This window comes from Triticum aestivum, chromosome 6B (assembly GCF_018294505.1).
Source record: "Triticum aestivum cultivar Chinese Spring chromosome 6B, IWGSC CS RefSeq v2.1, whole genome shotgun sequence".
NCBI lineage: Eukaryota > Viridiplantae > Streptophyta > Magnoliopsida > Poales > Poaceae > Triticum > Triticum aestivum.
Window position 1 is genome coordinate 237,896,741 of NC_057810.1, and position 144,179 is coordinate 238,040,919.

Below are 144,179 nucleotides of genomic sequence, written 5' to 3' on the forward strand. Positions count from 1 at the left end.
CAGAGGGGTATTAATATGCATTAAGGATCTGAACATATGATCTTCCACCAAATAAACCAACTAGCATCAACTACAAGGAGTAATCAACACTACTAGCAACCCACAGGTACTAATCTGAGGTTTTGGTACAAAGATTGGATACAAGAGATGAGCTAGGGTTTGAGAGGAGATGGTGCTGGTGAAGATGTTGATGGATATTGACCCCCTCCCAATGAGTTGGTGATGATTTCCTCCTCCCGGAGGGATGTTTCCCCGGCAGAACAGCTCCGCCGGAGCCCTAGATTGGTTCCACCAAGGTTCCGCCTCGTGGCGGCGGAGTTTCGTCCCGTAAGCTTGCTTATGATTTTTTCCAGGGTAAAAGACTTCATATAGCAGAAGATGGGAACCGGAGGGCTGCCAGGGGCCCCACAAGGCAGGGGGCGTGCCCTGTAAGGGTGGGCGCGCCCCCACCCTCGTGGCCAGGGTGTGGGCCCCCTCTGGTACTTCTTCCGCTCAATAATTATCATTAATTCCAAAAATGACTTTCGTGGAGTTTCAGGACTTTTGGAGCTGTGCAGAATAGGTTTCCAATATTTGCTCTTTTTCCAGCCCAGAATCCCAGCTGCCGGCATTCTCCCTCTTCATGTTAAACCTTGTAAAATAAGAGAGAATAGCCATAAGTATTGTGACATAACGCGTAATAACAGCCCATAATGCAATAAATATCGATATAAAAGCATGATGCAAAATTGACGTATCACATAGGAACGAATAACTTTTGTCCAACCCCTTGTGACGATCGCCCGCCCATCCTTCACCACCTTCAGGAAGACTTCTAGAGCATTATCATGGTAGCATGAATTATATACTTTAACCTTAGTTGCCTCCACTCCGATCATGTAGTTTGCAAGGTAATCAACAGTAAATATCTTCGGAAACCACTGAAAAGAGAAAAATATCAGATCATGAGGTCTAATAGAGTAACTTGTTGTGAGCTGGGGGAAAGGCAACACATTACTTACCATCCTAAAGTTCACTATTGTCTTGGACAAAGTGTAAATAAAGAGCTTAACTCCCATCACCCGTTTCTTTCGCCTAACAATCTTTCTTAACTCCTCACTTGACGCTTGTTCATGAATATCTCATTGCCCCATACACAAAAGGGATCGAAGCGTGGATCAGTACCGCTCATATATGTACCTACAAGCAACCAGTAAATGTTAGAAGCTAAAGTGCTAAACTGAGATTGCACAAATGATGTAAAATACAACTACCTACATTCCTAAGTACAAGTATTTTTAGAGATTTCAATTTGAACTACATACGGATGTATATAGAATTATAGATATAGTTTAGATTAGAATCTAGATTCACTCATTTTGCTCCTTATGTAGTCTATATTGGAATCTCTAAAAATACTTATATTTGGGAATAGATGGTGTATAAGACATGGCATGCAGCTAACCTCGACGGCAAACAACAACATTGCCCATTGTAGCCCTGTGTAAGTAAATGGAAAGCCAATGTTAACTACAACATGGTTAATATCCACCAAAAATAGCAAATGGTAATAAAACAACAGCATCTGTAGTGATATCTTCATTGCGAAAGAGTAGCACGGTAGCAAAGGGATGGATTAAAAAATGGATACCACTGTTAATTGCAATAGGCTTAACAACATCCTAATTCATGTTTTGTAAGTTTGTAGCCATTGAAATACAACTGTTTAAATATGGATACAACTTTGCAACAGGCTTAATGGCCATTGAAACCGATAGTGATAAAAATGCAATTGGCACAGTAAAACATCACAAGGCAGGTGCTGCCACAGCAGATAATGGCCCAGTTGTCTATAAAAAGGTAGGGAAAATAGCTAAAACGTATTAGGCATGTTTACTATAACATGCTTAATACATCGACCATACAAAACATAGCCATTAATTGCAACTGGTATTGGTAAGATTGAACTCATGAGTTCACACTTGGTAAGTCCTAAGAGGTATAGTTGCTGGGGCACTTCATCTTGGCCAGAGCCCGCCCAAAGTCAGCGGCAGTGGAGGCGAGCTCTACCTTCAGGTCGAAGCGTGGATCAGTGCCACCGACATGGGTACCTACAAGAAGCAAGTAAATGTTAGAAGCCAAACTGCAATTGCACAAATGATGTAAAATACTATAAGACATGGGACGCAGCTAACCTCGACGGCAAACAACATCATCGCCTGTTATGGCCCTGCGTAAGTACATGGAAAGGCATATTAAGTACAACAGGGTTAGCATCAACCAAAAATAGCAAATGGGCAGCATCTCTAGTATATCTTCATTGCAGAGAGTAGCATGGTAGTAAAGGGACATATTAAAAAATGGATACAACTGTTAATTGCAACATGCTTAACGGCATCCTAAGTCATGTTTTGTAAGTTTGTAGCCATTCAAATACAACTGCTTAAAAATGGATTCAACTATTAATTGCAATCGGCTTAATAGCCATTGAAACCGATACTGATAATAATGCAATTGGCAGAGTTAAACATCACAAGGCAGGTGCTGCCAGAGCAGAGAATGGCCTAGTTGTCTATAAAAAGGTTGGGAAAGTAGCTAAAAACGTGTTAGGCATGTTTACTAGAACATGCTTAATACATCGGCCATACAAAACATAGACATTAATTGCAACTTGTATTGGTAGGATTGAACTGGTGAGTACATACTTAGTAAGTCCTGAGAGGTAGTTGCTGGGGCACTTCATCTTGGCCAGAGCCCTCCCAAAGTCAGTGGCGGCAGAGGCGAGCTGTTCCTCCGGGTCGAAGCGTGGATCAGTGCCACTGACATGTGTACCTACAGGCAACCAGTAAATGGTAGAAGTTAAATTGCAATTGCACAAATGATGTGAAATACTGTAAGACATGGGATGCAACTAACCTCAGAAAAAAACAAGAACATCGGTCGTTATGACCCTGCATAAGTACATGGACAGGCATGTTAAGTACAACAGCGTTAGCATCCACCAAAATAGCAAATGGGCAGCATCTCTAGTGATATCCAGAGTCATGTATTGTAAGTTTGTTGCTGGTATTGGTGAAATTGAACTGGACAGTTAATACTTGAACATCACACAGTGTACATTACTGAAATAAACAAGGTACGAACATGCTTAATACATCAACCGTACAAAACATAGCCATTGCAAGTGGTATAGGTAAGAATTAGCTGGTCAGATCATACATGTTAAGTCCTGGGGGGTAGTCGCTGGGGCACTTCATCTGGGCCAGATCCTGCACCATGTCGGTGGCGGCGGAGGCGAGGTGTTCCTCCGGGTCAACATGCACAGTGGCCATCGCGCCATGGACCGCCATCAGCTCCTCGACCTCCACGTAATATGTGGCAGGGATTGCACTGCGATGCTCTGGAGGTAGGGGCGGTAGGGATATGGAAGCATGAGGATGTTTCGCAGGCACCATTTAAGCAATCAGGCCGGGGCCGTGATAGAGATCGGCGGGTTACCTGACTGGATCTGAGCAGAACTAGATGTGGTTGAAGCTGTGGATGGGGTGGCAAAGGTTTGAGCTGCCGGTAGGGGGAGGTGTCGGTGTCAAAGCTGGTGGATCTCGGGTAGGGGGTCCCGAATTGTGCGTCTAAGGCTAATGGTAACAGGAGGCGAGGGACACAATGTTTACCCAGGTTTGGGCCCTCTCTATGGAGGTAATACCCTACTTCCTGCTTGATTGATCTTGATGATATGAGTATTACAAGAGTTGATCTACCACGAGATCTTAGGGGCTAACCCTAGAAGCTAGCCTATGATTATGATTGTTCTTGTCCTACGGACTAAACCCTCCAGTTTATATAGACACCGGAGGAGGCTAGGGTTACACAGAGTCGGTTACAGAGAAGGAAATCTACATATCCAAATTGCCAAGCTTGCCTTCCGCGCAAAGGAGAGTACCACCCAAACACGGGATGAAGTCTTCAATCTTGTATCATCATAGTCCAACAGTTCGGCATAAGTACATAGTCTGGCTATCCAAGGACCCCCTAATCCAGGACTCCCTCAGTAGCCCCTGAACCAGGCTTCAATGACGATGAGTCCGGCGCGCAGATTGTCTTCGGCATTGCAAGGCGGGTTCCTTCTCCGAATACTCCAAGGTAGATTTTGAACACATGAATCGTGTCCGGCTCTGCAAAACAAATTCCACGTACCACTGTAGAGAGCACAATATTCCACAAATCTAATCTGCTGACAACTTTCCATAGCGTGACATCACGCCGCGGCCCGGTCATTATACGAACCGTTTTTCTCAACCTGCTACTGCACGTCTCACGAGGCGGTTTTATTGGCACGTCTTGTTGAAGCAGAGATCGTGTTTCCCTTATCACGGGATTCTCATCAATACAAGCACGGGTAACCCAACCGTGTCGTTAGTATGACTCCTTGGTTTAGGCAAGTTCCAAACGGCCACGCGGAGGACGCTTGATATTCACCCTCTTTATAAAGAGGTCAAGACCTCTGTCATTTTCTTTCCATGCCCGATCCTTCCCTTCCCCTACCTCGAGTTCCAACACCCAAGGTTCAGTCTAAGCGCTCCATACCTTCAACCATGTCCGGATCCAACCTTCAAGGCCGGTGGATGGCCTCTTCCGTCACATAGGAGGACATCAAGAAGCTTAGGGAGGCTAGGTATCTGACTGCCGAAATCCTTCACAGGCTACTTGCTCAAGGGCAGGTTATCCCCACTCTCGAGCCCAACGAGAGTGTCGTATTCATCTCCCACTTCCTCCGAGGGCTAGGCTTTAGTCTTGATCCCTTTGTTAGAGGGCTCATGATCTATTACGGGCTAGATTTCATGATCTAGCTCCAGATTCCTTCCTTCACATCTCGTCGTTTATCGTCGTGTGTGAGGCCTTCCTCCGCATTACTCCACACTTCGGCTTATGGCTCAAGACCTTCAATGTGAATCCGAAGATGATCGACGGGCGACACGCGGAGTGCGGAGGCCCTACAATAAGCAAAGGTGCCGATGCCTTATGGCCAAAGGGTTCCTTCCCAGAGGTGTCCGACCTATGGCAATGGGAGTAGTTTTACATCACAGCACCCCGAGGTACAAAGTGGCAGCCGCCCCAGCCTTCCGCTCTGCCCCTCCGCCACAACTGGCATCATGGGTCAACAAGGGGCTGGACTGGGGACCAGTTAATGACATGCTGACATTGCAAAGCCGCATCCGATATCTCCTCAAGAGGGATTTCAGTCTCGTCAAAGTAATTCAAGTAATGTTAGTACGTCGGGTCCTGCCATGCCAATGTCGATCTCTTCGTATGTGGGAGTTCAACCTGGAAGGACCGCGAACCATTCAACACTTCTTCGGTGTGACACTCGAAGGGATGTATCGATTATTCTTCGGATCACGAGTAAAGTGTCCGGACAGAACAGAGGATCAGGTCTCAACTAGAACCGTCCAGATACCCAAGTAAGTAACTCCGCGACCGAACATGCTGTCATTATATTTGTCACAACATTATTCTAAAAAATCACCCTTGGCTAGGATTGGATAAGAAAGGCGGAGAGGATCAGGTGTTCGGCCCCTCTTCCCGAGGGCTCGCCGGATCCTATACTAACCAGGATGTTGGCCCGCGCACCTTATCAAGTGCCATCGGGGGAGAACGAGGGGAGGAATAGGGAAGCCAAAAGCGGGCTTCACGCTGGAGGTACATTATACATTCTAATCGGGGAATTAGTGTCCCGAGTTTGAGGATGATCGGGGAGGAGAATCTAGAATCCCCTCTCCCCACGGGAAGAAAAGGACCGCCCCTGAAGACTTGGAGACGGAGGTTTCCAAGCGAGGGAAGAAACCTTCCCCAGGGGGCCCTGCCCCGGAGGGCACCCTTACCGCACATCACCCACAAGGGAGCTAGCCGTCAACCAAGTTGTAAGTGAACAAAGGTAGTAAGCATGCCCTGCTCTTTTCCCGATAATAACAACCGAGACATATGTTTTGCAGCCCGGCTCATAGCCCTTCTCAACAATGTTCGTCTTCAGGGGATCTTCTTCCGAAGATGATGGAGAGCGAAACGCCTCCCCCTGCCTCCCCGCCTCATGAGGCGGACGACCCTGAGGTGTCGTCTCGGAGGATCTCTCCTAGTCCGCAAAGGCCAGAGGGTAACTCTTCGGCCACCCGAAGTCTAGAGTTCTCGGCTCCTAAGGAGACCAACAGGAAAAGCCCGGGATTGTCCGGTGTACAACCAGACACATTGATGGGTCTTCTGGAGCAAGCGACTATCTTAGAGGCACATCGTACCTTAATGGGTACGGTGGTTGAGAGGATTTCATCCGCAAAAAGCGGGTTGAATGAAGCTTTTACGAGCCTGCTAAGAGGCTTTGAGGTACGCAAAGTGATATATATATATATATTTGACTATACCGCACACACAAGGTGTGCTTTGTATAGATAGTAGCCCCTGAGACTCTGGTTGCCGTCCAGACGAGGCGAGCAGAGGATCATAGTCTCAGGTAATGATAGCGCTGCTTTCGTGCGCAGGCAGCTGCAGATCCGGCGGCTGACCGGACTGCTGAATATGCCGAATTGAGGCGGCAACTTGACGTGGCAGATGCAAACATCACGCTTGTGAACAAGCGGCTTGACGAGGCACCGGGTATGTATATTCGGGTGGTCAGAAAATATTAAGAAGAGCATGATGCTAGTATTTATACTATGCTTTGACTGCAGATGGAGCTGCCGCCGTGGAGACCCTTCAGGCAGAACTTGCCCGAGCCAAGGAGCAAGCCAGGAGAAGTGATGCGGCCGCCCTGAAGGCAGCTGAAGAATTAAAAGCCGAACAGGCTGCTCATCGCCAAAGTGAGGATAAAATAGCTAACATGGCTATTGAGCTACAAAATCCTGCCAGCCGATATGAGCTTCTCGAAAGGGAAAACCAAACGAAAACGGCTGACCTAGAGAAGGCCTTGCAAGCAGCAAAGTAAACTCCCTCTGAAATCAGAGCGGCGCGGGAGAAGCTTCGGCAAGCCGGTGATATCGCGGCTGGGAGGCCCTTTTAATTGCGAACAAAGTTCGGTGATCCGAAATATGCCCCTCTTGATCAATTGTGGAGTTCTGCAGACGCATACTTGGATTTAGCAAAGAGTGCTGCTGATGCGACAGAGTATTTCAAAGATCGGAAAGATCATGAGGTGGAAAGATTGTTCTAGTCGCAGTTCACTCCTCCAAAGCATCCGTTGCTGTTGAATGAGCAAATGGCCGAGTGGGCCGAGCTCCATAGGTTGTCCAGGCTTGCCATGAAGGCTGTCGTGGATCATCTGTGGCCTAAGGAGCCGAGCCAGGGTAGTTATTTTGGTTTGGTGCAACGATTTCTTCGTGTTGTGCCGCATATCGACGCTGTCAAGATGTCGGCATGCATAGAGGGTGCGCGGATGGCTCTTGCCCGTGTTAAGACATATTGGGCGAAGATGGAGGCCACCGATATTGCAACCAGGGGTCCGCCCGGGGGTCAGGACTCGCCCGAGCACTATTTTGAAGAAGTCCTAGATGGTGCCCGTTTAATAGAGGCTTAGTGCTCAAATAATACCATGTTCCAGTGACATGTATCTTGATTGTAAAAACAATGCTTTTGATAATAAAGGCTATATTTGTACTTTTGCCCGTAAAGTATTGTAGTGCCTCCTGTGCAGCCGTTTATGTATGTATGTATATAAGCTGAAAGTTTGCAGTTGTCGGCTTCAGCCCCCACGCATATAATGCGGGGGTGTTCGGCAAAGTGAGTAATCACACTTGATCCAACGTCTTGGTCCATTAACGAGGTGATAGCGCGATGAACAAGGCAATTGGAATATATAGCTTTAACACTTTCACTTAGCCATAGGAGTTTGATGGTGGGGCTACTATATAGCCCCTGGTATGTCCCCGCTCAGCCGAATACGGTGCATGTACATACGTGACCGGGAAACCGGTCCTTCGTTAATGCGGAGGAATTGCAAAGATTCTGCTGGGTCATCGAGTGGTTGACCCGTCTCTCGCTTTATCATGACAGTCAGTTTTCGGCTTTCTCTACTGAGGAGTTCATCCAAATGAACCAGTGCACAATCGCAGTAGTTCTCCCGGTGCCACCTTAGCCGATAGAGCGGAACGTAAGGTAGCAAAACACGGGAGCCGGGCAAACCCAACAATTGACCAAAGACATGATTCGGAGCTGATGCATATAAGGCCAAACTTGCGACGCCGAACACTCCCGAAGGTATTCAGACTTTACAACATATACTAGGCTGACTACCGCCCTCGATAATGATCCTTGAATTTCTGGGTACGTGCATAAATTCGGCGTGACGAAAGAGTAGCTGTGGTAAGGGCATAAATCCCAAAAACACATTGGATGTTGCCCTTGTAACGTCCATTTTAGATCAGCGAATAATAAGTTTGCCAATAACGCTGGTATCCCTCTTGGTCGTTTTAAGTACCAGGCTGTGAGCCAACAAGAGACAATAAAAAAGGTTACACAGGGTCTTAATCTAAAAAGAAACCTTGGAACGGGTCCCTGCTACACGTCTGCACCTTTGTCTCCATTGTGCCGTATCCTGGAAGGGTATAGCACGATAGTCATCTGTAAAAAGAAAGAAAAACTTAGGTGAAATAATCTTTTGTGACCATGCATAACATTGGTTAAACTTAATGAACCGTGAAAATTCAATTTCTTGAGTGTAAATAGGATCCAGCCGGACTATGGATTCTTTTCGTGCGGGCAGCCCCTAGCACCACATATGGGGGCATAGCCGTTAGTCAAGCTCAGGTTTATCTAGGCTGCTACAAATAGTGGTGCGCCGAACACGTCTAGCCGTGTCCGTGGTCTTGCGACCGATTAGTTACTTAGGTTGGAGAGGCCTGTTAGTGGTTCGGCTGCTAGAGCTGCCACATATTCTTCCACACGCAGGGAACACTCTGTATTTCCGCTAATTGTGATGACGCCACGTGGACCGGGCATCTTAAGTTTAAGATAAGCATAATGTAGAACTGCATTGAAATGAGCGAAGGCCGTTCTTCCGAGTAGTGCATGGTAGCCGCTTCAGAATGGAGCGATGTCGAAGATGAGTTCTTCACTTCGGAAGTTGTCGGGAGAACATAATACAACCGCTAGTGTTAGAGAGCCCGTGCAGCGGGCCTCTACGCCTGGTATTACTCCTTTAAAGGTAGTATTGCTTTGGCTGATTCTTGACGGGTCTATCCCCATCTTGCGGACGGTGTCCTGATATATCAGATTAAGACTACTGCCACCATCCATGAGGACTTGCGTGAGATGGTCTCCCTCAATTATTGGGTCGAGCACCAAGGCAGCCAAACCTCCATGCTAGATACCAGTCGGAGGATCCCTGCGATCAAAAGTGATCGGGCACGCCGACCATGGGTTGAATTTGGGGGCGACGGGTTCTATAGTGTATACGTCTTGGAGTGCGCATTTGCGCTTCCTCTTTGGTATGTGGGTTGCGTAAATCATGTTCACTGTTTTGACCTCTGGTGGAAATTTTTTCTGTCCCCCAGTGTTCCGTTGGCGAGGTTCGTCCTCGTCTTCACTTGGCGGCTCCCTCCCCTTGTGTTCGGCATTTAGCTTGCCGGCCTGCTTGAAGACCCAGCATTCTCTACTGGTGTGATTCGCAGGTTTCCCGGGGGTGCCATGAATCTGACATGATCTGTCTAGGAATTTTGTTTAGGCTAGACGGTCCATCTCTGCTGCCTTTAAATGGCTTTTTCCGTTGACCGGGTTGAGAGCCCCTGAATCCGGCGTTTACCGCCGTGTTGTCTGGACTGTCTTCATTATTTCGACACTTGTTTTTATTGCATCGCGGCTTCCCATTGCGATCCCTGATTTCGGATGTGCCTGGGTCGCTGGTGCCGCTGCGGGCCAACCAACAGTCCTCGCCCGCGCAAAAGCGGGTCATGAGAGTTGTTAGGGCTGCCATTGTCCTTGGCTTTTCCTGGCCGAGGTGTCTGGCAAGCCATTCGTCCTGGATACTGTGTTTAAAAGCTGCTAGGGCTTCAGCGTCCGGACAGTCAACAATTTGGTTCTTCTTGGTGAGAAATCTGTTCCAAAGCTTACGGGTTGACTCTCTAGGCTGTTGGATTATGTGACTTAAATCGTCTGCATCCGGAGGTCGGACATAGGTCCCTTGAAAATTAGCCCTGAAAGCATCCTCAAGTTCCTCCCAACTTCCAATTGAGTTTTCGGGGAGGCATTTCAACCAGTGCAGAGCTGGTCCTTTCAACTTGAGGGGCAGGTATTTGATGGTGTGGAGATCATCTCCGCGAGCCATATGGATGTGAAGAATAAAGTCCTCGATCCAGACTGCAGGGTCTGTCATTCCGTCATATGCCTCGATGTTTAAGGGTTTAAACCCCTCTGGAAATTCATGATCCAGCACCTCATCGGTGAAGCACAGGGGGTGTGCGGCGCCCCTGTATTTGGCTGTGTCGTGGCATGGGTCCGACGGCTGTAGTGTTCGGTGTTGATTCTGAGCTGGTAGTTGATCAGTGTAGACAGTTTGGTGGCCATGATCTTGCATAGGAGCATGTTTCCTAGATCCATAGATGGACCTAGCCATACCAGCTCTTTTGTCTAGGTGCTCACGTAGATCGTGTGCTGACTTATGCGCGGCATCATTAGCCGCTCTGTCTCGGCCACGGGGTGGTCCGTCCGGCAGATTGGCCGTATTGTTTTTTGGTGGGATGGGCTATATAGCCTCGTCGTCGAATTCGGGTAGCAGCTTGCGCTTTGGGTAGTTCTTTGTGTGCCGATCGCCACCGTATTTTTCGTTAGTGTCAAGCAGTTTGTTCCATCTGTGGTTGAGCGTATCCTGCGTGACCTTAAGTCTTTGCTTCTGCTTCTTCAAGCTCCTCGTGGTGGCGATAAGCCTTTTGTGGAGGTTCTCTTGTTCCAAGTGCTTTTCCAGAATGATGAGTGCATCATCGTCCAGACTGTTCTCCTCTCCAGAGATAGGTTTATAGGTTTTGTCTTTGGCATTGCTGTGATCGGACAGCGGCCTCGGACTGTATTCACCGTCCCCTGGCTCATCCTGCTCCATCGCTGGGTCTACGAGGTCGTCGTTATCTTTAGCGTCTTCTGGGGTATTATTCTTTCTTGTGCCGGTATCGCTGTTTTTGCTGTGGCGGGCTTTAGGGCGGCGCCATTGACGTCGGGGCTTCGTTTGCTTCTCAAGGGGATTATCCTCCACTGCATCAGCGCCATTGCTTTCTTTGGGTGTGTCCACCATATATATATCATATGATGAGGTGGCTGTCCAGCGCCCTGGGGGCGGTGGTTCCCGTTTTTCTCCGGAATCATCGTCGTCCATACCGTCGATGTCTTCAGAGTCGAAATCAAGCATGTCAGTTAAGTCGTCGACGGTGGCTATTAGGTGGGTGGTGGGTGGGTAACGAATTTCTTCGTCGTCGGCTTCCCACTCAAGCCGGACATAGTTCGGCCAAGAGTCTCCTGAGAGGGAGAGAAATTTTAACGAGTTTAGCATGCCGCCCAAGGGCGAGTGCTGAAAGATACCTGCGGAGCTAAACTCCATGATCAGTGCCCAGTCAGATCCGACGGGCACGGATGCTCGCGGTTCGGAGCCCCTAGTCGGAGACGAGTCCGGGGGTCCGAAGACACAGACCTCATTGGAGGCGAAGTCTGTGTTCGGCTCTATCGCCGCTGAGTGTGCGGCCTCCATGGCAGGGTCCATCCGCCCGTCCTCGGATGGCACGATCTGCTCCGGATTTATTGTCGGGGCAGCTACAGGTGCGATCGCCTGAACACCGTCCGATGACAGATCTAGGTCATGCTCATCGCGACTGTAGGGCACACCTATGATGGGCTCAAATCCGTCGAAGATCAAGTCTCCGTGGATGTCGGCAGTGTAATTCAGGCTTCCGAACCTGACCTGATGGCCACGGGCATAGCTATCGATCTGCTCCAGGTGGCCAAGCGAGTTGGCCCGCAGTGCGAAGCTGCTGAATACAAAGATCAGTCCGGGGGGAAACCCTCACCCAGGATCGTATCGCTGTAGACGAAAGGAGCCATTAAGCCTTACTATGACGACACAGTGGAACTCTCAATGAAAGCACCAATGTCAGTGTCAAAACTGGTGGATCTCGGGTAGGGGGTCCCAAACTGTGCGTCTAAGGCTAATGGTAATAGGAGGCAGGGGACACAATGTTTACCCAGGTTCGGGCCCTCTCTATGGAGGTAATACCCTACTTCCTGCTTGATTGATCTTGATGATATGTGTATTGCAAGAGTTGATCTACCACGAGATCGTAGAGGCTAACCCTAGAAGCTAGCCTATGACTATGATTGTTCTTGTCCTACGGACTAAGCCCTCTGGTTTACATAGACACTGGAGGGGGCTATGGTTACACAGAGTCGGTTACAAAGAAGGAAATCTACATATCCGAATTGCCAAGCTTGCCTTCCATGCAAAGGAGAGTCCCACCCGGACACGGGACGAAGTCTTCAATCTTGTATCTTCATAGTCCAACAGTCCGGCATAAGTACATAGTCCGGCTGTCCGAGGACCCCCTAATCCAGGACTCCCTCAGGAGGCGCGCGGGGGGGGGGGGAGGGGAGATAGTGAGGAAATTTGATGGGTGGGGATGTGGTTGGAGGAATAAATTCTGAAATCGCGTGCCTAATGAAAATTTCGCTGTGAAACATGAAAATTGGGCAGGGGAAACACACAACACAGACGAAGCACGTAAAATACTCGTGTGCGAGAAAACAGAAAATTGGCAGATCCTGTCTCAAAAAAACATACATGTGTAGTTGATTATTTTTCGGTCAATGGTACACCTGGTATATTAGAAACATCGCATAGGTAACTGAATTATGGATCATTAATGCAAAAAAAAAACACATGGGTACAACATAGAAACCATGTGTTTTGTGATCTTCTAATGATTAATGCAAAAAAATGCACACGGGCACTCATGCTAATCAACGCTCAAAGCCCTCAAAGGATGCTCTTACCAATATTGTACGTTAATACTACAAACTTAAAGTACTACTGGTAATTTGCTCTAATACTACAAGCTTAAACTACTTCTCACATGCTGCCATCGGGGCATGCTGGCCAGACGCCGGCGTTCTCCTTCCCAGCCTTGTAGGCGGCAGCCCACCGTGCTTCCATCTCCACCAAGCTCTCCTCACCACGGCGTGCCACCTCTTCTTTCTTGCGGTGGCGTGACTCTCTTTTCTTGGCTGCTTTCTGCCTTTTCCGCTCCTTCTATGCGGTTTTGGCCGCCTCTAGATCCACCGCCCATTCTGCCATGGCAGCCTCAAAGTCCGCCCATGTAACTGTGTGGTCGCCGGCGGTGATGAACTCGGCACGGCGAGATGCCATCGCTTCCTTACCATGTGTGCGGTCATGGGTGGCGAGGAAACGCAACGCGACGGGATGCCATCGCTTCCTTACTAGTTACTGTGCACCGTGGTGCCATGAATGACGCTTGGAGAGAGCTCTGGGACGGAGGGGCCGGGCAGCCATATAGTGCGGGGTTCTTTAAGATCTCAACGACAAACCACAAAGGAAATTTGGCTTCCCTTACAATTTTTCTTGTTCATTATCACACACGGTTCATCTCCATTGCTTTCGGAAAGAGTGTGTGCTGAGGCTATTGTGTGTTGCGTTATGATTGGCTGGAACCCCAGCCACGCGAATCGCGCATGTGCACCGTAGGATGCGCCGAGATTGAATGGCAATCCATGTCCCTCATATCACATCCATGCAGCTATAGCTGGATTGGATTTATATGCGCTAAATGCCTAGAAAATGCACATAATCCCCTAAATGTGGTAAATGAGCCCGGAAAAATGTCAAATTTGAACACGGTGTTTTGCAGGGTATATGTTCATCGTAGAAAAAAACTCCAGGGCAAAGAACAAAGAAAATCGGGATTCCCCTTCAATCTTGGTGATTTTCCTCTTGAAAGCATGGAACTTCCCTGGTGATGGTTCAATTTATGAAGGGCGTGCATGACAATATAAGCCAAACCTTCTCAAATTTTTACGAGGGCATGGTGAGATCGTACCATGGCACCATTCCAGGCGTCATGTTTTCAAGCATTTATTTCATTTTTTCTATAGTTGAAAATCCAATAAACAAACATTTGTGGTTGACTATTGCCACACATTTCATCGAAATATCTGTCCATTCCTTGTAAAAGGCATGAGAATTTACTAAATGACACGAGCATCATTTTCCAGGCCGTTCTTGTGCACCCTTTCATGCACCAATTGTTTGAACTTGAATTATGCGCATTAATGCCGAGAAAATGCACATAATCCCCTAAATATGGTAAATGAACCTGGGAAAAGTGCCAAATTTGAACACGGTGATTTGCAGGGTGTATGTTCATCGTAGAAAAAAAACTCATGGACAAAGGACAAAGGAAATTTGGAGCCCCCTTCAATCTTGGCGATTTCCCCCTCGAAACAATGAAACTTCCTCAGTGATGGTTCGACTTATGAAAGGCGTGCATGATGACATAAGGAAAACATTATCAAATTTTTACCAGGGCACGGTGAGGCCATACCATGGCACCACGTCAGGCGTCATGTTTCTCAAGCATGTATTTCATTTTTGTATAGTTGTTAACCCAATAAACGATGCATTTATGGTTGACTATTGCCACACATTTCCTTGAAATATCTACCCATACCTTGTAAAAGGCATGGGAATGTACTAAATAGCATGAGCATGGTTTTCCCGAACGTTCTTGTGCACCTTTTCATGCACCGATTGTTCGAATTTGAATTATGTGCATTAATGCCTAGAAAATGCAAATAATCCCCTAAATATGGTAAATGAGCCCGGAAAAATGTCAAATTTGAACACGTTGCATCTGAGGTGGTATGTTGATCGTTGGAAAAAACTAAATGAAAAACTAGGACGGAAATTTGGATTCCCCTTCAATCTTGGTGATTTCCCTCTCGAAAGCATGGAACTTCCTCAGTGATGGTTTAATTTATGAAGGGCGTGCATGACGACATTAATCAAACCTTCTCATCTTTTAACTAAGGCATGGTGAGGCCATACCATGATGGCACCATGCCAGGCATCATGTTTTTCAAGCACATATTTCATTTTTCTATAATTGATAACCCAGTAAATGACACATTTGTGGTTGACTATTTCCACACTTTCCCTTGAAATCTCTGCCCATTCCTTGTAAAAGGCTTGAGAATTTACTAAATACCACCAGTATGGTTTTTCCAGACCATTCTTGTGCACCTTTTCATGCACCAATTTTTTGAATTTGAATTATGTGGATTAATGCCTAGAAAATGCTCATAATCCCGTAATATGGTAAATGAGCCCAAAGAAATGCCAAATTTGAACACGTTGCATTCGAGGGGGTATGTTGATTGTAGAAAAAGCTGAATGACAAGCTAGGAAGGAAATTTGGATTCCCGGCCCCTTCAATCTTACTGATTCCCCTCGAAACCATGAAATTTCCTCGGTGATGGTTCGATTTATGAATGGCATGCATGACGACATAAGACAAACATTCTCAAATTTTTACAAGGGCATGGTGAGGCCATACCATGGCACCATGCCACGCGTCATGTTTTCCAAGAATCTATTTCACTTTTGTATAGTATCCAGTAAACACATTTCCTTGAAATATCTGCCCGTTCCTTGTAAAAGGCATGAGAGTTTACTAAATAACATGATCATGGTTTTCTAGACCGTTCCCGTGCACCTTTCCAAGCACCGATTGTTTGAATTTGAATTATGTGCATTATTGGCTAGAAAATTCTTGCTCAAACCCGTGTTCTAGCTCATCTTGCTGCCATTTTCGATCTCCATGTGCAAAGCTCCATTTGAAAAACTGTTTTGGGGGATTGTTCTTCGGTATGTGACTCCTCCAATGGTCCAATTAGTTTTTGTTCTAGTGCTTTATTTATTGCAATTTTTTGCTGCTTAGGTGACCCTATTCTTGAGCTTGCATGTCAAATTTATATGGTCCAAAGTAGTTTTGATGCATGATATAGCCTCTAGATACTTGTAGGAGTAGTTGCTATCAATCTTGTTGAGTTGGTTCACTTTTATTTTGAGTCACTAAAAATTTCAGAAATTTTTCAGAAGAAGAAAAATGTCTAGGAAAATGTACCAAGGTGGTTCTTCGAGGAAGCAAGCACGAAGGCTCGCAATACGTGAGTCGTGCCTTAAACGACCAAGGGAAGCTCAAGTGCGGCCTTGTGAATGTCCATCGGACGAATTCCTGGTTCATGCAGGTTTCAAGGATGAGTTTGATGCATACGTACAAAATGTCGTCCTTGAGGACTTCATGTCAGATAAGTGCCGACAATACTATTACCTCACCGATTCATTTGTGCGGAGGTTTGAATTTTCATCTAAGCGCAATACCCATACTGTCTTATTTGATCTTTATGATGAATCATATACCATGGACCTTGAAGATTTTAATACTGCATGCAAAATCCCACAATGGGGCATTCATAGTGAGCCTCACAAAGCTGAATACAATGATTTCCTTGCTAGCATCATTGTGGGAGAAACTAGAAATATCACACAAGCTACCATAGGGAGCATTCACTTCGTGTGATATATTATTTTGCTCTCTTTACAGGTAGATGCATTAATGGTAAGCATGAGCATTGCCACCTTTGCGTTCTAGATCTTAGTGTCCTCAAGTGGGCGGTGTTAGGTGATAAGCGTTATAACTTGGGGGCTATTATTGCGAGGAGGTTACATCTTAATGCTAAAGATGGAGTTTATTGGTGGGATTTATGCAACTCGTTTAGCTAATTATGTTGGTGTACCCATAAGAGGGAATGACATTGAGTTGCCACCTGCTTTTCTAGATTATAATGCTATGGTATGTTAGCTGTTTCTTGAGAGGAACAAATAGTCCCTCCAGTACCGAATAATCTTTGACAGACAACGTGTTGCCCATATTAACCTTCCTGCTCATTCCTTCTTTAACTTTTAGGTAAAGGGGGATATTTTAAAACCAGAGAGGAGGCAAACGAGTATGAGAGAGAGATGGAGGCCGCTCGCCTCTAGGAAGCAGCTCGCCAAGCGGTAGCTGCTGCAGCCCAGTACAACCCCAACTACGATTTCAGATATCATCCGGGCCAGTCGTGGCCCTAGACCAACTTAGGTCAAATGCCTAAACTTGGGGGAGTATGTATTTCTCATCGACATTATATTCATGTTCACACACTCATTCCAGTTGTCGGGGTTCATACGTTTTCATTGTATTGTCCATGTTAGTTCATTTCTTTTTCTCATTTTACTCTTGTGCGTTTGAAAAACTTTGAGAAAAACCAAAAACAATTAGTTGTAGCTTCCTTTTAGTTTACTTTCCATGTTTATGTAGTAGTACTATTAAAGAAAACCCAAAAATATTTCTCTTTCTTCTTTTGCTTGCTGGGAGCTTTCCCGTGTAAATAGTTTTTCTCGTTCTTGTTTTACTTTCTTTAGAAAAACAAAAATTCTAAAAACATTTTAGTGTGTTTCTTTGAAATTCTTTTCTTTTCTTTGGGGTCAAGAGGAGAAGGCCACGATGAAAATAATGAGTGGCTCTCATATGCATTGTTGTTGATCTAACAAAGAGTCCATATTACCTTGTCTTCTCCTTTGAATAAATATTTGCAGATTCCAGCTTAGTCCAATGCACGTGCACTATTATTATTACCCACACCATTCGGTCGTGCAAGTGAAAGGCAATAATGAGGATATATGATGAAATGCTTGAGATGAGGAAAGCTGGTATGAACTCGACCTATCTTGTTTTTGTAAATACGATTAGTTCATCGTTCCTGATTCATCCCATTATGAATGAAACATGTTCGAATGCCAATTAGGGATTATAGTTACTCATGCCATGCTTAATTAGCTAAGAGTTTATAATGGTTTACCTTTGCGTGCCGACATTCTTTTAAAATGGTTGTGATCTAGTATGATAGGACGGTATCCTCCTTTGAATGATTCAAGTGGCTTGACCAGGCACATGTTCACGCATGTAGTTGAAACGAAATCAACATAGCCCCCACGATATTTATGTTCATGGTGATTTATATCCTACTCATGCTTGCATTCAATGTTGGTTAATCTCAATGCATGTTTAAGACTGTTGTCGCTCTCTAGTTAGTCGCTCCTCAATCTTTTGCTAGCCTTCACTTGTAGTAAGCAGGAATACTGCTTGTGCATCTACTTCCATAAACCCAAAGTTGTTCCATACCAGTCCATCATACCTTCCTATATGTGGTATTTACCTGCCGTTTCAAGTAAATTTGCATGTGCCAAACCTTCAAATGATAATCTGTTTTGTATGCCCAAATCGCTCATGTGGCGACTGGGGCTGTCAGTATCTTCCATGCTAGGTGGATTATTCTCACAATGAGTGGACTCCTCTCATCATTCGCAAGAGAATGGCTGGTAACCAGGATGCCCAGTCCCATGCTCAAATCAAATCAAAATATAATTGCAAACAAAACTCCCCCAAGATTGTTGTTAGTTGGACGGTGCCCGTTGTTTTGGACTAGCCGTGGAGTGTGCTCGTTGGTGGTGGGGGAGTATAAACTTTACCGTTCTTCTTGGGAACCGCCTATAATGTATCTAATATGGAGAATACCGTGATCTCTTGGTTGTTATGTTGACAATGAAAGCATACCGCTCAAAATATTATCTATCTCTGTTTCAAAAACTTGAGCTCTAGCACCACTACAAATCCCTGCTTCCCTCTGCGAAGGGCCTATATATTTACTTTTATTGTTGACTCATCATCCTCTTATAAAAAGCACTAGTTAGAGAGCACCATTGTCATTTGTATGCATTATTATTAGTTGACATTGAGTATCACTATGACTGGATCCCTTTTACCATGAATTACAATGTCCAGTCAGTCCTTGATCTTCAGGGGTGCTCTGCATTTATGTTTTGCAGTCTCAGAAAGGGCTACGAGATACCATGTTGTTATATCATATCATGATTGTTTCAAAAAAGCGCTGTCATCCGAGATTTATTATTGTTGCTCGCTAGTTGATTATGCCATTGATATGAGTAAATGTGAGACCTAAATGTTATTGTGAATATGGTTAGTTCATAATCTTTCCTAAAAACTTGAATGCTAGCTTTACATATTTGCAACAGAAAGATCAAACAGAGTTTGTAAAAGTTTTTCTATGTCAAAAGAAGACCTCTTAGGATACCAAATGCCAAAATTTGGTGTATGAATTAAGTATCTCACTATCCTTTTCACAGCCTTCAGATGACATTCTTTGGGGGACGCTTGATATCATGCACACATGCGCACACTTAGCATGATATCGGGATGGCAGACACATAAATATAACAATGAACCAATCATAGAGCGGTAAACCTTTTGGTCAACCCGTTCGCCATCCTTAGTCAAGTCAAGATGTCCACTAGCAGGCATGGGGGTATTCATACCTTTGGATTCTTGCATATTGAACTTCTTGAATAAGTCCTTGGTATACTTTGTCTGAGAGATAAAGGTTCCCTCCTTAGTTTGCTTGATTTGCAAACCAAGAAAGAACTTGAGTTCACTCATCATAGACATCTCAAACTTCTCCGACATTAGTTTTCCAAACTTTTCACTAAAATGAGGGTTAGTTGAACCAAATATGATATCATCAACATAAATTTGGCACACAAATAATTCTCCATTAACCCTTTTAGTAAAGAGTGTAGAATCAGTTTTAGCAATTTCAAACCCCTTTTCAAGAACAAACTTAGTCAAGCATTTATACCACGCTCTAGGAGCTTGTTTAAGACCATAAAGAGCTTTGTGAAGTTTATAAACATGGTCTGGTTTCTTAGGATTAACAAAGCCAGGAGGTTGTTTAACATAAACTTCCTCCTCAATTTCACCATTTAGAAAAGCACTTTTGATGTCCATTTGATATAAGGTAATGTCATGATGATTGACATAAGCAAGTAAGATGTGAATGGACTCAAGTCTAGCAACGGGGGCATAAGTCTCACCATAGTCCATACCTTATACTTGAGTGTAGCCTTGAGCAACAAGACGAGCCTTGTTGTGTACAACTTGTCCATCTTCATCTTGCTTGTTCCGAAACACCCATTTGATTCCAATGACATTGTGCTTCTCATCGGGCTTTCAACCAACGTCCACACTTGGTTCCTCTCAAAAAAGTGTAGATCTTCGTGCATGGCATTTATCCAATCTGGATCTTCCAATGCTTCTTCAACCTTCGTAGGTTCAATGCTAGAAATGAATTAGTAATGTTCACAAAAGTTAGCCAAACAAGGTTTAGAGCGAGTAATTCTCCCGGTTTTAATATCATCAAAGATTTGTTCAACGGGATGATCTCTTGAGACTCTTGCTCGAACTCGTGAGAGCTTTTGTTTGGGTCGGGATGGAACATCCTCTTCATTGTCTTGTTCTTCCTCTTGTCTTTCTTTGTTTTTGTTGGTGTTGCTGTTCTCTCGTGGAGGTGGAGAAGGAGGTCATCGAGGTTCATATTGTTGTACATCCTCGTTCTCATCATCTTGATGTGTCCCACTTGTGGATGCCTCCAAGTCAACTTGTGGTTCACCTTGGCGTGAAGTTGAAGCTTCCACTTGGACAGACAAGGTACTCTCCTTCACCTCTGTTGGGAGAATCTTGTCAATAGTCAAGTCTTGGATTGCTTCTGAAGGATCTTTGTCACCTACCTCAATTGGCAATTGCTCTACTTGCGAGCCGTTAGATTCATAAAACTTCACATCTACCGTCTCTTCAACCTTTTGGGTGAAATTGTTGTATACATGGTAAGTGTGAGAGTTTCATCCATAACCGAGTAGGAAACCTTCATGACATTTAGGAGCAAATTTCAGACAATGATACTTATCAAGAATGTAGCACTTTGAGCCGAATACCCGAAATTATCCAACTTGGGGTTTGTTACCTGTGAGAAACTCGTATGCCATCTTGCCGAGTAGCTTGTGAAGATATAGACGATTCGTTGCATGACAAGCTGTCCCAACCGCTTCCGCCCAAAAGTGTTTTGGCGTCTTGTACTCATCAAGCATCGTTCTCGCCATTTCGATGAGCGTCCGATTCTTCCTATCAACAACTCCATTTTTTGAGGTGTGTACGTGGTCGGGAACTCATGTGAAATCCCTTCTTCGTGAAGAAAGGTGTCGACATTTGTAACACCCGGGATGTAACTTTCCATATTTGTAACTCCAACTCTTGCCATTTTCGGCTATGTGCTATGGTATTCCCTCCGTGGTTGGGTTTTGTCTTTTGTTTTGCATTTTGTTCATGTCATGCATCTCATATCATGTCATCATGTGCACCTCATTTGCATACGTGTTCGTCTCATGCATCCGAGCATTTTCCCCGTTGTCCGTTTTGCATTCCGACGCTCCCACATGCACCGGCGCACCCCTCTTGTCTCTTTGTCGCGAGTGGGTGTTGAATGTTCTCGGAATGGACCGAGGCTTGCCAAGTGGCCTTGGTACACCACCGGTAGACCACCTGTCAAGTTTCGTGCCATTTGGAGCTCGTTTGGTACTCCAACGGTTAACCGCCCTCTCGCAAAGGCCTCTTTTAAGTTGCAGCCCAACACCCCTCCAAAACAGCCCAATAACCCATCTAAGTCACTTCCATGCTCTCCGTCGTCGGATCACGATCGTGTGGGCGAAAACCGCACCCCATTTGGAGCCTCCTAGCTCCCTCTACCTATAAATATGTGCACTCCCGCGAATTTTCTGGATCCCCAAACCCTAGCCCGCTCCTCCGCCGCCGCCGGACACGTCCGGGCGAGCCGGACGCGTCCGCCCTCCGCCACGCGATGAACCGCAGCCCGCCACGTGGCTGCGCCCACATCGTCGCGCCGCCGGCCCGCCGAGGCCCGCGCGGGGCCCCCTCCGCGGCCCGTCTCCGCCCCGCGCCCGGGCGCGCCGCTCCGCCCCGCGCCCGCGTCCCACCACCGCGCCTCGCCTTGCCGCCTCGCCGGCCGGCCCCGCCGACCCGCCTCCGCCGCGTCCCCGTCTCTCCGCCGGCGCCGCCTCCGGAGCTCGCCGCCGCCTCCAAGCGCCGCCACCCCGCGCCCCGCGCCAGATCCGGCCACCCCGGCCCCGGATCCGGCGCCCAACTCCTCCGGCCGCCGCCTCCGTCTTCCACTCCGGCGAGCCGCTCCGGCCACGCCTCGGTTCGCGTGCCACAGGAGCTCTGGATCTGGACGAGGTTGACCCCAAAAATCGTCTAAGTCCTTTTCTGCCAATATTTTGTTGCATCTTCATCACATCACATCTTTGCACCCGTGGCTCCGTTTTGGGTGTGTAGCATACTGATTTGTTCGCCTCGAAGAGTAGATCATTTCATCTTATTGCATCATTTTCATTTGAGCTCATCTTGATGCCCGAAATGCTGTTGGAAGAGGTCTATGTGATGTTATTTTCTGTTTCTTAACAGAACATGCACTTTTGTCATTTTTGCCATGATTATTGTGTGCACCTTATGAACTTGAGCCTTACATATGTTTTGATCTATGCCATCCTATCTTTCCAGGGGTGTATGCCATGTATTTTTGTGGTCTCTGTGGTGAGTAGCACAAGCATGCAAACTAGGGATGATAATGTTGCTGATTTCAGGAACTTAGTAATTTCACTAAGTCATGTCCTGCTGTTATTTTTATGCCATGAGTTCATGTTGTTACAGAGAGATCTATGCCCATTTTGAGCATGATCAGTAAGGGTGTTTTGAACATATGGATGTGCTCTATCCATCCATGCTTTTTTTGGCATTTATGGAGTAGTCTAGCATGTCATTTTCTTGCTCTACTTTTGCTTCAAAATGTTTCCTGGCAGATTTGTTACATGATATTCAATTTTTACAAGGTTGTTGTAGTTGATCCTTGTATGCTATGATGTTGTTCTTGCCATGTATAGCTTCTATGCCATGTCTTCTTGATGGTTGTATGATTAGTTTATCATGAGATGCCCTGTAGTGAGTGCATCGAGCTCACGAACATGCCTACCTGTTATCTGTTTTTGCCATGTCCAGTTTTTCTGTCAAGTCTGAGATCTGTAATGAAACTTGCTATCTTTACATGGGCGTCGTCCTTTCGTATGGACCTTTTTGGCTTATGGTCAGTAAGGGACTTTTGATCTACGCTTTGAGTAGATTCCTGCCATGTCTTGTTTTGCTATTATAAGTTCCTGTAGCTTGTTGTTCGCTTGCTCTAAACATGCCTTCCTGATGTTAATTTCTGGCATACTAGTATTTTCACCAAGTCTGTGAACCTGATATTTTTTGCACTTTCACCATGCTTGTTTGAGCCTGTTATGGTGTGATTTAGCCGTAGCTCAGTGTTCCTCTTTTGTTAAGCATCTCCTGTAGATAACTGCCATATGATTTGTTTGTATGTTGGGGTGTTGTAGCATAGTTTCTTGTTGCATGCTAAGTAGCATCGTGTTGTTAATCGCAGATTTGTGCCATTATTGTTTTGCTTGCCATTTGCAAACCGTGCATCCGTTTCCGGTGATCTTCATATCGATTTCAACCGAAATCATCTCATCTTTCCAGCGGCATACTTGGTTTGCCAAGTTGATGCCTTGTTCATCATTTTCCTTCCGGAGCACACATATGCATTGCATATCACATCTCGCATATCATGTCATGTATTGCATCATGTTGCTTGTGCATTGTTCCATGTTTGATTGTGGTTCCATTGCTTGTGTTCTTGCCTTGGGTAGAGCCGGGAGACGAGTACGTGTACGAGGAACCTGTTGAGAACGCCTACGAGGATCAAGCCTTCAACAACTCTGAGAACCTTGCAGGCAAGATGACCATACCTTCGATATCACTTCTATCTTTGCTTGCTAGATGCTCGCTCTTTTGCTATGCCCATGCCATGTTACCTACCACTTGCTATATCATGCCACCCATATTGCCATGTCAAACCTCTAACCATCCTTTCCTAGCAAACCGTTGTTTAGCTATGTCACCGCTTTTGCTGAGCCCCTCTTATAGCGTTGCTAGTTGCAGGTGAAGATGAAGTTTGTCCCTTGTTGGAACATGGATACTTTGGGATATCAAAATATCTATTGTTTTAATTAATGCACCTTATATACTTGGTAAAGGGTGGAAGGCTTGGCCTTATGCCTGGTGTCTTGTTCCACTCTTGCCGCCCTAGTTTCCGTCATACCGGTGTTATGTTCCTTGATTTTGCATTCCTTACGCGGTTGGGTGATTTATGGGACCCCCTTGACAGTTCGCTTTGAATAAAACTCCTCCAGCAAGGTCCAACCTTGGTTTTACCATTTGCCACCTAAGCCTTTTTCCCTTGGGTTTTCACGAGCCCGAGGGTCATCTTTATTTACCCCCCCGGGCCAGTGCTCGTAGTGAGTGTTGGTCCAACCTGTCAGCCACCGGTGGCCACCAGGGGCAACTCTGGCATGGCCTATCGGAAGTTTGGACAATCCGGTGTGCCCTGAGAACGAGATATGTGCAGCTCCTATCGGGATTTGTCGGCACATTCGGGAGGTTTTGCTGGTCTTGTTTTGCCATTGTCGAAATGTCATGCGAACCGGGATTCCGAGACTGATCGGGTCTTCCCGGGAGAAGGTTTATCCTTCGTTGACCGTGAGAGCTTATGATGGGCTAGGTTGGGACACCCTTGCAGGGTATTATCTTTGGAAAGTCGTGCCCGCGGTTATGAGGCAGATGGGAATTTGTTAATGTCCGGTTGTAGAAAACCCGAAGTTGACCTTAATTAAAATACATCAACCGCGTGTGTAGCCGTGATGGTCTCTTCTCGGCGGAGTCCGGGAAGTGAACACGGTGTTGGAGTTATGTTTGACGTATGTAGTTTCAGGATCACTTCTTGATCGCTACTAGCTTCACGACCGTGCCTTGCTTCTCTTCTCGCTCTCTTTTGCGATCGTAGCCACCATATATGCTAGTCGCTTGCTGCAGCTCCTCCTCATTACACCACCCTTCCCTTAAGCTTAAATAGTCTTGATCTCGCGGGTGTGAGATTGCTGAGTCCCCGTGACTCACAGATTCTACCAAAACAGATGCAGGTACCGGTGATACCAGCGCAGATGGCGCAACTGAGCTGAAGTGGGAGTTTGATGAGGCCCTTGGTCGTTACTATGTTTCTTTTCCAGACGATTAGTAGTGGAGCCCAGTTGGGACGATCGGGGATCTGTGTTGCTTTTGGGGTAGTCTTCTTTTATTTTGGTTCCGTAGTCGGACCTTGAGTGTATTCTGGATGATGGATGTTTATTTATGTATTGTGTGAAGTGGCGACTGTAAGCCAACTATGTATCTTTTTCCCTTATGTATTACATGGGTTGTGTGAAGATTACCTCACTTGCGACATTGCTTTCAATGCAGTTATGCCTCTAAGTCGTGCTTCGACACGTGGGAGATATAACCGCATCGAGGGCGTTATAAGTTGGTAATCAGAGCCTTCCCCGACCTTAGGAGCCCCACTGCTTGATCGTTTTTAGTGGCCAAGTTGTGTCTAGAAAAATGTTTTGAGTCATTTAGGATTATATATATCGGAGAGTTAGGAATTCTTTTTACTCCCCAGTCTCTTCATTGCTCTGGTAAGGCATCCTGACGTAGAGTTTTGACTCTTCTCTTCTCAAATTTCACTAAATTTTTTTAGGATCACGAGGGTATCTTGGAATCGTTCCGATGGTTTTATGATGAGAACATTGTCTTGGTGCCTCCTGTCAGGGGTTTAGTGGAAGTGTCCCGGGGAGTTGAGCAATGAGAAGGGAGAGTTGGATGCTATTTCTCAAATTCCAGTCGTTTGTGAGTACCAAGATGTCTTTCCAGAAGAGCTTCTGGGTATGCCTCCTCATCGGCCAGTCGAGTTCGTTATCGATCTTGAGCCCGGCACTGAACCCGTTTGCAAGCATCCTTACAAGCTTGGACCCAAGGAGCTGAAAGAATTGAAGAAGCAGCTCGATGAACAAGAGCGTCTGGGTTTTCATCAGACCGAGTTCATCTCCATGGGGTTGTGGAGTTCTTTTTGTCCAGAAGAAGGATGGCACGGACCGACTTTGCGTCGATTACCGTCCATTGAATAAGAAGACAATCAAGAACAAGTATCCACTTCCCAACATCAATGAGCTATTTGAGCAACTCAAAGGTGCTAAAGTATTCTCCAAGCTTGACCTCCGTATGGGTTATCATCATATTCGCATTCGTGAACAAGATATCCCCAAGACAACATTCAGAACAAGCTATGGTTCTTATGAATGTACTTTCATGTCTTTCGGCCTTGTCAATGCTCCTCCAACTTTCTCTCGAATGATGAACTTTATCTTCAACCCCTACACCAATGATTTCGTCTTGGTGTATCTCGATGATATTTTGGTCTTCTCCAAGAACAAGCAGGATCATGCCAAACATTTGCGATTGGTGCTTGACAAGCTCAGAGAGCATCAATTCTATGCGAAGTTTTCCAAATGTGAGTTCTGGCTTGATGAAGTTCTTTATCTTGGTCACATCATCTCCGCCAAGGGCATCGCTATTAATCCCGAGAAGGTGTCTTCAATTGTGAATTGGGAACCTCCTCAGAATGTCAAGCAGCTCCGCAGTTTTCTTGGACTTGCAAGCTATTGTCGAAGATTCGTTGAGAATTTCTCTAAGATTGCAAAGCCTCTTTCCAACCTCCTTCAGAAGCATGTCAAGTATGTCTGGACGCCTGAGTGTGATGTCGCTTTCAACACCCTCAAAGAGAAGCTAGTCACAGCTCCTGTCTTGACTCCTCCTGATGAATCCAAGCCATTCGAAGTATTCTGTGATGCTTCTCTTCAAGGGCTCGGTGCTGTGTTAATGCAAGAGAAGAAAGTTGTGGCCTATACCTCTCGCTAGTTGAAGCCCAACGAAAAGAACTACCCCACTCACGATCTTGAGTTGGCGGCAGTTGTCCATGCATTGATAACATGGAGACATCTCTTGTTGGGAAGGAAAGTGGACATTTTCACCGATCACAAGAGCCTCAAGTATATCTTCACTCAACCCAACCTCAACCTCGGGCAAACTTGATGGGTCGAAATGATTCAAGAGTACAATCCAAGTATTGAATATACTCCTGGCAAGGCGAATGTGATTGCAGATGCTTTGAGCAGAAAGGCTTATTGCAACAGTTTAATTCTCAAGCCCTTCCAACCGGATCTTTGTGACGCTTTCCGCAAGCTGAATCTTCAAGTTGTTCCTCAAGGCTTTCTTGCCAACCTCATAGTCTCTCCTACTTTGGAAGATCAAATTCGTGAGGCACAACTCCTGGATACCATGGTGAAGAAGGTGAAACGTGGTATTGACAAGGGCATTTCCAAATACAAGTGCTATCGCTTGGATGACAAAGACACTCTTTTCTTCAAGGATCGAATTGTGGTTCCTAAAGGCGATCTGAGAAAAGTCATCAAGAATGAGGCACACAATTCCCTCCTATCCATTCATCCTGGAAGTACGAAGATGTTCCATGACCTCAAGCAGTCGTATTGGTGGACTCGAATGAAGTGAGAAATTGCTCAATTCGTGAATGAATGCGATGTCTGTAGAAGGGTGAAAGCAGAACACCAAAGACCAGCTGGTCTCCTCCAACCTCTTGCTATTCCGGAATGGAAGTTTGACCATATCGAGATGGACTTCGTGACTGGATTTCCCAAGTCCAAGCATGGAAATGATGATATCTTCGTTGTCATTGACAATCTTACTAAAGTGGCTCATTTTCTTCCTATCAAAGAATCTATCACAGCAGCTCAGTTGGCAGAGCTATACACCTCCAGAATTGTCTCCTTGCACGGTATTCCATAGTTGATCTCTTCAAACCGTGGAAGCATCTTCACTTCTAAGTTCTGGGACTCCTTTCAGAAGGCCATGGGCACCAACATTCGTTTCAGCACAGCTTTCCATCCTCAAACAAGTGGCCAAGTCGAGCGAGTCAATCAAGTCCTTGAAGATATGCTCAGGGCTTGTGTCATTTGCTTTGGCATGAAGTGGGAAGATTGTCTTCCATATGCCGAGTTCTCCTACAACAACAGCTTCCAAGCGAGTTCGGGCAAGGCCCCTTTCGAAATTCTCTATGGCAGGAAGTGTCGTACTCCTCTCAATTGGTCCGAGACAGGTGAACGCCAACTTCTTGGCAACGACTTGATCACAGAAGCTGAGGAAATGTGCAAAGTCATTCGTGAGAATCTCAAGGCCGCGCAATCGCGCCAGAAGAGCTATTATGATGACAAGCACCGTGATGTGGCTTTTGAAATCGGAGACCATGTCTACCTCCGCGTCTCTCCAATGAAAGGCACTCGTCGCTTCAGTATCAAAGGGAAGCTTGCCCCTAGATACGTGGGTCCTTTCAAGATCATTGGCAAAAGAGGTGATCTCGCCTATCAACTGGAGCTTCCATCCAACTTTGCAAACGTGCACGATGTGTTTCACGTGTCACAGCTTCGCAAGTGCTTCAAGATTCCTAAACGCACTATCAACTTTGAAGAAATTGACCTCCAAGAAGATCTCTCTTATCATGAGCACCCCGTTGCTATTCTTGAAGAAACCGAGCGCAAGACTCGCAACAAGTTAATCAAATTCCTGAAAGTGAAGTTGTCACACCATTTCGACCGAGAAGCCACCTGGGAGCGCGAGGATCACCTCCGTTCCGAATATCCGGAGTTCTTTTAGTCCTAGATCTCGGGACGAGATCCTCTTGTAGTGGTGGAGTGTTGTAACACCCCGGATGTAACTTTCCATATTTGTAACTCCAACTCTTGCCATTTTCGGCTATGTGCTATGGTATTCCCTCCGTGGTTGGGTTTTGTCTTTTGTTTTGCATTTTGTTCATGTCATGCATCTCATATCATGTCATCATGTGCACCTCATTTGCATACGTGTTCGTCTCATGCATCCGAGCATTTTCCCAGTTGTCCGTTTTGCATTCCGACGCTCCCACATGCACCGGCGCACCCCTCTTGTCTCTTTGTCGCGAGTGGGTGTTGAACATTCTTGGAATGGACCGAGGCTTGCCAAGTGGCCTTGGTACACCACCGGTAGACCACCTGTCAAGTTTCGTGCCATTTGGAGCTCGTTTGGTACTCCAACGGTTAACCGCCCTCTCGCAAAGGCATCTTTTAAGTTGCAGCCCAACACCCCTCCAAAACAGCCCAATAACCCATCTAAGTCACTTCCATGCTCTCCGTCGCCGGATCACGACCGTGTGGGCGAAAACCGCACCCCATTTGGAGCCTCCTAGCTCCCTCTACCTATAAATATGTGCACTCCCCTGAATTTTCTGGATCCCCAAACCCTAGCCCGCTCCTCCGCCGCCGCCGGACACGTCCGGGCGAGCCGGACGTGTCCGCCCGCCGCCGCCCGATAACGCCCAACTATGTATCTTTTTCCCTTATGTATTACATGGGTTGTGTGAAGATTACCTCACTTGCGACATTGCTTTCAATGCAGTTATGCCTCTAAGTCGTGCTTCGACACGTGGGAGATATAGCCGCATCGAGGGCGTTATAACATTGGCGTTGTTGCACTCCATTCCGTTGTCGCTGTGAACCTTCTTGATCTTCACTTCAAATTGGTTTTGGCCCTTCCTAGCAAAGTTTCTAAAGATCTTTTGGACATGTGATTTATCATCAAGAAAGAACACCCATGTAAATCTTGAAAAATCATCAACAATGACCAATCCAAACGAGTTACCATCGAGACTCTTGTAGGCATTGGGACCGAAAAGATCCATATGAAGTAGCTCGAGCAGTCTCCTCGTGGTCATGATATTCTTCACGCGGTGGCTTCCTCCAACCTGTTTTCCAGCTTGGCAAGCACTACAAAGTCTATGCTTGTCACATACAACATATTTAACACCAAGGATACGATCACCTTAAATAAGCTTGTCAAGATTTCGCATGCCCACATGACCTAACCGTCTATGCCACAACCAGCCTTTAGAAGATTTAGCAATTAAGCAAGTTCTAGGTTGAGCCTTTTAGTGAAATCAACAATGTATATATCACCTCTACGTATGCCGGTAAACACCATTTTATGATTATCTCTTCGAAACACTTGGCATTCTACTTTACTAACTAGTACATTGAATCCAAAGTCAGCTAGTCTAGATACATAAAGTAAATTATAGCCAAGAGATTCAACAAGCATAACATTTTGTATGGAGCTGTCATGTGAGATGGCCACCTTACCGCGGCCAACCGCCTTACCCTTTGAGTTATCACATAAAGTGACATACTTTCGAGGGCTGTCGTTTTCAGCAAGCTCACAAAACATAGCTTTGTCTTCGGTCATGTGATCGGTACATCCACTATCAAGGACCAATTCCTTTCCTCCTGCCATGTAGCCGCGAAGGTTAGCCATAAGACCAAAGTGTCTCACAGACTCTTCAAGATCAAGGTCACTATCATCATCCTCATCATAGTATCCATGTTCAACATCATCTTGCAAATGATCATTTCCTAGAGAGAGTGATTCATTACATATATGATTTTGACAATGTTCATCTCTATGAATTCTAATAGCTTCAAAAATGATATTGCTAATGATTCCAACATCTCCTTTGGCAGGCATAAGGTCACGAAGCTCAAATAAACAATCTCCAAAGTTAGGATCATTGGGATTCATCTTATTCAAAGAAATAGACTTATGAAGAATCTCATCTAAGTTTTTCAAGGAATAGTCTGGAAATCGTTCCTCAAGAAATCTCCATATAGTATAAGAACAATCAAGAGTAGGCAAGTGACTAATCAAATTTAGGCAAACCTCTAGTGATAAGATTGATAGTTCTAAGGTTACGAATCATGTCAAGAGACTTATTAGTGGTAGGATGCAAGGGGTCAACAAGGGGTTCACAAGGAGTAGTAATGTACTTGTTCAAGTGATATTCATGAAAAATTCCAAGCATCTCATTTTTCCACTCACTAAAGAACTCTCCATCAAGCATAGGCACTCTACATCTAATACTCCCAATCGTAGACTCATCCATCTTCCTTCTATGGTGATTAAACCAAAGCAATGGGGACCAAAGCTCTGATACCAATTGAAAGGATCGAGAAGAGGTGTCTAGAGGGGGGGTGATTAGACCCTCAACAAGTAAAGATAGCAGTTTTTAAGTTTTTCAAGTTGAGGTTGGAGATTAGCACAATTTCAAGCATTCACAATACTATTCAAGCAAGCACGAAAAGAGTATATGAGTAGCGGAAAGTAAAGCATGCAACTTGCAAGAAAGTAAAGGGATGGGATCAGAGTGTGCAAACGCAATTGGAGACACGGAGATTTTTGGCATGGTTCCGATAGGTGGTGCTATCATACATCCACGTTGGTGGAGACTTCGACCCATGAAGGGTAACGATTGCGTGAGTCCATGGAGGGCTCCACCCATGAAGGGTCCACGAAGGAGCAACCTTGTCTATCCCACCATGGCCATCGCCCACGAAGGACTTGCCTCACTTGGGTAGATCTTCACAATGTAGGCGATCTCCTTGCCCTTACAAACTCCTTGGTTCAACTCCACAATCTTGACAGAGGCTCCCAAGTGACACCTAACCAATCTAGGAGACACCACTCTCCAAAAGGTAATAGATGGTGTGTTGATGATGAACTCCTTGCGCTTGTGCTTCAAATGATAGTCTCCCCAACACTCAACTCTCTCTCACAGATTTGGCTATGGTGGAAAGATGATTTGAGTGGGAAGCAACTTGGGGAAGGCTAGAGATCAAGATTCTTGTGGTTGGAATGGAATGTCTTGGTCTCAACACATGAGTAGGTGGATCTTTCTCAGAAAATGAATGTTGAAAGTGTAGGCACGTTTTGATGGCTCTCTCCACGAATGAAGAGTGGGTGGAGGGGTATATATATAGCCTCCACACAAAATCTAGCCGTTACACAGAGATTTCCAAACTCGGTGAGACCGAATGGTGAAACTCGGTCAGATCGATTCAGGTCAAAATGTGAACGTTAGGTTTTTCGGTTGGACCAATATGATCAACACGGTGGGACCGTTGTGCTAGGGTTTGGGCATAACTTGATCTCGGTGAGACCGATCACATGAACTCGGTGGGACCGATTTTAGTAATTGGCACACAGGGAGTTGGCCAGGCAAACTCGGTGGGACTGATTCACTCATTTCGGTGAGACCGAAATGTTACGAAAAGGAAACAGGGAGTTTGCATTGCAAACTCTGTGGGACCGATCGCTCATTTCAGTGAGACCGAAACATCAAAGAGAAATAGAGAGTTTGCAATCCCATCGGTGAGACCGAGATCCCTATAGGTGAAACCGAAATGATTAGGGTTTGTGGCAGTGGCTATGTCAAATGAACTCGGTGGTGCCGGATAGATCAAATTGGTGGGGCCAAGTTTACCTTTTAGGTTGAGGACATATGTGGAAATGAGAAAGTGGTTGAGGGCTTTGGAGCATAAGCACTTTGAGCAAGCAAGCCATTAAGCAACACCTCATCCCCTTTTAATAGTATTGGCTTTCCTATGGACTCAATGTGATCTTGGATCACAAAAACGAAAATGTAGAGTCTCGAGCTTTTGCTAATGTTTGTCCTTAGCATCTTGAAGGGCTTCCACATTCTCTTGTCCATGCCACTCCAATGTTGAACTTATATGAAATATACTAGGTTGAAATATTAATCCAGCAAGAGATATGTATACATTAATTACCAAAATCACCCAAGGAGCACTTGTGCTTTCAATCTCCCCATTTTTGATAATTGATGACAACATACATCAAAGCTTTAGATAAAGATATGAAGAAAATAGCAAGTAAAGCTTTGGAAGGACATGCAACATGCATTAATACTACCTCTTGAGCATGCGTTGCTTTTCCCTTGAAGAGGAAAGGGTGATGCACCAAAGTAGCATAAGTATTTCCCTCAGTTTTTGAGAACCAAGGTATCAATCCAGTAGGAGGCTACACGCAAATCCCTCGTACCTGCACAAACAAATAAGAACCTTGCAACCAACGCGATAAAGGGCCTGTAAATCCCTTCACGACCACTTGCAAAAGTGAGATCTGATAGAGATAATAAGATAAATATTTTTGGTATTTTTATGATATAGATTGGAAAGTAAAGATTGCAAAATAAAATAGATCAAAGACTTATATGATGGAAAATAGACCCGGGGGCCATAGGTTTCACTAGTGGCTTCTCTAAAGATAGCATAAATATTACAGTGGGTGAACAAATTACTGTCGAGCAATTGATAGTAAAGTTCATAGTTATGAGAATATCTAGGCATGATCATGTATATAGGCATCACATCCGCGACAAGTAGATCGAAACGATTCTGCATCTACCACTATTACTCCACACATCGACCGCTATCCAGCATGCATCTAGAGTATTAAGTTCATAAGAACAGAGTAACACATTAGGCAAGATGACATGATGTAGAGGAATAAACTCAAGCAATATGATATAAACCCCACCTTTTTATCCTCGATGGAAACAATACAATACGTGCCTTGCTGCCCCTGCTGTCACTGGGAAAGGACACCGCAAGATTGAACCCGAAGCTAAGCACTTCTCCCATTGCATGAAAGATCAATCTAGTAGGCCAAACCAAATTGATAATTCGAAGAGACTTGCAAAGATAACAAATCATACATAAAAGAATTCAGAGGAGATTCAAATATTGTTCATAGATAATCTTGATCATAAACCCACAATTCATCGGATCTCGACAAACACACAGCAAAAAGAATTACATCGAATAGAACTCCAAGAAGATCAAGGAGAACTTTGTATTGAGATCCAAAGAGATGGAAGAAGCCATCTAGCTAATAACTATGGACCCGAAAGTCTGTGGTAAACTACTCATACTTCATCGGAGAGGTTATGGTGTTCATGTAGAAGCCCTCCGTGATTGATTCCCCCTCCGGCGGAGCGCCGAAAAAGGCCCCAAGATGGGATCTCACGGGTACGGAAGGTTGCGGCGGTGGAAATAGGGTTTCGTGGTGCTCTCGGATGTTTTCAGGGTATATGAGTATATATAGGCGAAAGAAGTCGGTCAGGGGAGCCACGAGGGGCCCACGAGGGTGGGGGCGCGCCTCCCTGCCTCGTGGCTTCCTAGTTTCTTTCTTGATGTCCACTCCAAGTCTCCTGGATTGCGTTTGTTCCAAAAATAACTCTCTCGAAGGTTTCATTCCGTTTGGACTCCGTTTGATATTCCTTTTCTGCGAAAGACTGAAAGAGGCAAAAAAAGCAATTTGGACTAGGCCTCCGGTTAATAGGTTAGTCCCAAAAATAATATAAAAGTGTATAATAAATCCCATTAAACATCCAAAACATATAATATAATAGCATGGAACAATCAAAAATTATAGATACGTTGGAGACGTATCAAGCATCCCCAAGCTTAACTCCTGCTCGTCCTCGAGTAGGTAAATGATAAAAACAAAATTTTGGATGTGGAATGATACCTAGCATAATTCTCAATGTAATTTTCTTTATTGTGACATGAATGTTCAGATCCTAAAGATTAAAGACAAAAGTTTAATATTAACATAAGAGTAATAATACTTCAAGCATACTAACAAAGTAATCATGTCTTCTCAAAATAACATGGCCAAAGAAAGTTATCCCTACAAAATCATATAGTCTGGCTATGCTCTATCTTCATCACACAAAATATTTAAATCATGCACAACCTTGGTTTCAGCCAAGAAATTGTTTCATACTTTAGTATTTTCAAACTTTTTCAATCTTCACGCAATACATGAGCGTGAGACATGGACATAGCACTATAGGTGGAATAGGATGGAGGTTGTGGAGAAGACAAAAAGGAGAAGATAGTCTCACATCAACTAGGCGTATCAACGGGCTATGGAGATGCCCATTAATAGATATCAATGTGAGTGAGTAGGGATTGCCATGCAACGGATGCACTAGAGCTATAAGTGTATGAAAGCTCATCAAAAGAAACTAAGTGGGTGTGCATCCAACTTGCTCGCTCACGAAGACCTAGGGCAATTTGAGGAAGCCCATCATTGGAATATACAAGCCAAGTTCTATAATGAAAAATTCCCACTAGCATATGAAGGTGACAACATAGGAGACTCTCTATCATGAAGATCATGGTGCTACTTTGAAGCACAAGTGTGGTAAAAGGATAGTAACATTGTCCCTTCTATCTTTTTCTCTCATTTTTCTCTCTCTTTTTTCGGTGGGCTTCTTTGGCCTCTCTTTTTATTTGGGCTTATTTGGCCTCTTTTATTTTTCATAAAGTCCGGAAACTCGTCCCAACTTGTGAGGGAATCATTGCTTCCATCATACTTTCCTCACATGGGACAATGCTCTAATAGTGAAGATCATCACACTTTTATTTACTTACAACTCAAGAATTACAACTCGATACTTAGAACAAAATATGACTCTATGTGGATGCCTCCGGCGGTGTACCAGGATATGCAATGAATCAAGAGTGACATGTATGAAAGAATTATGAATGGTGGCTTTGCCACAAATATGATGTCAACTACATGATCATGCAAAGCAATATGACAATGGTAAAGCATGTCATAACAAACGTAACGGTTTGCATGGCAATATATCTTGGAATGGCTATGGAAATGCCATAATAGGTAGGTATGGTGGCTATTCTGAGGAAGGTATATGGTGGGTGTATGATACCGGCGAAAGTTGGGCGGCACAAGAGTGGCTAGCAATGGTGGAAGGGTGAGAGTGCGAATAATCCATGGACTCAACATTAGTCATGAAGAACTCATATACTTATTGCAAAAATCTACAAGTTATCAAAACAAAGTAATACATGCATGCTCCTAGGGGAAGGGTTGGTAGGAGTTAACCATCGCGCGGTCCCGACCTCCACACATAAGGAAGACAATCAATAAATAAATCATGCTCCAACTTCATCACATAACGGTTCACCATACGTGCATGCTACGGGAATCACAAACTTTTAACACAAGTATTCCTCAAATTCACAACTAATCAACTATCATGACTCTAATATTACCATCCTCATATCTCAAAACAATCATCAAGTATCAAACTTCTCATAGTATTCAATGCACTTTATATGATAGTTTTTATTATATCTATCTTGGATGCTCATCATTTTAAGACTAAAATTTTAACCAAAGCAAATTACCATGCTGTTCTAAAGGACTCTCAAAATAATATAAGTGAAGCATGAGAGATCAATAATTTATATAAAATAAAACCACCGCCATGCTCTAAAAGGATATAAGTGAAGTACTAGAGCAAAATTATCTAGCTCAAAAGATATAAGTGAAGCACATAGAGTATTCTAATAAATTCCGATTCATGTGTATCTCTCCCAAAAGGTGTGTACAGCAAGGATGATTGTGGTAAACTAAAAAGCAAAGACTCATATCATACAAGACGCTCCAAGCAAAACACATATCATGTGGTGAATAAAAATATAGCATCAAGTAAAGTTACCGATGGACGAAGACGAAAGAGGGGATGCCTTCCGGGGCATCCCCAAGCTTAGGCTTTTGGTTGCCCTTGAATTTTACCTTGGGGTGCTTGGGCATCCCCAATCTTAGGCTCTTTCCACACCTTATTCCATAATCCATCAAATCTTTACCCAAAAACTTGAAAACTTCACAACACAAAATTCAACAGAAACTCTCATGAGCTCCGTTAGAGAAGTAAAACAAACCACCACTTTAAGGTACTGTAATGAACTCATTATTTATTTATATTGGTGCTAAAACTACTGTATTCCAACTTCTCTATGGTTCATACCCCCCGATACTGTCGGCGTTCTGGGAACGGGGGTCCGCAGACTTGCCTGCCTGCGGCCTGTGGCGTGGCTCAAGGGGTGGCACAGCACGGCCCGTCTTCATCAACCCAAGCTCAAGACCCTCGCGAAGTGGACGACGCAAGACTTCCTCAGGGGCGGCCTCACCAGGCAGGCTCGCGAGGATGCGGAGAGATCAAGGCAAGGAGTACCTCGCGAGGTGCTCGTGACGCAAGCCATGACGATCGAGACCAGGCGGGCGCCAGCCTGTGCAGTGTCCTCATTTCCTCTTTGGTGCAAAGGGGGTGAGCGTAGGCGCGGAGTACCGAGGCATCAAGTAAAGGTTTCCATATCGGTGCAACGAGACCAAGACCAGCAGGACGGCAGGACGGAGGTCACCGTGGAGCCCAAGTCGGCGTCATCGCAAGCACCTTTGGCAGTCGAAGACCAACTTTAGTCAGCATAACTTGTACTAGTTGTCCCCTTTCAAAATGGCCGTTGTTGGCTCCCTTCCCTCTCAATATTTGGGAAGAGGACCAGGGCCCCTATATATGGAGATAGCCACCACAGTAGAAGACATCAAGTTCTCACCTAGAGCCAATAGACACTACAAAAAAAATACACTTCCGTGATGATACGTGTTTGTCACAGTAGGTCGCGTTTTTTGTCATGCATGTACATCCATGACAAATTTATGACAGAATCAAGATAGTCATACCTGTGCTATCGTAGAAGTGTTCCATGACATTACCAAAATTATCATCACGGAAGTGTCCACTTCCATGACGATAAATCGGGCGTCACAGAACTGCTTTCGTCAAGGGTGACCGATACGTGGCATCCACCGTAACAGAATGTTGTTAAGCTATCACGTCGGGTTTTGGATCCGATAACCCGTTAACAGCCCCAACCAATGGGGATTTTCCACGTGTAAAATCATCATTGGCTGGAGGAAACACGTGTCGGCTCACCGTTGGGACAGATGTCATCCGCTCATTGGAACGAAGGCGCCTATGATACGGCAACACTGGCACGGCCCAACAGAGGCCCATTCCTATGAAAAGGCCGGCCCATTTGACTTGGTCAAAAGGTGGCGGGCCGGCCCACGGAAAGCCTGTTAACGGCCTGTTCGCATATAGCCCATTTACAGCCCGCTAACCTAGTGCCCATTACACCCTATTGGAATTAGGCCCAGTAGCGTCATTTAGGCCGTCCAATATTATTCAGCCCGTTTTAACTTCCAGCCCATGTGTGGCCCATGACATCTTTCGGCCCATATGAGGACCTTTGTAACTCTTGGCCCATTAACGACCCATGGTGAAACTGGCCTGTAATGAACAGTGTATCACTTTATACCCATTAACGACCCGTTATTCCATTGGGCCGTTTCCAGCCCAAGTTATCTTTCGGCCTTCTCAGGGCCAATTGATTCTTGGGCTCATTTGCAGCATTCGGTTACATACGGCCCGTTACTATCATTTTCTGCTTGTGGGCCAAATTCAGCCCATCGTTACAGTCGGCCCGTTTGCGGACCGTTAATACGTTGGGCCGTTTTCATGTCAAAAAAACCCGTTGGGCTGTTTTCATAGAGCTATCAAATACGGCCTATTAACGGCCCGTTATGGTCCACGAATAGTACGGTCCATGATTGGTGAAATGATGATATGCCCCGTAGAGGGCCCATGAATCCTACGGCCCGTATGAGGCCCATGGATAGTACGGCCCGTAGAAGGCCCATGGACCCTACGGCCCGTAGAAGGCCCATTGATCCCTAAGGCCCATATAGAAGGCCGATGGATCCTACGGCCCGTATAGAAGGCCAATGGTCCTACGGCCAAACGAAGGCCCATGGATCATATGGCCTGCAGGAGGCCCATGGTTACAACAGTCCGTGTGTTGCCATGATTATTTTGGCCTAGTTACCAAAAATAGGCTATTGTGGCCACTAGAAAAACACAGAAAAAGAACTGCAGTGACTACAAGCAAACAACTAAACAAGACAATAAGGAAATAAATAAGCAAGCAAATAAGGCTAGCCTATTACCGCTATTACACATATTACATCCACTGGGCATCAAAGTTCACCACCAGTGCAAATATAGGGAACAAAGCAGCATATTACATACACTTGGCCATCAAAATTGGCCACCAGTGCAAATAAACGCGGCAGCAAAACAAGAGCATAACTGAAACAACTTTAGAAGAGCTCAAGAAACATTATCCTGGGTATCCACCATGCTGGCAATAAGCTTAGCAAGCTGATTAGCTTTGTCCCGTTTGGCGCTAAAATCCTCCAATGCTTGCTGTTGCACCAAAAAGTATGCATCTAAATGCTCCAGGGACTTCCGCAGTCCTTCCGCTTCTTGTCGCAGCACAGCTGATCGATGTCTTTCAGCTTGTAGTTGAGACTCAAGAAACCAAACTGATTCAGACAGTGAGTTTGAATAGCTTGTGCATGCGGTAGTGGCCGGTAACTCGAACACTAAACCAAGACAGGACTTTGGGGTTGTCTCGCTGTCTTCAAGATAGTCTTCCTTAGCTGTTTTATCAGCTTTGTTGGAGACCAACAAGGATGTGTCACTATCCTGAACCTTATCTGCATTCCTTCCTTTACCATTGCTTAATAAGGCACTCTTCCCCAATATTCTGTCAGCATTCTAAAAGAAGAAACAAGCAGACACATAACAAGTTTAGCATGTACTAGTATACAAAACTCATTTCAGTGAACCAGTTCATTAGTAAGGTGGACAGGACTAAACTACCAAATCTTCTATTGCCAAGTACTAGTACATAATAAAATCATCAAACAAACATATATCTATGTCCTATGGTCACTGCATTGTCTTGCCAAATCAAAATAGAGACACGGTTCAAATCATATCAGTTCAAGACAATTCAGCAGTGAAACAATACAAAGCGTGGGAAACTACACGGCACAACAAGATTTCAGATGGGTACCACGGGTCTACGTGTACAACAACACTATTGGCTCTATTTTGATGCTAGTAATGTGCATGATATGAAAGTCAACTGTATACACAATTGAAATTCAAATCAACAGAGCTATTGGTAAGAGCAAACCTGTTAAATAAACATGCGTGCACATACCTGCTATGCCATTGGAGTTTCGATTGGATCCTTCAATTTAAAAATAAGTTTGTATGAGTAAATACAGTGATACCAGAGCAAAGCAACCATAGTTAAAAAGGCGCGCCTAAGCGAGTGCTTAAGCGCCTAGGCTCTAGGCGTTGGCAAAACGCATTGTGCATAACTACGCATAATCTGTGCATAACTGCGCATAAGCATGCACTTTGGTTAGTAAAGCGCAAGGCGGTGGCAAAACACACAATTAATGCCTAGCGCTTTTTTGAACTATGATAGCAATGGAATCTTAAATTAGAACAGTTGTTCTTCAGGTTTAGGCACTTGTTCTACATGAACAGAGTACAGTAAGACGCAAGAATAATATACTTAAAAATAGAAAATGAGCTCATAGACCTTACCACATTCTTGGTTCGGGACCAGTACAGAACAAGGCGTTCCCAGCCATTGTCCAGTAAATGTGTCTCAGGAGAACATAAGGGAATTTGATGAGTTTCTTTGCCGGTGAAGTACATTTTCTTCAGGTAATTCCGATACTGCCACCAAGCATTCTTGAAGATAGCAGAGGTATTAGCACATGTTACCTCATCCTGAGTTTCCAAATCGGTCCTTCTCTATAGAGAAAAATGGGAAAATTTGCTGTATTATAACCATCATGGAGGTAGGATGTATGGGATGAAGCAAAGAAATTGCCATGAATATCATTACTTACACATAACTCCAGGACAAACACCTGCAACTGGCATTTTCCATCATCTTCAGTATAATATTTCCAAGATGGGAAGATACACACATACGATTTAACAACATCAAATGCGATAGATGCTAAACCACGACTGGCTGGTTGTGCTTCCTCCACAGGAATAGGCGTACTAACTGGTGGAGTTGGGGTTCGCCGTGATAGTACTAGCCCTTTGGGCACTGGAGCGGCCTTACTAACTGCTGTTGTTTGGGAGCTCTTTGGTGGAGATGGTGCTGTGTCAACAGGAACTGGGTTACTATCAGCTGGGGTTGGGGTTAGATTGGGTGAAGCTAGTTCTCTGTCCATCACAGTAGGGGTACAATCTGCGAGAGTTTGGGTTATGTGTGGTAGGGATGGTTCTTGTGCATGTACAACCGGGGTGCTATCTCCACCAAGAGGTAGCACTGTTTTATTTCAAGACCGTGTTTTTATTCCGCTAGATATTGGCATCACCCGCTCCAATTCAAATGGCTGATAAACAGGAAACATAGTTGAATGTACAGACATTGTATGAGAGACATATGCAATAGATAGTGTGGAAAAAAGAGGGCATGAAATAGTTGACATGTATATTGTTTAACTAAAATGGATAGCATGACATAATTTCACATATATGATGTCTATCTAAACTGGATAGCATAGCATAACATAATTCAAAGATATGATGAATAACTAAACAGGATCGCATGACATAATTCACCTACATGTTATCTAAGTAATCAGGATCGCATCATTTAATTCACATATGTGATTTATATGCTAAACAGAGGGCGTTCGATATGGTGTCTGAACTAGGAACATGGTGTTGAATATTGTGTATATGATGTCTAAACTATGCAATGCAAGACACCATATGCATGATATGAGCAGTATAACTATGCCAAGTTAGAGCATACACCTCAGTGGGGGAATATGACTGGCCATCTGTCTCTGAATCCATCTCTGTGGAGCTATCGGGACCCAACAAGAGATCTGCTTCAATAGGTAGCACTGTCTGCTCTGAAGGTCTTGTTTTCACTTCAGATTTTTCCATCTCCCACCCAAATGGCTGATTCACAGGGAGAGTAGTTTAATGTACAAACATTGTCGACAAATGGAAATGTAATGAAGAAAAGGATGGGCAAGATATCATTCAAATGTATGATGCCTGGTTAAACAGGATGGCATTGCACATTTCACATATATTATTGCTAGCTAAAAGACATGAGACTGCATAATTCCCATATATGATATATAAACTAAATAGGTGGCATTACAGAACATGTCTAAACAAAGCAGATGACATTTATGATATCAAAAGTAGGCACTGCAAGGAAACATATGCATGATATGACTAACATCATCATGCCAAGGTAGAGCAAATACCTTGGGGGGTAAATAGGAGTGGTCAGCGGCGTCTGAATACGCCTCAGAATAGATATCTTCCTCTGGATTACAATCTGGAGAGGGGTGGGATGGTTTGACATTGAACCCACCATGGAGCAATGTCTGCATAACATTGTATTGCTGCGCAAAACTCTTCTCTTTTTCTCTACATGTTCAGCATGACTGTGTACAATATCTGACATGCATACGAAAAAAATATGGTGAGATTATGTAAGGAGAGCATGCAGAAATTTAGAGTGATGGTAACAACTAGTGGATCGACGTTTTTTCTGTTGAACCAAAATAGCCCTAATGGATCGACGTGAATGTATAGTAATAAGTGATGCAACAAGTGTACAACCTCTTTGCCGTAGCCGTATCGACCTCAGCATCATTGGGTTGGTCGCTGAAGCAGTTGAGGCAGAGGTGGTTGTCGGAGCTTTGGAGGAAGATCTGAGGAATCTATAGACGGCGTCCAGGGCACTGCTCTGTTGTGATGGATCATTCTGTCGTTGGAGCAGCTCCGGTTAGCCGTAAGACGTCAAGGCTGAAGCAGCACAAGACAGACATCGTCAATCTCAAGTGGGATTCTAATAGCATCTCCAATAGATGATGTAAAATGGATGTAAAATTAACATCACCAAAAACCACCTGACTACAACAGATGAGGTAAAAACTTTTGACTCCGAACTTAACTGCCAAAACTGAAATTAATTGTGGAATCTGAATGCTACTGTCAAAACTGAACGCAATGGTAGCAGAGAGGCACTTGACATGTAGTTTAGGGAGGGCCTGCAGTTCATCTTCAACCTGCACCCCCCTTAGCCGCCAGCCACCACCGGCCGAATCGCCGCCCCGAAACAACTCTTCACCGCTGCCCCCGCCAGCCTTCTAGGCCCCCCGCCCCCCCCCACCCTAAACCCTAAGATAGATAGTGGGGTACCTCTCTGGCGAGCCCCCGTCCCCGCTGCGGGTGGTTCTTCCTTAACTCCGGCGAGCCCCCCCCCCAACCCCTGAAAATCGACTGACCCAAAAGTCGATTCAGTTGACTGAAGTGTGGCTTAATCGGAGCAGAGCAGCAGCACGAGCGAGGGGGGAGCAGCAGCAGCAGCTGGGCGAGTGAGCGATCGAGCGAGAGCCGGAGCAGCAGCAGCACGAGCGAGCGAGAGCCGGAGCAGCAGCAGCAGATCCGGCTGGTATGGACGCCGCCGCCGAAGGGGCCTCGCACTGGGGGAGAGCCGCCGTGGAGATGTTGCCCGCGGCGCCGGCTTCAAGGTAGCCGCTCCATGGGGGCGCGGATGGAGCACCGTCGGCGCCGGGAGGTCGAGTTAAGGAGAAGGTGCGATGCGATGAGTGCACAACCTCTTTGGTGGCGCCGAGTAGGCCTCGGCTTCGTCCGAGGAGTCGGTGAGGATGTTGTGGTTCCGATGGAGCAGGTTAAGGCGGCGCTGTGGGGATGGAGCAGCGGCGATAGACGAGGTGATCGTCGGAGCAGCTCCTTGGAGGTGGAGGATGGGGCGGCTGAACCGGCGGGATGGCGAGATGGATGACGGATCCTCATCCGGGGAGGTGGACGAGGGACGTCGAGCTATTGCGGTGGACGACGTCGTCGGGGAAGAGGCTCCGGCTGGGCAGCGGTGACATGGCGGATGGAGGAGGATGGGGTTTCGCGGTTGGAGCGGAGAGGTTATGGCGGCCTGGGATTTCGAATGGCGAAAAGGGGGCGATGGGAGGGGGTGAAGCATGACTTAGGGACGCGCTTGTCCAAAATGTAGGGTGTGTTACAAAAGTACCCCCCACCGATTTGAACTAGCGGCCCTTTCGGCTCAGGGTTTGAAGGGGGATTTCGCGTGTCGGGATTTGGCAGCTGGAGGGAGTTTTCGTGCACGTTGTAATTTCGGGATAGCAAGGCGCGGGTTGTGAAGGCGCCAGTTTTGGGAGCACGATATCTGAATTTTCGGGATATAACAAGACGCAGGTTGAATTTTAGGGACAAGTTTAATGTGTAGTAATATTGTACTTGTACGTACCAAATCAATTCACACTTCCCTCAACCAAAAAGAAAACGAAAAAAATAAAACTATTCACACCACACAAAGAGAGAGTCTTGCCCCATTTTACTGTACAAATGCTATTCAAAGCTACTCCCTCCTTCCATCTATATAGGGCCTAATGTGTTTTTCGATGCTAACTTTGACCAAATATTAGAGCAATGATATATGACATGCAACTTACACAAAGCACACCGTTAACTTTGTCTGTGAAAGGTTCTTTCAATGATATAATTTTCACATTGTGCATGTCATGTACTATTAATCTTGTCAATAGTCAAAGGCGGTCTTAAAAATCTCATTACGCCCTATATAGATGGAAGGAGGGAGTATGAATCCATGTTATGTCTGATTAATTTTTTTGCTTGCTGTATAATGCATGTAACCTACTCATACCAACATTTTAGTGCATTCCAAATGTCTATACTACCGCTGCAATTCGAACTAAATTTGAATTTGTTTCTCTATTTCAATAAGAATCTACAATCATGATTGTTGCCAACTTCAACCATCATAGTTTCCTTGCTATCCGCCAGATATAAATCGGACGGCCTATAATGTAGGATGGCAGGCACACCATCATCAACAACTCCGTATTTTTATAAAAGTAGAGATAAAATATATTAAATGTAGTAACATGTTCATAAACACACCACGTGTATCATCGTTATATATATTCACAAATGCGTCGGTTTAAAACACTATGATAAATTCTTCAAATATCCGAATTCGCTTTTTATAATGAAGTATATATGATCTCTATTCGTCTTTTACACCCACACAACCCTCTGATCTTTGTAGCTAGCGCTAACTTTCTCTTGTGCATGCACACACCCACATCCCTCTCACCCTCCCTCAGCATTCTCTAGCTCCATCGCGCAAATTCGTCTTTTCACTTTAGGTTGTTCACCCACGGTGTGTGTAGGCCCCCAGCTCCTTCTTTACGGCACACATCGATCGATATGCCTCTCTAGCCAGGTGCGCCTAGCACAAACACAAGCTTCCCCTCTTCTCTTGTCACCGTCCATGCCTCACTCCCACCACTCTTTTCATCGTTCTCGTACTCGCACACTCCTCCCCGCTTGATATAGTATGCCTCTCGTACCACCTCCTACATGCATCCCTCTATCTCTATCCTTCTCCTCATGCCTCGTTTGCTTCTAACACACACATGCATGTATACCAATCAATCTCCCAACATATACCTGGATCGACTTTAACTACCCCCCCCGTCGATCGACGTACCTCACAAGTTATGTCTCTCCTTTCTCTAACAAAGGGTGATTGATCTTCCTATGTAGTTATGTCTACTTACCACAGCCACATCGTCCCCCTCATCATTCGTGCATGCCTCCTGACCCGTCTCTCAGATGCACGTGCACAGACAACAAGCAGCCATCTCCTCTCTTATTGATATTGCGGGCGTGCCCTCCATTTGTCTAGCAAGCCTATCCCACCATTTGTTAGAAGCAACTCCACTACCACCCCCTCCAACACTCTAGCTCTGTCTCTCTCCCAACCTTATTCCTCCCCTGCACATATGCATGGATGCCGACCGATCTCCCTTAATACATGAGGCAGATCGATCTCCTTAATACATGAGGTAGGCCTCTCTCCTCCTCCACACATATACCAGCCATTGTACCTCTATAGTTAATTGGGCCTCCCTCTTCCCCCACCACACACCGATAGTCGAGCACTGCAGGTAGGTATCCATGCCACAGAGACAAATTGCACATGTCCCCTCTCACGTTCCAGTAGGCCAGCCACTCTATATCTTTGACGTGGGCACACACAAATTCGATGGCACTCTTTATCGATCGCGCGCGCGCACACACACACACATCATCCCTCTTTTCGATTCTATGGACACCTCAAGCCGGTGATACCTCCACTCTCTTCTCGTGGATCGCCCCCTCTATATATATGTTATATCCAGGACTCTATTTCACACACATTGCATATGTTACATTTTTTGATTGAACCCCCCCCCCCCAAAAAAAACTCTCAAGAACCCACACACTATATCTCTCTAGGTTTGTATCTCTCTCACACAACCCCACGTAGGTGGTGTACATATACAAGAAGAGAATAGGTGCACCGTGCATGTACTCACGCTTCGTGCCCAGCTACACCCGTGCGGGTACACGGTGGAGCTCATTTCTTTACGAAATGGCAGCAATGTGCTAATTTGAACGCCTGTAGCAGTTGTTTACATAGGGAGGTCGTGTACCACGCCTGCACGAAACAAAGTTCGACTTGACGCGTTGCCACGTTATTTTTATATAAAGTTATAGCGCTCAATGGCACGTACACAGAATGTAAAATGATTTTTATGGAGAAAAAGGTAGCCCGCTCACTATATACAATGGAGCCTTGCGGGCCTAGTTTGTCGCTCTTCAGAGTATCTCACACAAGGCTGTGGTGGCCTCTCTCTCTATCACCGTTGGGCACTGATCCGGCCGCATCCCATCTGCCGGGGGAAAGGGAGTGCGGTGGCCTCTCTCTCTCACCATTGGTCACTGATCTGGCCGCATCCCGTCCGCCGGGGGACAGGGAGGAAGTGCATCGTTTCTCCGTTCGACGGCGCCGAGGCAGCACGTCCCGATCTGCGGTACACGCCGTTCTCTCTGACCAAGCTCCGGCGTGGCAGGGCCTACGCCACCTGCTCGCAGATTCTGCCCACAGCCGCTCACCTAGTTTCATCCTGATGACCTCCAGGTATCCCCTCCGGCCTTGCTCCACTGCCCGTCTTCCCACGTCACTGCATGTGGATCTTCCATAGTTCTTTGCCCAAAACGTAGCTCGTCCAGCGTACTTTCCATATTGCATTCTCGTCGTCACACCGTTTTAGACAAACACAACCATGTTGTTATCTTCCCTTAGGGCAAGGAATATGCTTCTTTTTTGTCGTCACATGTGTCATCAACTATTATTGGCCAGTAATTGTTTCCTTTCTACCTCTTTTTTGCAAACAGGGCTATCCATTTCACCTCGTTGCTATTGCGACCTTTTGGTGAACTGCACAAATCACTTTTTTCTTAAGAGTGTTTTGTGCAATTGTACTAAAATGTCACATGGGCAACGTCTCTACATTTCAGTGCGACTGCACAAAGGGAGATTGGTTTTGCTCTATCCTCCTCATCCAACTCCGAGCCTAATCTTCTCCAACTAGTTAGTCTTAAGAGAGACTGCAAAGGTGACCGCCTTCTATTTATGTGTTCATTGTTTCATCAGGAGTCCTCTATTATCGTAATCACACTTAATATCTTTGGAATAGGGATGCTCAGCTCTATTTTAGTGGAACTGCACAAAATGATCGGAATGTTGCATGCTCCAGACAGCTACTTTTTTTCCCAACATGCCTTGTTGATTTAGACAGAGCTGGGGGGACGTGGTTGCCAATGAAAGCATGGATCAATTTTAATTTAACGCCTTCTCACAACTCTGTCTTCAGTTGTGATGTAATTATTAGCTTTGATCTGCTAATAATTGACATGCACTAGCAAGGAAGCTAGTTTCTTATTGTTTTCGAAAGAGCATCGATGGCAAGACACGTGAAACAGAAGCTGAAAGTTCACACCATTGTACAATTTCACGTCTCGCTGGAAAATTATTTGTATAGTCCGTCAATTATGTAAACAAATGATGGAAGCATGATAGCATTGCCAGAAGCATCTTCATCATCCGGGTCCATGTGCCATGTACAAAATTATACTCCTTTGTTCCTAAATATTTATCTTTTTACAAACTTCAAACGGGCATATTTTAGAGTGTAGATTCACTCATTTTGCTTCATATGTGTACTCCCTCTGTTCCTAAATATTATATTCGTCTTTCTAGAGATTTCAACAAGTGACTACGTACGGAGCAAAATGAGAGAATCTACACTCTAAAATATGTATATACATCTATATGTGCCAGTCCATTTGAAATCTCTAAAAAGACAAATATTTGAGTAGTCACTCGTTGAAATCTCTAGAAAGACAAATATACTCCGGAGTATATTTAAGAATCGAGGGGGTAGTGCACAACCGCATGGGAGACTCAGCCCGGTCGTTGCGCCGCATTAATAGTGAGTAATGAGCAGTCAAATCGTAAGCACCACCTTTCCCACTGTAAGTTGCTCTGAAGAAGCAACCATCAGTATGCTCTTCTTTGAATCCGCTCATACTACTCCATCCGTCACTGTTTATATAGCGCGCTTCAGAAAAAAGAAAAAAGATCTGTGGGACCAAGGCGACTAGCGATCGGCCTGAAAAATAGCATTGGTAGTTATAGCACGGTAGAGGGAATAATGCGTACACATATGCATGCAGTGCTTCCACCCCGGGTACACACATGCATGCACTTACTCTACTCCGTAGTTACATGGAGAGAAAATTGTGGACTTGATTGCAGTTACCACACCCTAATTAATTGAGCATTAAACCAAACGTGTCTAAAGTCTCTCTGGTGGTGGAAATGCATTGAGAGAAATGCATCATAATGAAGCGCGCCCTGTAAACTGTGACAGAGGGAGGAGTAGTATGAAGGTTCAAAACCAAGTACGCATATGGCCAGTCGGTCAACGCACCTCCTCTTCGCATATCATTGACATGTGGGACAGGAGTGTGAGCAAACCGATCTCAATTGACGGCAAAGAGCCAACCCGCCGTTCCTTGAGAGAGACGAGGAGCAAGAACACATAGACGGGTTCGCATGGAGGCCAAGATATATTCCAGCATGGTTGGTTGATCGATATCATTCATTACATGTTGGGTTGCCGTTTTCCGCCCTTCTCCGGAATAAACGTGTACTTTATCAAAGATAAAAAGAAATAAGAGTACAAATGCTCCACCATGCGGTTCTAGTAGTAGTACTAATCGTACTACTGCGCTTGGCTCTTCGCCTCTTCGTGAAGTCGAACAATGATGGTACTCTGCATGTTGGGTACTACAGTGTATGCCTCTGACAATCTGACACCGAATGGACTGATGCATGTCCACCGAGGGTAGGTTGCATTAATCAAAAGGCGTAAGCGAGCTTCACCTTGCCCTGCAAGCTTCTCCTTGTTCTGCGAGTTGACGGGACACACCAAAAAGTAATACTAGTCCATACTCCCTCCTTTCCGGTTAATATGGCTTAATCTTTTTTGCGGGTAAATGAGAGAGGTTTATTCATATATGAGCATTCTTAGGACGATCAGCCAAGACACTGGTCACTAGGAAGCGAGGTACCCCGCAAAAAAAGTAGGAAATATTGAATAACAAAAAAAGAGGAAATATGAGCCTGTTTACATGTTGAATAACAAAAAAAGAGGAAATATTACCGAGTGCTACTATTTGTAACAGGATATGAGCCAGAATTAAGCGAGAATTGTGGCGAGTGTTCCATGCAATCAACTTCCATTATCACATGCGAGAACCCTCGAAGAGAACCAAATGTGTTGAAGATTGCTTCATCACATTTTAAAATTATAATAAGAGTGCAGACGCTCCTCCATCCGGTTCCTAGTACAAGTGTAGTACGTACCTTTATAGATTATATTAGTAAACTTTGCGCTTGGCTGTTCGCCAATTCGGGAAGTCGAACAATAGTAGCACTAGTAGTATAGTGTATGCTTCTAGCAATCTGACACCGAATTAACTGTTGCACGTCCACCGCCTGAGCGAGGGAGAGCTTGCATTAGTCAAAAGTTTCTCTTTGTCCTGTGAGCCACCGCGCGCAAGTAATGCTAGTCCATACTGCCTCCTCTCAGGTTAATATGGATTAATTTTAAACGAGATAAATACATTGTTTGTCACTGTATATTTGTAAAAATATGGTTAGTGGACTTCATAATACGCACATTGCACTCAATATATATATTTTTCGGTGTTTATACGGTCACTAGCTCACCCTGACTGAGTATGTGTGTGCATGCATGTGTAGGTTGAGCACTTAGCGTGACCGTGTGTGTTCCGTCGTGTGCTCGGACATGCATGCATTAGGGCGTCGAGTGCGTTTTTGCGTCCATGTGTACATGTGACTGTTGCATACACGTAGGGGGAGTACGTGTAGGGGCCACTAAGGAGCAGTCAAATAACACAGTAAGTTAGTCGGAAGAAGCAACCATCATTTCACTCTTGAATGACACGTACGCAATATAAAATGGTTGATATGGAGAGAAAAAGAAAACCACTATATATACACTAGCAGGAGCCTAAGCTACAAGCCTGCTTGCTAAGGTTGCTCTCTTCACAAGCATAGAACGATGGGCCTGATCCTGTAGCTGGGGGAAGGGAACAATGTTCTGCATAGACATGGTCGACATCGGCGAGGGAGAAAACCCACAGTCGGTGCGTCCCAATTAGGGGTCACCGCGGTATGGGCCGATGCCGCATCCCAACCGCCCTTCTAGCTATAGCCCGACGTCCCAGGTAGTCCATCTTCCTTTTGTAGCCGGCTTGCTCCACTGCCATAGCTCTATCTCCATGTCGATCTTTCTCTACTTCTATCGGCTTCTACTTGTGATGAGTTTATGTCTCATGAACTAGTGCCAGTACTATTATTCTTATCACACTTCTTCAATATCTTTGCCATCAGGGATGCTCAGGTCGATTTTAGTGGAACTGCACAAAAGCATCGTATGATCTGAGGGTGCCAGCCGTCTTTCCTTCGACAGGTTCTACCTGGCCAGGGAACTAAATCATGTTTAGGGTTTAGGGTTTAAGTCGTAGTGACCCCATCAGTAGTTTTTATTTTGTACATGCTCTCACAACTTTTTTCTTTAGTTGTGAAGTAAATATTTGCTATGATCTGTGAATCATTGAGATGCATCAGCATGCGTGTTAGTTTTCCTTTGTATTTGATGGAATGTTGTAATGGGGCAACCTTGGAATAGGAATCAAAATGGAGTGGAAAATTTCCGTTTTTCCGGAGAAAAAATGGAAACGGAGAGAAACCAACGTTTCGTTTCGTTGGATCGCGCCATCGAGCAAAACCAACGTTTAAATCACGTTTGTCGTGTTTGTGTCTCACCCTCCTCCATGGCTCGACCCCACACGGTTGCTCGGCATGCCACTCACCGCAAACTGAGTATACGATAACTTTCCCGCCTGCTTGTTGATGGATCGCGCCATGGAGTACCACTAGCACTACTGGAAGAGATAGATGAGTTGGAGGAGGACAGCTAGCTGTAGCACGGACTCCCAAGAACTTTTTACATGCATGTTGTAGCCGGCTATTGCGACCTTTGAACGCGGAGCAGCCGCGTGCACCCGGAAGCGGCGCAGGCGATGCTCTCTCGGCCGGCGCGCCGCTTCAATGCCAGCGCCAGTGAGAGGTCGCGTCCGCTCTGGCCGGGCATGAATGCGGCACTGACCGTTTCAGGCGGCAAACACACGCGGGTGATGAAGAGGGTTCGGGTTGGTCAGGACCGGCCGTGGCAGCGGTCCGGACGTGCGCAAACAAGAGATGTTGTATGTTAATATTGCTGCGTATATAATTAACAACGTAAATAATGTGCCAGTTGGACAAATATGATTGGAGATGGATACGGAAATGGAATTTTACGTAAACACGGATATGCATGTCTATGTCTATGTGTGTGCGCGCGACGACTCTCGCGACCTGGAAGCGGGGGCGTGTTTTTGATCGAGTTTTCTTTCTTGGTACGTTAGAAAATCAGTTTGTCTAATTCACATCTAGATGTTATTTAAGGATATCACATCTAAGCTCCCACAAGTATATAATGTAGCAACAAGAAACAAAAAAACTAGGACAAAAAAATAGACCACAAACAGAGTGGACATCAACTTAGATGTGACATAACTATGTGACATCTAGATGTGTCCTAGACAGACCCTTCAAAAATTATCCGCCAGTTTTCGTTTCTTTTTTCCGGGAACGCGCGTATTCTATTTAAAACCACTGCTATGGAGAGATTTTTTTACTCCATTATAGCCTCTTGTTTGATAGAGTTTCTCGCATCTCGCTCTCTCACCCTCTCCATATCAAAACAAGATGACAGTGTCCAGTCTATCTCTCTCCTCACTGGTGGTCATAGATCCGGCCGAATCCCGTCCGTTGCGGGAGGTGAGGAGGTGCAGCGTTGACGTTGTCGCCGTTGGCGACGGAGGGAGCCTATGTGCACCGTCCTCTCGGAGTCGGCGCTGGTGCGGACGAAGATCCTCCGCGCCCTTGTTCGCAGCCGTCGTGTGGGCAGATCCCGCCCGCCCGCCTAAACGACATCTCACCCACCTGAGGTATAACTTCTTGTATTGGTCCAGCTCCCCAGGTCGCTGCGTGCGGGTTTTCTTCTATGCGATTACTCCCCAGCTCCCCATTCATAGTAGCTAGGGTTCGTCGGCTGGTCCAACATCACCTACTAGTACTATTACAGAGGAAATGCCACTCGAAAAGTTGTCATGATTTATGCCTCGGTGGAGGTATACATGTTGTTTCGACAAAAAGTACATGGTGGTTGTGCGGCCATTGTCCATATGGTGGTAGTACTATCACTGGTTAAATGAAGAAATGCTTTTTTTCTCGGGTATCCTGGTTTAGTTCCCATCAAGATATAATTATGATGCTTCTGTTTGTTGGTGTACTTTTCATTAACCCTTTTTTATATTTTTGGAAACAGCGATGCGTGTCTCCATACCCGGGCATGTCTTCCTCAATTTTAGTGGAACTGCACAAAATTGGATGGCCATTGTTGTTCCGCCTCACTGACCTTTGCCACGTGGTTCTTCCTTCCTCAAGCTTGATTACTGAGAAGAAACAGACCACAGTGAGGATTTGTCGAACTTCATAGGTGCCTCACCCAAACTTGATGCCAAATGGATGATGCATCACCACGATGACCTATCTATGCTCATGGTCGCGCCTCATGGTTGCGTCGGCTGGTGAAGCTGATCGATTTTCAATGAAAAACAAGCTGTCTTCCATCAGTGCTCTTTTCTTGTTACGTACAAAGATGATATCCTTCGTCAGTTCACCTCGGTTGCGTTGGAGACGCAGTCGTCTTGCACGTTGGTGCAATTTTATCACACAATTGGCTATGAACCAAATGTTTCCTCAAAGAAGGATTGACGTTGGTACTAAGAGCATAAGTTTTGTATTGATTTCTAAGCCTTCTCACAACTTTGTCTCCAGCTCCCCTGTAATTTTATTTGTCCAGCTATTAACTTTGATTTAAAAAATGGTGTGGACTAAAAACCCGGATGGATGTAGTAGCCCTCCATTTTTATTTACTCCGCGTATTAGATTTGACTGAAGTCAAACTTTGTAATACTCTCAAACCTTTCCGATAATTGAAATTAAAATTCTTTATTTGTACACACTCTCACATGTTTCTGATAATTTGGTGCATGTGTGGTTGTTCACTTAAGGGAGGGTAGTGTACCACATGTGAAGGACATGAAGTGCGACTAGGACGCGTGGGCGTGGATCATTAATTCATTGGAAGTAGTACTAGTTTTCTTCACTGTACATTAAATAAAGAGTTTCGTTTCGTACTTACACAATTTAAAACGATTGTTATGGAGAGAATAAGAAAACCACTCCACTATATATTAGTCGTATACACACGAGAGTACTATATGGACGCAGCTTCATTGACTTAGTGCATCTGCCTTTGGGTTTATGACAGGTGGTCCCAAAATGTGGTTGGCTCACCTATCATACAGCCAAAAGCAGATGGAGTGAAGGCACCGGAGCTCAGTCCGTACTACATTAGTATATATATAAGCGGGAGCCTCAGTGCTTGTTCGCTAGGGTTTGCACTCTCCACACGCTCGCTGCAATACATATATGTTACACGTTGGAGGCTCAGCGTTCATTTGCTAGGGTTTGCCATATTCACAGTCTCTCACCTCTCTTCACCAGAACTAAACAAGACTGCGTTGGCCTTTTGTCTCTCTCCCCCCTCACAGCTGGTGAAGGAGGCGTCTGTACCCTATCGCACCGGGAAGGGGAGGAGGTGCAGCGTTAACTCTATCACCTTCGGCGAGGGAGGCAATCCACTGCCGGCTGCACTGTTCTCTTTCACCCAGCGCCTGTGCGAGAGGGCCACTGACCCCTTCTTCCTCGCTGTCGTACGTAGTGTGGGCAGATTCGGCCTCCCACTGCACGCCTTGCCACATCCCGATGACCCTAAGGTATAAGTTTCTTTGAAACCGTCGTTGCTCTAGCTGCATGTGGATCTTTTTTGATCTGTAGTCGAATCCAGGTCTTGGTTCAAAGAGGAAAGAAAGGTGCGGTGGGGTGGAGCATGAATCTAGGACGTGGTTCAATGAGGAAAGGAGGGAGGAAAAGTAGTATAGACTGGCTATCCAGCCGCTTTGTTGGTCAAAAAGGGAAAAGGGGGTAACCCAGTACACACATCTGTAAGGAACCGATCTCTTTGTTGAAAAGGGAAAGAAACTGGGGGGTCGGGTAGTTTGTGCAGGACTAGATTTACTGCTCTCACATAGGAAAAAAGTTCAAAGAGAACAAATATGGTACCAACACAGATATGCTGCTTGGCTACATACTCTGCATCACCCATTTATACGTGTGGATGCACATGGTGCTAGCATGTCCCATACAGCTATTTTGCTGTTGTTAATCTAAGAATGCCGCCAGAAAATTGAAGCAATGCCACTGTTAAAAGTAAATTACATTTTTTAACGAATGTTGTTTCAAGAGAGTATCTCTGTTAATATGAATCAATGCAACCGTTTCAGAAATGCTACTATCCTATTTTGTTTTCCATCCAAGATAAGTTAGATGCTTCTTTCTGTCACCGTTTGTTTCATCCTCCTTTATCGGCAAGCAATTGTTTCCTTTTTTGCCTCTGTTAAAACAGGGGTAACGGTTCAACTTGTTGCTATTGCGACATTTTGCTTCACTACTCGAAACACTTATGTTTTAAGAGTGTTTTGTGCAGTTCAACTTGAATGTCACACCGGTGACTTTGCTTAATTTTGGTGGAACTGTACAAAAGGAGATCGAGATTTGTTTCCAGTGTTCCTGTCGAGTTGTTTCAAATCTTGGTCTCAACCACATGATATCTATTCAACATGTTGCTATTGCAACATTTTGCTTCTCTACACGAAACACTTTGCTTGATTTCAGTGCAACTGCACAAAAGGAGATTGGATTTCCTATTCGTGTTAGCAGATTCGTATTTTATCCTGGTGTTCTCATGAAAGGTCAGTACAGGCCTTCGTCCACATGATTGTGCAGTGTGCTTTGAGATGTTGTGCTACTTATTGGTACTGTTTTAAATAAATGTTGAATTGAAGCTATTGTATTGCTATCTTTTCCCATTAAGTAGTGAACAAAAATGGGACCAACCCAGACATGATGCGTGTTGCTTTGTTACAACAAACTCTGCATCACCCCCTTTATAAGTAGATGGAAGCACATATTGTTGTTGCGCCCACTCTCCCTTGGAACTGTTTATGCTTTTTGTTAATCTAATGCCGCTGGTAAAATTAAGCAATGCCACTCTTAGAATTAATTAACTACTGAATCTTAGTTCAAAACTGCAACACTTGTTAGGAATGGTACTATCCTGCTTTGTAGTTCTTTCTACATGTTTAACCAAGGTATTGTTAATATAATGTCTCTTTAAAAATGAATCAGTTGCATTGTTTTAGGAATGGTACTTTTCTGCTTTGTCGTTCTTTATACATGTTGAACCAACGCATTGTTAAGATAATGTCTCAGTCAATATGAATGAATCACACTGATGGAGAATTGCTACTCTCCTGCTTTGTTTCCCATTAAGACAAGTCATCAACCGTTATTTCTCAGTAATTGTTACCCTTATACCTATTGTTGCTTACAGGGATATCAAAATCAAAGCTCGGTTTTATTCTGACTTCGATTTTAGTTGAACTGCACAAAAGGAGCCAATGTGTCCAAGGCAAACTGCTGCGTTACTAGGTCCAGTTGGTCGTTCCGCTTTGCAGAAAGAAGCAGTCACTGGATGCGGTACATTACAGAAGGAATGACCGAGAAGCTTTACAGAGTATTAGAAGACACCGGTGACATGACTAGTCTGCAGAGACCATTGGCAATTTAACAACACGTGGAGTGCCCTGGGCAAAAAGTGCCCAAACAAGTACAAGAAGCTAAGATAGGACACGGTCATAGGCATTACATATTTTGAATGGGAAAAGCTTGTCAAAGTTTAATCATTGATGTTAGCAAGAAGACGTTAGTTTAATATATTGGAATTGGAAAACCTTGTCAAAATTTGCTCATTGATGTTAGCAAGAAGACATCGGTTTAATATACTGGAATTGGAAAACCTTGTCAAAATTTGCTCATTGATGTTAGCCAGAAGACATGCATTTGATATTTTTGAGTGGGACGCCCTTGCTGTGAGCAGCGTCGAGTGTTTTTTCCTATTCCTGTGTTCAGTTTAGAAGTAAATAGTTACTCTGCTGAGATATTCCTATGTTAAGAGTTTGTTCTGAATATTGCCTATGTAATGCCAGGCCTTGTGTTTGATTGCAAAGTTGAGCTTGGAATGTTGTGGCATGCGGCATCACAAGCTGTTCACCGTGCCTCCTGAGAATAATGCTTCGTATTGTTTTGCATGTCGATCTAATGCCAGTGATTTGTTTGTTAGGAAGATCATCCTCTTCTGTTGTTTCCGTGCGTAAGAAGTACATCGTCTGATGTTTCATTCATAGCCTATACAACATGTCGGGTAGGTTAGACGTGAAACCATATGATCTTCCGACCAACTCATGATATTGGGCCGTGATTGGATCGTCATTTTCCAACCAAAACCGCTTGTAAAACTGATGCTTGTAAATTAAAGCAGATGGTCTCGGGCGAAGGCGCTTGGTTGGACGATTTCGACTATTAAATATCGAAAGTACTTCACAAACGATAAAAACGCTGAACGACACTCGAACGATTGCTAATCTAGCCATTAGCTGCTGTTTTAGCCTTGCCCATGGATGGCATGATACGCACGTCGTGCATGTATTGTCTGGTAATGTCGTCCATATAGCAATGCTCGTAAAATATACACTGGTCTCTCAAATTACACGCGTAACCCACCAGTTTTACTTACAGACCTCGGGCCTTCCGATGATGAGTAAATTACACTTGTATGTTAATACAGGTTTGAAATAAACCAGAGCTCCCAAGCGCGGCCTTACCGTTTCATGCCGTCTCAGTTTCTCGAAGGTGCTCATAGGTGTCCGATGATCCTGGCTTCCTGAATGAGCAGCGGGCGCTGTATCAGACCTCCGTAGGGCCCGCGAGGCCCTCTCCGTTGTCCTTCGAGTTGTTGCGCTCGCCGTGGCGCCGAGCATTGTTAACATGGTCAACGAACATGAGGATTCAGGAGATAACTTTATTTTGACTGGATGACACTAGGGACCCACTAGGGCCATAGCCGTACGCACGCAAGTGCCTCCTTATTATGTACAACTATATTTTTTTGCTTTCTCCTGGTTTCCTGACATCACGGTCCCACATCATTGTCAACCTATGTAGTCAATATAAACGAGAGAATTGCACAAGCTGCGGCCGATAGCTAGGACCAAGCAGCTCGAGCAGTATTTGTGTTTTTGAGGCGTGAGCACTGCAGAGTTTTTCTTGGCGATGATTTCGTTGTTGTTCAGAAGAGAGCAGGGTATTAACTGGGCGGGCTGTGGCCCATCTAGCCCAGGCCAGATATCCAGCCCAGATACTACTTTTTTCAAGATGAAAATGGCTATCCCAGCTATACGTCTTTTTGAGGAATACACAGGCAAGGTTAACTTGTGATTCTCCGCCCCGCTGGGCTGCAAATCTTTCCTAGGAGGGATGCATTAGGCTTAACAGGAAAATGGGCTTTAAAAATAATAAATGGGATGTAATTATAAAAACTGGGCAGTAACTATAAAAAAATGCACCAAACACGAAATTAGTTTATAAAATATTATCTGTGGATTTTGAAAATCTTAAATTTTCATTGTTGCGCGCGCAATGTTTCGTTGGATTTTTACGTAATACAAATTTATATTTAATATGACTAGAAATTTCGGGATAATAATATTTTAGATCCCATCAAAATGTGGGAAATTTTATTGAATTCTGTCTTCAATGGTTGGTTGAAATTATTAATCGTTGTCCTAGCTAGAAATTGGGCTGTACTTTTAACAAACTATAAATGGGCAGTTGTAAATTCCATTAGAATTCAAAAATGGGTTGTACATTCTTACAACACGCAAATGGGCTATAAGTTCTCTGCCACACACTTGTGGGCCTACTAAGTGACGCGTCCCCTAAAAAAATAAGTTGACGCGTATGCAAGGCTTTCTCAACTTATTATAGTCAACACACGGTTCTAGCAGCAGTGGCCGTTGGATGTCTATCCAACGGATGTCGTGCTTCTTCTTCAATCTCGGATATTCTTAGCTTCGGCCGCCCAAAAAATGATTCCTCCCCCTGACATCTGGGGCGCACCATCTCGGAGGCTGACCTGTGGGCCAACTAAGTTGGAGCGTACCAAGGGCTTTGTCAACTTAGTCAATACAAACGATTCTAGCTTCAGTGACCGTACGATGTCCATCCAACGGCCGTAGTGCTTCTTCAACCTCTGGTCTTCTTGGTCCAGCCGCCCAAAGCAGCGCCGATCGTGCCGCCTGCTCCTGCCTCCCGTGGCCGGCTGTGCTGCCGCGGAGGCCTCACCGCCCCCATACTACTCCCACCGCTGGCCAGGCTATCCCTCCACTCACCCACACCCCTGTTATTCTGCGGCGATGGCAGCCTCACACCGCAGCCGAACCAGTGAACCCTCGTACTCTTCTCCGCGCGGGCTTCCACTACTGCATCTTCCCCGACTCCGCGTCGTCCCCTTCCTAGGCATCGCCGTCGTCCACCGCCCTGGTGCTCTGAGCGCGGCATGGTCAACGTGGTCAACGACCGACTTCCATCGGAAGAGTATTGTACGTGGAGAGGCTGACAGCTGGGTCCACGGCGGCCGCAAGGAAGTGCCTCCTTATTACGCGCAAAATAACTATTCCTCCGCCTGACAGCAGGGACCCACCGGACGGGCCACCTTATTTCGCGAAAAAAATGTTTCCCCCCTAACTACTGGTACCCACCGGACGGGCCACCGTATTTCGCGAAAAAAACATTCCCCCCGCTGTCAGCTCGGACCCACCGGAAGTGCCTTTTTATTATGCATAAAAAAAATGAATACTCCCCCTGCTAGCTGGGACTCACCTTGGTGGGAAGCTGACTTGTGGGCCTACTAAGTTGACGGGGCCGGAGGGCTTTGTCAACTTAGTCAATATGAACGATTCTAGCTCCAGTGACCATACAATGTCCATCCAACGGCCGTAGTGCTTCTTCAACCTTTGGTCTTCTGGCTCCAGCCGCCCAAAGCAGCGCCGGTCGTGCCGCCTGCTCCTGCCTCCTGTGGCCGGCTGTGCTGCCGCGGAGGCCTCACCGCCTCCATACTACTCCCACCACTGGCCAGGCCATCCCTCCACTCCACTCACCCACACCCCCTGTTATTCTGCGGTGACGGCAGCGCAGCCGAACCAGTGAACCCTCGTACTCCTCTCCGCGTGGGCATCCACTGCCGCGTCTTCCCCGGCTCCGCGTCGTCCCCTTCCTAGGCCTCGCCGTCATCCACCATCGTGGTGCTCTCGACACGGCGTGGTCAATGTGGTCAACGACTAAATTCCATTGGAAAAATACTATACATGAAGAGGCTGACAGCTGGGTCCATGGCAGCCGCAAGGAAGTGCCTCCTTATTACGCGGAAAATAATTATTCCTCCACCTGATAGCGGGGACCCATCGGACGGGCCACCAGTATTTCGCGAAAAAAACGTTTGCCCCTAACTCCTGGGACCCACCCGATGGGCCACCGTATTTCGCAAAAAAAACATTCCCCCTGCTGTCAGCTCGGACCCACCGGAAGTGCCTCCTTATTACGCACAAAAAAATGAATACTCCCCCTGCTAGCTAGGACCCACCTTGGTGGGAGGCTGACTTGTGGGCCTACTAAGTTGACGGGGATGGAGGGCTTTGTCAACTTAGTCAATATAAACGATTCTAGCTCCAGTGACCGTACGATGTCCATCCAACGGCCGTAGTGCTTCTTCAACCTCGGGTCTTCTTGGTCTAGCCGCCCAAAGCAGCGTCGGTCGTGCCGCCTGCTCCTGCCTCCCGTGGCCGGCTGTGCTGCCGCGGATGTCACACCGCCCCCATACTACTCCCACCGCTGGCCAAGCCATCCCTCCACTCACCCACACCCCCTGTTATTCTGCGGCGACGGCAGCCTCACACCATAGCCAAACCAGTGAACCCTCGTACTCCTCTCCGCGCGGGCTTCCACTACTGCATCTTCCCCGACTCCGCGTCGTCCCCTTCCTAGGCGTCACCGTCGTCCACCGCCCTGGTGCTCTGAGCGCGGCATGGTCAATGTGGTCAACGACCGACTTCCATCGGAAGAGTACTGTACGTGGAGAGGCTCACAGCTGGGTCCACGGCGGCCGCAAGGAAGTGCCTCCTTATTACGCGCAAAATAATTATTCCTGCGCCTGACAGCAGGGACCCACCGGAAGGGCCAACGTATTTCACGAAAAAAATGTTTCCCCCCTGACTACTGGTACCCACCGGACGGGCTACCGTATTTCGCGAAAAAAACGTTCCCCCCGCTGTCAGCTCGGACCCACCGAAAGTGCCTCTTTATTACGCATAAAAAAATGAATACTCCCCCTGCTAGCTGGGACTCACCTTGGTGGGAAGCTGACTTGTGGGCCTACTAAGTTGACGGGGACGGAGGGCTTTGTCAACTTAGTCAATATGAACGATTCTAGCTCCAGTGAGCATACGATGTCCATCCAACGGCCGTAGTGCTTCTTCAACCTCTGGTCTTCTGGCTCCAGCCGCCCAAAGCAGCGCCAGTCGTGCCGCCTGCTCCTGCCTCCTATGGCCGGCTGTGCTGCCGCGGAGGCCTCACCGCCTCCATACTACTCCCACCACTGGCCAGGCCATCCCTCCACTCCACTCACCCACACCCCCTGTTATTCTGCAGTGACGGCAGCGCAGCCGAACCAGTGAACCCTCGTACTCCTCTCCGCGTGGGCATCCACTGCCGCGTCTTCCCCGGCACCGCGTCGTCCCCTTCCTAGGCCTCGCCGTCATCCACTGTCGTGGTGCTCTCGACGCGGCATGGTCAATCTGGTAACCGACTAAATTCCATTGGAAGAATACTGTACATGAAGAGGCTGACAGCTGGGTCCACGGCAGCCGCAAGGAAGTGCCTCCTTATTACGCGGAAAATAATTATTCCTCCACCTGACAGCGGGGACCCATCGGACGGGCCACCAGTATTTCACGAAAAAACGTTTGCCCCTAACTGCTGGGACCCACCCGATGGGCCACCGTATTTCGCAAAAAAACATTCCCCCTGCTGTCAGCTCGGACCCACCAGAAGTGCCTCCTTATTACGCACAAAAAAATGAATACTCCCCCTACTAGCTGGGACCCACCTTGGTGGGAGGCTGACTTGTGGGCCTACTAAGTTGACGGGGATGGAGGGCTTTGTCAACTTAGTCAATATAAATGATTCTAGCTCTAGTGACCGTATGATGTCCATCCAACAGCTGTAGTGCTTCTTCAACCTCTGGTCTTCTTGGTCCAGCCGCCCAAAGCAGCGCCGGTCGTGCCGCCTGCTCCTGCCTCCCGTGGCCGGCTGTGCTACCGCGGAGGTCTCACCGCCCCCATACTACTCCCACCGCTGGCCAGGCCATCCCTCCACTCACCCACACCCCCTGTTATTCTGCGGCGACGGCAGCCTCACACCGTAGCCGAACCAGTGAACCCTCGTACTCCTCTCCGTGCGGGCTTCCACTACTGCATATTACCCGACTCCGCGTCGTCCCCTTCCTAGGCGTCGCCGTTGTCCACCGCCCTGGTGCTCTGAGCGCAGCATGGTCAATGTGGTCAACGACCGACTTCCATCGGAAGAGTAATGTACGTGGAGAGGCACACAGCTGGGTCCACGGCGGCCGCAAGGAAGTGCCTCCTTATTACGCGCAAAATAATTATTCCTCTGCCTGACAGCAGGGACCCACCGGAAGGGCCACCGTATTTTGTGAAAAAAATGTTTCCCCCCTGACTACTGGTACCCACAGGATGGGCCACCGTATTTCGCGAAAAAAACGTTCCCCCCGCTGTCAGCTCGGACCCACCGAAAGTGCCTCTTTATTACGCATAAAAAAATGAATACTCCCCCTGCTAGCTAGGACTCACCTTGGTGGGAAGCTAACTTGTGGGCCTACTAAGTTGACGGGGACGGAGGGCTTTGTCAACTTAGTCAATATGAACGATTCTAGCTCCAGTGACCATACGATGTCCATCCAACGGCTGTAGTGCTTCTTCAACCTCTGGTCTTCTTGCTCCAGCCGCCCAAAGCAGCACCGGTCGTACCGCATGCTCCTGCTTCCCGTGGCTGGATGTGCTGCCGCGGAGGCCTCACCGCCTCCATACTACTCCCACCACTGGCCAGGCCATCCCTCCACTCCACTCACCCACACCCCCTGTTATTCTGCGGCGACGGCAGCGCAGCCGAACCAGTGAACCCTCGTACTCCTCTCCGTGTGGGCATCCACTGCCGCGACTTCCCCGGCTCCGCGTCATCCCCTTCCTAGGCCTCACCGTCATCCACCGTCGTGGTGATCTCGGTGCGGCGTGGTCAATATGGTCAACGACTAAATTCCATTGGAAGAATACTGTACATGAAGAGGCTGACAGCTGGGTCCACGGCAGCCGCAAGGAAGTGCCTCCTTATTACGCGGAAAATAATTATTCCTCCACCTGACAGCGGGGACCCATCGGACGGGCCACTAGTATTTCGCAAAAAAATGTTTGCCCCTGACTGCTGGGACCCACCCGATGGGCCACCATATTTCGTGAAAAAAACATTCCCCCTGCTGTCAGCTCGGACCTACCGGAAGTGCCTCCTTATTAGGCACAAAAAAATGAATACTCCCCCTGCTAGCTGGGACCCACCTTGGTGGGAGGCTGACTTGTGGGCCTACTAAGTTGAAGGGGACGGAGGGCTTTGTCAACTTAGTCAATATAAACGATTCTAGCTCCAGTGACCGTACCATGTCCATCCAACGGCCGTAGTGCTTCTGCAACCTCTGGTCTTCTTGCTCCAGCCGCCCAAAGCAGCACCGGTCGTACCGCATGCTCCTGCTTCCCGTGGCCGGATGTGCTGCCGCGGAGGTCTCACCGCCCCCTACTATTCCCACCACTGGCCAGGCCCTTCGGCGATGGCAGCCTCACATCGCAGCCGAACCAGTGAACCCTCGTACTCCTCTCCGTGCGGGATTCCACTGCCGCGTCTTCCCCGGCACCCCGTCGTCCCCTTCCTAGGTCTCGCTGTCGTCCACCGCCCTGGTGCTCTCAGTGCGGCTTGGTCAATGTGGTCAAGGAACAACTTCCATCGGACATGGACTGTATGTGGAGAGGCTGACAGCTGGGTCCACGGACGCAGCAAGGAAGTGCCTCCTTATTACATGAAAAATAATTATTCCTCCACCTGACAGCGGGGACCCACCGGACGGGCCATCGTATTTCATGAAAAAACGTTTGCCCCCTGACTGCTGGGACCCACCAGCTGCACCTTCGCACACAAGGAAGTGCGTCCGAAAAAACGATTCGCCCCCTGACTGCTGGGACCCACCAGCTACATCTTCGCACGCAAGGAAGTGCGTCCGGGCAAAAAAAAAACGATTCACCCCCTGACTTCTGGGACCCACCAGCTACATCTTCGCACGCAAGGAAGTGCGTCCAGGAAAAAAAAAATGATTCGCCCCCTGACTACTGGGACCCACCAGCTACATCTTCGCAGGCAAGGAAGTGCCTGACAGTCGGGACCCACCTGGTTGAAGCGTACGTACCATTGTCATTCTGGTCAAGAACATGTACGTACATACTGGTCAATGTAGAGGCGCGCACGTGTCGTAGTAGAGGCGCACACATGTCGTAGTAGAGGCGCGCACGTAGCATGTACACGTACGTACAGCGGCGAGGGTGCAAGAAAGGAAATACGGCCACGTACGTACATACGGGCAGGGTCTCGAACGCCTACTCGCGCATACGTACATGGCTGGGTCGGGATGGAGAAACAACATCGTTGTCGTGTTCATGGGGAGGCAACGGAATGCGTCGTGTTCATGGGGAGGCAACGGAATGCGTCGTGTTCATCGGGAGGCAACGGAACGCGTGGGAGCCAACCGGCTTGGACGGAACAGGCGATGGAAACGAGGCCTGGCGTACCGCACAACGGAGGAAACGGACCTCCTATGTTCGGAACGGGGTCCAGTTGATCGGGAGGGGTCTGGCGTATCGCAAAACGGAGGAAACGGACCTCCTACATGTTGGGGAACGTAGTAATTTCAAAAAAATTCCTACGCACACGCAAGATCATGGTGATGCATAGCAATGAGAGGGGAGAGTGTTGTCCACGTACCCTCATAGACCGTAAGCGGAAGCGTTATGACAACACGGTTGATGTAGTCGTATGTATTCACGATCTGACCGATCCAAGCACCGAACGTACGGCACCTCCGAGTTCAGCACACGTTCAACTCGATGACGATCCCCGGACTCCGATCCAGCAAAGTGTCTGGGATGAGTTCCGTCAGCACGACGGCGTGGTGACGATGATGATGTTCTACCGACGCAGGGCTTCGCCTAAGCACTGCAACGATATGACCGAGGTGGAATATGGTGGAGGGGGCCACCAAACACGGCTAAGGAACGATCACGAAGATCAACTTGTGTGTCTAGAGGTGCCCCCTTCCCCCGTATATAAAAGAGCCAAGGGGGAGGGGGCGGCCGGCCAAGGAGGGCACGCCAAGGGGGAGTCCTACTCCCACCGGGAGTAGGACTCCCTTCTTTCCTAGTTGGAGAAGGAGAAAGGGGAAGGAGGAGGAATAGGGAAGGAAAGGGGGGCGCCGCCCCCCTCTCCTTGTCCTATTTAGACTAGGGAGGGGAGGGGGCACAGCCCACCTCTTGCCTCCTCTCCTCTTCTCCCTTAGGGCCCATGAAGGCCCAATAACCCCCGGAGGGTTCCGGTAACCCCCCGGTACTCCGGTAAAATCCCGATTTCACCCGGAACCATTCCGATATCCAAATATAGGCTTCCAATATATCAATCTTTATGTCTCGACCATTTCGAGACTCCTCGTCATGTCCGTGATCACATCCGGGACTCCGAACAACCTTCGGTACATCAAAACTTATAAACTCATAATAAAACTGTCATCATAACGTTAAGCGTGCGGACCCTACGGGTTAGAGAACTATGTAGACATGACCTAGAACTATTCTCGGTCAATAACCAATAGCGGAACCTAGATGCTCATATTGGCTCCTACATATTCTACGAAGATCTTTATCGGTCAAACCACATAACAACATACGTTGTTCCCTTTGTCATCAGTATGTTACTTGCCCGAGATTCGATCATCGGTATCCAATACCTAGTTCAATCTCGTTACCGGCAAGTCTCTTTACTCGTTACGTAATGCATCATTCTGTTACTAACTCATTAGCTACATTGCTTGCAAGGCTTTATAGTGATGTGCATTACCGAGAGGGCCCAGAGATACCTCTCCGATAATCGGAGTGACAAATCCTAATCTCAAAATACGCCAACCCAACATGTACCTTCGGAGACACCTGTAGAGCTCCTTTATAATCACCCAATTATGTTGTGATGTTTGGTAGCACACAAAGTGTTCCTCCGGTAAACGGGAGTTGCATAATCTCATAGTCATAGGAACATGTATAAGTCATGAAGAAAGCAATAGCAACAAACTAAACGATCAAGTGCTAGGCTAACGGAATGGGTCATGTCAATCATATCATTCTCCTGATGATGTGATCCTGTTAATCAAATGACAACTCTTTTGTCCATGGCTAGGAAACATAACCATCTTGGATTAATGAGCTAGTCAAGTAGAGGCATACTAGTGACGTTATGTTTTGTCTATGTATTCACACATGCATCATGTTTCCGGTTAATACAATTCTAGCATGAATAATAAACATTTATCATGATATGAGGAAATAAATAATAACTTTAGTATTGCCTCTAGGGCATATTTCCTTCACTACAGTCGAAACGGGGGTCCTGTTGATCGGGAGGGGTGTGGCGTGCCGCAAAACGGATGAAACGGACCTCCTACGGTTGAAACGGGGGTCCTGTTGATCGGGAGGGGTGTGGTGTACCGCAAAACGGACGAAACGAACTTGTGTTGGAGCGCTACGGTCGAAACGGGGGTCCTGTTCATTGGGAGGGGTGTGGCGTACCGCAAAACAGGACTCACAGGATACTGTTCATTTCCACCGTCGACCTCCTCCAGCCTCCACGGGCTACCGTCGACCTCCTCCAGCCTCCACGAGCTCCTGTTAATCCAGCCTCCACCGCACGCTACTCCACGGGCTACTATTCAACCACCCCTCCACGGGCACCCCTCCACCGTCTACTGTTCATCCAGCCCTCCACACTGAGGGGTCCTGTTCAACCACCCCTCCACAGCCACCCCTCCATCGTCTACTGTTCATCCATCCCTCCAGACCACGGGTTCCTGTTCATCCAGAGGCAACGCCACCACTCACTGTTCATCCAACGCCCCCCCCCTGCAATGCTCACTGTTCATCCAATCCATCGGCTTCAGTTAGCAGTAGTAGCAAAGGAATCGCTCCATCGGGTTCAGTTAACAGCCATCGATCGATCACTCGGGTTCAGTAACGCGTAGCCTGCAGTGCAATCGCTCGGGTTCAGTTAGAGCCCAACGCCTCGCTCGGGTTCAGTTAGAGCCAACGCCTCGCACACACGCGCGTACGTGTACGAGAGAAACGTGCAACGCTCGGCCCAACCTCCCACCATAAACCGGCAACTCCCCAAAATTTTCCTCCCCCTCGCCTCTACCATGGTTTTTTCCGTCATGGACGGCCCAAAGCATGTCATGCAGCTGCGTCTCCGGCCCGCCCAGGATGAAAGGCCCATTTTCTGTCATGATTTTTTGTCATAGAAGTAGGAGCCCACCACATCTATGATGATACCGGGTTTTGTCACAATTATCGTCATAGAAGTGTCATATGTATGACAGAAAAAAAATTGTTCGGCCCAAAATGTCACGGATGTGTCTTTTTTTGTAGTGAGAGATGGAGCCATTCCTCTCCAAGCACACCACCACAAGAACACCCCTCGCGAGGCTTTTCTTCCTATGTACTGTTCATCATATGCCCCAGAGGCAATCCACCACACCACACACTAGAGTAGGGTATTACACCACAACGGTGGCCCGAACTAGTATAAACCTCGTGTCATTTGTCTTGTCCATCGTGTAGCTTAGATTCGCGACGAGGCTTTGGGGCGTGGATTGGTAGGGAGAAGATCTTCGTGTGCACCCCAAAGTTCGAACCTTAAGGGTTTTGCCGGAACCCGATATCTGACATTTGGCACGCCAAGTAGGGGTGCGCCGAAGTCCTCTTTCTGCGGTTCCGCTTTCCATCGTTTCGTCGCATCCATGGCGGACGCTCACCGAGCTCGCGCCGAGCGTCGGGCTGCTCTCGCCGCCCACGATGCCCAGATGGCTCCCGTCGGTGGGACTCCTCATCGTTCTCCATCGCCTGCCGCCACCGGCCCAGCGGGGAACGAGCAGCAAGTGTCATTGCTGCATCCCTTGGTGCGGCGGGAAGGCTGCACCGCCACTCTGTTGCTGACTCCAGCTGGTTCGTCGTCTCACGCTCGTCGTGCTCCCACAGATGCGCAGGCCGTGCTGCTGTCGGATGTTGGGTTCCGGCAGAACCTTAAGGTTCAAACTCTGGGGTGCGCACGAATATCTCTCCCCTACCGATCTACGTCCGATCGCCTCGTGAGATCTAGGCTGAAAACGATGAACAACACAGGGGACACGAGATTTATACTGGTTCGGGCCACCGTTGTGGTGTAATACCCTACTCCAGTGTGTGCTGTGGTGGATTGCCTCAGGGGCTGATGATGAACAGTACAAGGGAAGAACAGCCTCGCGAGAGGTGTTCTTGAGCTGGTGCGATGAACTGCTTGTGTGAGTTTGATCGCCTCTCTCTCTCTTCCCAATCTGGATCCCTCTCTACTATGGTGGCTAGTCCTATTTATAGAGGCCCTGGGCCTCTTCTCAAATATTGAGCGGGAAGGGCGCCAACAACGGCCATTTCAAAGGGGAACATCTAGTACAAATTATCCTGACTAAAGTTGGTCTTCGGCCGCCAAAAGCGCTGGCGATGACATCGTCTTGGGCTCCACGGTGACCTCCATCCTGCCGCTCCGCTGGTCTTGGTCTCGTTGCACTGAAATGGCAACCTTTTCCTGATGCCTCGGTACTCCACGTCTGTGCTTGCCCCTTTGCACCAAAGAGGAAACAATGACACTGCACAGGACGGCGCCCGCCTGGCGCCCGCCTGGTCTCGATCGTCATGGCTTGCGTCACGAGCACCTCGTGAGGTACCCTTCCTTGATCTCTCCGCCTCCTCGTGAGCCTGCGTGGCGAGGCTGTCCTTGAGGAAGCCTTGCATCGTCCGCCTCGCGAGGCTTGACCCCTCGCGAGGGTCTTGAGTCTTGTGCTGATGAAGATGGGCCGTATTTGGCCACCTCTTGAGCCACACCGCAGGCCGCAGGCAGGCAAGTCTGGGGACCCCCATTCCTAGAACGCCGAAAGTAGCCCTCGGGCACAAGGCGCGCTCGGACTTGGCTTAGCGGAGAAGCAAAGGGGCAAGTGCGGAGCGCCGCGGGCCCTATCAGCCTGCAGCCTTGGGCGCCACGTGGTGGTCGTTTGGATGTGGGCGTCTCCACTTCCCCACACTGCCTCGGCAACTGCTCAACTTGACAAGTACCTGCATGCGAAAATGGGTCATGATTACCTGAGATCATGGTGGCCGATGGTTGGCCTCCTCCGGAATATAAGTACGGACGGGCAAGAGCCCCCGTAGTTCATCCCTTCCTGCTACTCTCTTTCTTCTTCTTCCTCACCCTTGCTCCACCTTGCGCCAATGGCGTCGATCCGACGGCTTTCCGCAGAAGAGAAGGGAAAGCCCCCCCCCCCGCCCCCGAGAGGGTCCTGACCCGCTTCCGCCGAAGAAACGGCCTATCCCCGGCCGCCGCGACGTGGTCGCTTGGCAGGGGTTGTCGCGGCCCTGGTACAAGCGGCCTCCACCTGGGTTTTCGCTGCCCTTCTACGCCTGAATCGAGGGCCCTGGAGGAGAAGATGCCGAGCAACACTGACGACACCGACGATGACGCCAGCGAGTCACGGCGGTGCGCATCGTCACTCCTCGCGTCCATGCCGAGGGCTCTTCCCGCGAGTTCGTGCTTCACACCGCCATGCCTCCGCGATCTTGGGTTCGCCTTCCTCCCTCCTTCGCCTTCGACATGCCGCCAAGTGGGTCTCTGGAGCTATGGCTGCAGCACGCTGACTGTAGCACCCTTGCAACCGGAGCGGAGGTTGCGGCCTTCGCTCCGGGCAAGGTCTTCATGACCCGGGGCTGGGGTGAGATCGCCCGGGTCTGCCCAACAAGGGGTCCATCGTAATCCATCTGGAATACGATGGCGCCTCCCTGATGTTCTTCAAGGTCTTCGACACGGAAGGACGCCGGCTGGAATGCTGCCCCAAGGAAAGCAGCCGGGGTACCGACGTGCCAAGGGCCAGGCCGTCTAGTCGCCTCCCCAGCAGCTCCTCAGGCAGCAGCAGAGGAACCGGAGAATCCAGCGACTCCCCCGAGCTTCATGTGACTCCAGAGATGAGCGACGACAGCTATGAGCCCCCGATCTCGCGTCGCGCCCGGTGCAGGGCAGCTACATCAGGGCGTCGGCGCCACTGATCTGGATGGGGTTGGCACCGATGCCTGACGGCCCACTTTTGATGATGGCGTCTCCTGCGGAGGTGCGCGTAGTTTATGCTCCTTAGGGTTAGCACCTTTTGTTCCCTGCGAAGAATCATAGTAGCACCCCGCGAGGGTATGTAAGGCGCCTGCCATGTCTTTTGTGAATTGTATATCCTTATCATGAATCGATGCGAGATGCGTGTTCTGTCCTAGCTCAGCTCCCCTTTCTTTCCTCACGAGGGCTTGGTACTCTACGCTGACAGGTCCCGGTCCCCAGGCAGGCTTCAGCCGTTGCTGGTATGCCAGGTCACGATGCCGTGGTCAAGGCCAGCAGGTGAGAGGCCCAAGGTCCAGTAAGAGCCCCTGAGTCACGATGCTCAGGAGGTCCCCTTTAGCTCCCAAGCAGCCTATGCTGGGCGAGAAAGGCAGGCAACATCGCCGTGACAGAGCTGCACTAGGCGAGGGCTTGGCGTTGCATTGATTTAGCTTTCGCTGTGGCGTGACTTATCTCATAAGTTGGAGTAGTTCTTTAGCGAGGTGTCGGGCCTGCGTGCCGGCTGCCGAGGTGTGGCTGGGTCAGGCCCTCGTGAGCTTCTCCCCTCTTCCCCGCACTTTCCTGTATGCTCTACGTCCTCAGGTCCCGGCCCTCGAGCGAGCTCAGCCGCCGCTGGTATGACAGGTCGCGATGCCGTGGGTCAAGGCCAGGGGGTGAGGGCTGGAGAGCCTGTAAGAGCCCGTGAGTCGCGATGCTCAGGCGCCCCCCTTTTAACGCGCGAGTGGATCATACGGAGAGAGGGAGAGGGGGCTCACAACGCCCCCCACATTATTCATTAAGTGGATCTTGCACACCAAGCATGAGGGAAAACAAGGTTTGTCGTTATGGTTGCCAGCCAGCCATCGGTTGCTCCGAGGGAGTGATTGAGGCACTGAAGGCCTGGTGAGGTAGCGCTATGTGGGGCTGCCGCGGCCAGAGCTCGACCACTCAGATTTGTCGATGTTGCAGGGACGGACCCATGCGCAAGCGCCGTGCCAGAGCGAGCGGCTCCAAAGGTAGGTGTCAATCGAGCACGCGATTATCTCAAGCAGGTTAATCATGAAGAAGCAAATCCACTTAGATAGATGCAGAGAAAGCAAACGCCACTGGGTCAGGCCCGAGTGGCTTGGGGATGATGCAGCCCGAGGGGCGCCCCCGACAAGGTAAGCAGAAAACATAAGCAAAACGGATACATGCCGCAGGGACGGACCCATGCGACTTGGGAATGATGCAGCCCTGAGGGCGCTCCCAGCTGAAATGAAACTTGAAAGAAGTCACCTAATACTGTTGCAGAACAAGTGTCGGAGTAGCTGGTGGTGCGGGGTGAAGAAGCCAATCCTCACGAGCCCTCGGGACTCCGAGCCTCGGGAGGCTCAGGAGGTCCGGGCGGCTCACTGAGGTCCATCCCCATCTCCTCCAGGAACGCGCGATGCATGGCCACCTGAGCTTCTAGAATGCTCCTCATCAGGCGCTGGTGGGATGCTGCCGCATTCGGCAGGCCGAAGGGCATGCGAACGTAGCTGTGCGGTGAGCCTGCGCAACGCCCCGTGTGCGAGGGCCAGAAGCTCTCCTGAGAAGCGACTCGATTGAGCCCTGGGTAGTCGATGCAGACGCACAGCCCGCCATCCTCACCTGGATGGGGAGCTATGCCGGGCAGGCGGCGGTTGCCGCGCATGACTCTTGATTCCTTCAACTCCTGAGCGGCCTTGGTGATGAACTCCTGAGGGTTGGGTCCTTCTTTCCTTACGCCTTCCTGAGGGAAACGTGCCGCGAAGCACGCCTCCAAGTGGTGCCCAAGCGCCTCCCTCGTGATCTTGGCAAAGTCGGTGGCTCCCCAAGAGAGAGCCCCCGAGCCCTGCCCGAGGAGGGCGCCGGGCGCGCCTTCCTATGCGATGGAGGGTGGCTCCCCTTGGATGGGCGCATGTTCGGACGTGGCACCTCCGAAGGCGCCTGCCTCCTAAGGCCTTGAGCCAAGTGATGTCTTCTTCTTCTTGGGAGCTGCTCCAGGGAGGTTTCCACTCTTGCTATCCGGGTCCTCGATTGACGCGGCTTGGAAGGCGCGCTCGAGAGAGCACACCGCATCCTTTTATTCATAGGGGACCATGATGACCCCGCCACTTCCTGGCATCTTGAGGAAGTTGTAGCCATGGTGAGTCAATACCATGAACTTGGCCAGGGCCGGGTACCCGAGGATGGCATTGTATGGCAGGTGAATGTGAGCGACGTCAAAGTCAATGAGCTCAGTGCGGTAGTTGTTGCACTGTCCAAAGGTGACAGGAAGGCGGACCTGCCCTGTTGGGACAGTGGAACCATCAGTGACTCCTGAGAAAGGCTTGGTTGGTTGAAGCTGATCGTATGGCACTTGAAGATTGTTGAACGTCTCGACGGACAGGACGTTGAGCCTTTTCCCGCCGTCAATGAGGGTCCTAGTGACTTACACATAGCTGATGACTGGGGAACAGAGCATCGGGAGGACACCGGCCGTTGCCGCGCACTTGAGCTGATCCGCTGAGCTGAATGTGATGGCGCATGCTGACCATCTGAGAGGGCGTGTGGCCTCAAGCTTGGGGAGGACTGCATTCACCTCACGAGCAAACTGCTTGAAGATGCGCTGTGAGGCTGGGGCCTAAGTGCTGCCTAAGATGCAAGCAATTGCACGCGGCTCCTGGAAGCCCCTAGCCCCCTCGTCCTGATGATGGTCTTCATTCCTTCTTGGTGGTGGTGGTAGAGGAGGAAGGCCTACATTGCCTTGCAGGCGATCCTCATGAGGCTGATCTCTCCAAGCTCCCTCGCGAGGCTGGTACTGCTAGCGGTCCTCGCGACGTCGGTCATGCCACCCTTGGTGGGGGCCTTGGTCGTCCCATCATCCTCCACCTCTTGCTCAGCCTCGGCGGTAGCCCCGATTGTTACGCTCGGGGCGTCGACTGATGCGGCCTTCTCACACGGCCCTGAGTTCCTGACATTCGTTGGTGTTGTGAGTATGGAGATCATGGTACACGCAGTACCAGCTGCCCTTGGACGACTCCGGCTGGTCCCTGCCACGCTTTGTGTCTGGCTCTGCTGCGAGCACAGCTGCTCCCTTGCACTTCACATCCTTGGCCTTGGCTTTATTTTCTTCCGGATCTGCTGCCGGGAGCTCGAGAAGGGAGAGGCGTCCCTCCTTAGCCCTTGCGCACTTGGTCGCCAGGTTGAACAGCTCCAGAGACATACACAAATCTTCATGGATCACCAGCTCCTCCTTCATCTTGACGTCGCGGATGCCATCAGAGAACACGGAGATGATGGCCTCCTCAGTCACCCTGGGAATCTTGAGGCGAGCGTTGTTGAAGCGCTGGATGTACTTCTACAAGGTCTCTCCGGGCTGCTGCTTGATGCGGTGTAGGTCACCCACAGCCGGCGGACGGTCGCGAGTGCCTTGGAAGTTGGCGATGAAGCGGGTGCGCATCTCATCCCAGGAGGAGATCGTGCCAGGAGCCAGGTCTAGGAGCCAGGTGCGGGCGCCGTCCTTGAGTGACATGGGAAACCAGTTCGCCATGACCTTTTTGTCCCCATTGGCGGCTTCGATCCCCAACTTGTAGAGCTGCAGGAACTCTGCAGGGTCTACAGTGCCGTCGTAGTGAGGAGGCAGGCCAGGCTTGAACTTGCCTGGCCAGGCGACACTACGTAGCTCGGGGGTGAGGGCACGATAGCCTGCGGTGGCCACCGAAGCCCTCTGCTGATGCTGGGCTTGCTCCTGGGGATTCCCGCACACCGCTGCCTACAGCAGCGCGGGGTCTTGACGTGGTGGTGCAGGAATGCGGTCATGGCACGCCGGTGCCGGGAGCACACGAGCACCATCTTGGGGATGAGGGATCTCCTGGCAGCTCCTTTCTTGTCACGCGGGCGCCGGACGCGGTGGATCTCGTTCTGGGGCCGCGCGGCTTGGAGCCAGGGCGCCTTCTTGGGAAGGACGTGGCAGAGGCACCTCCTGATTTGCACCTCCTGCGCAGGATGGAGGGCGAGGCAGCGAGAGAGACGGCATAGGAGAGCCCCCTGCGTCGCTGACGAGCTCGGTGATGTGGGCGAGCCAGTCCTAGTAGAGGTCGTCGACGGGACGGTAGTGCAGGAGCTCACGTGCCAGGAGCAACGCGGCGTGCGCGTCCGTGGGGGCGCGACGGGCGTGGGACAACGGACCGGCTGGAGTCAGCGACGGGGTGGCGGTGTGGCCTTCCTACTGCACCGAAGGATGTAGAGACGAGGCCTGCTGCTCGTTCCCCGCTGGGCCGGTGGAGGCATTGGCGGCGGGCGACGGGGAATGATGGGGACACCCACCGACGGGAGCCGTCTGGGCGATGCGGGCAGCGAGAGCAGCCCGACGCTCGGCCCGAGCCCGGCGAGCGTCAGCCATGGACACGGCGGGAGATCGAACGCAAAGCAGCGAAGAAAGATTCCGGCGCACCCCTACCTGGCGAGCCAAATGTTGGATGTTGGGTTCTGGCAGACCCTTAAGGTTCGAACTCTGGGGTGCGCACGAAGATCTCTCCCCTTCCAATCTACGTCCGATCGCCTCGTGAGATCTAGGCTGAAAATGATGAACAACACAAGGGACACGAGATTTATACTGGTTCGGGACACCGTTGTGGTGTAATACCCTCAGTGTGTGGTGTGGTGGATTGCCTCAGGGGCTGATGATGAACAGTACAAGGGAAGAATGGCCTCGCGAGAGGTGTTCTTGAGCTGGTGCCATGAACTGCTTATGTGAGTTCGATCGCCTCTCTCTCTCTCTCTCTCTCTCTCTTCCCAAAATCTGGATCCCTCTCTACGGTGGTGGCTAGTCCTATTTATAGAGGCCCTGGGCCTCTTCCAAATTTTGAGCGGGAAGGGCGCCAACAACGGCCATTTCGAAGGGGAACATCTAGTACAAGTTATCCTAACTAAAGTTGGTCTTCGGCTGCCAAAAGCGCTGGTGATGACGCCGTCTTGGGCTCCACGGTGACCTCCATCCTGCCGCTCCGCTGGTCTTGGTCTCGTTGCACTGAAATGGCAACCTTTGCCTGATGCCTTGGTACTCCACGTCTGTGCTTTCCCCCTTTGCACCAAAGAGGAAACAAGGACACACTGCATAGGCCGGTGCCAGCCTGGCGCCCGCCTGGTCTCGATCGTCATGGCTTGTGTCACGAGCACCTCGCGAGGTACCCTGCCTTGATCTCTCCGCTTCCTTGCGAGCCTGCTTGGCGAGGCTGTCCTTGAGGAAGCCTTGCGTCGTCCACCCCGCGAGGCTTGGCCCCTCGCGAGAGTCTTGAGTCTTATGCTGATGAAGATGGGCCGTATTGGGCCACCTCTTGAGCCACGCTGCAGGCTGCAGGGAGGCAAGTCTGGGGACCCCCGTTCCTAGAACGCCGACAGTTGCTCCTGGCATGTGAGCTCCTGCACTACCGCCTCGTCGACGACCTTTACAAGAAGTGGCTCGCTCGCATCACCGAGCTCGTCAGCGCTGCATGGGGCTCTCCTGCGTCGTCCCACTTGCTGCCTCGCCCTCCGTCCTGCATGGGTGATGCAGCTCGGGAGGCGCCTCCGTCACCTCCTCCCCAAGAAGGCGCCTTGGCCCCAAGGCGCGTGGCCCTGGACGAGACCCACCGCGTCCAGCGCCCGCATGACAAGAAAGGAGCTGCCAAGAAATCCCTCGGCCTCAAGAAGGCGCGCGCGTGCTCCTCGCTCCGGCACGTCAAGACCGCATCCCTGCTCCAGTGCGTCAAGACCCCGCGCTGCCCTTGGCAGCAGCGCGCGGGAATCTCCAAGAGCAGGCCACGCGTCTACAAAGGGCTCCGATGGCGACCGTAGGCTGCCGCGCCTTCACCACCGAGCTACTCAGTGTCGCCTGGCCGGGCAAGTTCAAGCCAGATCTGCCCCCTCGATACGACGGCACTGCCGACACTATGGAGTTCCTGCAGCTCTACGAGCTGGGCATCGAGGCGGCCAACGGAGACGAAAAGGTCATGGCGAACTGGTTTCCCATGGCGCTCAAGGATGGTGCCCGCACCTGGCTCCTGAACTTGCCTCCCGGCTCGATCTCCTCTTGGGACGAGATGCGCATCCGCTTCATCGCCAACTTCCAGGGCACTTGCAACCGTCCTCCAGTCGTGGGTGACCTGCACCGCATCAAGAAGCAGCGAGGAGAGAACTTGCAGAAGTACATCCAGCGCTTCAATAGCACTCACCTCAAGATTCCCAAGGTGACCGAGGAGGCCATCATCTCAGCGTTCTCTGACGGCGTCCGCGACGTCAAGATGAATGAGGAGCTCGCCATCCACGACGATCTGTGCACATCACTAGAGTTCTTCAACCTGGCGACCAAGTGCGCAAGAGCTGAGGAGGGGCGCCTCTCCCTCCTCGAGCTTCCAGCTGCTGATCTAGAAGAGAAGAAACCCAAGGCCAAGGACGTGAAGCGCAAAGGAGCAGTTGTGCTCGCAGCAGAACCAGACACGAAGCACGGCAGGGACCAGCCGGAGTCGTCCAAGGGCAACCGATTCTGCGCCTACCACAACCTCTACACCCAAAACACCAATGAATGTCAGGAGCTTAGAGCCGTTCGAGAAGGACGCATCGGTCGACGCCCCGAGCGCAATGACCGGGGCTACGGCCGAGGAGGAGGAAGAGGTGGAGGACGATGGGATGACCGAGGCCCTCGCCAGGAGTGGCGTGACCGATCTCGCGAGGACCGCTGGCAGGACTAGCCTTGCGAGGGGGCTTGGAGGGATCAGCCTCGCGAGAATCGCCCGCAGGGCAACGCAGGCCTTCCTCCTCTGCCACCACCGCCAAGAAGGAATGACGACCACCACCAGGATGAGGGGGCTGGGGGCTTCCAGGAGCCACGTGCTATCGCTTGCATCTTGGGCGGTGCCCAGGCCCCAGCCTCTCAACTCATCTTCAAGCAGTTTGCTCGTGAGGTGAACGTAGTCCTTTCCAAGCTCGAGGTTACGCGTCCTCTCAGGTGGTCCACGTGCGCCATCACGTCAACTCAGCGGATCAGCTCAAGTGTGCGGCTACAGCTAGCGTCCTCCCAATGCTTTGTTCCCCAGTCATCAACAATGTGCAAGTTACCAGGACCCTCATCGATGGCGGCGCAGGGCTCAATGTTCTGTCCGTCGAGACGTTCAACAACCTCCAAGTGCCTTATGATCAACTCCAGCCAACCAAGCCTTTCTCAGGAGTCACTGACGGCTCCACCACTCCGATAGGGCAAGTTCGCCTCCCTGTCACTTTCGGACAGCGCAAGAACTACCGTACCGAGCTCATCGACTTCGACGTTGCCCACATTCGCCTGCCATACAATGCCATCCTCGGGTATCCAGCCTTGGCCAAGTTCATGGCGGTAACTCACATTGGTTACAATGTCCTCAAGATGTCGGGAAGCGATGGAATCATCAGAGTCCCCCTAAAAAGAGAAGGATGTGGGGTGCTCTCTCGAGCGTGCCTTCCAAGGGGCATCAGTCGAGGACCGAGACAACAAGAGCGGGAACCCTCCCGAGGCAGTTCCCAAGAAGAAGAAGACATCACCCAGCTCAAGGCCTCAAGAGGTTGGCATCTCCGGAGGCGCCGCTTCAGGACCTGCGCCCGTGCAAGGGCCACCTCCCTCCATCGCATAGGAAGGCGCACCCAGTGCCCTCCTCGGGCAAGGCTTGGGGGCTCTCTCCCGGAGGGCCTCAGACTTTGCCAAGGTCAAGAGGGAGGCGCTCGGGCACCACTTGCAGGCATGCTTTTTGGCACGTTTCCCTCAGGAAGGCATGGGGAAGGAGGGCCCAACACTCAAGAGTTCATCACCAAGGCCACTCAGGAGCTTCAAGAATCGAGAGTCATACGCAGCGATCGCCGCCTACCGGGCGTAGCTCCCCATCCAGGCGAGGATGGCGAGCTGTGCGTCTGCATCGACTACCCAGGGCTCAGCCAAGTCACGTCTTAGGAGCGCTTCTGGCCCTCGCGCATGGGACATTGCGAGGGTCCGCCGCACAGCTACGTTCGCATGCCTTTCGGCCTGCCAAACGCGGCTGCCGCTCACGAGCGTCTTCTGTGGAGCATTCTGGTAGCTCAGGAGGCCAGATGCCACGCGATCCTGGCGAAGATGGAGATGGTCCTGGAGGAGCCGCCTGGACACCCAGAGCCCACCGAGGCTCAGGGTTGCGGTGGCTCGTGAGGATCGGCCTCTTCACCGCGCATCGTTAGCTACTTCGACACCCGCTCTACAATGGTATCAGGTGACATCTTTCGAGTTCATTTCAGCTGGGAGCGCCCTCAGGGCTGCATTATTCCCAGGTCGCGTGGGTCTATCCCTGCGGCATGTATCCCTTTTGCTTATGTCTTTAGTTTACCTTGCTGGAGGCGCCCCTCGGGCTGCATCATCCCCAAGCCACTCGGGCCCGACCCAGTGGCATGTATCCTTCCTGCAGTTATCTAAGCTAACTTGCCTTTCATGCTTAACCTGCCTGTGATAATCGCCTGCTCGATTGATACCTACCTTTGGAGCCGCTCGCACTAGCACGGTGCTTGTGCATGGGTCCGTCCATGCAACGTCGACAAATCTGAGTGCTCGAGCTCTGGCCCGTGGCAGCCCCGCAAGCGTCACCTCACCAGGCCCTCAGTGCCCTCACCACTCTCTCGGAGCAACCAATGGCCGGCCGGCAATCGTAATGGCAACCCTTGCTTTTCTCGTGTTGGTTTATAGGGACTACCTGAGGCCTAAAACAGTAGGCATCGCGAGCTCTCTTCTTCTCTTACCCGTGTGATCCGCTTGCGCATTAAAATGGGGGCTCCTGAGCATCGCGACTCAGGAGCTGTTACTGGCTCTCCAGCCCTCACCCCTGGCCTTGTCCACGGCATCGCGACCTGGCATACCAGCGGCGGCTGAGCACACTCGAGGGCCGGGACCTGAGGACGTAGAGCACGAAGGAGAGTACGGGGAAGGAAGGGGATGCTCACGAAGGCCTAGCCCAGCTACATCCCAGCTGCAACCATGCAAGTCCGGTGCATCGCCAAGGATCTACCCCCTGCTTACGAGATAAGTCTCGCCCCTGGAATAGCTAATCGATGCGACACGAAACCCCCACTTAATGTGGCCCTGTGACGGTGATGTTGCCTTCCTTTCTCGCCTTCCAGCGGCTGCTTGAGCGCTAAAGGGGACCTCCTGAGCATCGCGCCTTAGGGGCTCTTACTGGACCTCAGGCTACTCACCTCCTGGCCTTGACCACGGCATCGTGACCTGGCATACCAGCGATGGCTGAAGCCTGCCTGGGGACCGGGACCTGTCAGCGTAGAGTACCAAGTCGTCGCGAGGTTAGAAAGGGGGAACCAAGCCAGAACAGGACAAGCATGTGCCCTACTTCCTAATAAGGATAACAATAACAAAAGACATTGCGGACACTTTACATGCCCCCACGGGGTACTTTCTCAATTCCTTGTAGGGAACAAAAGGTGTGAACCCTAAGGAGCCCTAACCGCACGCGCCCTCATGGCCGACGCCATCATCAACAGTGGGCCACGGGAGGCCGGCGCCAACCCCATCCAGATCAGCCGTGCCGGCGGACTGATGCAGCCGCCCTGCTCCGAGCACGACGCAAGCTCAGGGGCACCTAGTTGTCATCTCTCGTCTCCGGAGTCGCTAGGAGCTCGGGAGAGTCGCTGGAGTCCCAAGCATCTCCACTGTTGCAAGAGGAGCCGTTGGGGAAGCGGGTGGCAGGCCTAGCCCTTGCCACATCGACGTCCTGGCTGCCTCCTCTAGGGCAGCACTCCAGCCGGCGGCCTTCTGCATCGAAGACCTTGAAGAGCATCAAGGAGGCGCCATCGTATTCAAAATGAATCAAGAGGGCGCCCCCTGTTCGGCAGACCCTGGCGATCTCGCCCCAGCCCCGGGTCATGTAGACCTTGCCCGGAGCGACGACTTCGACCTCCGCTCTGGTCGCCGGGGTACCACAGTCGGCGTGCTGCAGCCAAATCTCGAGAGGCCCCCACGGCGGCATCTCGAAGGCGAAGAAGGGAGGAAAGTGGATCCAGGTACCCGGAGGCATCGCGGCGTGAAGCACAAGCTCGCGAGAGGAGTCCGCGGCGTGGACTCCAGGAGCGGCAGCGTGCAACGCCATGACTCGACGGCATCGCCGATGGTGCGGGGGGCGTCGCTCGACATCTTGTTCTCCAGGGCCTATAGCCCGGGCGTACAGAGGTAGCGGAAACCTAGGAGGTGGCCACTCGTACCAAGGCCTCAACATCTCCGGCCGTGCAACCTCATCGCGGCAGCCGGGGACCGGCCACTTCTTCGGTGGGAGTGGGTCGGGCCCCTCCCGGGGGGCCTTTCCTTTCTCCTCAGCTGAGAACCGGCAGATCGGAGCCATTGGTGGCGAGATGGAGGAGGAGCAAGGAAGAAGCGAGCGGAGCAATAAGAGATGGACAATGGGGGCTCGCGCCTCTCTATACTTATAGCCCAAGGGAAGCCAACCATCGGCCTCCACGGTCGTGGGTAATCATGGCTCTTTTTGCATGCAGCAGGGACTCGTGAAATCGGACAGTTGCCGAGGCAGCTTGGGGAAGCGGAGGCACCCACGTCCAATCAACCCCCACGCGACGACCAAGGTCGCAGGCTGTTGGGGCCTGCGGCGCCCCGCACTTGCCCTTTCGCTTCGCTGCTAAGCCAAGTCTGAGCGCGCCTTGGGCCCGGAGGCTACTGTCGGCGTTCTGGGAACGGGGGACCCTAGACTTGCCTGCCGGCGGCCTGCGGCGTGGCTCAAGGGGTGGCCCAGCACGACCCGTCTTCATCAACCCAAGCTCAAGACCCTCGCGAGGGGACAAGCCTCACGGGGCGGACGATGCAAGACTTCCTCAGGGGCAGCCTCACCAGGCAGGCTCGCGAGGAGGCGGAGAGATGAAGGAAAGGAGTACCTCGCGAGGTGCTCGTGACGCAAGCCATGACGATCGAGACCAGGCGGGCGCCAGGCGGGTGCCAGCCAGTGCAGTGTCCTCATTTCCTCTTTGGTGCAAAGGGGGCAAGCGCAGGCGCGGAGTACCGAGGCATCAAGCAAAGGTTTCCATATCGGTGCAACGAGACCAAGACCAGCAGGACGGCAGGACGGAGGTCACCGTGGAGCCTAAGTCGGCGTCATTGCTAGCGCCTTTGGCAGTCGAAGACCAAATTTAGTCAGGATAACTTGTACTAGTTGTCCCCTTTCAAAATGGCCGTTTGGCTCCCTTCCCGCTCAATATTTGGGAAGAGGACCAGGGCCCTATATATAGAGATAGCCACCACAGTAGAAGACATCAAGTTCTCACCTAGAGCCAACAGAGACGGAGCCATTCCTCTCCAAGCACACCACCACAAGAACACCCCTCGCGAGGCTATTCTTCCTATGTACTGTTCATCATATGCCCCAAAGGCAATCCACCACACCACACACTAGAGTAGGGTATTACACCACAATGGTGGCCCGAACTAGTATAAACCTCGTGTCCTTTGTGTTGTTCATCGTGTAGCTTAGATTCGCGACGAGGCTTTGGGGCATGGATAGGTAGGGAGAAGATCTTCGTGTGCACCCCAGAGTTCGAACCTTAAGGGTTTTGCCAGAACCCGATATCCGACAGATACTAGCCATAGATTCATCAAAATAAGCAAACAACACACGAAAAATAGAATCTGTCAAAAACAGAACAGTCTGTAGTAATATGTAACTTTTGATTACTTATGGAACTCCAAAAATTCTGAAATAAATATTTGATGTGAGGAATTTGTCTATTAATTATCTGCAAAAATAATCGACCTAAAATCACTCTCCCGTAAAAAATGGCAGCAAATCTCGTGAGCGCTAAAGTTTCTGTTTTTTACAGCAAGATCATAAAGACTTCACCCAAGTCTTCCCAAAGGTTCTACTTGGCACAAACACTAATTAAAACATAAAACCACATCTAACCAGAGGCTAAATGAATTATTTATTGCTAAACAGGAACAAAAAGTAAAGAACAAGAATAAAATTGGGTTGCCTCCCAACAAGCGCTATCGTTTAACGCCCCTAGCTAGGCATAAAAGCGAGAATAGATCTAAGTATTGCCATCTTTGATATTGGGAAAGAAAAGAGAAATTTTCTTATCTATAGCGTTTATATTTCTATTTTGGGAAAGCACATTGCCATTAATGGTGGAATAAAGATTAAGCATGCTACGGAAATTTGCATCTAAGCTAGCCTTCATCTCTTTGATAATTTCATTTTGATAAAATCATAAAAGAGAGGTGCATTTAACCTTCTCACTCATGGGATGCCCAAATATAGTTTTCATCTTTTCATAGGTATCTATAGCATCCCCCTCAAGAAAACCTTCTTCAAAAATACAATCTAAAACTTGCTTGAACAAAGAGGGTAAGCCAATATAAAAGCTTTTTAGGTATATCTCAATTTGATATTGTGGCACATAGCTAGCTCGGATCCTTAAAAGCCTATCCCAAGCATATTTTAAAGACTCATCAAGTAAATAACGAAAAATTCCGGGATCATCTTCATCGAAATTATTCAAACTCTCATTGATAACCCCGGTAGGTCTTTCCATAGCATCATTATTTATGAGCTTAGAGAGGACAGAGGGACTATCCAAAGTACTAAACCCAGGAGAGAACCCTTAGCCCTTTTCGATTCGGCCATGGCGAAGGAAAGGAAAACGACAAAGAGGCAAAGAAAAGGCGAAGGTGAAGTGGGGGAGAGGAAAATGAGAGGCAAATGGCAAATAATGTAATGCGAGGGATAAGAATTTGTGATGGGTACTTGGTACGTCTTGACTTGTGCGTAGACTCCCCGGCAACAGCGCCAGAAATTCTTCTTGCTACCTCTTAAGCATGCGTTGGTTTTCCCTTGAAGAGGAAAGGGTGATGCAGCAAAGTAGTGTAAGTATTTCCCTCTGTTTTTGAGAACCAAGGTATCAATCCAGTAGGAGGCTACACGCAAATCCCACGTACCTGCACAAACAAATAAAAACCTTGCAACCAACGCGATAAAGGGGTTGTTAATCCCTTCACGGCTACTTGCAAAAGTGAGATCTGATAGAGATGATAAGATAAATATTTTTTGTATTTTTATGATATAGATTGGAAAGTAAAGATTGCAAAATAAAATAGATCGGAAACTTATATGATGGAAAATAGACCCAGGGGCCATAGGTTTCACTAGTGGCTTCTCTCAAGATAGCATAAGTATTACGGTGGGTGAACAAATTACTGTCGAGCAATTGACAGAAAAGTGTATAGTTATGAGAATATCTAGGCATGATCATATATATAAGCATCACGTCCGCAACAAGTAGATTGAAACGATTCTGCATCTACCACTATTACTCCACACATCGACCGCTATCCAGCATGCATCTAGAGTATTAAGTTCATAAGAACAGAGTAACGCATTAGGCAAGATGACATGATGTAGAGGGATAAACTCAAGCAATATGATATAAACCCCATCTTTTTATCCTCGATGGCAACAATACAATACGTGCCTTGCTGCCCCTGCTTTCACTGGGAAAGGACACCGCAAGATTGAACCCAAAGCTAAGCACTTCTCCCATTGCAAGAAAGATCAATCTAGTAGGCCAAACCAAACTAATAATTCAAAGAGACTTGCAAAGATAACAAATCATACATAAAATAATTCAGAGGAGATTCAAATATTGTTGATAGATAATCTTGATCATAAACCCACAATTCATCGGATCTCGACAAACACACCGCAAAAAGAATTACATCGAATAGAACTCCAAGAAGATCGAGGAGAACTTTGTGTTGAGATCCAAAGAGAGAGAAGAAGCCATCTAGATAATAACTATGGACCCGAAGATCTGTGGTAAACTACTCACACTTCATCGGAGAGGCTATGGTGTTGATGTAGAAGCCCTCCATGATCGATTCCCCCTCTAGCCAAGCGCCGAAAAAGGCCCCAAGATAGGATCTCACAGGTTCACAAGGTTGCGGGGGTGGAAATAAGGTTTCGTGGTGCTCTCAGATGTTTACAAGGTATATGAGTATATATAGGCGAAAGAAGTCGGTCAGGGGAGCCATGAGGGGCCCACGAGGGTGGGGGGTGCGCCTACCCCCCTGGGCGCGCCTCCCTGCCTCGTGGCTTCCTTGTTTCTTTCTTGAAGTCCACTCCAAGTCTCCTGGATTGCGTTTTTTCCAAAAATAACTCTCCTGAAGGTTTCATTCTGTTTGGACTCCATTTGATATTCCTTTTCTGCGGAACACTGAAATAGGCAAAAAAAACAGCAATTTGGATTGGGCCTCCGGTTAAAATAATATAAAAGTGTGTAATAAAGCCCATTAAACATCCAAAACAGGTAATATAATAGCATGGAACAATCAAAAATTATAGATACATTGGAGACATATCAATTAACTCCCCCTACATGTATGCAATCATGTGAAGATAGATCATAAGAGTATGAGAATGCATAAACATGATAGAGCAAGCAATGAGTTACATGTGTCTTGGTTATATGTATCAGAGCAAATGGTGTAGATACTGGAAATGTGCCTTCATGTTCATGAATCTCTCTTGCAAACAATATATACCACAACAAGAGATCCTCATGCACATGAGTGTGATGCATATACTTACCTTGTGGTCTTGAACTAGCTTTGGAAGAGATGAACCTGGGTAAACAAGGTTTGATAACACAAGAACATCTACTAGATAGAGCAAGAGCGAGAGATCACAAGAATACCAAGACTGGGATGACATGTTTAGAGTGAGTACTAGGTACTCTAGTCGGTTATAGACATGTCCCCAAGGATAAATATATGCAATGAATTCGAAGGATTTTCTTCCCTTAGGATTGAGCTCTCTCCCCCTGAATCTGACATTGGATAATGGGAGAAGATAGGGTAAGAAAATCAGTGCAAACAAGAAAATCAGAACAAAATAATCATAACACATACTATGATGTCTTTCCCCTCTTGAAGACATGATCATTCTCTCTTATGTGATAAGCTTTGATGTGCTCTCTCTCCCCCTTTGACATCAATTTCCAAGAAGGGCCTTCTGGAGCATGAGTCAAGTAGGTTTAGTCCTTGAGTCACATTACAAAGAAACATGTAATATAGGATGCTGGTAGAGGACAAGTATTATTGAGTGGAGCTACAACAAGTATGCAGGATGCAAGTGACAAAGTATTTTTCTCAGCATTGAAATCGGTAACACCGAGTTGTTATTTTTGGTGGCACTGAGATGGTTTGGTTTAGCCGAAGGAAACAAACCGGTAAGGCCGAGTTCAACATAGAGAGACAACAAATGTCACCTCAGCTCACTTAGGCAAATAAGATTTCACAAGGATATGCAAGGAATTAACAGAAGGATTTGCAATGAATTGGATGCAGGGAATGCAGAGCATAACAGAGAAAAGAAAAGAAAGGAAATCTAGATAAAGTTTTTTTTGAAAGGGGTACTAGCATGCAAAAGACAAATGCAAGAACACAGAGAAACAAAAGAGAACTTCATCTTGGTCGTTGACAAAGTCACCTATGTTAGAGTATATTGACTTAGGAGTCAAGTGAAGACACTTGATCATAGGTCATACTCATCGTTTAAGCTCAAAATGGGGTTGCCATTTTTCGTTTAAGCATTTTGATGTATTCACATCTTGTTGAGTTGCTTTGACCCATGTCTTGGGGTAAAGCTTCTCTAAGATGGAATGACATACCTTTGGTGGTGGTGTTGGTCTTGGTCATGTAGTTGAACTTGTGTAGGGTGCTCAAAGTTGATGTAGTTCATCAAGAGTTTAGAGAACCACTTGTAGTTGGAGTTCATCTATCTACATGGGTTATTCTTGCAAGGAAGAGCACTTGTGTATCCAAAATGACAATCATGAAATTTGATGTAAAGAAATTGTCGAAGGATATATTGAAATGATTTGTGCTTCCTTGTCTTTAGCCACCATTTTGTAGAGACTTGGAGATGTAGAGATTGCTTAGAATGTGATTGAGCTGCAATCGCATAGAGTTGGGCTTATCCAAGGGTTAGATAGCATGCAAGAGTACAAGAATATCCAAGACATATGATCATCATCATAAGAGAAATATCAAGGATTAGTCAAGGAAAGGCGCATGGCTTGCATGCATCCACGTGGAGTTTCTACTCCAAGTTTGAGGCATCAATAATGTTCGATTCACCTCTCAAGCGGCAAAACACTTTCTCATCAAGCGGTTTGGTGAATATATCCACTAATTGCTTATCGGTACGAACATGCTTAAGTTTGATATCTCCCTTAGCAACATGATCTCAAATGAAATGATGATGAACTTCAATATGCTTAGTTCGAGAATGTTGCACGAGACTATGAGCAATCTTAATAGCACTCTCATTGTCACAAAGCAATGGAACATGTTTCACATGTATCCCATAATATTTAGGAGTTTGGGTCATCCCAAGTAATTGATCACAACATGAACTGGCGGCAATGTATTCCGCTTCGGCGGTGGATAAGGATACCGAGTTTTGTTTCTTGGAGGACCAAGACACAAGAGATCTACCAAGAAATTGACAAGTACCTGAAGTGGACTTTCTATCAACCTTGTCACCGGCTTAGTCCGAGTCGGAGTAGCCAACAAGATCAAAATAAGACCTTTTAGGATACCAAATGCCAAAATTTGGTGTATGAATTAAGTATCTCACTATCCTTTTCACAACCTTAAGATGAAATTCTTTGGGGGACGCTTGATATCATGCACACATGCACACACTTAGCATGATATTGGTACGGGAGGCACATAAATATAACAATGAACCAATCATAGTGCGGTAAAACTTTTGGTCAACCGGTTCACCATCCTTAGTCAAGTCAAGATGTCCACTAGTAGGAATGGGGGTATTCATACCTTTGCATTCGTGCATATTGAACTTCTTGAATAAGTCCTTGGTATACTTTGTTTGAGAGATAAAGGTTCCCTCCTTAGTTTTCTTCATTTGCAAACCAAGAAAGAACTTGAGTTCACTCATCATAGACATCTTAAACTTCTCTGACATTAGCTTTCCAAACTTTTCAACAAAATGAGGGTTAGTTGAACCAAATATGATATCATCAACATAAATTTGGCACACGAATAATTCTCCATTAACCCTTTTAGTAAAGAGTGTAGAATCAATTTTACCAATTTCAAATCCTTTTTCAAGAAGAAACTTAGTCAAGCATTTATACCACGCTCTAGGAGCTTGTTTAAGACAATAAAGAGCTTTGTGAAGTTTATAAACATGGTCGGGTTTCTTAGGATTAAAAAAGCCGGGAGGTTGTTTAACATAAAATTCCTCCTCAATTTCACCATTTAGAAAAGCACTTTTGATGTCCATTTGATATAAGGTAATGTCATGATGATTGGCATAAGCAAGTAAGATGCGAATGGACTCAAGTCTAGCAACGGGGGCGTAAGTCTCACCATAGTCCATACCTTCAACTTGAGTGTAGCCTTGAGCAACGCAATGAGCCTTGTTGTGTACAACTTGTCCATCTTCATCTTGCTTGTTCCAAAACACCCATTTGGTTCCAATGACATTGTGCTTCTCATCGGGCTTTTCAACCAATGTCCACACTTGGTTCCTCTCAAAGTTGTGTAGCTCTTCATGCATGGCATTTATCCAATCCGGATCTTCTAATGCTTATTCAACCTTCATACGTTCAATGCTAGAAATGAATGAGTAATGTTCACAAAAGTTAGCCAAACGAGTTTTAGAGCGAGTAATTCTCCCTATTTGAATATCATCAAAGATTTGTTCGACGACATGATCTCTTGAGACTCTTGCTCAAACTCGTGATAGCTTTTGTTTGGGTCAGGGTGGAACATCCTCTTCATTGTCTTGTTCTTCCTCTTTTATTTCTTCGTTGTTGTTGGCGTTGTTGTTCTCTCGTGGAAGTGGAGAAGGAGGTCGTCGAGGTTCATCTACATCCTCATTCTCATCATCTTGATGTGTCCCACTTGTGGATGCCTCCAAGTCAACTTGTGGTTCACCTTGGCGTGAAGTTGAGGCTTCCACTTGGACGGACATGGTACTCTCCTTCACCTCCATTGGGCAAATATGCCCAATAGAAAAGTCTTGGATTGCTTCCGAAGGATCTTTGTCACCTACATCAATTGGAAATTGCTCTACCTGCGAGCCGTTAGATTCATCAAACTTCACATCTACCGTATCTTCAACCTTTCGGGTGAAATTGTTGTAAACACGGTAAGTGTGGGAGTTCCCGAGTAGGAAACCTTCATGAGATTTAGGAGCAAATTTCAAATGACGATGCTTATCAAGAATGTAGCACTTTGAGCCGGATACCCAAAAGTATCCAACTTGGGGCGTGTTACCGGTGAGAAACTCGTATGCCGTCTTGTCGAGCAGCTTGTGAAGATATAGGCGATTTGTTGCATGACAAGTTGTCTCAACCGCTTTCGCTCAAAAGTGTTTTGGAGTCTTGTACTCATCAAACATCGTTCTCGACATTTCGATGAGCGTCCGGTTATTCCTCTCAACAACTCCATTTTGTTGAGGTGTGTACGTAGCCAAGAACTCATGTGAAATCCCTTCTTCGTCAATAAAGGTGTCCACATTGGCGTTCTTGAACTCCGTTCCATTGTCGCTGCGAACCTTCTTGATCTTCACTTCAAATTGGTTTTGCACCTTCCTAGCAAAGTTTTTGAAGATCTTTTGGACCTGCGATTTATCATCAAGAAAGAACACCCACATAAATCTTGAAAAATCATCAATAATGACCAATCCAAACGAGTTACCACCAAGACTCTTGTAGGCATTGGGACCGAAAAGATCCATATGAAGTAGCTCGAGCGGTCTCCTCGTGGTCATGATGTTCTTCACGGGGTGGCTTCCTCCAACCTGTTTTCCTGCTTGGCAAGCACTGCAAAGTCTATCATTGTCAAATATGACATCTTTAACACCAAGGATATGATCACCTTTAATAAGCTTGTCAAGATTTCGCATGCCCACATGACCTAACCGTCTATATTGAGCCTTTTTAGTGAAATCAACAATGTATAGATCTCCTCTACATATGCCCATAAAGACCATTTTATGATTATCTATTCGAAACACTTGGCAATCTACTTTAGTAAATAGTACACTGAATCCAAAGTCAGCTAGTCTAGATACAGAAAGTAAATTATAGCCAAGAGATTCAACAAGCATAACATTTTGTATGGAGCTGCCATGTGAGATGGCCACCTTACCGAGGCCAACCACCTTACCCTTTGAGTTATCACTGAAAGTGACATACTTTCGAGGGCCGTCATTTTCAGCAAGCTCACGAAACATATCTTTGTCTCCGGTCATGTGATCGGTACATCCACTATCAAGGACCCGTTCCTTTCCTCCATCCATGTAGCCGTGAAGGTCAGCCATAAGACCAATGTTTTTCATAGACTCTTCAAGATCAAGGTCACTATCATCATCCTCATCATAGTATCCTTGTTCAACATCATCTTGCAAATGATCATTTCCTAGAGCGAGTGATTCATTAGATATATGATTTTTACAATGTTCATCTCTATGAATTATAATAGCTTCTAAATTGATATTGCTAATGATTACAACATCTCCTTTGGCATGCATAAGGTCACGAAGCTCAAATAAACAATCTCCAAACTTAGGATCATTGGGATTCATCTTATTCAAAGTAATAGACTTATGAAGAATCTCATCTAAGTTTTTCAAGGAATAGTCAGGAAATCGTTCCTCAAGAAATCTCCATATAGTATAAGCATAATCAAGAGTTGGCAAGTGACTAATCAAATTTCTAGGCACACCTCTAGTGATAAGATTGATAGTTATAAGATTGCGAATCATGTCAAGAGACTCATCAGGGGTAGGATGCAAGGGGTCAACAAGGGCTTCACAAGGAGTAGTAATGTACTTGTTCAAGTGATATTCATGAAAAATTCCAAGCATCTCATTTTTCCACTCACTAAAGAACTCTCCATCAAGCATAGGCACTCTACGTCTAATACTCCCAATCATAGACTCATCCATCTTCCTCCAATGGTGAATAAACAAAAGCAATGGAGATCAAAGCTCTGATACCAATTGAAAGGATCAAGAAGATGTGTCTAGAGGGGGGAGATTAGACCCTCAACAAGTAAAGATAGCATTTTTTAGTTTTTCAAGTTGAGGTTGGAGATTGGCACAATATCAAGCATTCAAAATACAATTCAAGCAAGCATGCAAACAGTATATGAGCAGCAGAAAGTAAAGCATGCAACTTGCAAGAAAGTAAAGGGATGGGATCGAAGTGTGCAAACGCAATTGGAGACATGGAGATTTTTGGCATGCTTCCGATAGGTGGTGCTATCATACATCCACGTTGGTGGAGACTTCAACCCACGAAGGGTAACGGTTGCGCGAATCCACGGAGGGCTCCACCCACGAATGGTCCACGAAGAAGCAACCTTGTCTATCCCACCATGGCCATCGCCCACGAAGGACTTGCCTCACTTGGGTAGATCTTCACGAAGTAGGTGATCTCATTGCCCTTACAAACTCCTTGGTTCAACTCCACAATCTTGACGGAGGCTCCCAAGTGACACCTAACCAGTCTAGGAGACAACACTCTCCAAAAGGTAATAAGGTAATAGATGGTGTGTTGATGATGAACTCCTGGCTCTTCTGCTTCAAATGGTAGTCTCCCCAACACTAACTCTCTCTCAAAGATTTGGCTATGGTGTAAAGATGATTTGAGTGGAAAGCAACTTGGGGAAGGCTAGAGATCAAGATACTTGTGGTTGGAATGGAATGTCTTGATCTCAAAACATGAGTAGGTGGCTCTTTCTCAGAAAATGAATGCTGGAAGTGTAGGCACATTCTGATGGCTCTCTCCACGAATGAAGAGTGGGTGGAGGGGTATATATATAGCCTCCACACAAAATCTAGCTGTTACACACAGTTTCCCAAACTCGGTGAGACCGAATGGTGAAACTCGGTCAGACCGATGCAGGTCAAAATGTGAATGTTAGGATTTTCGGTGGGACCGATATGATCAACTCGGTGGGAACGATGCGCTAGGGTTAGGGCATAACTTGATCTCGGTGAGACCGATCACATGAACTCGATGGGGCCGATTTCAGTAATTGGCACACAGGGAGTTGGTCAGGAAAACTTGGTGGGACCGTTTCGCTCATTTTGGTGAGACGGAAATGTTACGAAAAGGAAACAGGGAGTTTGAATTGTGAACTCGGTGGGACCGATCGCTCATTTCGGTGAGACCGAAACGTTACGAAGGGAAACAAAGAGTTTGCAATCCCATCTCGGTGAGACCAAGATCCCTATCAGTGAAACCGAAATGATTAGGGTTTGTGGCAGTGGCTATGTCAAATGAACTCGGTGGAGCCAGATAGATCAAATCGGTTGGGCCGAGTTTGCTTTTAGGTTTAGGACATATGTGGAAATGAGAAAGTGGTTGAGGGCTTTGGAGCATATCACTAAGCACTTTGAGCAAGCAAGCCATTAAGCAACACATCATCCCCTTTTAATAGTATTGGCTTTTGGATTCAATGTGATCTTGGATCACTAAAATGAAAATGTAGAGTCTCGAGCTTTTGCCAATGTTTTTCCTTAGCATCTTGAAGGGATTTTCTACCTCCTGAGCACTGCGTTGGATTTCCCCGAAGAGGAGAGGATGATGCAGCAAAGTAGCGTAAGTATATCCCGCAGTTTTTGAGAACCAAAGTATCAATCTAGTAGGAGACCACGCACAAGTCCCTCGTACCTACACAAAGCTATAGCTCCTCGCAACCAACGCGATTAGGGGTTGTCAATCCCTTCATGGTCACTTACGAGAGTGAGATCTGATAGAGATGATAAATAATATTTTTGGTATTTTTGGTATAAAGATGCAAAGTGAAAAGTAAATGGCAAAGTAAAAACAAAGAAAGTAATAAAGTAATGGAGATTGATATGATGAGAATAGACCCGGGGGCCATAGGTTTCACTAGTGGCTTCTCTCAAGAGCATAGATATCTACGGTGGGTGAACAAATTACTGCTGAGCAATAGACAAAATTGAGCATAGTTATGAGTATATCTAGGTATGATCATGTATATAGGCATCACGTCCGAGACAAGTAGATCGAAACGATTCTGCATCTACTACTATTACTCCACTCATCGACTGCTATCCAGCATGCATCTAGAGTATTAAGTTAAAAACAGAGTAACGCCTTAAGCAAGATGACATGATGTAGAGGGATAAATTCATGCAATATGATAAAAATCCCATCTTGTTATCCTCGATGGCAACAATACAATACGTGCCTTGCTGCCCCTTCTGTCACTGGGAAAGGACACCGCAAGATTGAACCCAAAGCTAAGCACTTCTCCCATTGCAAGAACTACCAATCTAGTTAGCCAAACCAAAAGGATAACTCGAAGAGACTTGCAAAGATAACTCAATCATACATAAAAGAATTCAGAGAAGATTCAAATATTGTTCATAGATAAGCTGGATCATAAACCCACAATTCATCAGTCTCAACAAACACACCACAAAAAGAAGATTACATCGAATAGATCTCCACGAGAGAGGGGGAGAACATTGTATTGAGATCCAAAAATAGAGAAGAAGCCATCTAGCTACTAGCTATGGACCCGAAGGTCTGAAGTAAACTACTCACACTTCATCGGAGGGGCTATGGTGTTGATGTAGAAGTCCTCCATGGTGGATGCCCCCTCCGGGGAGCTCCGAAACAGGCCCCAAGATGGGATCTCGTGGATACAGAAGGTTGTGGCGGTGGAATTAGGTTTTTGGCTCCTGTTCTGATCGTTTGGGGATACGTAGGTATATATAGGAGGAAGGAGTACGTCGGTGGAGCAATAGGGGGGGCACGAGGCAGGGGCGCGCCCTAGGGGGGCGTGCCCCCCACCCTCGTGACCGCCTCTGTTACTTCTTGGAGTAGGGTCCAAGTCTCCTGGATCACGTTCGGTGAGAAAATCACGTTCCCGATGGTTTCATTCCATTTGGACTCCGTTTGATATTCCGTTTCTTCGAAACACTGAAATAGGCAAAAAATAGCAATTCTGGGTTGGGCCTCCGGTTAATAAGTTAGTCCCAAAAATAATATAAAAGTGGAAAATAAAGCCCAATATAGTCCAAAACAGTAGATGAAGTAGCATGGAGCAATCAAAAATTATAGATACGTTGGAGACATAGCAGGCATCCCCAAGCTTAATTCCTGCTCGTCCTCGAGTAGGTAAATGATAAAAAAGAATTTTTGATGCGGGGTGATACTTTGGCTAATTTCAATGTAAATCTTCTTAATTGTGGCATGAATATTCAGATCCGAAAGATTCACGACAAAAGTTCATATTGACATAAAAAGTAATAATACTTCAAGCGTACTAATCAAAGCAATCATGTCTTCTCAAAATAGCATGGCAAAAGAAAGTTCATCCCTACAAAATCATATAGTCAGGCTATGCTTCATTTTCGTCACACAAAGATGTTCCCAACTTCTATACCCCCGATGACAAGCCAAGCAATTGTTTCATACTTAAATAATCTCAAACTTTTTCAACCTTCATGCAATACATGAGCGTGAGCCATGGATATAGCACTATGGGTGGAATAGAATATGATGATGGGGATTGTGTGGAGAAGACAAAAAGGGAGAAAGTCTCACATTGACGAGGATAATAAATGGGCTATGGAGATTCCCATTAATTGATGTCAACATGAGGAGTAGGGATTGCCATGCAACGGATGAACTAGAGCTAAGAATGCTCAACAAAAGAAAACTAGTGGGTGTGCATCCAACTTGCTTGCTCATGAAGACCTAGGGCATTTGAGGAAGCCCATCGTAGCAATATACAAGCCAAGTTCTATAATGAAAAAATCCCACTAGTATAAAAAGACAATTTATGAGACTCACTACATGAAGAACAAGGTGCTACTTTGAAGCACAATATATGAGACTCACTACATGAAGAACAAGGTGCTACTTTGAAGCACAAGTGTGGAAAAAGAGATAGTAGCATTGCCCTTTTTATTTATTTTCTCTTTTTTTGGGCCTTTCTTTTTTTATTATTTTGGCCTTTCTCTCTCTCTCGCTTTTTTTTGTTTGGGCAATGCTCTAATAATGATGATCATCACACTTCTATTGATTACAACATAAGGACTACAACTCGAAACTTAGAACAAGATATGACTCTATATGAATGCCTCCGGTGGTGTACCGGGATGGTGCAATGAATCAAGAGTGACATGTATGAAAAATAATGCATGGTGGCTTTGCCACAAATACGATGTCAACTACATGATCATGCAATGGCAATATGACAAAAATAATGTACGTCATGATGATGAGGATGGAAGTTGCATGGCAATATATCTCGGAATGGCTATGGAAATGCCATGATAGGTAGGTATGGTGGCTGTTTTGAGGAAGATATAAGGAGGTTTATGTGTGATAGAGCATATCGTATCACGGGGTTTGGATGCACCAGCGAAGTTTGCACCAACTCTCAAGGTGAGAAAGGGCAATGCACGGTACCGAAGAGGCTAGCAAAGGCGGAAAGGTGAGAGTGCGTATAATCCATGGACTCAACATTAGTCAAAAGAACTCATATACTTATTGCAAAAATTTAGAAGTCATCAAAAATCAAGTACTACGAGCATGCTCCTAGGGGGATAGATTGGTAGGAAAAGACCATCGCTCGTCCCCGACCGCCACTCATAAGGATGCACAAGCCAGGTACACTTCATGTTTCAAATTTGTTACACAACTTTAACCATACGTGCATGCTACGGGACTTGCAAACTTCAACACAAGCATTTCTCAAATTCACAATTACTCAACTAGCACGACTTTGATATTATCACCTCCATATCTCAAAACAATTATCAAGCATCAAACTTATCTTAGTATTCAACGCACTCAAAAGAAAGTTTCACATATCTTGAATACCAAGTATATTAATATTAAGCAAATTACCATGCTATTAACGACTCTCAAAATAATCTAAGTGAAGCATGAGAGATCAATAGTTTCTTTAAAACAAATCCACCACCGTGCTCTAAAAGATCTAAGTAAAGCACTAGAGCAAAAATTATCACGCTCAAAAGATATAAGTGAAGCACTATGAGCAAAACTATCAAGCTCAAAAGATATAAGTGAAGCACATAGAGTATTCTAACAAATTCCAATTCATGTATGGCTCTAAAAATTTGTAACAGTCTGTAGCAATCTGTAACATAGAGTATTCTAACAGTCTGTAGCAATCTGTAACTAACGCAAACTTCTGGAACTCTAAAAATTCTACCAAAATAGGAAGTCCTGGAAAATTTGTTTATTGAACAGCAGAAAAAAGAATCAACGCAAAAGAACATTCCTGTGATTTAACAAAATTATATTCGTGCGTGCAAAGTTTCTGTTTTTCAGCTGAATCAAATCAACTATCATCGTAGGTTATCCTATAGGTTCTACTTGGCACAAACACTAAATAAAACATAAAACCACATCCAAACAGAGGCTAGATGGATTATTTATTCCTAAACAGAAGCAAAAACAAAAAACAAAAATAAAATTGGGTTGCCTCCCAACAAGCGCTATCGTTTAACGCCCCTAGCTAGGCATAAAAGTAAGGATAGATGTAGGTGTTGCCATCTTTGGTAGGCAATCCATAAGTGGCTCTCATGATAGATTCATATGGTAATTTTATTTTCTTTCTAGGGAAGTGTTCCATGCCCTTCTTTAAGGGAAATTGGAATCTAATATTCCCTTCCTTCATATCAATAATTGCACCAATCGTTCTTAGGAAAGGTCTACCTAGGCTCGGATGCCACTGTTGGGGAACGTAGTAATTTCAAAAAAATTCCTACGCACACGCAAGATCATGGTGATGCATAGCAACGAGAGGGGAGAGTGTCGTCCACGTACCCTCGTAGACCGTAAGCGGAAGCATTATGACAACGCGGTCGATGTAGTCGTACGTCTTCACGATCCGACCGATCCAAGCACCGAATGTATGGCACCTCCGAGTTCAGCACACGTTCAGCTCGATGACGATCCCCGGACTCCGATCCAGCAAAGTGTCGGGGATGAGTTCCATCAACACGATGGCGTGGTGACGATGATGATGTTCTACCGACGCAGGGCTTCGCCTAAGCACCGCAACAATATGACCGAGGTGGAATATGGTGGAGGGGGGCACCGCACACGGCTAAGGAACGATCACGAAGATCAACTTGTGTGTCTGGAGGTGCCCCCTGCCCCCGTATATAAAGGAGCCAAGGGGGAGGGGGCGGCCGGCCAAGGAGGGCGCGCCAAGGGGGAGTCCTACTCCCACTGGGAGTAGGACTCCCTTCTTTCCTAGTTGGAGAATGAGAAGGGGGAAGGAGGAGGAAGAGGGGAAGGAAAGGGGGGGCTCCGCCCCCCTCTCCTTTTCCTATTTGGACTAGGGAGGGGAGGGGGCGCAGCCCACCTCTTGCCTCCTCTCCTCTTCTCCCTTAGAGCCCATGAAGGCCCAATAACCCCCGGGAGGGTTCCGGTAACCCCCCGGTACTCCGGTAAAATCCCGATTTCACCCGGAACCATTCCGATATCCAAATATAGGCTTCCAATATATCAATCTTTATGTATCGACCATTTCTAGACTCCTCGTCATGTCCGTGATCACATCCGGGACTCCGAACAACCTTCGGTACATCAAAACTTATAAACTCATAATAAAACTATCATCGTAACGTTAAGCGTGCGGACCCTACAGGTTCGAGAACTATGTAGACATGACCTAGAAGTATTCTCGATCAATAACCAATAGCGGAACCTGGATGCTCATATTGGCTCCTACATATTCTACGAAGATCTTTATCGGTCAAACCGCATAACAACATACGTTGTTCCCTTTGTCATCGGTATCTTACTTGCCCGAGATTCAATCGTCGGTATCCAATACCTAGTTCAATCTCGTTACCGGCAAGTCTCTTTACTCATTACGTAATGCATCATTCCGTAACTAACTCATTAGCTACATTGCTTGCAAGGCTTTATAGTGATATGCATTACCGAGAGGGCCCAGAGATACCTCTCCGACAATTGGAGTGACAAATCCTAATCTCGAAATACGCCAACCCAACATGTACCTTCGGAGGCACCTGTAGAGCTCCTTTATAATCACCCAGTTACGTTGTGACGTTTGGTAGCACACAAGTGTTCCTCCGGTAAACGGGATTTGCATAATCTCATAGTCATAGGAACATGTATAAGTCATGAAGAAAGCAATAGCAACAAACTAAACGATCAAGTGCTAGGCTAACGGAATGGGTCATGTCAATCATATCATTCTCCTAATGATGTGATCCCATTAATCAAATGCCAACTCTTTTGTCCATGGCTAGGAAACATAACCATCTTTGATTAATGAGCTAGTCAAGTAGAGGCATACTAGTGACGTTATGTTTTGTCTATGTATTCACACATGTATCATGTTTCCGGTTAATACAATTCTAGCATGAATAATAAACATTTATCATGATATGAGGAAATAAATAATAACTTTATTATTGCCTCTAGGGCATATTTCCTTCAGTCTCCCACTTGCACTAGAGTCAATAATCTAGATTACACAGTAATGATTCTAAGACCCATGGAGTCTTGGTGTTGATCATGTTTTGCTCGTGGAAGAGGCTTAGTCAACGGGTCTGCAACATTCAGATCCGTATGTATCTTGCAAATCTCTATGTCTCCCACCTGGACTTGGTCCCGGATGGAATTGAAGCGTCTCTTGATGTGCTTGGTCCTCTTGTGAAATCTGGATTCCTTTGCCAAGGCAATTGCACCAGTATTGTCACAGAAGATCTTCGTTGGTCCCGATGCGCTAGGTATGACACCTAGATCGGCAATGAACTCCTTCATCCAGACTCCTTCATTTGTTGCTTCCGAAGTAGCTATGTACTCCGCTTCGCATGTAGATCCCGCTACGACGCTTTGTTTAGAACTGCACCAACTTACAGCTCCACCGTTTAGTAAAAACACGTATCCGGTTTTGCGATTTAGAATCATCTGGATCAGTGTCAAAGCTTGCATCGACGTAACCATTTACGACTAGCTCTTTGTCACCTCCATATACGAGAAACATATCCTTAGTCCTTTTCAGGTATTTCAGGATGTTCTTGACCGCTGTCTAGTGATCCACTCCTGGATTACTTTGGTACCTTCCTGCCAAGCTTATTGCTAAGCATACGCCAGGTCTGGTACACAGCATTGCATACATGATAGAGCCTATGGCTGAAGCATAGGGAACATCTTTCATTTTCTCTCTATCTTCTGCTGTGGTCGGGCATTGAGTCTGACTCAATTTCACACCTTGTAATACAGGCAAGAACCCTTTCTTTGCTTGATCCATTTTGAACTTTTTCAAAACTTTATCAAGGTATGTGCTTTGTGAAAGTCCAATTAAGCGTCTTGATCTATCTCTATAGATCTTGATGCCCAATATGTAAGCAGCTTCACCGAGGTCTTTCATAGAAAAACTTTTATTCAAGTATCCCTTTATGCTATCCAAAAATTCTATATCATTTCCAATTAATAATATGTCATCTACATATAATATCAGAAATGCTACAGAGCTCCCACTCACTTTCTTGTAAATACAGGCTTCTCCAAAAGTCTGTATAAAACCATATGATTTGATCACACTATCAAAGCGTTTATTCCAACTCCGAGATGCTTGCACCAGTCCATAAATGGATCGCTGGAGCTTGCACACTTTGTTAGCACCTTTTGGATCGACAAAACCTTCTGGTTGCATCATATACAACTCTTCTTCCAGAAATCCATTCAAGAATGCAGTTTTGACATCCATTTGCCAAATTTCATAATCATAAAATGCATCAATTGCTAACATGATTCGGACAGACTTAAGCATCGCTACGGGTGAGAAAGTCTCATCGTAGTCAACCCCTTTAACTTGTCGAAAACCTTTTGCAACAAGTCGAGCTTTATAGACAGTTACATTACCATCAACGTCAGTCTTCTTCTTAAAGATCCATTTATTCTCAATGGCTTGCCAATCATCGGGCAAGTCAACCAAAGTCCATACTTTGTTCTCATACATGGATCCCATCTCAGATTTCATGGCTTCTAGCCATTTTGCGGAATCTGGGCTCATCATCGCTTCCTCATAGTTCATAGGTTCGCCATGGTCAAGTAATATGACTTCCAGAATAGGATTACCGTACCACTCTGGTGCGGATCTTACTCTGGTAGACCTACGAGGTTCAGTAGAAATTTGATCTGAAGTTTCATGATCAATATCATTAGCTTCCTCACTAATTGGTGTAGTTGTCACAGGAACCGGTTCTTGTGATGAACTACTTTCCAATAAGGGAGCAGGTACAGTTACCTCATCAAGTTCTACTTTCCTACCACTCACTTCTTTCGAGAGAAACTCCTTCTCTAGAAAGGATCCGAATTTAGCAACGAAAATATTGCCCTCAGATCTGTGATAGAAGGTGTACCCAATAGACTCTTTTGGGTATCCTATGAAGACACATTTCTCCGATTTGGGTTCGAGCTTATCTGGTTGAAGCTTCTTCACATAAGCATCGCAACCCCAAACTTTAAGAAACGACAACTTTGGTTTCTTGCCAAACCACAGTTCATGAGGCGTCGTCTCAACGGATTTTGATGGTGCCCTATTTAACTTGAATGCGGCCGTCTCTAAAGCATAACCCCAAAACGATAGCGGTAAATCAGTAAGAGACATCATAGATCGCACCATATCTAGTAAAGTACGATTACAACGTTCGGACACACCATTTCATTGTGGTGTTCCGGGTGGCATGAGTTGCGAAACTATTCCGCATTGTTTCAAATGTAAACCAAACTCGTAACTCAAATATTCTCCTCCACGATCAGATCGTAGAAATTTTATTTTCTTGTTACGATGATTTTCCACTTCACTCTGAAATTCTTTGAACTTTTCAAATGTTTCAGACTTGTGTTTCATTAAGTAGATAAACCCATATCTGCTCAAATCATCTGTGAAGGTGAGAAAATAACGATACATGCCGCGAGCCTCAACATTCATTGGATCACAAACATCAGTATGTATGATTTCCAACAAATCAGTTGCTCGCTCCATAGTTCCGGAGAACGGCGTTTTAGTCATCTTGCCCATGAGGCACGGTTCGCAAGTACCAAGTGATTCATAATCAAGTGATTCCAAAAGTCCATTAGTATGGAGTTTCTTCATGCGATTTATACCGATATGACCTAAACGGCAGTGCCACAAATAAGTTGCACTATCATTATCAACTCTGCATCTTTTGGCTTCAACACTATGAATATGTGTATCACTACTATCGAGATTCCATAAAAATAGACCACTCTTCATGGGTGCATGACCATAAAAGATATTACTCATATAAATAGAACAACCATTATTCTCCGATTTAAATGAATAACCGTCTCGCATCAAACAAGATCCAGATATAATGCTCATGCTCAACACTGGCACGAAATAACAATTATTTAGGTCTAAAACTAATCCCGATGGTAGATGTAGACGTAGCGTGCCGACCGTGATCACATCGACTTTGGAACCATTTCCCACGCGCATCGTCACCTCGTCCTTAGCCAATCTTCACTTAATCCGTAGTCCCTGTTTCGAGTTGCAAATATTAGCAACAGAACCAGTATCAAATACCCAGGTACTACTGCGAGCATTAGTAAGGTACACATCAATAACATGTATATCACATATACCTTTGTTCACTTTGCCATCCTTCTTATCCGCCAAATACTTGGGGCAGTTCCGCTTCCAGTGTCCAGTCTGCTTGCAGTAGAAGCACTCAGTCTTAGGCTTAGGTCCAGACTTGGGTTTCTTCTCTTGAGCAACAACTTGTTTGCTGTTCTTCTTGAAGTTCCCCTTCTTCTTCCCTTTGCCCTTTTTCTTGAAACTGGTGGTCTTGTTGACCATCAACACTTGATGCTCCTTCTTGATTTCTACCTCCGCGGCTTTTAGCATTGCGAAGAGCTCGGGAATAGTCTTGTCCATCCCTTGCATATTATAGTTCATCACGAAGCTCTTGTAGCTTGGTGGCAGTGATTGAAGAATTCTGTCAATGACACTATCATCAGGAAGATTAACTCCCAGTTGAATCAAGTGATTATTATACCCAGACATTTTGAGTATGTGTTCACTGACAGAACTATTCTCCTCCATCTTGCAGCTATAGAACTTATTGGAGACTTCATATCTCTCAATCCGGGCATTTGCTTGAAATATTAACTTCAACTCTTGGAACATCTCATATGCTCCATGACGTTCAAAACGTCGTTGAAGACCCGGTTCTAAGCCGTAAAGCATGGCACACTGAACTATCGAGTAGTCATCAGCTTTGCTCTGCCAGACGTTCTTAACGTCGTCAGTTGCATCAGCAGCAGGCCTGGCACCCAGCGGTGCTTCCAGGACGTAATTCTTCTGTGCAGCAATGAGGATAATCCTCAGGTTACGGACCCAGTCCGTGTAATTGCTACCATCATCTTTCAACTTTGCTTTCTCAAGGAACGCATTAAAATTCAACGGAACAACAGCACGAGCCATCTATCTACAACAAACATAGACAAGCAAAATACTATCAGGTACTAAGTTCATGATAAATTTAAGTTCAATTAATCATATTACTTAAGAACTCCCACTTAGACAGACATCTCTCTAGTCATCTAAGTGATCACGTGATCCAAATCAACTAACCCATGTCCGATCATCACGTGAGATGGAGTAGTTTCAATGGTGAACATCACTATGTTGATCATATCTACTATATGATTCACGTTCGACCTTTCGGTCTCCATGTTCCGAGGCCATATCTGTTATATGCTAGGCTCGTCAAGTTTAACCTGAGTATTCCGCGTGTGCAACTATTTTGCACCCGTTGTATTTGAACGTAGAGCCTATCACACCCGATCATCACGTGGTGTCTCAGCACGAAGAAGTTTCGCAACGGTGCATACTCAGGAAGAACACTTCTTGATAATTTTTAGTGAGAGATCATCTTAAAATGCTACCGTCAATCAAAGCAAGATTAGATGCATAAAGGATAAACGTCACATGCAATCAATATAAGTGATATGATATGGCCATCATCATCTTGTGCTTGTGATCTCCATCTCCGAAGCACCGTCGTGATCACCATCGTCACTGGCGTGACACCTTGATCTCCATCGTAGCATCATTGTCGTTACGCCATCTATTGCTTCTACGACTATCGCTACCGCTTAGTGATAAAGTAAAGCAATTACAGGGCGTTTGCATTTCATACAATAAAGCGACAACCATATGGCTCCTGCCAGTTGCCGATAACTTCGGTTACAAAACATGATCATCTCATACAATAAAATATATCATCACGTCTTGACCATATCACATCACAACATGCCCTGCAAAAACAAGTTAGACGTCCTCTACTTTGTTGTTGCAAATTTTACGTGGCTGCTACGGGCTGAGCAAGAACCGTTCTTACCTACGCATCAAAACCACAACGATAGTTCGTCAAGTTAGTGCTGTTTTAACCTTCACAAGGACTGGGCGTAGCCGCACTCGGTTCAACTAAAGTTTGAGAAACAGACACCCGCTAGTCACCTGTGTGCAAAGCACGGCGGTAAAACCAGTCTCGCGTAAGCGTACGCGTAATGTCGGTCCGGGCCGCTTCATCCAACAATACCGCTGAACCAAAGTATGACATGCTGGTAAGCAGTATGACTTGTATCACCCACAACTCACTTGTGTTCTACTCGTGCATATAACATCAACGCATAAAACCTAGGCTCGGATGCCACTGTTGGGGAACGTAGTAATTTCAAAAAAATTCCTACGCACACGCAAGATCATGGTGATGCATAGCAACAAGAGGGGAGAGTGTTTTCCACGTACCCTCGTAGACCGTAAGCGGAAGCGTTATGACAATGCGGTTGATGTAGTCGTACGTCTTCACGATCCGACTGATTCAAGTACCGAACGTACGGCACCTCCAAGTTTAGCACACGTTCAGCTCGATGACGATCCCCGGACTCCGATCCAGCAAAGTGTCGGGGATGAGTTCCGTCAGCACGACGGCGTGGTGACGATGATGATGTTCTACCAACGCAGGGATTCGCCTAAGCACCACAATGATATGACCGAGGTGGAATATGGTGGAGGGGGGCACCGCACACGGCTAAGGAACGATCACGAAGATCAACTTGTGTGTCTGGAGGTGCCCCCCTGCCCCCGCATATAAAGGAGCCAAGGGGGAGGGGGCGGCCGGCCAAGAAGGGCGCGCCAAGGGGGAGTCCTACTCCCATCGGGAGTAGGACTCCCTTCTTTCCTAGTTAGAGAAGGAGAAGGGGGAAGGAGGAGGAAGAGGGGAAGGAAAGGGGGGGCGCCGCCCCCCTCTCCTTGTCCTATTCGGACTAGGGAGGGGAGGGGGCGCAGCCCACCTCTTGCCTCCTCTCCTATTCTCCCTTAGGGCCCATGAAGGCCTAATAACCCCCGGGAGGGTTCCGGTAACCCCCCGGTACTCCGGTAAAATCCCGATTTCACCCGGAACCATTCCGATATCCAAATATAGGCTTCAAATATATCAATCTTTATGTCTCGACCATTTTGAGACTCCTCGTCATGTCCGCGATCACATCCGAGACTCCGAACAACCTCCGGTACATCAAAACTTATAAACTCATAATAAAATTGTCATTGTAACTTTAAGCGTGCGGACCCTACGGGTTCGAGAACTATGTATACATGACCTAGAACTATTCTCGGTCAATAACCAATAGCGGAACCTAGATGCTCATATTGGCTCCTACATATTCTACGAAGATCTTTATCGGTCAAACCGCATAACAACATACATTGTTCCCTTTGACATAGGTATGTTACTTGCCCGAGATTCGATCGTCGGTATCCAATACCTAGTTCAATCTCGTTACCGGCAAGTCTCTTTACTCGTTACGTAATGCATCATTTCATAACTAACTCATTAGCTACATTGCTTGCAAGGCTTTATAGTGATGTGCATTACCGAGAGGGCCCAGAGATACCTCTCCGACAATCGGAGTGACAAATCCTAATCCCGAAATACGCCAACCCAACATGTACCTTCAGAGACACCTGTAGAGCTCCTTTATAATCACCCAGTTATGTTGTGACGTTTGGTAGCACACAAAGTGTTCCTCCGGTAAACGGGAGTTGCATAATCTCATAGTCATAGGAACATGTATAAGTCATGAAGAAAGCAATAGCAACAAACTAAACGATCAAGTGCAAGGCTAACGGAATGGGTCATGTCAATCATATAATTCTCCTAATGATGTGATCCCGTTAATCAAATGACAACTCTTTTGTCCATGGCTAGGAAACATAACCATCTTTGATTAATGAGCTAGTCAAGTAGAGGCATACTAGTGACGTTATGTTTTGTCTATGTATTCACACATGTATCATGTTTCCGGTTAATACAATTCTAGCATTAATAATAAACATTTATCATGATATGAGGAAATAAATAATAACTTTATTATTGCCTCTAGGCATATTTCCTTCAACGGAAATCTAGCAAATCACACAAAGTTTTGGGAATAGTAGAAACACTAGACCCAAATCACACAAGGCATGAAACTCATAATCTTTAATTTTAATATTAATAGTAGGTTCCCAGTCATAATAGAGTTTTCTAGGGATAGAAACTTTCAACTCATGTTTTTCTTCATAAGATTGCATCAAGGCATCAACAATGTGTTCGGTAAAGGCCTTATTTTGACTATAAGCATGAGGAGAATCTAGCATGGATTGCAACAAGGAAATACAACCAATTAAAGAGCAACTTTCATAATTAAATTCCTTGAGATCCAAAATAGTGGGTTTAGCAACATCTAGGTTTTTATTTCTTTCAATCCCACTTTCATCAATTTCATCATCAAGATCTAGAAACTCCGAATTCTTAGAACGCCTTCTAGGTAAAGGAAGATCATATTCAGTTTCATCAAGATTCATATTGCAAAACAAAGATTTAATGGGGGACACATCAATAACTTTTAGATCTTCATCTTGATTTTCATAGGAATTCAGTTTAGCGGCCATCTTATTGACTAAGGTAGCTTGAATATCCAAAATTTCAGCGGTCATCTTTTCAAGACGAGCAATTTGGGCTCTTATACCATCAAATTCTTTAGACATATCATCGAGTTCTTTATTCATATAACTCATAAAACTTTTTTGTTCCTTAAGCTCATTTCTAAAGAGATTATTATGCTCAAATTGCAAAACCATAAACTTTCTGACATTGCTTTCGATCTCCTCTAGCCTTTTAAGGTGAAGGTCGCCAAATCTAGGTAGAGCCATCGCGACAAGCAAGCAAACTAACACGCGAGCAAACAACGGACATGGAAAAAGGCAACCGGGAGGAGAGGAGGAGATTGGGGAAAGAGAGGGCGAATAAAACGGCAAGGGTGAAGTGGGGGAGAGGAAAACGAGAGGCAAATGGAATTTAATGTAATGCGAGAGATAGGGATTGTGATGGGTACTTGGTATGGTTGACTTGCTCTTGCGTGAGCCTCCCCGGCAATGGCGCCAAAAATTCTTCTTGCTACCTCTTGAGCACTGCGTTGGATTTCCCCAAAGAGGAGAGGATGATGCAGCAAAGTAGCGTAAGTATTTCCCTCAGTTTTTGAGAACCAAGGTATCAATCCAGTAGGAGACCATGCACAAGTCCCTCGTACCTACACAAAACGATAGCTCCTCACGACCAACGCGATTAGGGGTTGTCAATCCCTTCACGGTCACTTACAAGAGTGAGCTCTGATAGAGATGATAAATAATATTTTTGGTATTTTTGGTATAAAAATGCAAAGTGAAAAGTAAAAGGCAAAGTAAAAACAAAGCAAGTAATAAAGTAATGGAGATTGATATGATGAGAATAGACCCGGGGGCCATAGGTTTCACTAGTGGCTTCTCTCAAGAGCATAGATATTCTACGGTGGGTGAACAAATTACTTTGAGCAATTGACAGAATTGAGCATAGTTATGAGTATATCTAGGTATGATCATGTATATAGGCATCACGTCCGAGATAAGTACATCGAAACGATTCTGCATCTACTACTATTACTCCACTCATCGACCGCTATCCAGCATAAATCTAGAGTATTAAGTTAAAAACAGAGTAACGCCTTAAGCAAGATGACATGATGTAGAGGGATAAATTCATGCAATATGATAAAAACCCCATTTTGTTATCCTCGATGGCAACAATACAATATGTGCCTTGCTGCCCCTTCTGTCACTGGGAAAGGACACCGCAAGATTGAACCCAAAGCTAAGCACTTCTCCCATTGCAAGAACTACCAATCTAGTTGGCCAAACCAAAAGGACAATTCGAAGAGACTTGCAAAGATAACTCAATCATACAGAAAAGAATTCAGAGAAGATTCAAATATTGTTCATAGATAAGCTGGATCATAAACCCACAATTCATCGGTCTCAACAAACACACCGCAAAAAGAAGATTACATCAAATAGATCTCCACGAGAGAGGGGGAGAACATTGTATTGATATCCAAAAAGAGATAAGAAGCCATCTAGCTACTAGCTATGGACCCGAAGGTCTGAAGTAAACTACTCACACTTCATCGGAGGGGCTATGGTGTTGATGTAGAAGCCCTCCGTGGTGGATGCCCCCTCCGGCGGAGCTACGGAACAGGCCCCAAGATGGGATCTCGTGGATACATAAGGTTGCGGCGGTGGAATTAGGTTTTTGGCTCCTGTTCGGATCGTTTGGGGATATGTAGGTATATATAGGAGGAAGGAGTACGTCGGTGGAGCAACAGGGGGTCCACAAGGCAGGGGGCGCGCCCTAGGGAGGGCGCGCGCCCACCCTCGTGACCGCCTCTGTTACTTCTTGGAGTAGGTTCCAAGTCTCCTGGATCATGTTCGGTGAGAAAATCACGTTCCCGAAGGTTTCATTCCGTTTGGACTCCGTTTGATATTCCGTTTCTTCGAAACACTGAAATAGGCAAAAACACAGCAATTCTGGGTTGGGCCTCCGGTTAATAAGTTAGTCCCAAAAATAATATAGAAGTGGAAAATAAAGCCCAATATAGTCCAAAACAGTAGATAAAGTAGCATGGAGAAATCAAAAATTATAGATACGTTGGAGACGTATTAGGGTTCCACATTCTCTTGTCCGTGCCACTCCAATGTTGAACTTATCTGAAATATACTAGGTAGAAATATTAGTCCAACAAGAGATATGTTGACATTGATTACCAAAATCACCCAGGGAGCACTTGTGCTTTCACATGATGAATGCCATCCAACGTAATTATCCATCATTGATCCATTGCCTATGAGCTTTTCACATATTGATCTTTGCTCAGTTACTTTTCTGTTGCCACTTTTACAATTACTACAAAACGGCTACTGTTACTTTTGCCGCTATTGTCGTTAGTTCCATATTACTTTGCTACTAAATACTTTGCTGCAGATATTAAGTCTTTCAGGCGTGGTTGAATTGACAACTCAGCTGCTAATACTTGAGAACATTCTTTGGCTCCCCTTGTGTTGAATCAATAAATTTGGGTTGAATACTATACCCTCAAAAACTATTGTGATCCCCTATACTTGTGGGTTATCAAATGACAAGTGGTTTTCAGCAAGGTATTTTCTGCAAGCATTGAAATAGTCGGTAACAAGTAGTTTGATAGCAAGATAATTTGTAACGAGCAAGTAATAGTAACGGTAAATAAAGTGCAGCAAGGTAGCCCAATCCTTTTGTGGCAAAGGATAGGCCAAAACGGTCTCTTATGATAATCAAAGCGTTCTTGAGGGTACACGGGAATTTCATCTAGTCACTTTCATCATGTTGGTTTGATTTGTGTTCGCTACTCTGATAACTAGATATGTGGGTGGACAGGTGCTTAGATGTTGTTCTTACTTTAACAAACCTCCTACTTATGATTAACCCCCTCGCAAGCATCCGCAACTACGAGAAAAGTATTAAGATAAAATCTAACCATAACATTAAACTTTTGGATCCAAATCGGTCCCTTACGAAGTAGCGCATAAACTAGGGTTTAAGCTTCTGTCACTCTAGCAACTCATCATCTAATAACTAATCCACAATGCATTCCATTAGGCCCAAATATGGTGAAGTGCCATGTAGTCGATGTTTACATGACACCACTAAGGGAATCCCAACATACATATCATCAAAATATCGAACACGTATCAAGTTCACATGATTACTTGCAACATGACTTCTCTCGTGACCTCAAGAACAAAAGTAACTACTCACAAATGATTAGAGGGGTATTAAACAGCATAATGGATCTGAACATATAACCTAGCCATGGAGTGTGCTTGTTAGTGGAGGGGCAGTAAAAAATTTACCATTCTATTTGGGAACCGCCTATAATGTATCTAGCATGGAAGATAGTGAGATCCCTTGTTGTTTTGTTGACAATGAAAATATACCGCTCAAAATTATATTCATCTCTGTTTTAAAAGCTCGAGCTCTGGCACCTCTGCAAATCCCTGCTTCCCTCTACGAAGGGCCCTTCTATTTACTTTTATTGCTAAGTCATCATGTTTTTATAAAAAGCACCAGTTAGACAACACTACTGTCATTTGTATGCTTTGCTATTAATTGATATCGAGTATGAGCGTGACTGGATCTCTTTTACCATGAATTACAACGTCTAGTCAGTCCTTGATCTTCAGGGGTGCTCTACATTTATGTTTTGCGGTCTCAGAAAGGGCTAGCGAGATGCCATTTTTGTCATATTATATCATGATTGTCTTGAAAAAGTGTTGTCATCTGAGATTTATTATTATCACTTGCTAGTTGATTATGCCATTGATATGAGTAAATGTGAGACCTAAATGTTATTGTGAATATCGTTAGTTCAAAATCTTTGCTGAAAACCTGAATGTTGGCTATACATATTTGCAACAACAAGATCAAAAAGAGTTTGTAAAAGTTTTCTTTACCACTTTCAGTTTGTCAACTGAATTGCTTGAGGACAAGTAATGGGTAAAGTTTCAGGGAGTTGATACATCTCCATCGTATCTACTTTTCCAAACTCTTTTGCCCTTGTTTTGGACTCTAATTTGCATGATTTTAATGGAACTAACCCGGACTGACGTTGTTTTTAGCAGAATAGCCTTGGTGTTATTTTTGTGTAGAAACAAAAGTTTTCGGATTGACCAAAAAATTTATGGACAATATTTTTGGAATATGTAAAAAATACTGGCAAAAGAATCAACCTAAGGGGACCCACCAGGTGACCACAAGGGTGGGGGCGCCTTACCCCCTAGGCGCGCCCCCTTTCTTGTGGGTCCCCTGGACCTCCTCCCCCAAACTCCGACTCTATAAGTACCTATTAAGGGAGAAAACACTCAAAGAGAAGGAGTCATCACGTTTTACAATACGGAGCTGCCGCCGCCTCCTGTTATTCATCGGGAGGGCTCATCTGGAGTCCGTTCGGGGCTCCGAAGAGGGGGATTCGTCGACATCATCATCACCAACCTTCCTCCATCACCAATTTCATGATGCTCACCGCCATGCATGAGTAATTCCATCGTAGGCTTGCTGGATGCTGATGGGTTGGATGAGATTTATCATGTAATCGAGTTAGTTTTGTTAGGGTTTGATCCCTAGTATCCACTATGTTCTAAGATTGATGTTGCTATGACTTTGCTATGATTAATGCTTGTCACTAGGGCCCGAATGCCATGATTTCAGATCTGAACCTATTATGTTTTCATGAATATATTTGTGTTCGTGATCCTATCTTGCAAGTTGTAGACACCTATTACGAGTTATGATCCGCATACCCCAAGGTGACAATAATTGGGATTTTTTTCCGGTAATTACCGTAGTTTGAGGAGTTCATGTATTCACTAAGTGCTAATGCTTTGGTCAGGTTCTCTATTAAAAGGAGGCCTTAATATCCCTTAGTTTCCATTATGACCCTGCTGCCATGGGAGGGTAGGACAAAAGGCGTCATGCAAGTTCTTTTCCATAAGCACGTATGACTATATATGGAATACATGCCTACATTACATTGAAGAATTTGAGCTAGTTCTGTGTCACCCTAGGTTATGACTGCTACAAGATGAATATCATCCAACACAATTATTATTGCCGATCCATTGCCTACGAGCTTTTCACATATTGATCTTTGCTAAGTTACTTTCGTTGCTACTGCTGTTACAATCACTACAAAACTGCTACTGCTACTTTTGCTACCGTTACCGCTACTTCCATATTACTTTGCTACTAAATATTTGTTGCAGATATTAAGTCTTTCAAGTGTGGTTAAACTGATAACTCAGCTGCTAATACTTGAGAATATTCTTTGTCTCCCCTTTTGTTGAATCAATAAATTTGGGTTGAATACTCTACCCTCGAAAAGTGTTGCGATCCCCTATACTTGTGGGTTATCAAGATCTTTTTCTGACACCGTTGTTGGGGAGCATAGCTCTATTCTCTGAGTCACTTGGGATTTATATCTGTTGATCACTATGAGTAATTTCAAAGATACTAGAACCAAGATTTTTCCCTCTACTACTAGGGGAGGTAAGGAACTACCATCTAGCTCTGCACTTGATTCACCTTCTATTTTGAGTAAGCTTGCGACACCTACACCTAATATTGATTCTGATATGTCGCATGTTATTGATGATGCTACTTCTACTGTGAATAATTCTTATGATGCTACCACTTTGCTTGATAAAATTGTGCCACTAGGTGAATTACTTGATGAACACCTTGCTAGAGTTAGAATTATTGATTATGTTGAAGATGCTGATATTTCTGAAACTGATGAAATTATTGAAGCAGAACACTTTGACCTGCTAAACCTAGCTCTCCTAGATATGAATTGCCTATTATGCCTAAGGGATATGTTATGGATGGAGAGGTAGGTAGGTACTTTCTTGCTTGTAAGGATAGAGATGATCTTAAGAAATTATTATGCAAGTGGAAAGTAAAATCATTGAATGCTAGAATGCAATATGATCCTAAGTTTGCTACTTCACCTATCCTGGTTACTGATAAGGATTATGAATTCTTTGTCGATCATAAGTTAATTACTTTGGTTGGATCTGATCCTTCCTATGGTTATGAACCTGAAACTGTTGTGGTACATCTTACTAAATTGAATGATACAGCCACCCTATTTGCTCATGAGGAAAAAAATCGTTATTACTATATTCTTAAGTTGTTTCCTTTCTCATTAAAGGGTTATGCTAAGTTATGGTTTAATTCTATTGTTCCTGGTTGTGTGCGTAGTCCCCAGGATATGATTTACTACTTCTCTGAAAAATATTTTCCAGCTCATAAGAAACAAGTTGCCTTACAGGAAATATGTAACTTTGTGCAAATTGAAGAAGAGAGTCTCCCACAAGCTTGGGGGAGGCTTGTCCATTTACTTAATGCTTTGCCTGATCATCCTCTCAATAAAAATGAAATACTTGATATCTTTTATAATGGACTAACCGATGCTACTAGGGACCACCTAGATAGTTGTGTTGGTTGTGTTTTCAGGGAACAAACTGTTGAGCAAGCTGAATTGCTATTGAATAATATATTGAGTAATGATAATGATTGGACTCTTCCTGAACCAACTCCTAAGCCAACTCTGAAGAAAAGAAGTATTCTATTTCTCAGACTTGAAGATATGCAAGAGGCAAAGAAATTTATGAAAGAAAAATGTGCTAAAGCTGAAGATGTTAAGAATTTACCACCTATTGAAGAAATACATGGTCTTGATAACCCGACACAGGTAGTAGAGGTAAACTCTCTCTATCGATTTGATGAAGGTGATATTCCTCATAATAAGTCTGCTAGTCAATGCTTAGATGAGTTTGATAATTGTAGTGTTAAACAAGAAAATTTCAATGCTTATGTTAGTAGACAATTGAAACGTAATGCTTATATGCTTGACTGCTTGGGTGAATATATGAGTAGAACTGTTAATGATCTTAATATTATTAGTAGGCATGCTTCCATGGTAAAAACTCAAGTAGAACAGGTTCTCAAAGCTCAGAATGAATTGTTGAATGAGTTGAATAGTAAGAACAATGACAATGTTGTTAAGGTTATAGAATTAATACTGGTGCACCTGGTCCTTCTAAAAGGAAAAAGAAAGGTTATAGGACTTTGCATGCTTCTAGTGAACCTGTTATAGACACGCTTGAGAATCCAAATGATATTTCTATTTCTGATGTTGAGACACAACCTGGTGATGAACATGAACCTAGTGATAATACTAATGATGATGTTCATGTTGATGCTCAACCTAGTAATGATAATGATGTGGAGGTAGAACCTGATGTTGATTTTGATAACCCACAATCACATAAGAGAGACTTCATTGCTAGGAAACATGGTAAAGAAAGAGAACCATGGGTTCATAACCCCATGCCTTTTCCTCCTAAATCATCCAAGAAAAAGGATGATGAAGATTTTGAGCGCTTTGTTGAAATGCTTAGACCTGTCTTTTTGCATATGCCTTTGACTGATATTCTAAAAATGTCTCCTTATGCTAAGTATATGAAGGAGATTGTTACAAATAAAATAAAGATATCGGAAGCTAAATTTTCCACCATGCTTGCTAATTACACTTTTAAGGGTGGAATAACAAAGAAACTAGGAGATCTAGTAATACCAACTATACCATGCTCCATTAAAAGAAACTATGTTAAAACTGCTTTATGTGATCTTGGAGCTGGTGTTAGTGTTATCTCTTTCTTTTTATCGTAGACTTGAATTGAATAAGTTGACACCTACTGAAATCTCTTTGCAAATGGTCGATAAATCAACTGCTATACCCATCGGTATTTGTGAGGATGTGCCTGTTGTGATTGCAAACGTTACTATATTAACGGACTTTGTTATTCTTGATATTCTCGAGGACGACAACATGTCGATCATCCTTGGTAGACCCTTTTTGAATATTGTAGGGGCTGTTATTGATTTCAGCAAGGGCAATGTCACTTTTCATGTTAATGGTAATGAGCATACGTTACACTTTTTGAAGAAACAACCTCAAGTTAATAGCATCGATTCTATTGGAAAATTTTCAACTATTGTTATTAGAGGTTTTGAATTCCCTATTCCTACTGTCAAAACGAAATATGATATTCTTATTATTGGGGGCATGCCTATCCCCATTGAGGTAACATAGTGTTATTCGAAAATTCTCTGGTTTCATGTCATTCGAAAGAAGTTTGTTAATAAGACTTGATCAACCTTGTTAATGGATTCCTTTTAATGGGCATGAGATGGATGAATTTAGAAAGCACAACTTTCTGTACCCACTTTTTACTTTCTATTATTTAGAATAAATAAATAAAAAATACTATTATTCATTTGTTTTCTGAATTATCTGTGCAATAAAAAATGTCCCGAAAATAAAAGTTCTCCAAATGCCCTAACAATTTAGTATGATTTTTATAGAATATTTGAGAATTTTTGGCACTGAGAACACACCAGGGGATCGCACCAGTGGGCCACAAGGCCTTGGGGTGCGCCTTGGTGGCTTGTGGGTCCCATGTGGGTCCCCCTCACATATTCCAGCACCCATCCACTTCGTCTTCCTCCAGAAAAAATCATCCCATTGCTCAAACTTGTGTTCTTGCTCATTTTGCTGCCATTTTCGATCTCCTTGCTCAAAGCTCCATTCACAAAACTAATTTTGGAGATTGTCCTTTGGTATGTGACTCCTCCAATGGTCCAAATAGTTTTTGTTCTAATGCTTTATATGTTGCAAATTTTTGTTGCTGTGCTGACCTTGTTCTTGAGCTTGCATGTCAAATTTATATGGTCCAAAGTAGTTTTGATGCATGGTATAGCCTCTAGACACTTGTAGGAGTAGTTTCTATCAATCTTGTTGAGTTTGGTTTACTTTTATCTTGAGTCGCTAAAAAAATTTCAGAAATTTTTCAAACGAAGAAAAATGTTTAGGAGGATATACCAAGGTGGTTCCTCGAGGAAGCAATCCCCAAGGCTCGCAATTCATGAGCCGGACTTTGAACCACCACGGGAAGCTCTAGTACGGCCTTGTGAATGGCTGACGGATCAATTCATGATTCATGCAGGTTTCAAGGATGAATTTGATGCATACGTACAAAATGTTGGCCTTGAGGAATTCATGTCAGATAAGTGTCGACAGTAATATCACCTCACTGATTCATTTGTGCAGATATTTGAGTTTACATCCAAACGCAATACTCATACTACTTTGTTTGATCTTTATGATAAATCATATACCTTGGACCTTGAAGATTTTAATGATGCATGCAAGATTCCACTATGGGGTATCCTTATTGTCGGTGTCAAAACCGGCGGATCTCGGGTAGGGGGTCCCGAACTGTGCGTCTAGGCGGATGGTAACAGGAGACAAGGGACACAATGTTTTTACCCAGGTTCGGGCCCTCTCGATGGAGGTAAAACCCTACTCCTGCTTGATTGATATTGATGATATGGGTAGTACAAGAGTGGATCTACCACGAGATCAAGGAGGCTAAACCCTAGAAGCTAGCCTATGGTATGATTGTTGTAATGGTTGTTGTCCTACAGACTAAAACCCTCCGGTTTATATAGATATCGGGGAGGGCTAGGGTTACACAGAGTCGGTTACAATGGTAGGAGATCTACATATCTGTATTGCCAAGCTTGCCTTCCACGCCAAGGAAAGTCCCATCCGGACACGGGACGAAGTCTTCAATCTTGTATCTTCATAGTCTTGGAGTCCGGCTGACGATGATAGTCCAGCTGTCTGGACACCCCCTAGTCCAGGACTCCCTCAGTAGCCCCTGAACCAGGCTTCAATGACGATGAGTCCGGCGCGCATATTGTTCGGCATTGCAAGGCGGGTTCCTCCTCCGAATAATTCATAGAAGATTGTGAACACCAGGATAGTGTCCGGCTCTGCAAAATAAATTCCACATTCCACTGTAGAGAGAATAACATGTACACAAGTTCAATCTGCTGACGTATTTTGTGGCATGACGTCACACCACTACCAAGCCTTTACTTGAATCATTTTTTTATTATACCACCTCAGCGCGTTTAGCGAAGCGGTTTCCTTGGCACGTCTTGTCGAAGCAGAGATCGTGTTCCCCTTATTCCAGGATTCTCATCAATACGGACGTGGGTAACCCAACCGCACCATTGATGGTGGCGCTTGGGAGATAAGCGAGTTTTACCAGGCCGGTGGGGACGCATAGTCTTCGTCCGCCCATATATAAGGGGATAAGGATCCACCTTTTTTACCTACGCCTTCTTCCTCCTTTACTTATCCATCTCCGCGCACTCGAGCTCCAGCGCCAAAGCCCGCACATCTCATCTCAACCTTCTCCAGTCATGTCCGGAGTGGGAGGCAAGTGGTTGGCTTCCTCCGTTACGGAGGAGCACATCAAGAAGCTGCGCGGCGCCGGATACCTGTCCGACGACATCGCGCACCGGCTGCCCGACAAGGGGCAGCTCATCCCCACCCCCAGGCCCCATGAGAGGGTCGTATTCCTTCCCCACTTCCACCGCGGACTGGGCTTCCCATTGCATCCCTTCGTCCGGGGGCTCATGTACTATTACGGCCTGGATTTCCACGACCTGGCGCCAAACTTCATCCTCAACATCTCGGCGTTTATCGTCGTGTGCGAGGCCTTCCTCTGCATCCATCCCCACTTCGGCTTGTGGCTCAAGACCTTCAATGTCAAGCCGAAGGTAGTGAAGGGCGTCCAAGCGGAGTGCGGAGGCGCCATGTTGGGCAAGATGCCCAACGTCATCTGGCTCGAAGGGGCCTTCGTGGAATCCGTCAAGGGGTGGCAATCGGGGTGGTTCTACATCACCGAGCCGCGTGACCCAAAATGGGCGGCGGACCCCGATTTTAGATCTGATATCCCTATGCAGCTCACCTCCTGGAAAGAGAAGGGCTTGCTATGGGGAAGTTCAGAGGAGCTGACAGGACTCCAGTCCTGTCTCCAGACCTTGGTGAACAAGAAGCTTTGGCTTGTCAATGTGATCCAGGTCATGCTCGTCCGCCGGATTCTCCCCTGCCAACAGCGGGCCTTTAATTTGTGGGAGTTCAATCCGGCACAGCACCGGACCCTGAGCGGGCTCTTCGACATGACGTACGAAGATGCCTGGAGGGTGTTGTTCAAGGGCGGAGAAGTCCCCGCGTCCGCGACGGAAGACCGCGGATTCAGCACCAAGCGCCCAGCCGGCGAGGTAAGATTTGTTATCCTCTATGGGAAATTTATTTTCTTTCATAATTTAATGTTATGTGGGATCTAAAACTCCCAATGCCTTTGACAGGACTGGCAGAGGACGTCCGGACAGGTAGACTGTCTGGCTCCCCTTCCCGAAGAACCAGCGAACGCCCGGTTAGCGGGGCTGCTAGTCCCGACACTTTATGTGGTGCCGGAGAAGAAGGACAAGAAAAAGGCCGCGGGAACTCGAAGAAGTTCCCGGCGCCAGGTGATATCAGACTCATCGTCCGATGGCTCCGAGGTGGACTCCTCCCCCGAAGACGAGCAGGAGAAAGAGGGCTCTCCCCCGGAGGGGGGAGAGAGGAAAAGGAAGGCTTCCCCAATGGGGGAGGCCGAAGGGGCCAAGAGGGGAAGGACCCTTCCTCCGGACAGCACCGCCCACGACAAGGACGGCGACGAGGAGTGGCCTTCAAGGGCCAAGCCTCGGGCAATATCATAAGTGTCCGGACTCCTAAGTGATTTGTAATTTCTTTTTCGTGCCATGTAGCGTCCTTCTAATGCCGCATACTGTCTGTAGCCCGGCCGAGGAGGATCTTCCCGCTTCATCCAGCGGGTCCTTGGCGCCATCGGATGTGGATTCCATTCCGACCGCCTCCACCCCTCGTGGTGCTGAGGACGCCGAGGTGGGATCCTAGGACGGGACCCATTGGGAGGAGGCTCTGGAGGTGCCGCAAGGCATCCTCCCGGACTCTGCGCCGGACTCCACGCAGGAACCCGCAGTGGTTCCGGAGTCCGGCAGGCGGCCCCTTCGCAAGAAGGGCAAGACTGTGGCGCCGGCAGCCTCTGTCCAACCTGAGGCGCCGGACAACTTACTGGAGGCGCTCAACGGCGCTTCCATCGAGGAAGAACACCGTACTATTATGAGTGCGGTGATTCAGAAGGTTCAGCTCGCCAAGAGCGGGCTGACCGAAGCTTGCAGCAGCCTTCTAACAGGCTTTGAGGTAAGAAGCTTTAAAATACGTAATGTAATACCGCATAGACAGTAGCCCCTGATGCTCAGTTCGGTGTTCGGAAAGAAAAACCGGACTGAGGATCTATAAAAGATATACGCAGGAGTGCTAAAAATTATGTCAATATGGGTTTGCAGGCTGCGCTGCTGACCTATCACGCCCAATATGCGACCCTATCCAAAAGGAACTCGAAGGTCCCACCAAGGATAGACCCGCATATTGGAACGCTTTTGCAAGGTGAATATCATTACATCAACATTACATAATAGATGGGGATACATACAAAAGGCATACAGTGTCACATGAATACACAATACAACATACAAGAACAACATCCGACTACGGATGAATCATAAACAGAAACTCAAACAATATCCACCCTGCTATCCCAGGCTGCCGACATGGAACCTATCCCCTGATCGAAGAAGAAGCAGAAGATGAACTCAAGCAAGCAAGCATCGCTCTCGCGTCAAGATCATCGCAAAACCTGTACCTGCAACTGTTGTTGTAGTAATCTGTGAGCCACGAGGACTCAGCAATCCCATTACCATGGGTATCAAGACTAGCAAAGCTTAATGGGAAAGGAAGGGGTAAAGTGGTGAGGTTGCAGCAGCGGCTAAGCATAATATGGTGGCTAACATACGCAAATGAGAGCGAGAAGAGAAACAAGCGGAACGGTCGTCAACTAGTAATGATTAAGAAGTGATCCTGAGCTCCTACTTACGTCAAACATAACACAGAAACCGTGTTCACTACCCGGACTCCGCCGAGAAGAGACCATCACGGCTACACACTCGGTTGATGTATTTTAATTCGTATCTGGTGTCAAGTTATCTACAACCGGACATTAACAAATTCCCATCTGCCACATAACCGCGGGCACGGCTCTCGAAAGTTTAAACCCTGCAGGGGTGTCCCAACTTTGCCCATGACAAGCTCTCATGATCAACGAAGGAATGGACCTTCTCCCAGGAAGACCCGATCAGTCTCGGAATCCCGGTTTACAAGACATTTCGGCAATGGTAAAACAAGACCAGCAAGACCGCCTGATGCGCCGACAATCCCGATAGGAGCTGCACATATCTCGTTCTCAGGGCAACACCGTATAAGCTAAGCGTGCAGGTACCGACGAATCCAAGTTGCCAAGGAATGGTCCCGCACGGTGCTCTAGTTTGGACCAACACTTAGACAAGCATTGGCCCGGGGGGGCTATAATAAAGATGACCCTTGGGTTAATTACTCCCAAGGGAAAAGTAGGTGGCGGTGAGGCAAATGGTAAAACCAAGGTTGGGCCTTGCTGGAGGAGTTTTATTCAAAGCGAACTGTCAGGGGGGTCCCATAAATCACCCGACCGCGTAAGGAACGCAAAATCCGGGAACATAACACCGGTATGACAGAAACTAGGGCGGCAAGAGTGGAACAAAACACCAAGCATAAGGCCGAGCCTTCCACCCTTTACCAAGTATATAGATGCATTAATAATATAAGAGATATTGTGATATCCCAACATAAACCCTGTCCACCATGGAGAAATCTTCAACTTCACCTGCAACTAGCAACGCTATAAGAGGGGCTGAGCAAAAGTGGTAACATAGCCAAACAACGGTTTGCATAGGAAAGGTGTCAAAGGTTAGAGGTTCATGACAATTTGGGATGGCTTGATAAACAGGTGATAGGTAGCGCAGCATAGCGATAGAACGAAACAACTAGCATAGCAATGATAGTAGTGAGATCCAGGGTAGCGGTCATCTTGCCTGAAATCCCGCAAGGAAGAAGAACGAATCCATGAAGAAGATGAAGCCACGAAGACGAACCACACATAGACGAACGCATCCTCATGATCGCAACGAAACGGGAACTATCGAGAAGAAGCACACAACATAGTAAACACAACACACATGAACAAGACATGATGCACAACAAGCATGATGCATGAGAAAGCTAGATGAGGCTACTCATGGCAAGAGATGATGCAAACAAGAACAACACATCAAGGCAAGTTTAAAAGAGGCCGGGAACAACATATAACAATTCCGGTAAGTCCTCATATGCATATTTCGAAATTGGTCCAGAACTGAACAAACCTTATGTTCAAGTTATTAAACAGCAAGTTAAAGATCACCAAGATGATCTACACGAAATTCTAGTCAAGTTACATATAAAGTTCATTAGATTTGGAGCTACGGCCTAGAAGATATGAGCAAAACAAGTTAAGCATGGCATTGATGCAAAATGCATCCAAACATCAATCAAACACACCAAAACAAGGATGCAACATGATAATATGAAACTACATGCAAGAACAAGCAAGTTTCATATAGAGCACACTCAAAACGGAGCAACGGTGCAACACATACACCCTATACAAGTCATAAACACAATCTGTCCAAAACAGCAACTAGGCATCTTGCAAGCATCAAAAGAATAAGCTACAGCACCCCAACATAATAACAAAAGGCATGGGCATGAAGTACATGTAAAGCATAACAAAACATGAACACTGAGCTATCTCCAGAAATCACTAGACCATGCTCAAAAAGACATGGAGATATTGCAAATAATAACAGTTTCAGACTTTAGCAGAAATAACATCAGGTTGCAATGTTTAGAGCTATCAAACGACATGTTACAGGAACTTATCATGGCAAACAAAGGCATGGTATGATACTACTAAATGCATAGATCAAAAGTCCCTTACTGACCATGAGCCAAAAAGGCACAGAAAATATGATGGCACCCATGTAAACATGGTATGTTATATTACAGATTCATACATGGCAGGAACAACAATAAGTAGGCATGTTGGTGAGCTTGAACCACTCACCATAGAGCAATACATGGCATGGCAAGGCAACCAACAGTAAGAAGGCATGTTTGTGAAGCTAAGCATGGCAAGAGAAAGGTCATAGGATGCATGGAACACTAGAAAAACACATGGGAACAAGTGAACTTAATGTTAACAGGCTGACAGCAACATCATTTAGCAACTTTGGAGCAAGATTACAACAAGCTACATCAGGCTATAATTGCAACCAAGGGCATGAATGGATAGAACAAGGCATGTAGATCAAAACATATTTATAGAGCATCTCCAGATTATGCATAGAACAACTAGTAGAAGCATATTTACATAGCAACAAAATATAACAGAATCTGTCAGGAAAACAGCAACAGCAACTACCCTACTTAGCAAGCTTGATACACTAAGCACACAACTCACAAAAATACATGGCATACACCCCTGGAAAGATGGCATGGCATAGATCAAAACACATGTAGAGCTCAACCTCATAGGATGCACACATCAATCATGGCAAAAATGACAAATGAGCAAGTTATAACAGTTTCAGCAGATTAACATCAACATGCACTCTTCCAACGGCATTTCTGGCATCAAGATGAGCTCAAATGAAAATGATGCAATGGAATGAAATGAAGTACTCGTCGAGGCGAACAATTTGACATATTATACACATGAAACGGAGGTACGGATGCAGAGATACGGCATAATGAACATGGCATGATTATGTGAGGGATTCGGGGACTTAGACGAAAGATTACCTCCGAGAAAGTCAACGCGGGACGGGTTCGACCCGGGACGGAGGGATCCGGGCGTGGGGAGGCGTTTGGTTCCGGGACGGGTGGATCTCATCCCACCCGGCCGGATCCGGGACGGGGTGGCCGGCGACAGCGGCGGAGGCGGCCAGCGGCGGCGCAGGCGAGCGGAGGCGGCGGGGCGCTCGGGGCGGCGCCGGTTGCCGGCGAAGGCGGCACGCTCCGGCGGAGGAGCTCGGCGGCCGAGGCGCAGGGCCCGGCTTAGGCGGAGGAGGCCGGGGCGCATGGCGCCGGCGGGCGGACAGGGTGCCGGCGGCGAAGGCGGGGCCGCGCCGGCAGAGGAGGACTCCGGTGGGACGGCTGGAGATGCGGCGGCGGGGCCGCGGCCGGCAGCGGCGGAGAGGCAGAGCGGCGCGCGGGGACGGCGGCGGGTCCGATCTGGCCCGGGGCGGGCCCGATCTGGGCTCCCTCGGGCCGCGGCGGCGGAGGACGGCGGCGGGACAGGTGGCGGCGTCCGATTGGGCGCAGGGGCGGCGCGGACATGTCCGGCGGCAGAGTGGACATGTCCGGCGTGCGGAGGTGGAAGAGGCTAGGGTTTGCACCGCGAATTTCGGGGGAGGCACATATTTATAGGTAGAGGGAGCTAGGAGAGTCCAAATGAGGAGCGGTTTTCGGCCACGCGATCGTGATCGAACGACCGAGATCATGGAAGAGACTTAGATGGTTTTTGGGCCACTTTGGAAGGGGTGTTGGGCTGCAACAAAAGAGGCTTTCGCGGTAACCCGGTTAACCGTTGGAGTATCAAACGACCTCCAAATGGCACGAAACTTGACAGGCGGTCTACCGGTGCTATACCAAGGCCGCTTGGCAAACCTCAGGCCATTCCGAGAAAGTTTAACACCCACTCACAACAGGAGACAAAAGGGGGACGCCGGGGGACATAGGAGTGCCGGATTGCAAAACGGACAACAGGGAAAAAGCTCGGATGCATGAGATGAACATGTATGCAAAATGAAATGCACATGATGACATGATATGAAATGCATATGATGACATGGCAAAGTGCAACACGCAAGCAAATGACATGGCAACGACGGCGAATAACTGGCGGACACCTGGCGCAACAAATCCGGGGCGTTACAACACTCCTCCACTAACAAGAGATCTCGTCCCGAGATCTTAGGACCGAGACGGAAAGGAAAAGGGATAAGGTGAAACAAGAACTCAAGAGAAGAAGCAAAGAATCGAGAGAACTCTAGAAGAAGAGAGGAACGACGAGAATGACGATAATCGAAAACTCACGGAATCAGATAGACTATGAAACCATTCGTTCTAACCGGAGTGGTTAGAATGCAAAAAGAAACGAATAAGACTGAAAGAATTTAGGTAGCACTTCGGCTGAAAATGGAAGGAATTGAGACATGAACTAGAGAGGATGGAATGATACTTGATGGACTCTTGAAGAATGAATTAAATCATGAAGAACCATCATGAAGAACTCCGGTGACAAAAGGATGACGAGATCGAATGAAGGAAGAAAGAATAAGATGAGCCTTGTGGTGATTTAGATGGGGGTTCCGAGGAAATGGTTGAGGAAAATTTGAACTCCGGAAAAGAAAAGATGAAAACACTTGGAACTAGAATTTATTCATCAAGAACAAACTCCGAAGAAAAAGGATGATTAATCACTTGGATGAAAATAAGAATAAGATTTATTGTATGCTTATCCTTCATCAAATTAAATTGATGACAAGCAATGGATTTACATATTACTTATTCTCCTTGAAAAAGGAGTGAGAAGAACGAAAGGATTAATATGATAAACAAGGAAAAGAATCTGAAAGAACCACCGGAAGAATTCAAAATGACTGATGAAAGAGAATGAATCACCGGGAAGAATTAGAAGACAAATATGCTTGAGGGGATTTAGATGCAAAAGAACAAAGAGATCGCGGACTGATTGAAGAATACTTGAACGAAGCACCGGGATAATTAGAGAACGATAACTGGAATGATGGACTCCGGTAAAAAGAAATGGAAAACAACTTCTGACATACTCCGGATGGATGAAAAGAATTTGCATGACTAGAAACAATTTCATAGGATAACATCGAGCTAGCACCACGAATCCCCGGGGAACGGACAAGATTTAGAGGAAAAACTCTTCTTCGGTCTTCAAATGGCAACGGAAAACAACACCAAAATTACCAAGATACTCCGGGAGAATGAAAAAAGCGAAGAGGTTAAGCCAACAATGAAATGATTTGAAAGAGGTCTTGGAGAAGGCAAGTGACTTATGGGATCCATTCTTACATCACACTTGAAAAGAATTGAGAATATCTTCGGGGAAATTAGAAGAGTCAGGTAAGATCCTGGGAAAAGACCTGTGGGTTAGGGCCCACTGAAGAAAACACCGTTGAAAAGGATTGTTGATGAGGTAGATGATGCACCGGAATGATTGAATTGAGTCCACCGAGAAGAAAAAGAGATGACGAATGATGAACGAGACGAGAATTCACCGGTTGAGATGATTGAGGGAAGACTGAAGAGACTCCGTACGAATGAAAATTGATGCTCGAAAGAGACTCAAGCTCTGGGTAGAAAAAGGGTGGATGGGCGGGAAAACAAAGGCAACTTGGAAGGGGAAACCGACGAATAACTTGAAGAGAAAACACCGGTTGAAATCATTGAGGAAAGGAAGCAAAGACTTCACACGAGTACGATGGATACTTGATTACGGACTTCGGTTCCGAGAGGAAGAAGGGTGGGCGGGTGGGAAAAGAAAACAACTGAGGATTTAACTCAAAGATGAAGATGCTCGAGTCAACTTGACGAGAAATGCACCGGATAAAAGAGCTGAGGAACAACTACCGGAAAACCAACTGCGTGAACCTAAAGAAAAATTTGAAGGGGAAGAGGAATAGTTCAAAACACCTACGTCAAGATTCCTTACCAGAGCGACGAAGGTGCTGAGGAGTAAAAAGAATTCCTACTCTCCGATATAACTAGACTCTGAGAACAGTTTTCTTCTAGACTCAACAATGGCCAAACTACACGATCAATCAAGGGGGGGCTCCTAGGGTTGGTCGAGGCTCTGATACCAACTTGTCACGCCCAATATGCGACCCTATCCAAAAGGAACTCGAAGGTCCCACCAAGGATAGACCCGCATATTGGAACGCTTTTGCAAGGTGGATATCATTACATCAACATTACATAATAGATGGGGATACATACAAAAGGCATACAGTGTCACATGAATACACAATACAACATACAAGAACAACATCCGACTACGGATGAATCATAAACAGAAACTCAAACAATATCCACCCTACTAGCCCAGGCTGCCGACCTGGAACCTATCCCCTGATCAAAGAAGAAGCAGAAGATGAACTCAAGCAAGCAAGCATCACTCTCGCATCAAGATCATCGCAAAACCTGTACCTGCAACTATTGTTGTAGTAATCTGTGAGCCACGACGACTGAGCAATCCCATTACCATGGGTATCAAGACTAGCAAAGCTTAATGGGAAAGGAAGGGGTAAAGTGGTGAGGTTGCAGCAGCGGCTAAGCATAATATGGTGGCTAACATACACAAATGAGAGCGAGAAGAGAAACAAGCAGAACGGTCGTCAACTAGTAATGATCAAGAAGTGATCCTGAGCTCCTACTTACATCAAACATAACACAGAAACCGTGTTCACTTCTCGGACTCCGCCGAGAAGAGACCATCACGGCTACACACTCAGTTGATGTATTTTAATTCGTATCTGGTGTCAAGTTATCTACAACCGGACATTAACAAATTCCCATCTGCCACATAACCGCGGGCACGGCTCTCGAAAGTTTAAACCCTGCAGGGGTGTCCCAACTTAGCCCATGTATCACGCCCAATATGCGACCCTATCCAAAAGGAACTCGAAGGTCCCACCAAGGATAGACCCGCATATTGGAACACTTTTGCAAGGTGGATATCATTACATCAACATTTCATAATAGTGGGGATACATACAAAAGGCATACAATGCCACACAAATACAACATCATCTCATACATAAGAGCACCATCCGACTACGGATGAAACACAAATAGAAGCTCAAACGACATCCACCCTGCTAGCCCAGGCTGCCGACCTGGAACCTATCCCCTGATCGAAGAAGCAGAAGAAGAACTCAACGCAAGCAAGCAACATCGCTCTCGCGTCATGATCATCGCATAACCTGTACCTGCAACTGTTGTTGTAGTAATCTGTGAGCCACGAGGACTCAGCAATCCCATTACCATGGGTATCAAGACTAGCAAAGCTTAATGGGAAAGGAAGGGGTAAAGTGGTGAGGTTGCAGCGGCGGCTAAGCAAGATATGGTGGCTAACATACGGAAGTAAGAGCGGGAAGAGAGCAAATGGAACGGACGTGAAGCTAGAAATGATCAAGAGGTGATCCTGAACTCCTACTTACGTCAAACATAACTCAAAAACCGTGTTCACTTCCCGGACTCCGCCGAGAAGAGACCATCACGGCTACACACGCGGTTGATGTGTTTTAATTCGGATCAGGTGTCAAGTTATCTACAACCGGACATTAACAAATTCCCATCTGCTACATAACCGCGGGCACAGCTCTCGAAAGTTTATACCCTGCAGGGGTGTCCCAACTTAGCCCATGACAAGCTCTCGCGATCAACGAAGGAATAGACCTTCTCCCAGGAAGACCCGATCAGTCTCGGAATCCCGGTTTACAAGACATTTCGACAATGGTAAAACAAGACCAGCAAGACCTCTCGGCGTGCCGACATCCTGATAGTAGCCGTGCGTATCTCGTCTCAGGCCACGACCGGATGAGCAATCCGTACAACTAAAACCAGACCTCAAGTTTCCTTGAGGGGGCGCTGCAAAGGGCTCTAGTTTGGACGAACACTTAGACAAGCATTGGCCCGGGGGGGCTAAAATAAAGATGACCCTTGGGTTAATTACTCCCAAGGGAAATATAGGTGGTGGTGAGGCAAATGGTAAAACCAATGTTGGGCCTTGCTGGAGGAGTTTTATTCAAAGCGAATTGTCAGGGGGGTCCCATAAATCACCCGACCGCGTAAGGAACGCAAAATCCGGGAACATAACACCGATATGACGGAAACTAGGGTGGCAAGAGTGGAACAAAACACCAGGCATAAGGCCGAGCCTTCCACCCTTTACCAAATATATAGATGCATTAATAATATAAGAGATATTGTGATATCCCAACATAAACCCTGTCCACCATGGAGAAATCTTCAACTTCACCTGCAGCTAGCAATGCTATAAGAGGGGCTGAGCAAAGCGGTAACATAGCCAAATAGTGGTTTGCTAGGAATGGTGTCAAAGGTTAGAGGTTCATGGCAATTTGGGATGGCTTGAAGAGCAAATGATAGGTAACGCAGCATAGCGATAGAACGAAGCAACTAGCATAGCAATGATAGTAGTGAGATCTAGGGTAGCGGTCATCTTGCCTGAAATCCAGCAAGGAAGAAGAACGAGTCCATGAAGAAGACGAACGGATGAAGCCGAACCAACCGTAGACGAACGAATCCTCACGATCACAACGAAACAGGAACTAACAAGAAGAAGCACACAACATAGGTAAACACACCACACATGAACAAGACATGATGCACAACACGCATGATGCATGACAAAACTACATGAAGCTACTCATGGCAAGAGATGGTGCAAACAAGAACAACACATCAAAGCAAGTTTAAATGAGGCCAGGAACAACATATAACAATTCCGGTAAGTCCTCATATGCAAATTTCGAAATTGGTCCAGAACTGAATAAACATTATGTTCAAGTTTTTAAATAGCAAGTTAAGATGCACCAAGATGATCTACACGAAATTCTAGTCAAGTTACATATAAAGTTCATTAGATTCGGAGCTACGGCCTAGAAGATATGAGCAAAACAAGTTAAACATGGCATTGATGCAAAATGCATACAAACATCAAGCAAACACCTCAAAACAAGGATGCAACATGATAATATGAAACTACATGCAAAATCAAGCAAGTTTCATATAGAGCACACCCAAAACGGAGCAACGATTCAACACATACACTCTATACAAGTCATAACAACAATCTGTCCATAACAGCAACTAGGCATCTTACAAGCATCAAAACAACATGCTACAGAACCCCAACATAAGAACAAAAGGCATGAGCATGATGTACAGGTAAAGCATAACAAAACATGAACACCGAGCTATCTCCAGAAAAGACTAGAACATGCTCAAACACACATGGAGATATTGCAAGTAATAACAGTTTCAGACTTTGCAGAAATAACATCAGGTTGCAATGTTTAGAGCTATCAAACAACATGTTGCAGGAACATATCATGGCAAACAAAGGCATGGTATGATACTACTAAATGCATAGATCAAAAGTCCCTTACTGACCATGAGCCAAAAAGGCACAGAAAATATGATGGCACCCATGTAAACATGGCAAGTTATATTACAGATTCATACATGGCAGGAACAACAATAAGTAGGCATGTTGGTGAGCTTGAACCACTCACTACAGAGCAATACATGGCATGGCAAGGCAACCAACAGTAAGAAGACATGTTTGTGAAGCTAAGTATGGCAAGAACAAGTTCATAGGGTGCATCGATCACTAGGAAACAATCATGGAAACATTGAACTTAATGTAAACAGGCTGACAGCAACATTTTTAAGCAACTTTGGAGCAAGATAACAACAAGCTACAGCAACCTATAAATGCAACCAGGGGCATGGATGGATAGAGCAAGACATTTAGATCAAAACATGTTTATAGAACATCTCCAGATTATGCATAGAATGGTTAGTAGCAACATGTTTACATAGCAACAAAATATAATAGAATCTGTCAGGAAAACAGCAACAGCAACTACCCTACTTAGCAAGCTTGATACACTCAGCACACAACTCACAAAAAAACATGGTTGGCACCCCTGGAAAGATGGCATGGCATAGATCAAAACACATGAAGGCATCAACCTCATAGGATGCACACATCAATCATGGTAAAAATGACAAATGAGCAAGTTATAACAGTTTCAGCAGATTAACATCAACATGCACTCTTCCAACAGCATTTTGGGCATCAAGATGAGCTCAAATGAAAATTATGCAATGGAATGAAATGATGTACTCGTCGAGGCAAACAATTTGACATATTATACGCACGAAATGGAGCTACGGATGCAGAGATATGGCATGATGAACATGGCATGATTATGTGAGGGATTCGGGGATTTAGACGAAAAATTAACTTCGCGAAAGTCAACGCGGGACGGGTTCGACCCGGGACGGAGGGATCCGGGCGTGGGGAGGCGTTTGGTTCCGGGACGGGTGGATCTCATCCCACCCGTCCGGATCCGGGACGGGGTGGCCGGCGACGGCGGCGGAGCCGGCCGGCGGCGGCGCAAAACGGAGCTACGGATGCAGAGTTATAGCAGGTCAAACATGGCACGAAAATGTCAGAAATCTGGGACTTAGAGGATTTCGGGGGGAAAATCAACCTATGGGCACGAATGCCGAGGCGGCGCGGATCTCGCCGGAGACGGCTAGGAGGAGGCCGGAGATGTCGGGGATGCCCGAATCCGGGCCGGGGAGGCCGGATCCGGCGACGGCGGGGACGGGGGTCGCCGAAGGAGGCGCGGAGGCGGGGCAGGGCGCAGCCGGTGGCGCGGTCGCGGGCGGTGGCCGGGCGCGCGGCGGCGGCGCGGCGGCGGGGCGCGGGAGGGCGGCGCCGGCGGCCACGGGGCGCGGGAGGGCGGCGCGGTCGCCGGCCGCCGAGGGGCGGCGCAGGGCCGGCCGGGGACGGGCGGCGCTGGTGGCGGGGAGCGGGGTCCGCGGGCGGCGCGGCGGCCAGCGGGCAGCGGCGGCCTTCGGCCCGGGCGGCGGCGGAGGCGGGCGCGGCCGAGGGCGGCGGCGGGATCCGGCGGTGGGGCGAGGGGGCGAGGCGGGCGGAGGCGCGGGCCGTGGGGGCCGGGAGCGGGCTCGGCGGGCCGGCGGCGCGGACGGCGGCGGAGTGCCACGTGGCGGGAGGCGATTGGGCGTGGGCGGCGGAGTGGACGTGTCCGGGCGGGTCGGACGCGTCCGGCGGCGCGGAGAGGAGCGGGGCTAGGGTAGGAGTGCGAAAAATCCGGGGGAGTGCACATATTTATAGGTGGAGGGAGCTAGGAGTGTCCAAATGAGGAGCTGTTTTCGCCCACACGATCGTGATCGAACGACCGAGAGCATGGAGGGGAGTTTGCTGGGTTTTGGGCCACTTTGGAAGGGGTGTTGGGCTGCAACTCAAAGAGGGCTTTGCGGTTACCCAGTTAACCGTTGGAGTATCAAACGAGCTCCAAATGGCACGAAACTTGACAGGTGGTCTACCGGTGCTATACCAAGGCCGCTTGGCAAACCTCGGGCAATTCCGAGAAAGTTTAACACCCGCACACGAAAAGAGACAAGAGGGGGACGCCGGATGACATCGGAGTGCCGGATTGCAAAACGGACAACGGGGAAATGCTCGGATGCATGAGACGAACACGTATGCGAATGCAATGCACATGATGACATGATATGAAATGCATATGATGACATGGAAAAGTGCAACACGCAAGCAAATGACATGGCAGCAACGGCGAATAACTGGCGGACACCTGGCGCAACGAATCCGGGGCGTTACACCATGACAAGCTCTCGCGATCAACGAAGGAATAGACCTTCTCCCAGGAAGACCCGATCAGTCTCGGAATCCCGGTTTACAAGACATTTCGAGAATGGTAAAACAAGACCAGCAAGACCACCCGATGCGCTGACAATCCCGATAGGAGCTGCACATATCTTGTTCTCAGGGCAACACCGGATAAGCTAAGCATACAGGTACCGACGAATCCAAGTTAACAAGGAATGGTCCCGCACGGTGCTCTAGTTTGGACCAACACTTAGACAAGCATTGGCCCGGGGGGGGCTATTATAAAGATGACCCTTGGGTTAATTACTCCCAAGGGAAAAGTAGGTGGCGGTGAGGCAAATGGTAAAACCAAGGTTGGGCCTTGCTGGAGGAGTTTTATTCAAAGCGAACTATCAGGGGGGTCCCATAAATCACCCGACCGCGTAAGGAATGCAAAATCCGGGAACATAACACCGGTATGACGGAAACTAGGGCGGCAAGAGTGGAACAAAACACCAGGCATAAGGCCAAGCCTTCCACCCTTTACCAAGTATATAGATGCATTAATAATATAAGAGATATTGTGATATCCCAACATAAACCCTGTCCACCATGGAGAAATCTTCAACTTCACCTGCAACTAGCAACGGTATAAGAGGGGCTGAGCAAAAGTGGTAACATAGCCAAACAACGGTTTGCATAGGAAAGGTGTCAAAGGTTCGAGGTTCATGGCAATTTGGGATGACTTGATAAACAGGTGATAGGTAGCGCAGCATAGCGATAGAACGAAACAACTAGCATAGCAATGATAGTAGTGAGATCCAGGGTAGCGGTCATCTTGCCTGAAATCCCACAAGGAAGAAGAACGAATCCATGAAGAAGATGAAGCCACGAAGACGAACCACACATAGACGAACGCATCCTCACGATCGCAACGAAACGGGAACTATCGAGAAGAAGCACACAACATAGTAAACACACCACACATGAACAAGACATGATGCACAACAAGCATGATGCATGAGAAAGCTAGATGAGGCTACTCATGGCAAGAGATGATGCAAACAAGAACAACACATCAAGGCAAGTTTAAAAGAGGCCGGGAACAACATATAACAATTCCGGTAAGTCCTCATATGCATATTTCGAAATTGGTCCAGAACTGAACAAACCTTATGTTCAAGTTATTAAACAGCAAGTTAAAGATCACCAAGATGATCTACACGAAATTCTAGTCAGGTTACATATAAAGTTCATTAGATTTGGAGCTACGGCCTAGAAGATATGAGCAAAACAAGTTAAGCATGGCATTGATGCAAAATGCATCCAAACATCAAGCAAACACACCAAAACAAGGATGCAACATGATAATATGAAACTACATGCAAGAACAAGCAAGTTTCATATAGAGCACACTAAAAACGGAGCAACGATGCAACACATACACCCTATACGTCATAAACACAATCTGTCCAAAACAGCAACTAGGCATCTTGCAAGCATCAAAACAATAAGATACAGCACCACAACATAATAACAAAAGGCATGGGCATGAAGTACATGTAAAGCATACCAAAACATGAACACTGAGCTATCTCCAGAAATCACTAGAACATGCTCAAAAAGACATGGAGATATTGCAAATAATAACAGTTTCAGACTTTAGCAGAAATAACATCAGGTTGCAATGTTTAGAGCTATCAAACGACATGTTACAGGAACTTATCATGGCAAACAAAGGCATGGAATGATACTACTAAATGCATAGATCAAAAGTCCCTTACTGACCATGAGCCAAAAAGGCACAGAAAATATGATGGCACCCATGTAAACATGGTAAGTTATATTACAGATTCATACATGGCAGGAACAACAATAAGTAGGCATGTTGGTGAGCTTGAACCACTCACCACAGAGCAATACATGGCATGGCAAGGCAACCAACAGTAAGAAGGCATGTTTGTGAAGCTAAGCATGGCAAGATCAAGGTCATAGGGTGCATGGAACACTAGCAAAACACATGGGAACAAGTGAACTTAATGTTAACAGGCTGACAGCAACATCATTTAGCAACTTTGGAGCAAGATTACAACAAGCTACAGCAGGCTATAATTGCAACCAAGGGCATGAATGGATAGACCAAGACATTTAGATCAAAACATATTTATAGAGCATCTCCAGATTATGCATAGAACAACTAGTAGAAGCATGTTTACATAGCAACAAAATATAACAGAATCTGTCAGGAAAACAGCAACAGCAACTACCCTACTTAGCAAGCTTGATACACTCAGCACACAACTCACAAAAATACATGGCATACACCCCTGGAAAGATGGCATGGCATAGATCAAAACACATGTAGAGCCCAACCTCATAGGATGCACACATCAATCATGGCAAAAATGACAAATGAGCAAGTTATAACAGTTTCAGCAGATTAACATCAACATGCACTCTTCCAACAGCATTTCGGGCATCAAGATGAGCTCAAATGAAAATGATGCAATGGAATGAAATGAAGTACTCGTCGAGGCGAACAATTTGACATATTATATGCACGAAACGGAGCTACGGATGTAGAGATACGGCATGATGAACATGGCATGATTATATGAGGGATTTGGGGACTTGGACGAAAAATTACCTCCGCGAAAGTCAAGGCGGGACGGGTTCGACCCGGGATGGAGGTATCCGGGCGTGGGGAGGCGTTTGGTTCCGGGACGGGTGGATCTCATCCCACCCGTCCGGATCCGGGACGGGGTGGCCGGCGACGGCGGCGGAGGCGGCCGGCGTCGGCGCAGGCGACCGGAGGCGGCGGGGCGCTCGGGGCGGCGCCGGTTGCCGGTGGAGGCGGCGCGCTCCAGCGGAGGAGCTCGGCGGCCGAGGCGCAGGGCCCGGCTTCGGCGGAGGAGGCCGGGGCGCATAGCGCCGGCGGGCGGACAGGGCGCCGGCGGTGAAGGCGGGGCCGCGCCGGCAGAGGAGGACTCCGGAGGGGCGGCTGGAGATGCGGCGGCGGCGGGGCCGCGGCCGGCAGCGGCGGAGAGGCGGAGCGGCGCGCGGGGACGGCGGCGGGCCCGATCTGGCCTGGGGCGGGCCCGATCCGGGCTCCCTAGGGCCGCGGCGGCGGAGGACGGCGGCAGGACAGGTGGTGGCGTCCGATTGGGCGCGGGGGCGGCGCGGACATGTCCAGCGGCGGAGTGGACATGTCCGGCGCGCGGAGGTGGAAGAGGCTAGGGTTTGCACCGCGAATTTCGGGGGAGGCACATATTTATAGGTAGAGGGAGCTAGGAGAGTCCAAATGAGGAGCGGTTTTCGGCCACGCGATCGTGATCGAACGACCGAGAGCATGGAATAGACTTAGATGGGTTTTGGGCAACTTTGGAAGGGGTGTTGGGCTGCAACAAAAGAGGCTTTCGCGGTAACCCGGTTAACCGTTGGAGTATCAAACGACCTCCAAATGGCACGAAACTTGACAGGCGGTCTACCGGTGCTATACCAAGGCCGCTTGGCAAACCTCGGGCCATTCCAAGAAAGTTTAACACCCACTCACAACAGGAGACAAAAGGGGGAGGCCGGGGGACATAGGAGTGCCGGATTGCAAAACGGACAACGGGGAAAAAGCTCGGATGCATGAGACGAACATGTATGGAAAATGAAATGCACATGATGACATGATATGAAATGCATATGATGACATGGCAAAGTGCAACACGCAAGCAAATGACATGGCAACGACGGCGAATAACTGGCAGACACCTGGCGCAACGAATCCGGGGCGTTACATGACCTCTGCCGCACTGACTGTGGAGGTCGGTGCTTTGAAGTAGGATCTCGAGCGGTCCGAGCAAGAGCTCGGCCTTGCCAAGAAGCAGCTCGAGGACAAAGAAGGTGAGTAACACCACTTTAAAATTTGTACCTTACAGAAAAGGATTTTGGTTGCAAATAGAAATAACACGGATAACGTGGGTACTGCAGGGCCACGAGCGAGGTGGCGACCTTGAAGGAGGCTATGTCCGCGGCCGAACGCAATGCGGCCGCGGAACGAACGGAGTGAGAGAAGCAGGAGGCGCGGGTGGCGGAGGTCCGGCAAGAGCTCCAGGCTCTCATGGAGAAGCATGAGAGTTTGGAGCGCGACTCGAAGACTCGAGAGTCCGAGCTTGCCTCGGCTCTTGAAAGTGCCAAAGCCGCCTAGGCCGAGGCCCATAAGTCCCTCCAGGAGATTGAGGCGATGAAGAAGATAGCGGCGGGTAAGGCATTTTTCATGCAAAGCAAGCATGTGAATGTAAATTACCTGTTACTTACCCGAATTCGGAGCTCTCCAGGGCGTTTGTAGATCTGCCTTGCAGCGTGTCCGATGCCGCCGCATTCTACCAGGCTGAAGGGGGGAGCTCAACGGAGAAGGTCTTCTGGTCTCAGTACGCTGAGGCCGGACATCCGGTGCCCCCTAGCGACCAGCTGAAGCAGCTGGTCGAGCTCCACAAGGTAGCCGAGCAGGCCATGAAGGCCCTCATAGTCCGGCTGTGGCCTGGAGTGGCCATGCATGGGAGCTACTTCGGCCTCGTGCGGCGGCTGGTGGATGCGTGCCCCTGGGTGGAGGTCATCAAGCGCTCCGCCTGTATTGAAGGTGACCGTCGGGCCCTTGCCCGCGCAAAGGTGCATTGGGGCAGGCTGGATGCAAAGAGGCTCCTGACGGACGCGCCGCCGCCGGGCAAAGAGTATCGTACGCCCGAGATGTACTATAAGACTGTCCTGAAGGGTGCCCGCAAGATTGCGGATGAGTGCCCCAGAGATGTAATTATTGAGTAGACTCGCCATGTGTTATCCTGTGCGCTGAAAACATTGTTCATATGCGCTAAGCAACGCTTGTTTGATTTAAAATATTACCTTCTGTGCAGCCGTATATCAAATCTGAGAGATGGCAAGTCGTCGGCTTCAGCCCCCATGCCACGAGTGCTGGGGTGTTCGGGATAAACTTGAGCGCTCTTGTTCCCATTTTTGGGTCCATCTAGGGAGGCGCTCAACACAACGAACAAGGCAAGCGGACTTATAATGCTTGAACACTCTCACTTAGCCATAGAATTCTATAATTTTAAATTTCGGCGAAGCCCCTAGTGTCGGAAGACCGAGTTCGGGGCGCTATCCACGCCTGGGCCGGACACTATCCGGTTCCTCGCTCTAAGCGGCATAAGTCTTTAGGGACTCGAAAAGACCTCTCGAACAGCGACCAGTCTCTCGCCTTATCATGACAGTCAGTTTTAGCTTTCTCCACTTAGGCGCTCACCCAGCTCAACCGGGGCGCAATCGCAGTGGTTCTCCCAGTGCTACCTTAGCCGACAGAATGGAACGTAAGGTACCAAAACATGGGAGCCGGGCAAACCCAACTATTGACCCAAGACATGATTCGGAGCCGATGCATATAATGCTATAAGTTTGGGGTGTCGCACTTGTGAAAGTGTTCAGACTTATCACACCATAATGCGGGGAACATAAGCCCCTAGTGTTTTCAGCCGTACCAAGATGTACGGGTGCAAAATGTCATTAGTGAACATATATGTAAAAAAAGTAATGCAATTATAGGCAAAAAGTGCTGCATTGTTTATTTCAAGGAATTCTGCTATGAGTGCAGAACGATACAAATGGTGCGGAAAGCAAGGGTTTGGACTATTTAATCATGTCCCCCTCCAGGGGTGGGCTGTGGGATTGTGTAATAAACAGATTTAATGCTTGTAATGGAGACCACCTGAGTGTTCGTCGTAGCCCTTGATCCTCCCTGGCTGTTGCATCATGAGTTCGGCCGATCTACTGCCCAACAGGACTTCTTGTAAACGGAGTCCTGTAGATAAAATAAAAAAAGGAAAAGAAAAAGAGCGACACACTTAGGAGCCCCTGGTGTGGTTGAGCCGCACTCTGGGCCTGCCGTGGTCGTGCCCCTCCCCCTATGCCCAAGGTATCTCCAGAGCATAATGATGTACGCGGGAAGCTTGACTTGCAATCCTGCAGGGGCTGGGGGTGGGGCCGCATTGCTACGCGTGCTCGGAACATGCCAGGTGGTCTTGATGTATGTTGCTCCGGGTGCGTTTGATCATGTCCGGTCTTTTACCGGCCGGACTCGAAAATTGCCTTAAGAGGCTATTTTGTACTTCTGCCGCGAGAGCCGCTGTGTGTTCCTCCGTTCGGAGGGAGCGCTCAGTGTTTCCGTTGACCGTGATGACTCCACGAGGGCCTGGCATCTTGAGCTTGAGGTATGCATAATGCGGCACCGCGTTGAACTTTGCAAACGCGGTTCGTCTGAGCAGGGCATGATAGCAACTGCGGAACGGGACTATGTCGAAGATTAACTCCTCGCTTCGGAAATTATCCGGGGATCCGAAGACCACTTCCAATGTGACCGAGCCTGTACAATTAGCCTCGACACCAGGTATGACACCTTTGAAGGTCGTCTTTGTAGGTTTAATCCTTGAGGGGTCTATGCCCATCTTTCGCACTGTATCCTGATAAAGCAGGTTCAGGCTGCTGCCGCCGTCCATGAGGACTCTAGTGAGGTGAAATCCATCGATGATTGGGTCTAAAACCAATGCGGCGAATCCGCCATGGCGGATACTGGTGGGGTGGTCCCTTCGATCGAAAGTGATCGGGCAAGAGGACCATGGGTTGAACTTCGGGGCGACTGGCTCCATCACATATATGTCCCGGAGTGCACGCTTCCGCTCCCTCTTGGGTATGTGGGTTGCGTATATCATATTTACCGTCCGCACTTGTGGGGGGAAACCCTTCTGTTCTCTACTGTTCAGCGGCCGGGTTTCTTCCTCGTCGTCGTTGTGCAGCCCCTTGTCATTGTTTTCGGCAATTAACTTGCCTGCCTGCTTGAATACCCAACAATCCCTGTTGGTGTGGTTAGCTGGCTTTTCAGGGGTGCCATGTATCTGGCAAGAGCGGTCGAGTATTCGGTCCAAATTGGACGGACCCGGGGTAGTTCTTTTAATGGCTTCTTCCGTTGACCGGGTTTAGAGCCTCTGAATCCGGCGTTGACTGTCGTGTCCTCATTGTTATCACCGTTAACGGGGCGTTTGTTTTTGTTTCAACGCGACCTGCCATTGTGGTCCTTAGTATCCAGACTGCCAGCATTTTTGCTGAGGTTGTTGCTGCGAGCTAGCCAGCTGCCATGGATTTCGGCTTTTCCTGTCCTAGGTGCCGGGCCAGCCACTCGTCGCGGATGTTATGTTTGAAGGCTGTGAGGGCCTCTGCATCCGGACAGTCGACGATTTGATTTTTCTTTGTTAAGAACCGTGTCCAGAACTGTCTGGCCGATTCGTCTGGCTGCTGAATTATGTGGCTTAGGTCATCGGCGTCTGGTGGTCGCACGTATGTGCCCTGGAAGTTGTCAAGGAATGCGGCTTCCAGGTCTTCCCAACACCCAATTGACTCTGCGGGCAAGCTGTTAAGCCAATGCCGAGCTTGTCCTTTAAGCTTGAGTGGGAGGTACTTGATGGCGTGGAGATCGTCGCCACGGGCCATATGGATATGAAGGAGATAATCTTCGATCCAAACTGCGGGGTTTGTTGTGCCATCGTAGGATTCAATGTTCACGGGTTTAAACCCTTCGGGGATTTGATGATCCATTACTTCGTCAGTGAAGCATAATGGGTGTGCGGTGCCTCTATATTGAGCAATATCACGACGCAGCTCAAGAGAGCGTTGTCTGCTGTGTTCGGCCCGGCCGGAGTTGCTGTATCCGGCGCGACGGTAGTCGTCGTGTGTCGTGGGGCGCCCACGTGATCCATAGATAGATCTGGATTGTCTTGCCTTGTCCTCCAATATATCCCACAAGTCCGGCGCATTCCCCTGTGGCTTCATACTTTTCGAGCGGTGCCGGGGTACGGTTCTGGTGGAGGGCCTAGATGCCTCTCCATCGCGACCACGGGGTGGTCGGTCTGCCGTATTGTGCGCTGGTGATGAAGGTTTGTATGCTTCCTCCTCTAGTCGGGGGAGCAACTTGCGTTTTGGGTAACTTTTGGAGGGGCGTTCGAGTTCATACTCTTCGGTCGCGAGGACCTCGGTCCATCTATCGGCCGACAGGTCTTGATCAGCTTGAAGCTGTTGCTGCTTTTTCTTTAGGCTGTTCGTCGTGGCCATTAGCCTGCACTGAAAATGCTCTTGTTCGACGGGATCCTCGGGCACGACGAATTCGTCGTTGTTGAGGCTTGCCTCGTCTCCGGAGGGAGGCATGTAATTGTCATCCTCTAGCTCCTCATCTGTCGCTCCCTCTCGGGGGCTGGCTTCCCCGTCCTCCTGTGCTGAATTGTGCTGGAAGGGGTTGTCTTCGGCACTCTCTGGGGTGTTATTATCTCCGGTGTCGGAATCTCCATTCTTGCTGTGGCGGGATTTAGAGCGGCGCCGCTGACGTCGGTGCTTGGGCTGTTTCTTAGAGGAATCTGCCTCTGCTGCTTCTTCGCCATCCCCATCCTTTGGGGTGTCCACCATGTATATGTCATATGACGAGGTAGTCTTCTAGTGCCCTGTAGGCACTGGTTCTTGGTCGTCTCCGGCATCGTCATCCATACCGTCGATGTCTTCGGAGTCATAGTCTAGCATATCGGTTAAATCATCGACAGTGGCTACAAAGTGGGTGGTGGGTGGGCTTTGAATTTCTTCGTCGTCTGCATCCCAACCATCCTGACCGTAGTCCGGCCAGGGTTCTCCTGATAATGAGAGATGCCTTAGCGAATTCAGGATGTCACCAAAGGGTGAGTGCTGAAAGATGTCCGCGGCGGTGAACTCCATAATCGGCGCCCAATCGGATTCTATTGGCAGGGGCGCGGGAGGTTCGGAGTCCGGCAAGGAGTCCGGCGCCTCGGAGTCACGAACTTTATAAGGGACAAGATCAGTATTCGCCTCTATCGCCGTAGAGGTTGCAGCCCCCGAGGCGGTGTCCAGCCACCCGTCCTCGATCTGCGTGGTCTGCTCCGAGCTAAGGGCAAGAGCGGACTCATGTGCGGCCTCCAGGGTACTATCCGACAGCAGAGCTAGATCATGCCCATCGTGACAGTGCGGCACGCTCGGCTGTGGCTCGACTCCATCGAAGATCAAGTCCCCGCGGATGTCAGCCGTGAAGTTTAGGCTTCCAAACCAGACCTGATGGCCAGGGGCGTAGCTTTCGATCTGCTCCAGATGGCCAAGTGAATTGGCCCGCAGTGCGAAGCCGCCGAACACGAAGATCTGTCCGGGGAGAAAAGTCTCACCCTGGACGGCGTTGTTGTTGATTGAATAAGCCATCAAGCCTATCGGTGATGACACGGAGGAACTCTCAATGAAATCACCAATGTCGATGTCAAAACCGGCGGATCTCGGGTAGGGGGTCCCGAATTGTGCGTCTAGGCGGATGGTAACAGGAGACAAGGGACACGATGTTTTTACCCAGGTTCGGGCCCTCTCGATGGAGGTAAAACCCTACTCCTGCTTGATTGATATTGATGATATGGGTAGTACAAGAGTGGATCTACCACGAGATCAAGGAGGCTAAACCCTAGAAGCTAGCCTATGGTATGATTGTTGTAATGGTTGTTGTCCTACGGACTAAAACCCTCTGGTTTATATAGATACCGGGGAGGGCTAGGGTTACACAGAGTCGGTTACAATGGTAGGAGATCTACATATCCGTATTGCCAAGCTTGCCTTCCACACCAAGGAAAGTCCCATCCGGACACGGGACGAAGTCTTCAATCTTGTATCTTCATAGTCTTGGAGTCCGGCTGACGATGATAGTCCGGCTGTCCGGACACCCCCTAGTCCAGGACTCCCTCACTTAGTAAACCTTGTAAAACTGATTATAATGATTTCCTTGCTAGCATCAATGTGTGAGAAACTAGAAGTATTACACAAGCTATCATAGGGAGCATTCACTTTCCTACCATACATTATTTTGCTCTCTTTATAGGTAGGTGCATTAATGGTAAACATAATCATAGCCACCTTTGCGCTTCAGATCTTAGTGTCCTCAAGTGTGCGGTATTAGGTGATAAACGATATAACTTGGGGGCTATTATTGCAAGGAGGTTACATCTTAATGCTAAAGATGGAGACTTCTTTGGTAGAATTTATGCCACCCGTTTAGCTAATTATCTAGGGGTACCCATAAGGGAGGATGGCATTGAGTTACCACCTGCTTTCCTTGATTATAATACTATGGTGTGTTACTAGTTTCTTGATAGGCATGAACAGTCCCTCTTGTACCGACTAATCTTTGACAAGGAGCATGCCTTCAGTATTACGCTTCTCGCTCCTGCCTTCTTTAACTTTCAGGTGAAACAAAGATACTTCATAACCAGGGCAGAGGCGGACGAGTATGACAGAGCAGAGGAGGCCGCTCGCCTCCATGAGGCAGCCCGCCAGGCAGTAGCTGTCACAATAGTACAACCCCAACTACGATTTTGGATATCCACCAGGTGAGCCATGGTCATAGACCAACTTAGGCCAAAAGCCTAAGCTTGGGGGCGTATGTATTTCTCACCTACATTATATTCATGTACACACACACACACATTTCAGTTGTCGGTGTTCATATTTTTCATTGTATTATCCATGCTAGTTTATTTTTCTCGCTTTTTTCTTGTGTGTTCGAAAACCCTTGAGAAAATAAAATAAAATTAGTTCTCGCTTCTTTTTAGTTTTTCTTTCCAGTTTATTTAGTTGTAGTATTAAAAAGAAAACCCAAAAAGATTTCTCGTTCTTCTATTGCTTGTTGGGAGTTTTCCCGTGTAAATAGCTTTTCTCGTTCTTGTTTTACCTTCTTCAGAAAAACAAAAACTTCAAAAAAATCAGTGTGTTTCTCTGAAATTCCTTTTCTTTTCTTTGGGCCAAGAGGAGAAGACCACGATGAAAATGTTGAGTGGCTCTCATATGAATTATTGTCGATCTAACAAAGAGTCCATATTACCATGTCTTCTCCTTTGAATAAATGTTTGCAGATTCCATGCTAGTCCAATGCACATGCACTATTATTATTATCCACACCGTTCAGTCGTGCAAGTGAAAGGCAATAATGACGATGTATGATGAAATGATTGAGATGAGGAAAAGCTGGTATGAACTTGACCTATTTTGTTTTTGTAAATATGATTAGTTCATCGTTCTTGATTCAGCCCATTATGAATGAAACATGATTGCAATGAAAATTAGAGGTTATAGTTAATCATGTCATGCTTAATTAGCTAGGAGTTTATAATGGTTTACCTTGCGTGCCAACATGCTTTTAAAATGGTTGTGATGTAGTATGATAGGATGGTATCCTACTTTGATTGATTCGAGTGGCTTGACTTGGCGCATGTTCATGCATGTAGTTTAAAAAAATCAACATAGCCTCCACGATATTTATGTTCATGGTGATTTATATCCTACTCATGCTTGCACTCAATGTTGGTTAATCTCAATGCATGTTTATGACTGTTGTCGCTCTCTAGTTGGTCATTTCCCAATCTTTTGCTAGCTTTCACTTGTACTAAGCAGGAATACTGCTTGTGCATCCACTTCCATAAACCCAAAGTTGTCCCACATGAGTCCACCATGCCTACCTATATGCGGTATTTACCTGTCATTCCAAGTAAATTTGCATGTGCCAAACTCTGAACCTTCAAATAATAATCTATTTTGTATGCCTGAATCGCTCATGTAGCGACTAGGGGCTGTCAGTATCTTCCATGCTAGGTGGGTTATTCCCACGACGAGTGTTGATTCACTTGTCATTCACGAGAAAGTGGTTGTTAATCGGGATTCCCAGTTCCATGCTCGAAATCAAATCAAAAAAAACTTCAAACAAAACTCCCCCGAGACTGTTGTTGGTATGGACGGTACCCTTTTTCGGACCAGCCGTGGAGTGTGCTTGTTAGTGGATGGGGAGTAAAAACTTTACCATTCTGTTTGGGAACCGCCTATAATGTATGTAGCATGGAATATAGTGAGATCCCTTGGTTTTTATGTAGACAATGAAAGTATACCGCTCAAAATTATATGCATCTCTATTTTAAAAGCTCGAGCTCTGGCATCTCTGCAAATCCCTGCTTCCATCTGCGAAGGGCCCTTCTATTTGCTTTTATTGCTGAGTCATCATCCTCTTATAAAAAGCACCAGTTAGAGAGCACCACTGTCATTTGTATGCTTTCCTATTATTTGATATCGAGTATGAGTGTGACTGGATCTCTTTTACCATGAATTACAATGTCTCACAAAGGACTAGCAAGATACCCATTTTTTTCAGATTATATCATGATTGTTTTGAAAAAGTGGTGTCATCCAAGATTTATTATTATCGCTCGCTAGTTGATTTTGCCATTGATATGAGTAAATGTGAGACCTAAATGTTATTCTGAATATGGTTAGTTCATAATCTTTGCTAAAAACCTAAATGCTGGCTATACATATTTGCAACAACAGGATCAAACAGAGTTTGTAAAAGTTTTCTTTATCACTTTCAGTTTGTCAACTGAATTGCTTGAGGACAAGCAATGGGTTAAGCTTTGAAAGTGCGTTATATCGACTAGAGGGGGGGTGAATAGGCGATTTTTATGAATTCTTCACAGAGGAATTTGCTGGTGAGGAAATTCCTTAGCGAAGAACTACTTGCAGCGGAATAAGTACTCAGAAGTAAGCATAACAGAATACAAGCATGGTCATCATGATGAAATGAAGACTAGCACAGAGTACAGAAAGCGTAATCACAGGATAACACAAGATGAAGACAAACAGACTGAAGAAATTGAACTGAGGAATTTGAGAAAGTCTTCAGTCAAAGTCTTCAAGCACAGATATGAACAAACACTCAACACAGTAATGAGGAAATGGAAGGGTTGAGGAAATAGAACCAGTTAGTTGGTGAAGACAATGATTTGGTAAACCAGTTCCAACTGCTGTCTCAGTTGTACGTCTGGTTGGAGCGGCTGAGTATTTAAACTCAAGGACACGCAGTCCCGGACACCCAGTCACTGAGCACGTAGCTCAGGACACCCAGTCCTCACCATATTCTCCTTGAACTAAGGCCACACAGACCTCGTCCAATCACTCGCGGTAAGTCTTCAGGTGACTTCCAAACCTTCACAGACTTGGTCACTCGGCGATCCACAATTCCTCTTTGATGCTCTAGACCATGACGCCTAACCGTCTGGAAGAAGCACAGTCTTCAAAGGTAACAAGCCTTGGATCCACGCAGGATCAATTTCTTCAGTGATGCTCAATCACTTTGGGTTTGTGGGGGTTTGGTTTTGGATTTTCCTCACTTGATGATTTTCGCTCAAAGTCCTCGGAGGATGGGTTGCTCTCAAATGACAAGTGTCAAGTTCTCTCGGAGCAGCCAACCAACTAGTGGTTGTAGGGGGCGGCTATTTATAGCCTAGGGAGTAGCCTGACATGATAAGACATAAATGCCCTTCAATGATATGACCGTTAGGTGGATAAGATATTTTGGGACAGCTGGCGCGAAGCACAACAACGGTCGGAAATTTGACTCTCAAATTCCTCAGGGCTATCATGTTCCTCACTGTGTAGGCAATTCGCACTGGCGAATTCCTAACTCCTCAGTCAGAGCAAAGTCCTCAGTGACCAGAAGAACTGCGTCTCTGTCACTGAAGAAATTGACTGAACTATATGAGATTTCCAATGGCTTCACTCGAAGGGATTGGTAGGTGTAGGATTTTGAGTTGAGCATCACATGGAAATTTTTCCTTAGTATTTCCTCGACCCCCTTTAACAGTATGGTGTTTCCTATGACTCAAGAAAGAGAAAATGAAACTACGAAAACAAAAGTCTTCACGCTTCATGTTCCACAAATGAATACCAAGTCTTCAAGGTCACACCAATTTCTTCACTTTCAAAGTCTTCAGAAAGTCTTCAGAATATCAAAGTCTTCAGTCGAAGAACTTCATTTTTAGGGGTCGACTTTCTCTGTAAATATCAAACTCCTCATAGACTTATAGACCTGTGTACACTCACAAATGCATCAGTCCCTTAACCTATAAGTCTTCAATACACCAAAATCACTAAGGGGCACTAGATGCACTTACAATCTCCCCCTTTTTGGTGATTGATGACAACATAGGTTAAGTTTTCAACGGGGATAAACATATGAAGTGTAAATACTGATATTGAGGAATTTGATTGCAAGATATAGAAGAAATCCCCCTGAAGATGTGCATAGTGAGGAATTTGCTTTTGAGGCAATGCACATTTGAAGAGTTGAATCATGGAGATCTCCCCCTATATCTTGTAATTCATACATGCATTTGATATATAGCATGAAGAATTTGAAATGCATGATGAAATATGGTGCCTGATGAGATTCAGCATGCGTGCAATAATATTAATGAGGAATAAGCATGCAGAATAGCACATCAAAAGTATCAGAGCACAGTGCATCAAAAGTATCAGAGCACCGTCCAAAAGTATCAGGGCACCATCGGGTTTAAGATTACAACTCGATCCAATAAAAGTTTTGGAAGAACGAGAGTTGTAACTTAAAAAAACGCCATTAATATAGACCCGCTTGAAGACTAACTCAGATTTCTCCCCCTTTGTCATCAAATGACCAAATGGATTGAAACTGAGGACTAACGCCCCTGAAGAATTTCAAGTCGATGGAGGAGCGCCAGTGTTGTCGGGGTTGTTTGTTGTAGCAGGGCCTGCCATAGTGTCGTCCAAATCTTCATACTCATCAGTGTCACGCGATGAAGAATAAGAGCTGGCCACCAGATCAGGAACTTTGACCCTCTTGAATTTCTTTGGAGGAGGTGCAGACCAGTCAAATTCTTCCTTGAGACCCATAGTCTTCAGTTC